At 38.1% G+C, this 121,896-nt stretch overlaps 1 protein-coding gene across 3 annotated transcripts; it reads right to left on the bottom strand.

Moving 5' to 3' along the window:
- Positions 1-4,117: 4,117 nt before the first annotated feature.
- On the bottom strand, positions 4,118-83,280 carry IL15 (interleukin 15). Of its 3 annotated transcripts, none has more exons than XM_060654108.3 (7): positions 82,669-83,280; positions 18,459-18,557; positions 17,412-17,509; positions 15,462-15,546; positions 10,154-10,198; positions 8,052-8,189; positions 4,118-5,115 (listed from the first exon to the last, which is right to left on the bottom strand). In XM_060654108.3, exons 2-7 carry the CDS (start codon positions 18,468-18,470, stop codon positions 5,008-5,010), a joined length of 486 nt encoding a protein of 161 aa, XP_060510091.1. In that variant the 5' UTR covers positions 18,471-18,557; positions 82,669-83,280; the 3' UTR covers positions 4,118-5,007. The 3 variants fall into 3 exon arrangements, with proteins under 3 accessions (XP_060510091.1, XP_060510093.1, XP_060510095.1); XM_060654110.3 differs by lacking the exon at positions 82,669-83,280 and adding an exon at positions 82,118-82,611; XM_060654112.3 differs by lacking the exon at positions 82,669-83,280 and adding an exon at positions 53,765-53,946.
- Between the last annotated feature and the right edge of the window lie 38,616 nt (positions 83,281-121,896).

Raw genomic sequence — 121,896 nt, 5'->3', positions numbered from 1 at the left:
CCTCCTCCTAGAATGTAAACTCTGTGAGAGCTGAACCTATGGCTGCCTTCTTCAGAGTTGTAACCGCAGTACCTGGCAGAATGCTTGCACACAGTGGGTTTTCAATAAATGGAGTTACAATATGGCCAGAGAAGTGAATTCTTTCATGATAGTGAGGATGATGAAGACAAATCGCCTTTAGGGTGACACTGGAGTCCCTGATAATGTTCTCAAAGTGTTGACACAGTTTGTAAAAACTAAATGTACAATTTTCAATTTGGCTTCTATGTAACAATTTCCTCTTCAATTCCTCTTGTAGATAACTTCTTTTCAAATCCAGGATTAAAGAGCTAAAATATAGGACTGTCAAAAGTTCAGAAATAACAGAAATAAAACCAGCGAATCACTGAAGTAGTAATTAGTAAAAGTTTATTGTGCACACACCAAAAAGTCTGCAAACCAGAAGCGCTCAGACCAAAACATGGAAGGCAGCTCAAGGGGTATATTGTGATAAAGTAGTTCCTTTAGGGAGAAGGCAGACTATTCTTTACAGTGATTGGTTATAATACTAAAATTTTCTTAAATGATAGGGAATTGGTCAATGGTTACCTCATATCCATCTCGAGAAATAGTTCAGATTTTGTTTATGGTTTTCAGAGGCATAAGCAAGAAATGACCCAGTCAGTTCAGCCTTGCAAAATAAGCTAAATTAGGGTTTCTTTGTATGACTTAACTGATTTTGTCTGCTTAGGGGATTTTCAAGGCTGGTCTCCATTTGTTTTTTAACAAGGACAAAATCACAACTCTTTATTAATGATTCATTAGTGTTTTTTTCTACGTTGCATCCAATGGATTGTACAATTAGGGGACTTTTCAATGAAGCTAAAGTTTGCCTTGCATAATAAATTCCTTAGCGAAGATAAAATTCAATCATCAGATACATTCAGAAGCATGAACTAAATCTCTATGGAAATGGGATTTCCTCTGGGCAAAATATTTATACATGATATGCATATGTTAACTGTGACTCATATATGAATGCAGAGAACTTACACTAAGCCTGATCTAACACAGATAGAGGAACAAAAATGCATTTTCTAGTATTTCTGCGTGTGGGGAAAGGGATCAACCACATACTTACTTGGTTTTCATATTGTGTATGTTGGTTTGACCTTATGAGCCTTTGAATTTGATGGACAGAAGAAGTAACACATCAAAACACATAATAGGGCTCTCTCACAACAGTAACAGCAGCAAAAGAAATAATTCCATCGATTCTCTGTTCTGAGGTGAAAAATGAGAGTATGTAAAACTAGGTTTCTGCTTGGGTTTTAAAAATCTCTGGGCTCACAAATTATGTATTGGTTCAGTTTGCATTTCCATGTCCTCTGACTTCTAACCCATTTTTGCTTATTGCAAGAGAGTGTAGAAATGATATTCTCTCATATCTTTTCTTCATCTGAAATTTTTAAAAGGTAAGGATATAATCCACAAAAATGATATTGGACTGTAAACCTAATTTTTATTAGGCTTGCCTTTTCTATTTGGAGTTTTAAGTCTATGGATTTGTGCTTGATTAAATGTAGTGTGAGGCCAATGCTTTCAGCATATAGGACAGCAGGTGAGACACAAACACTGTATTCTAGTCTACACAAATAACATTAAGCTGGTTTACTACAGAGGACAGTTTAAGAAGGCAAAATTCTGAAACATAAATGAAAAACTGATTTTGTTAAGAATTCAGGCATGAAAAAAAAACACTTAGGGTGTTTTACATGATTAGTTCTTTTCTTAAGTTAGCTAAGAATGTTTTAAGAAGCTTCACATCTATGCCTTGAGTTCCTTAAGATTAACTGAAGTGACTCATACTAAGTAAATAATGTGTGAGGAATTCTGAGTGCTGGAAAATGCCAAATTAAAAAAAAATTAATGTTTATTAATTTTTGAGAGACAGAGATAGAGCATGAGCAGGGGGTGGGGCAGAGAGAGAGGGAGACACAGAATCCGAAGCAGGTTCCAGGCTCTGCTCTGTCAGCACAGAGCCCAACGTGGGGCTCAAACTCACCAATGACGAGATCATGACTTGAGCCAAAGTCAGATGCTTAACCAACTGAGCCACCCAGGTGCCCCTGGAAAATGCCAAATTGGACTTGTGTGCTTATATAACAAGAACAGATCATTGGCCACTATAAAATATTGGTGACATGACATTATGATTTTCCTTCCCCATCCCAACAAACACTGTAAGGAGGCTAACTTTTGTCTAAGGGTTGGAATAGCAACTTGCAGTTAAAAATGGTGCACTTTTCCTATTCTCCATCAATAGAAAAGCTAGGAAAAAAAATAAACTGTAGATTTTAAAAACCCATTTCAGATGAAATTAAAACAAATAAACAAAAAAACTTGCCACAATCTCAATCCCTAAACTTTAAAGTGTGGCTGTAAAATACTATTTGATATCAGGGAACAAACTGATAGCCAACACACAACTCTTTGAAAGTCAAATAGGATATAGATTTCTCCAAAACTATCTTGAAAGAAATGCTTAAGCATACATTGACTAGAGTAATGGAGATACACGAGCATGGGTGGGGTACTGGGGATAAAAGAATGTTTTGACAGATAACTGGTTTGTATTGTGAAATGGAGAGAAAATGAATTTGTAGGAGATCAGTTCCTAACCTGGAGTCTCTCAGTGAAGAACGGACCCACAAATATATGGTCAACTAATCTTCAACAAAGCACGGAAGAGTATACAATAGAAAAAAAGACAGTCTCTTTAGCAAATGGTGCTGGGAGAACCAGACCACAGCATGCAGAAGAATGGAACTGGACCACTTTCTTACACCATACACAAAAATAAACTCAAAACGGATGAAACACCTAAATGTGAGACAGGAAACCATCAAAATCTGACAGGAGAAAACAGGCAGCAACCTCTCTGACCTGGTCACAGCAACTTCTTACTAGACATGTCTCCGGAGGCAAGAGAAAAAAAAGCAAAAATGAACTATTGGGACCTCATCAAGATAAAAAGCTTCCGCACAGTGAAGTAAACAATAAACAAAACTAAAAGGCAACCGACAGAATGGGAGAAGATACTTGCAAATGACATATCAGGTAAAGGGTTAGTATCCAAAATCTACAAAGAACTTACCGAACTCCCAAAACACAAATAATCCAGTGAAGAAATGGGCAGAGGACATGAATAGACATTTTTTCCAAAGAAGACATCCAGATGGCAAACAGACACATGAGAAGATGCTCAACATTGCTCACCATCAGGGAAATACAAATCAAAACCACACTGAGATACCACCTCACACATGTCAGAATGGCTAATTTCACAACTCAGGAAACAACAAATGTTGGTGAGGATGTGGAGAAAGGGGAGCCCTACTGCACTGTTGGTGGGAGTGCAGCCACTCTGGGAAACAGTGTGGAGGTTCCTCAAAAAATTAAAAATAGAACTACCCTATGACCCAGCAATTGCACTACTAGGGATTTATCCAAAGGATACAAAAATGCTGATTTGAAGGGGCACATGCACCCCAATGTTTATAGCAGTGCTATCGACAATAGTCAAAGTATGGAAAGAGCCCAAATGTCCATCAACTAATGGGGGAATGGATTAAGAGGATGTGGTATATACTCACAATGGAATACTGCTCAGCGACAAAAAAGAATGAAATCTTGCCATTTACAACAATATGAATGGAACCGGAGGGTATTATGCTTAGCGAAATAAGTCAGTCAGAGAAAGACAGAGATCATATGATTTCACTCATATGTGGAATTTGAGAAACTTAACAGATGACCATAGGGGAAGGGAAGGAAAAAGAAGATAAAAACAGAGGAGGCAAACGATAAGAGACTCTTAAATACAGAGAACAAAATGAGGGTTGATAGGGGGTGGGGGAGTGGGTTAAAGGGGTGATGGGCATTAAGGAAGGTACTTGTTGGGATGAGCACTGGGTGTCATATATAAAAGATAAATCACTGGGTTCTATTCCTGAAGCCAAGACTATACCATAAGCTAACTAACTTGAGGAAAAACAAAACAAAAGAAAAAAAATGAAAAACAAACAAAAACACCATAAGTGAACTAGGTGAAAGAAATGGTGATAAGACAAAAATATTTCATTTTAGTCATAGTTTTATTAAAAAAGACCTTGCAAATTTCAGACAGTATACTGCAAAAATATATAAACAATTACTTTATGTCAGATAATGCTGGCTCTAATGAACCAGCAAATTTTTTATTATACATGCATGGCAAAAAAAAAAAAAAAGTGAAAATAAAATACCTGCACTTGGGAAAGCATGGAATACAAACATCATTACAACCATTAGTTTCCTATACACGATTCTACCTATCTACCTCAGTGGAGCTTTATTATTGTCACTCCCACTGAAGATTTACTGACGCATATTACCTGCCAGGCACATGCACTTTTTGTCTTTTATAACAGGTGCTTTATATATCAATTACAGAGTAAAACACCGGTTTCACACTTATTTCTTCCTTTCTCATTGGTAGTTAATTCTTCCTCCTTGTGCTACACCTAATGGAGAAGTGAAGGCTGGTGGTCAGTGGTCCTATGCTGGCTGGAACATACGGTTTCCCTGCCCCAGGGGTGCTCAGCCCCACAGCTTGTGCAATTTGACTATTGCCCTTGAACGAATGTCCCCTATTTTCTTACAGGAGGTAAACATCAATGCAATTTCGAAGGATAAAGTATATACACAATTTTATTCAATACTTTATATTATGCTACAAATATGTACAATTTCAATAATAAATTAAGAATAAATGAACGAAATAAGTACGAAGACAGTTCATAGACACCATGTTGCTCAATGACATTTTTCTGCCTTCATTTCTAAGAGTTCGTGTGATCCAAGATTCCAGATTGTCCTCTTGTTAAAAAAATCGGGGCAGCATGCAAGAAATGAGGAGTTTCACAGCCTCTAAGCCGCAGGAAGATGGTTGCTAACAGTAGAAATGCTGAAGGGGATCAATCACAATCAAGAGTTGATAAACATTTGTACAATATGTACAAAACTCTGCAGAAATTCTTTAATGTTCTTTTCCTCCAGTTCCTCACATTCTTTGCATCCTGTTTCAGTTATATTCTAGTGAATAAGAAGAAAGGATTAGATTGCAAAGACTACTATATCCCTTTCCTGGGAATATCACATCATTTGAACCATACAGTGAGGTCTTGAGACATAAAAACTTTGGCACATTAATGTCATATTTGGAAAAACCACTGGAAAAAACTGGGAGATCTGGTTTAGGCTTATTTTTCCTATAATGGGTTAAGGACATTGGAGAAATAAGCCATGTCTATCAGACCATGGACTTCCTGCTTAGAGCCCTTCAGTAGTTTCTGATCATCTACCCCATAAAGACCATGCCTCCCTTGCATGGGACACAGGCCCTCCTTGAGGGGTTCCTCACCTGTTTCTTTCACCTGTCCCCACCACCTCCAATGACATACCCTAAGTACAATGAGCTCATGCCTTTACCCCCACATACACATCATGCTATTAGATGCCTCACTGCCTTTGTTCTTCTCTCTGCATATTCCACACTTGCTATTTTAGCTACCACTACTCAGGCTGAGATTACTCAGGTCCTATCTCCATTAGGAAGGCATTCCTAAACCTAGGAGTTCCCCAGGTTGGGCTAAATGTTCCATCTTTACATTCTCAGAACTCTCCCTCATATATCAATCATATCACATCATATCATATCATATCATATATTGATATTAGGGAGTTTTTTGATTTTTATACCACTAGTCTCTAGGCTTTTCTAAGAGCACAAGGCCACATATTTTTGTTTCCCTAGCCTTTAGCATAAGGCCTAGCACATAGTATTCCCCCAGTCATTGCTGGTTGAACTAAACTATTTAGGTGAATACCACAAATTGTAATTCAAACACCGTTTCATGGATAACTAGAATATTCCGAATGTAGTAATCATAAATAAACTACTTAGAGATCATCCAAACCAGGAAAGCTGTACCAGCAAAAATCAAAATTAGATTTTATGTCCATTAAGCACTTGAAATTCAGATTCACCAACATTTATCAAGCACATACTCTATGCCAGGGACTGTCATATTCTATGTAGCGCTGTCCTATTTGAAAATAATCATGTCAGATAGCAAGGCAGAGATATTACACGATGCATCTCAGTTGACATAACCAGTGAAATGCTCTACATCCGGCTCTTCTGACTACAGTCTTGCCAGCTCCTTCTACTACACATGTTACACATACCAGGCCATGATGACGGTGACTGTGAACATGCACATTGAATATTCTACCAATAACAGAGATGTAACCTATCACAAGAGTATTTTAAACATCAGTATAGGCATTTCATAAATATATTAAGTGTCTAGAATATGCCCGGCATTGTTCTGGGAGCTGGGATACAGCTCTAAAACACACACACATATACACAGACACACAGAAATACCTGCCCCTTAGACACTGACATTCTAGTAGGGAAAAGCAGACAAGTAAGTAAAATGTCAGATAGTGGGGCGTGCAGAGAAGGGGACAGGGTGTGGGGGTGGATTGCAACTGTGAAGAGGTGACATCACTGAGAAGGAGACATTTAAGCAAAGACCTTAAAGCAACCTGGCATTTTTAGAGCAGTTCAGGGTGTCCAGCCCTACTCGCTCAGAGGGTCTTGGAACATTCAGTTACCTCTGCCTGTTAAACATACTTCCCCAGATAGGAGGCTCATTCCCTCATGTCTTTCCAAATGTCAGCTTAGCAGGTAAACCTCTAAAATAGAACCCCGGCCCTCTTACCTGCCTTCTTTTTGGCCACTGATTTAATAAATAACTGAGTCATTACTCATTTCCTTTTGCTTGCTTTATTTATGATTTACGTTTTACTTATGTCCTTTAAGAGCAGAGACCATGTGTGTTTTTTCACTTCTGTTATCCTAAAGGCCTACAACGAGGCCCCAAAAGTATATGTTAAATTCATGAATTATTGTTATGCCTTCTTTGTTTGTAAAACTTCCTTCTATCCACTCTGCTTTGGCCACTAGTGTTTTGCCATGAAAACCATCATTCTTTTACTTCAGGGCCTTTGCCCAGCTCACCCTCAGGCCTGCTGTGGGAGTCCTTTGCATTTTCTCTCCTAGAACCATACTTCTCGTGGTGCATGGCAAGGCCCAAATTCTACTTGAATTTTTAATATTTTTATTATTATCCTCTTGTGGCATTTGTCCTTCCAGTGGATAAGAAGAAGACCTCCCCTGAAGCGAAGCCGCTTGGGTATGAATCTGGCTCCCCTTTTACCAGCTGTGTGGACTGGAGAAAGTGATTCAAGCCCTTGGTGCTCCGATTTCTTCAACCTTAAAACAGAAACAAGGAGGGGCACCTGGGCAGCTCATTTGGTTAAGAGTCTGACTCTTGATCTCGGCTCAGGTCGTGATCTCACAGTTCATGAGTTTGAGCCCCACATCGGGCTCTGTGCTGGCAGTGTGGAGCCTGCTTGGGATTCTGTCTCTCCCTCTTTCTCCCCCTTCCCCTCGTGCATTCTCTCTCTCTCAAAATAAATAAATAAACTTAAAAAAAAACAGAAACAAGGGTAACTCACAGATTTATTGTGAGGATGTAATGAATCACCATTTAAGCCTCAAAGAACAGTGTCTGGCATAGAGTAATTACTGAATAAATGTGGATTGCTATTATTGATGCTAAACACTTAACTATGTAATTAGAACGATGTCTATCCACTGCACCTGGTGATAAACACCTTGGGGCCAACGACCTCACTGGTTCATCACTGTCACTCTAGCACAAAAGGGCCTGGAATCACGCAGTAAATGTTTGTTGAATGAATACACTGATAGACCACTTTAGGATTTTGGACACACTATTGATGGTGCCAGTTCTGAAGGTCACTCCGCTGGCATTAACTCCCTCTCCCAAGTGCCTCTTCGGACAATCTGCTTGTTCATTACATCCAGCTAATGACTTCTCCCAACCAAGACATAAACATCCGTTATAGCTCTGTATGACTATTGGGTAACTCACCCTGTTAGAAGATAAACCGCTGTTTGCTAGGATAATAATGTTTTCTACTGTTTGATGAATGGTCTCGTTTTTGGACTCAAGCGAAATAACATGTAACTCCAGGAGAAAGCACTTCATCGCTGTTACTTTGCAATTGGGCTAAAAAAAGAGTTACAAAGAATCACTTTGAAAAAAAAGTATCTTTCCATTATGCACTTTTACATAGATGCAATTTTGATTTTTTTAAAAAGTTAATCCAAATATTTTATAAAGAAACACAAAACCCCTAAGAAGTTTTACACAGGAGGCAATTTTTTGCTTTGTTTTGTTTTTAAATCAAAACCAAAACAGACAATAAAACAATCTAAAAAGATGGCAATAGCATACAGAAGAAAGAACACAAAGCTAGAAAACATGGAAATAACAGGCCACTTTTTCTCAATGAGAGCATTTCCTCCTTGTAAAAGGGTAGTAATACCAGCCTGAGACTCTCAAAACATTAGTATAGATAGTCTGCTAAAAGAATTTTTAGAATCAGACTGTACTGTTAATATCTGAAACAGTGACAGCTGCTGGTCATGCTAGTTCCATAAGTCCCAGAGCTCCAGGGGCAGAAGAAATCCCAAGAAATTTATTAGAAAAATCAGGGTAGGAGTACTGCCCATTCATGGGCTGGCCACATCAGAAAGGTACCTTTCAGATACCACAAAAATATGTTTCCCACAATAGTGACTTTAACAAAATCCCCAACTTAAAAGAAAAGAAGCATTAATGATCATCTGGGGATGTGACCATGGGTTGTCTGACTTTAGGTTCTCACTGCCTTGTACAATGCCTGGGATCCTACAGGCACTTCCAGAATGCTTACAGAATGGATGAAGGGAGGAGGGAACACACCCACATTCCTGGCATTGGCCATATTCCTTATCTCCCACAGCAGCTGCTCAGGATTGCAAGGGTAAATACCATCCCCACAGACAGATACGTAGGTAGGTAGGTAGGTAAGTAGGTAGATAGATAAAATAATAAATAAAACTGAGGCTCATAAATGTTTAGTGACTTCTTAGGCAATGCACCTAGGAAGTGGCTGAATCAGAGTTTACATCTAAATTTCAACCACAGCTTCTTTCTATAAGCCATGAGCTACAAGGTTATCTTCTTGCAAAAAAAGCAATCTCAGGTTGCTGAGTTTGGGTGGTTACCTGCCTGCTCTCTACTTTGAAAGAAAAATGGAAAACATACTAAAGCCTAAGGAGGAAGACAATGTCTATGTGTAGCACCACTATCCAAGGGGTTGATGAATATCTGGTTTTTCTAGCTTGTGGTGAAGCCCTCTTCCCAAAGCTGAAAAAGCCTTCGCAGGTGCAAATTCTTCGATTTCAGAGAAGTTCTAATTGAGCAATCACAGAGAGTGGACTCACTGTTCTCCTCGCACACAACATAGAGTTTGTTTTCCGTGTGGTGAAGAAGTTGGGGATTTGTTTCTTGTTTTTTAGTAGCCAACTCAGAGGGAAAGAACAGCAACATCGCTAAAATTATACATGCCTTAGGCAATGTCAGTGTATTAATGAAACAAGTTCAAGATCATTTTTTAATTCTGATAGGTTTTATGAGCTGTGTTTATTTATTTTCTCACATCGAGAGTAACTGGCCAGAATTCTTTTCTGACAATTGTAGAGATTCATGCAAAATGTGGAACATGAGTGCATTTAAGCAATTTGTAGAAAATATAATTAAGCGTGGAAATACACTCCAGGACTGGAAACAAGGGCTATGGCGGACAGCTTTAAATTGAATCCATTAACCTGATTTTTGCACTTAATTGCATCATGATCTAATTGCATCATAAAATATGTAATATGTTTTGTTTGACATTGATGGAAAAGGCTGTTTTATATTTTGATTTGGTACCATTATGAAAATAGCATCTATGTAAGCTCTTTGTCCCCAAGTCCCACAACCTCAACAATTACTTACAAAATGCATTGATCGCATGTTGTCAGAACACAACAAAAGTTAGACTTAAAAACTATACATTCTTCAGTAAGTTTATGAAAATATACTTCTTCAACTTTTGAAAACTGGAAAATATAACAATTTTCAAAAAAAAAAACTCTACTCACATGAACATCACTTTCAGTATATAAAGTGGCATCGATATGTAAGGACTGAAAGGAAACAAAATTAGATAATATGAAAAATTATGACCTCCTTTAGATATAGTGAAAACAACTTACTGAACATTTTAAACTTTTTAAATTACATTTTTTTAAATTTTGAGATGATTTCAGTTTCATATGCAATTATAAGAGAAAATGTAGAGAGATCCCACAAACCCTTCACCATTCTTCAGTGGGAATATCCCGAATGCCATAGTACAATACCATAACCAGGAAACTGACACTCATCCGATCCACCCACCTTGTTGAGATTTCACCAGTTCCATGTGCACTGATGTGGCTATGTAGTTCTACTCAGTTTTACCAGATGTGTAAATTCATGTAACCACCTCCACAGTCAAGGCACAGAACAGTTCCATCACCATTAAAATCCTCCTCCCACACTTCCATAGCCCAAACCACCTTTCTCCCTACACATTCCACCCCCCACTTTCTAATCCCTGGCACCCACTCTCTCATCTCCATTCCTATATCACTTCAAGAATGTTATATTAGTGGAATCATATAGTACAGAACCTTTGAGACTGGCTTTTTGAAAAACTTAATAGACTATTCTTTGAGCAGTTGTAGGTTTCTGGAACATGAGAAGAAAGTACAGAAACTTCCCAAACTTCCTTGTCCCCCTGCACAGTTTCTTCTATTATTAGTATCTTGCATTAGCGTGGTACATCTATTACAATTGATGAGCCAATACTGATACATCTGTAACAAAAGTTCATAGATTACATTGGGATTCACTCTCAGTGTTGTATATTCTATGAATTTTAACCAATATATAATGACATGTATCCACCATTACAGTATCACACAAAATAGTTTTATTATAAAAATCACCTGTGCTCCATCTATTCATCTCTCCCTTTCCTCTAACACCTGGAAACCACTGATGTTTTTACTGTATCCAAAGGACATTCTTATCCATTGGATACATTGTGCATCCATTGGATATTCTTATCCATTGGACATTCTTATCAAATGGATACATTCTGTATACATTCTTGCAAAATGTCATAGAGTTGGAACCACATGTAGCCTTTTTAGATTGGCTTTTTTCACTCAGTGATATGTTTTTAAGGTTTCTCCATGTCTTTTCATGTCTAGAAGCTCATTTCTTTTTATTGCTGAATAATATTCTATTGTATGGATGTACCTCTGTTAGCTTATTCAGACTGGCTTTTTTTCACACAGCATAATACTTTGGAGAGCCATCCAACTTGTTTTATCAGTAATTTTTTCCTTTTATTTGCTCAGTATTATTCCATGATTAATGTACCACAGTTTATTTACCTGTTCAAGGGCATTTGGGCTGTTTTCAGTTTTTAGCTATTATAAATAAAGGTCTATGAACGTACATGTGCCTGTTTTCCTGTGGAGGTAAGTTTTCATTTCTCTGATATAAATGTTCGAGAGTGCAACTGTTGGATCACGTGGCAAATGTGTTTTATATTGGTGGCAAATTTGTTTTATAAAAAACACCCAAACTATTTTAGAGTAGCTATAAAATTTTATTCTCGTCAGACATATGTGTGATCCAATTTCTCCACATCCTTGCCAGCATTTAGCATTATTACTTTTAATTTAAATATTCTTACAAGTGTATAGTGATATGTCATTGTCGTTTTAATCTGCAACCTCTAAATAATATGCAGCAATTTATTGGTACTTTCTTCCAGAAAAAAGTCTTGGGGTGATTTATAATTTCTTCCTTTCTAATCTGCCCATGTTTAGTTCTTGTTCTTGCCTTGCCAATTTAGCTAAAGTTCCAACACTGTTTTGAATAAGAGTAGTGAGAGGTGACATATTTGCCTTGTTTCTAATCTCAGCAGAAAAACATTCAGTCTTTACCCATTATGTATGATGTTAGCTCTAAGTTTTTTGTACATGCTTGGTATCAAGTTGAAAAAGTTACTTCTCTATTTCTGGTTTGCTGAGAAATTTTACTAGGAACAGGTATATTTTAAAATGCTATATCTCCATCAATTGATCTGATCATAGGATAGTCTACTTTAGCCTGTTGATAAGGTGGATTACATTGACTGATTTTCCAATATTAAGCAGGTCTTGCATATTTGGAAACAATCCCTTTGGTCATGGTGTGTAATTTTTTTTAATACACTGGTGGATTTTATTTGCTAATATTTTATTGAGAATTTTGCATCTAAGTCATTAGAAGTATTTTCTGCTTTCTCTTTTGGTACTGCCTTTGTCTGGTTTTAGCATCTGGGTAATACTTGCCTCCTAATGAGTTAGAAGATGTTCTTCTATTTTTGGAAGTTATTGTAAAATTGGTGTTAATTCTTCTTTAAGTGTTTGGTAGAACACTCCAGTGAAACCAGCTGGGCATAGGGATTCGTTTGGGGGAGTTCTTTTTGGCGAATTCAGTGTCTTTAATAGTTATAGTAGTTTGGGGATTGTTTATTTCATCTTTGTTAAATTTTGGTAGTTTGTGTTTTTGAGGAATTGGTCCATTTCTTCCAAATTGTCAAATTTAGAGAATAAAGTTGTTTATAGTTTTTCTTTATTATCCTTTTAATGTCTGCAGATTCTGTAGTGATAGTCTCTAATTTCAGTCCTGACATTAATGGTCTATATCATCTCTCTTTTAATCTTTGTCAGTCCTGCTGGAAGTTTATCAATTTTACTGATTTTTTTTCCCCTAGTAATGAGCATCATGTTTCATTAAGTTTCTCTATTGTTTTCCTGATTTCAATTTCATTATTTTCTGCCCTTATATTTACTTTTTCTTTCCTTCTGCTTGTGTTAGGTTTATTTTGCTCTTCTCTCTCCAGTTTTTTGAGGTGGGAACTTGGCTAGTTGATACAAGATCTTTCCTTTTTCCTAATATAATCACTTAGCTTTACAAATTTCCTTCTCAGTAATGCTTTACCTGAATCCTACAGATCTTGATATGTTGTATTTTCATTTTCATTCAGTTCTATGTACTTTTTTTTATAAACTTTGAGACTTAATCTTTGACCTATGGAATACTTAGAATTATTATTATTTAATTTTCAAGCGTTTGGAGACTTTCCTGCTATATTTATATAATCGACTTCTACTTTATTCCACTGTGGTCAGAGAACATACTCTGCATGATTGCAATTCTGATGAATTTGTTAAAGTTTGTTTTATGGCCCATGATATGTTTAGTCTTGGTGAATCATGCCTGAAAAAAATACGAATTCCCTGTTGGTGGGTGAAAGGTTTCATCTATTGTTGGCTGACTGTGTTGTCGAGTTCTTCTATATCCTTTTTGATTCTCTGTCCAGTGATTCATTTGTTACTTAGGAAGCAGTAAAGTCCTCCACTATAATTGTGAATGTGCCTTTTCTCCTTTCAGTTTGATTCGTTTTTGCTTCTTGCCTTGTCAGGCTCTGTCATTGGGTGTGTACACATTTAAGATCACATTTTCCTGGTGGATTGATCTCTTACCATTTTGAAATGTACCTCTTGATTCTAGTAATATTAGTTGCCGTGAAGTCTACTTTATCTGATATTAATATAACTACTTCTGATTTTTAAAAATTACTGTGTGCATGTGCATCAGCTTCCTAAAGCTATTGTAATTAAGTATCAAAATGAGGGCTTAAAACAAAAATAATTTATTCTCTTACAGCTTTGGAAGCTAAAGGTCCAAAATCAAGATGTCAGTAGGGCCATGCTGTCTCCAAAGGTTCTAGAACAATCCTTGTTTACCTCTCCCAAGTCTCTAGTGCCTCCTGGCAATCTTGGGCCTCTTGTGGCTTATAGCTGCATCATTCTGGCCTTCTTTGGCTTGTAGCCGCCTCCAATTTCACATGGCCTTCTTCCCTGTGAGTCTCTCTATGTTCTGACCTCTTCTTGTAAGGAGAGCTAGACATTGGAGTTAAGGCCCAACCCACCCCAGTATGACTTCATCTTAACTAATTATATTTGCAAAGACCCTATTTCAAAATAAGTTCACATTCTGAGTTTCCCAGTAGACATAACTTTTTTATGGGGGCAGGGGGGCACTATTCAAACCATTATAATATGGTATATTTTTTTCTCTTTTCAATTTCAACCTATTTATGCCACTGGGTTTGAAGTATTATTGTTTAATTTCCAATTGTAGACAGCAAAATGGCAAAATGTGGTTGGTGTTTTGTTATCAATTTGGCCAATCTCCCTCCTTTACTGTATTCTGTTTCTCCTCCCTTTTGAGATGCTAATGCTAGGAATGTTGAACCTTTTATTATCCCAAAGATCCCTGAGGCTTTTTTCCCCCCAGTCTGTTTTCTATTACTCTATCTTCAAGTTCACTGCCTTTCCTCTGTCACAGTCATCCTGCTCATGAGTCTCTCCAGTTTGTTTTGTATTTCAGTTATTGTATTTTTCAGTTCTGTCATTTTTATTTGGTTCCTTTTACATATTGTATTTCTTTGCTAAGACTTCATTTTATCCAGTTGTTTTCAAAGGTATGTGTAATTGCTTGGTACATTTTTATGATGGCTGCTTTAAAATCCTTGTCAAATAATTCTAACATCTAAAACACCTCCATTTCAAAGTCTATTTCAGAGACTTTTCTCATTCCAGTTGTGTTTTTCCTGCTTCTTGGTACAATGAGTGATTTTCAGCTGTATTCTGATATTTTAGCTTTATGTTAGGAGACCCTGGTTCCATCTAAACCTTCTATTTTAGCATACAGCCACCCTGTTTGGGTTGAGGCTCTGATTTACATATATTTGCTGTGGTTCCCATGACAATTTAGTTTTCAGAATCTTTGTGGTGCTAACTTGAAATGCTCAGTTCACCAGATGCCCCTGGGATGCCCACTGGCCCCTGCTGTATCACCCAAGGGGTGGAGGACAATTCTCTTGGCCAATTGTCAGTGGGACTCCTGTTTTCTTCCCCCTGCTAGTTCTGCCAGGCCAGCTGGTGTCTCTAGATGAGAGACGGGGTTCTCTGGCCACAGGACAGAGAGCTCTTCCCTGGGACAGGCCATGCCCCCTGCAAGTGCCTCCAGGCTGCCAGGTTTCTTTGGTAGGAGAAGGGAGTCTCTGGCCTGTGGTGATAGAGAGCTCTTCATACTGGGCCACTTATAAATTGAGTTTTAAAGATAATTACGATCCGAAAATTGTTAAGTAAAAGCATTGAAGGTTTTACCAGGCTCATGAATTTCTACAAAAATATTGCTTCAAGTGAGATTTCATTAAGACTGACAGCGAAACACAGGGAGAGGCATACTCCACAGCAATCATACCAGATAGCTTATGGAAAAATGAGTACTCACTTGAATAAGCTTGTCAATTATTTTCAAATCACTTATTACATCCTGCCAGTTTGCCTCTGTTTTGGGAAGACCTGCACTGATACAGCTGAAAGCAAAACCAAAGAGCAAAACATTTTGAATAAGCATAATACTGGCTTGATGAATACATAGGCAAAAGAGCAATCAAGATTTTCTTATTCCGATCAGCGAAAAGATAAGTGTTATCCTTGCCTTTGTGCATTCAACAGCTTTGTAGATGAATATAAACGCAGAATATACAGTACAACCCCTTGACACTTTAGACTAATTTAAGGGCTGACCAACTGGGATTAGAGAAAAACCTAATTTGGGAGGATAACTATAAATAACCTGGTGCGATTTATCACAATGGAAAACACACAGCACGTAATGTGTGGTAGTGCTCAGTAAATGTTTTTGAATAAAACTGCTGATATTCTTTAAGTAGCAGATCCATCAGACTTTTAAGTCTATTAAATTGGTGCAATTCTTTATATATATATATATATATATATATATATATATATATATACACACACACACATATATATATATTTTTTTTAATTTTTTTTTAACATTTATTTATTTTTGAGGCAGAGAGACAGAGCATGAACAGGGGAGGGTCAGAGAGAGAGGGAGACACAGAATCTGAAACAGGCTCCAGGCTGTGAGCTGTCAGCACAGAGCCCGATGCGGGGCTCGAAATCACAGACCATGAGATCATGACCTGAGCCGAAGTTGGACGCTTAACTGACTGAGCCACACAGGCGCCCCTATATATTTTTTAATGTTTATTTATTACTGAGAGAGAGAGACACAGGGCACGAGTGTAGGGAGGGGCAGAGAAAGAGAGAGACACAGAATCTGAAGCAGGCTCCAGGCTCTGAACTATCAGCACAGAGCCTGACACTGGGCTTAAACTCACAAACCACCAGATCATGACCTAAGCCCAAGTCAGACGTTTAATGGACTGAGCCACCCAGGTGCCCCAGGTGTGATTCTTAAAATAAGCAATAATCACTTTCATGGAATGACTCTGATAGTAAATATTCTTTACTATAGATTCAACATGCACCTTGCACATTGCTCAGGCTACGACTATGCTTGCCCTAGCTTTCTTCATAAATATTACAGACTTGAGCCAAATCCAGTCTTGAATGATCATATACTTACTCATTTTGGTAACACTGAAATTTAACATCAGGACAAAAGACTCATCATACACTGACCAAGTGACTGTGGAATGATTCTTCAAACTTCAGGAACCAATAGCTGCTCCCTGATGGATCTTGTACAGAAGCAAGATAGCCAATACTAATTTTTCCTGTGAGCAGAGATGCACTACACACATCCACAGCTCCCCACACCAGGAGGGCATCAGTAAGGGAAAGTGAGCTGGGAGTCATACTACATAACTACAGGTTGGGTACTTTGGGCCAACTGTGTACAGAGTGTTAGCTACATCTAAGAAAGAAGAAGAAAGTTAATAAAGCACAGAAATGTCTGAATGTTTATGAAGAGGAAAAGCAAAAGGCCTAAATAAAGAAATGTTTCCAATTGAGGGAGGATAAGGTTCAAAGGACAGGAGACTTCAGTGCCAGGGATAGATAACAGAGTAACACGAACAAGCCCTCAGTATCTATTTTTTATGTTGTGAAAATCATGTAAGATGTGAATGAGGAATGTACTTCCAAGTTTAGGTAAATGTTAAGAGATCCAGTTTATTGGAAGGGTATAACACTTAGCTGGGATATTAGCAGAATGTAGAAATGTTCAAGTGGGTGTTAACCAAACTTCCTCTGAGTGTTCATAATCTGCCCTCTATTGTTCCCAAATACTTAGAGCCTAAGGATTTAAGCAAACTGGACATAAACCAATTTAATAGAGAATATGCTGAGTAACAATGATCATGGCCATTAACATGATGATATTTAGGCTGAAAGATACAATTACCTCAAAATGAAGACAGGAATGCAAGCTTCAGTTAAAAAATGGCTGTTCAGAAGTAAACACAAGTAGCACTGGATGGAAGTACTTCTCAAATATGGTTTCTGAAAAACAGAATCATATGCAAAGCAGTTAAAACATGTTTAGTTAAAAAATGATATACATTTAAAATGATATTTTATTATGTTGTAGGTTCCAGGAGGTAAATTGATCAAAACTTCAGAATTAATGCTATTAGAATTAATGAAGCTAGAACTTATCTTTCTTCCTTTCTCCCTCCTGCCATCTCTGTCTCTTATGTGCAAAATTACTTACTATATATTTTTCCAGATGCATTTCAATGACGATAATTTTAAGAAAATTCCCATATTACTAATCTGTGTATATACTAATATCACTACTTACTTTGTTTCTATTATCCTTATTCTCCTCATATTTTTTTTTTCCTTTTTAATAATTCAACATATATTTTTTGTTTGTTTGTTCTTAATTCTCTATGGCATGTTCATTTTTTTTTTTCTTTGGATGTCATTGAAAACAGTTACAGACCCAACTAAAGATACTCTGTGCCATCCTAACAAGTGATACATAATAATTTTTCTTGGTGATTTAGGGAAATATTCATCTTAGAACTTCTCAGAGTTTTGATATGTTTGCCTGCCTCTTTCACACTGTCAAAGCCTTTACAGTTTCAGAGAGCCCTTGAACCACTAAGAATCTGTTTCATTTAGTCTACACTGAAAGGATGAATAATACCTAGACCTTGCCATCAAAGACTACACCATTCATTGAGTAGATGAAAATTCGAAGAACAAAACAGGGTGAGAAAAGTGAAATGATACATTTACAATGGCATGAAGAGCCCATCAGGGTGCTAGTAGAGTTCAAATACCTATTCCACTTACTTTCAAAATAAGAATAGTCCACACATGAATAGACCCCTGGGACACAACAAGATCTTTGGAGAATTGTCATATAACTTATCATGAAGTATCTGAGATTCAAGTGATCCTTTTGAAAAGTCCATATACTATCTCTACTAATTTTCCTTACCGAAATTCTCATTACTCAATGCCAGAGTAAATCCTTAAGTGTTGAAGAAGAACTGGCTATGACAGTGGGATTCCAGCAGCCATCCATCCAGAATACTTCCTACAATACAATCGAGGGTAAGGAATTAAAAACACGGTGGACTAGTGAGGAAAAGGACTAGTGAGGAAAAGGAAGGAAGAGAATTAATATTCACTGAGCACTTACTTTTTCATGGGCACTCATCAGTCACTTAATACATACATCACTTTTAAATTATTTTTTAAGTTTATTTATTTTTGAGAAAGGGACAGAAAGAGTGAGCAGCGTGGGGCACAGAGAGAGAGAGAGAGAGAGAGAGACAGAGAATCCCAAGCAGGCTCTGCACTGTCAGCACAGAGCCCGATGTGGGGCTTGAACTCACAAACTGTGAGACCATGACCTGAGCTGAAACCAAGAGTCGGACCTTTACCCCACTGAGCTACCCAGGCGCCTCTATACACATCACCTTTAATCCTCACAACAATCCTACGGGGTGGGGTTACCAGCATTTGGGTAAACTGCCCAGGCCCCAGAGCAAGTCCAAGACCACCAGGATTTGAGACCAGGTCTGTCTGAAGACAAAGCCCAAACACTTTCCACTATAGTATGTTCTTGAATTGGCAAATTCCAAAGTTGCATATTTACTTAGTAACCAGTAGAAGTCACCAAATACCTGGCTTCATATAAACCACTGACTGTTAATTTAATTTACAACAGAAGTATCTACTTCTACAGACATTGAACAGCTGTTTTCAGTCTTTGAAATAAATCACTGTTAATTGAAATGTTATTTGAGAATTTCATAAGTAACAAATTCTATTTTTTCTAATTCAAGGCAATGAAGAATGTGAGGTTTACACAGTCCCATATTCAACTCCATTTTATTAAAGTAAAGATTAAAACTAAGACATATAAAATATAAACAATTATTTTTGCCATCCTTTAAAAATAGTATGTATTTGTTGACCTCTCCACAAAAATCAAAATCTGCTTTGCCCCTGACATAAATATTCATTGCAATTAAGTTTTGTAAACTCAGTTAATTAAATTATTTTATTTTTCACATGACTTTTATGATATATGATGTATAAATCTTTATTTTTTTAATGTTTTATTTATTTTTGACAGAGAGAGTGCACACGCACATGCATGAGTGGGGGTGAAGCAGAGAGAAAGAGGGAGACAGAGGATCCAAAGCAGGCTCTGGGCTCTGTGCTGACAGCAGTGAGCCTGACAAGGGGCTTGAACTCATGAACCGTGAGATCATGACCTGAGCCGAAGTCGGACGCTCAACCGACTGAGCCACCCAGGCACCCCTGATATAAAATCTTTAAAAGAAAAACTAGTATTTATCTACATGTTAAACAAGACACTATGAGAGTACCTTCAACAGGAATGCCTCTTTTTCAAAAACATATTAAATTCAGTCATATGACCTGAATCATATGTACGATTTTAATTAAAGCAAACTCTCCTTATTCCTCTCAACCAATAATCATTCTCTTTGCCTGTATTATCTCAATGCTTCAAGTTTTTACAAAACTTCACAGTTATCTCGTAATTGTCCAAAGCCTCTTAAATTCCTTCCATCTTTTTGAGTTATGGTATCCCAAACTTCGCATTGGTCAAATAACAGTATCTATTGACCTGGGACTGAGCGGTACTGAGGGTGATGGAGGTGTTAATAAGGCCTTGGGAAACTACTGCAGTAAGCAATGAGGATTTCACTTCTGGGCTTTTGCGGCAGCGCATCTCCCCACGTGCAGGGTGTCTGACCCTTACCAGTGTGGCAGTGGACTTGCACTGCCCCGCCCAACCACCTCCAGCTGGCATAGGTCAAGGAGACTAAGTGCTGTGCTCAGAATGCTCCTACCAAGCATGGTGGAATGCAGCAGAAAACCACATCAAAAGCTTCAAGCAAAATAATGTTAATAGAGACCAATGGAGGAGAAAAGGAAACTTTTACAGCTTTGCCACCAACAAAAGAACTGATGTGGTTTCCTAGGCTAAGAGCAAAATATCTGGCTTTCAAAGCAGCTTTGGAAGCATTCAACCTGCCACCTACTAGTGCTGTGGACCAGTAATTTTACTAAAATATGTGTGAGTGTAAGCACGCACGTGTGTGGGTCAAAAATCAGTGTGGATCTTAAAAACTGAAAATGTAGAATACCCTATTCCTTTCTCTTTAGCCAGGACTCAATGTTAACTATTAATATAATTAATATTAATGACGGTAATATTATAATATGTATTGCTTACCTAGTGCTTTCGGTTTATAACATTATTTCCTATACAGTACTACATTCAATCCTGGCAATATCTTATAGCGAAAGACATTACTCTTATTTCACAGTGACGAAATTGAGGTTCTGAGAGGTTAAATGACTTGCTTCAGGTAAATGTCATGCATGTGGCCATGAAAATCTACCTCACAATCCAAGTTGGGCAGAAGGAGGAGGGATGCAACAAACTGAGAAGTGTAAGCCCCTTAATATAGGAAGTAGCTGGGGCACCTGGGTGGCTCAGATGGCTGAGCATCTGACTCTTGGTTTTGGCTCAAGTCATGATCTTGGTGGTTTGTGGGTTCAAGCTCCACATCCAGCTCTGCTCTGGCAGCGCAGAGCCTGCTTGGAATTTTCTCTCTCTCCTCTCTCTCTGCCCCTTCCCTGCTCTCTCTCTCTGTCTCAAAATCAACAGACATTAAAAAATATATACATATGTGAATAATAAAAATATATATGTGAATATACATACATATATATATATATATATATATATATATATATATATATATATATAATAAAAAGCCCTGCTCTCTAACAGTTTAAAAATAGGTCTTTCAAATTTCTTGTGTGAAACAGAATTCAAGTTCTTCCACATCCATTATTCCATGTGATTCTCACAAAACACTCGCTAGAAGTGGCTGAAACCAGGTTAATTACTTTCTGAGAAGGCAAATCTAGGTATGAAATAAATAAAAGGGATACTTCCCTTTATGTCATATTTTTGGAGAACTGGGAAAGCAGTGTTTAATCCTGGCGTACTAATGGCATATGGTCACGAAATGTCCTCACAATCAGCGTCTTTGGTTTGCCCTTCACTCAACTGGGTGCACGACTCCAGGAAATAAAGAAAGACTAAATCCCAGCCCTACACCCAAGTTGCTCACCAAGTTTGAGCAGGAAATTTTTTGCGATCTTGTGATTGGGTGTCACTGCAGGGTGGCTGTTGACCTTATGGTGGCACTGCAAAGCTAGCAGGATGTCACTGCCCAGGGGTAAGACATTGGGAAGAGTTGACAAATCAACACAGCTGGGCAGCTCTAAGAGCTCTAATTCCGGAGTGACTTGTGGAAAATAATTGTGCACATCTTGCATTCCATACCAATATTGTAGTCCTTCCCGGTGAGGAAATATAACCTAATGCACTGCCGTTTGGCCTTGTTTTATTCTGTTTCATTATTTACTCGCCTTGTCACACATTTAAAGTAAATTTAAAAAGGCTTAGCACAAAAGAAGAGTTATAAGTATTGGTTAATTTGGTAAACACATTAATCTGTTCACTCAAAAAAAAAAAAAACTAAAAGTGAGGGCAAACCAACGTTGCGTGCTTCTGGAGAATATAGAGAATGGAAGACAGCATTGCTGCCCCTTATGCATTTAGTAAATATTTACTGAGTACTTACTATGTGCTAGACATTTCTCTATGACCTTGGGATACATCAATCAATGCAGAGGACAGAGAACCTTGGTTTTAGGGGGAAAGAGACCATTTGTAACATACATAAACTATTTAATTATATATTTGATTAGAAAGAGGTAAGTGATATAGGGAAAAGAAAACACAAAGTAAGGCAAGAAGGATGTGGTCGCGATTTTGAATAGGTGATCAGGATAGAGTTCAGCGAGAAGAAAATCACATCAGAGATGTAAAGGCAGGAAGGGAATGTGCCCTAATACACCCAAGTAAAGAGCATTTGAGGCACCCGGAAGAGCTAGATCAAAGGCACATTGGCACCTGCATGTCTGTGAGTCTGAGGATCAGAAAAGAGGCTGAGGGAGCAAGCAAGGCAGAGCATAGTCTGAGATGGGGTCAGAAAGGTGGACAGGGAGGGGTGGCTCAGATTGTGCCCTTTCAGCCACTCCACACTCTAAGGATCTGAAGTGAGAAGTCACTGCAGCATTTTGGGCAAATAACTGATACCCTCTGAATGACATTTTAAGCAATCTGTCTTGGCCCCTGTGTTAAGGACAGGCAAGGATGGAAGCAGAGGTCCTGAGACTACAGGAATGCAGGTGACACACAGTGGTGGCTGCAGTGTGAGGGGTGGCAGTAGAGACAGGGACGTGTAGTTGCAGTCAGGAAACATTGATATGACAGAACCAACAGGATTTCCTGACAGACTGGATGTGGGCCATAAGACAACAAAATACTCCCAAGTCTTTGCCCTGAGCACCTGAGATCTGAAGCTGCCGTAAACTGAAACGAGATGGACTATGGGCCGAACAGATGCTCTGAAAGGAGGGGTCATATCAGGAGTCTTCATTTTGGACATGTGGAATTTGTGAGAGGCCAAGGGCACAGCCACACAGAAACATCAAACGGGCCGTTGGATGCAAGAATCTTGAGTTCGGGAAAGTGGTTTGAGCCTGAAATCGATATGGAGCTCATGATGCTGGTGGACTTCACAGAGGGAAAGGTAGAGAAGAGGACCAAACCTGAGCCAAGGTATTTCAATATTAATTAGTTGGGGGGGGGGCAGTGGGGGAGAAGGACCAGCAAAGAAAATCTCAAAGGGAAGACCAGTGAAAGGGGGGAAAAAGGAGAGAGTGTGATGTTCTAGAAATCAATGAGAATTATATCCAGGACAAGAAATGACAATCACGTCAAAGGTGCTGAGACTTCAAAGAAGATACAGATTGAGCCCTGACCAGTGAGCTTGTAACCTGGGGGTCATGGGTGACTCCGACAAGAGCACTCTCAGCAGAGTGATGGAGACAGAAGCCTGCCTGAAATGGACTGAGGAGAAAGTAGGAGGAAAGAATTTATGAAATGCTAAGTACAGGCAATGTTTTGCAGAATAGTGCTCCAAAAGGGAGAAACAAAAGATGGTGGAAATAGGTATTAGAAGGTAGAGATGTGCTGAGGGAAAAATCGAGGATGTTAGCGGGAGAAAGGACCATTGCCAGGACCATTGCCAGATGACGTTCTTGAAAAGGCAGGTGAGGATGAGAAAGGAATTTCATGCACAAGTGGGGCGGTGGCTAGGTCACCTGTTGTCATGGAAGGAAGGCTGAGGGTCAAGGTGGTGCAATAGCTAGGTGGTAGATAACCGTGGTGGTATATGTCCTCCACTACTGCTTCAATATTCTCAATGAATCAGGATAAAAAGTCATTAGCAGACAGTGAGGACAGGGAAAGAGGTGTTGGGTTGAGGACAGAGGAAAATATATGACAGAGGAGAATGACAAATGTAAGTAGGGTATGAGAGCCATGCCTATTGGAAGGAAGTCCATGGCCGTGAATGGTCAGAGAGTGAGATTCATCAGCATGTGCGTGTTTTCTGCAGCCACATTAAACTGCAAGGATCAGGCAGGCCTGCCATAGGTGGAGAACTGGATTTGATCATGGTCACGTATGCCAGCAACCACAAACAAGAGAGAGGCAAGGGACTTGAGGTTATGTGAGAAAGTACAATGGTGATATGGCCAGGAAATCTAAGTTTTTGTTTTTACTGTAAGACTTCATGGAGGAAGTGTTCCTGGAATCATACCTTAAAGAATGATTAGATTTTAGGGGCGCCTGGGTGGCTCAGTTGGTTGAGCGTCCGACTTCAGCTCAGGTCATGATCTCGCGGTCCGTGGGTTCAAGCCCCACGTCGGGCTCTGTGCAGACCGCTCAGAGCCTGGAGCCTGTTTCAGATTCTGTGTCTCCCTCTCTCTGACCCTCCCCTGTTCATGCTCTATCTCTCCCTGTCTCAAAAGTAAATAAAACGTTAAAAAAAATTAAAAAAAAAAAGAATGATTAGATTTTAGATGTGAGTAAAGACAGAGAGACAACATTCTAGGTTAGGTAGAGGAAAGAGCCTGAACAAGGACATACGCACACAAGTGCAGTGTGTATTCAGAGGAAAATGTGTCATTTGATAATAGTGTGAAAGCAGTGATAAGGAAGAATGGACAAAACTGTTATGAGTATATAAAGCAGGGATTGCCAAACATCTTCTCTAAAGGGACATATGTCAGCCTTTGTCTTACATTCTCGGTCACAACTACTTAAGCCTGCTATGATAGTGGGAAAACAGCCATAGATGATGTATGAATGAATGCATTCAGAACAGACAGTTGGTGAATTTGGCCCACAGGCTATCGTTTACAGACCTCTGACTCCTGGGGATCTCTTAATCAGTCCCAATTGGAATACAGCTGAGAAAGCGGTATGTTTAAACGTCTCAAATTGTCCTACCATTAACGGTACCAGCATTTTTTTCAGTAATTGCTTTTTAGCTGTTTTCAATTGACACTAATATGAAATTTTCAAATATGAAATTACATTAAACACAATCTGTGTTTGATATTAAAGCTTTAAAAAACACCCAATTTGGACTATGTTACTGTGGGTTCCTTTTTTTTTTTTTTTTTTTTTTTTTTTTGAGAGTGAGAGAGTAAGGGAGAGGGGCAAAGGAACAAGGAATCTTAAGCAGGCTCCATACTCGGCACAGGGCCCAATGCAGGGCTCGATGCCACAACCCTGGGATCATGATCTGAGCCAAAATCAAGAGTCAGACGCTCAACTGATGGGGCACCTAGGTGGCTCAGTTAGTTAAGTGGCCGACTCTTGATTTCGGCTCAGGTCACAATCTCACAGTTCCTGAGATCAAGCCCTGCACTGGGCTTTGTGCTTAAAGTGTGCAGCCTGCTTCAGATCCTCTGTCTCCCTCTTTCTGCCCCTACCCCACTCAAGCTCTTGCTCCCCACCCCCCTCTCTCAAAAATAAATAAAATTAAAAAAAATTATTTTTTAAAGTCAGACACCCAACTGAAGGAGCCACCTGGATGCCCCACATAAGGTCACTACTTTGACTTTTAAAAATTAATTCATGTAAGATCTGAAGTTGGTATTTAATTCTCTCATAAGGCCACACATCATGTTAACAGAGCCTGTAAATCTCACAATTTATCAAAATAAAAAAATAAATGATTAAGATGTTTCTTCTTTTAAAAATACCATTTCATATAAGGTTTACAAAATACATATTTTCAATATATATTTTCAATTAAACAATGGTTAAGTTTTCTGGAATACTTAAGACAAGACAAATTGCTTAATTATAGTGAAATGCTTCTAAAGCAAATCACAACCATTTACATGTCTATACTGCCAAGGACAAAGGCAGTGATAAAATCTGGACACCTTAGTTACCATGACTACTCAAAAAACATTAATTAAATAGATGGTATAAAAAATGAATATAGAAACACTTCAGGTAGTTTATCATCTAACAAAGACGATGGTACGTAAATGTAGCTGGAGGGCATATACGCTCATACCACTCTATGATCATAGTTCCATGTAGCAATATGTTCATGTGCTTTTTTTTGATTATTTGGTGCAAATGTTCTTGAAAAATGTGTTGTTGTTTTTGAAAAATGGTAGCTAGTATAATTCTCTAGGGCAGGTATAATGGACAGCTTGCCCAGGATAGCACAGCTATAATATTTAACCTACTGTCTAGGAATAGGTAATGAGATCTGTTCCTCTACCCCACTTTCCAAAAGTACTGCATTCAGAACGCTTGGGAAAGGTGAAGAAATTCTCCCAAACCAGAGCACAAAAGGAAAAATATGGAAATTATGAGATAGATCTAGAAATTCCAACATAGTACTGAAGCAGAACTCCAGAAAGAGCAAAGAGAATAGAGAGCAAGAATTAATTACAAAATGATTTTTACAAATTCTACAGAGTTGGAAAAGGACACTAGCTTTTACATTGAAGGGACATAAAAAGCATAGATAAAAAATGTGGTATTTTTAATTTAAACTCTCTAATTCCAGGATAAAGAAAACCATGCTAATAGTATTCATGGAGTAAAACCAAGTTACTTTAAACACAAGAATCAGAATGAATCTGATTAAATCTGTTACTTAAAAGACAATAGAACTAACCTTCAAACTTTAATGGAAAATGGACTTGACCCTAAGAAGGTATTAAAGAAAGAGGGAAAAAATACTGTTTCATAACAATATCTTAGAAAATGTAAGATCCACAGAATGTGAAAAAATAGTGTGAAAATGTATTTTGGGAAAATAAAAATGTCCAAAATAATAGAAAAAGATGTGGGATGTAAAAATAGGAAGCATAAAACAAATAACATTTATATTTGGGTCTAAATAATGGCACCATTCTTCTGAAGTATGTGGGTTTTTACCTACTTTATTCATTCATTTATTTTGCAAAAATGTGAGATCCTTGGGACACCTGGGTGGCTCAGTTGGTTAAGCTTCCGACTTCAGCTCAGGTCATGATCTCATGATTATTGGGTTCAGGCCGTGTTGGGCTCTGTGCTGACAGCTCAGAGCCTGAAGGCTGCTTCAGATTCTGTGTCTCCCTCTCTTTCTGCCCCTCCCCTGCTTGTGCTCTTTCTCTCTCTCAAAAATAAATATTAAAAAAAGTAAAAATAAAAATAAAATTTGAGATCTTTGTGGTTAAAAACCCTACTTATCTTGTCCATTATGTACCTCCAACACATAAAAGCACACTAGGTACATAATAAGCACATATTCTATGTTTGTTGGATTTGATTTTTCATTTGTTTGCAACTACATTGATCTTGTCCTCACAACCATCAACCTCTTCACTGCACTTGCTTCTCCATCCAGATGTCCCAGTTAGTCACTGTAATACTATGCTACATGGCATCCTAAATTCCCTCCACGTTTCATCTTTCTGCTATTTTTATTTTGCTAATTTCAAATTACAAGCTACAAAGCACTTCTGGAAAAAATGCATCATTATAACTTCTTGAGAACTGCTGGGCCTTTTCTACATCCAGCCAATAATTTCTTGCTCTCCCTGACATTCTCCACCACTTTTAAAATCCACTTTATTGAGGTATAATTTCAACATAATAAAAAACACCTATTTTAGGTATACAGTATGCAGGATTTTAACAATTGTATACATCTTAAAATCACCATGGCAACCCTAAAACACATAGATAGAAAACATATACATATAATCACAAAAATTGCCTTCAAGCGCCTTTACAGTCACTCTATTCCCAACCCCAATACCAGGTAACTACTGACCTAAAATGTACTTTCCCAAATAGTGATGCGGAAGGAAAAGTACAGATAATCTCTGTGGGAAAAGAAGAGGAAGTAAACACATGCTAGGATCATTATTTACTTACAGAACATAAAACACATTCATGGTGAGTAACTGCAAAACAATCAAGATAAAAGCTTACTACAGAAAAAAAAAAAAAAACTAAATATATATTATCATTATAATTTCCAAACCCCGCCCCTCCCCCCAAAAAAAGGAAAATAAGGCAATGAAAACTTGAGGAATCTAACAGAAGACAGCGGAGGCAGAAAAGGAAAAAAAAAATAGAGGAAGTATAGTAAAAAAATACAGAGTAAAGTGGCAGTAGTAAGTCTAAATATACAAGCGTATCCCTCCACACATGCAATGTGATAAAATTGTGATATGTGATAAAAACTACACCTGCTTCCTGAAAGAACAGACACTGAGACTGAGTTTAAAAAGTAGAGAGACAGAAAGACAGATGAATGTTAAAATATGCTATTTATAACAAAAGGAACAAAAATAAAATGGCACGAAAAGCTTGAAAATGAAAGAACAAAAAATGATATGCTTAAGCCAATATGATTATAGTAATAATAAATTATGGAAAAATTAGAATTCAAGTGGCAAGTACTAAGCAACACAAAGGCTGATACACATGGATAGAAGTTATAATCTTCAAAATATATAATAATCATGAACTTTATGCACCTAATAACATGGTTATAAATTGTATAAAGGAAAAACTAATAGAAAAACAAGGGGTTATTATAGATTTTAGAACATTTTTCAGAAATTTAAATGTGAAAATGAGTAGGCCTATGGTCTGTGGTGTGCAAGTAAGCTGGTTCTTTAAAACAAACAAACAAACAAACAAAACACTGATACATAGCATTTGCCAATTTCTAATGTGGAAAATACCCACTCATTCTGATTTCAAGCCACCAATGGTTTAACAGCTAGTTCATTAAATGCCTGACTAGCTACTTACTTCCACAAGCCAATTAGAACTGTTTTCAGCAAACCATTGCCTATGGTAAAATTTAAAAGCAGAATGAATAATGTTTCATGTAGTATGTATGTCTTTTAGATTAAATAGATATAGATAGATGAAAACATTCTACCCTACAGAATAGCACATAAAATACTCATAAAAGTTGCCCATGACTTAGATCTAAAATGTCCATGTGCCAGACCTAAAACAAAGCCTCAAAAATTATAAAAATCTGAAAGCATATATGCCACATTATATGATCACAAACCAATAAACGTTGGATTACTGAATGGAATCATATTGAATTACAATAATATTAGTAACTTTGAATTAAAATCAATAATAAAAGAAAAGAAAAATTCTAAAATCTGCCCACTAAAAAATGTAAAATGATACTTTTAAATAATGCTAGTATAAAAGATAAAGTCAATATGAAAAGTACACTTCATTAAAAAAAACTGGGGGCACCAAAATCTGATACCAATACTAAATAATAGTATCTCAAAAAAGAAAATTATATGGCAATCTCTTGTGAACACAGATGCAATTTTCCAAAATAAAAAATTAACCAATTCAAGGGTGCCTGGGTGGCTCTGTCAGTTAAGTGTCTGACTGTTGACCTCAATTCAGGTCTTGATCTCACAGACGTGAGTTCAAGACTCGCATTGGGCTCCATAATGGGCATGAAGCCTACTTAAAAAAAAAAAAAAATTAACAAATTCATCAAGCAGTGTTTTAACAGAGTACAATTAAACGACTAAGTAGATTTCATTTTTGAATTGAAAGGATGATTAACATTGGAAAGTTTATTAGTGTACTTGCTATATTAAGAGATTAAAGGAGAAAAGTCATGTGGTTGCCTTCATAGACAGGACAAAACTCAGCATAAATTCCTAAAATACAAAATGTCAAAATATTCTCCAACTGATAAAGACTATTTAATACAAACCCGCAGGATTCTTATCTGGGGCCATTTTCACTATAGGTACAGAACAAGGAGGCACACAATCAGGGCTGCTAGTCAACACTGATATATGATCACAGCTACGTAGGTTCAAATCCTGGCTCTCTCACTTACTATCAGGGTGACCCTAAGACATGTATATACCTTGGTTATTTTTCTTTCTAAGTCAGTGAAATGGAAGATGAGCTCAGAACATACCTCCTATGATTACTGTGAAGATGAATGCTTTACATGTAAAGCACTTTAGACACTGCATGAAACAGGAAAGAGTCGTAACAATATTTATTAACATTACCTTGGCAATTCATCAAGAACCTTTGAGAAAATATGGCAAGCATCATTATTACAAATTACAAATTTAAAAAGTAAATTACAAATAAAGAAAGTAAAACTCAGAAGTTGAGTAATTTGCCCAACATCACACATGCTAAGAAGGAAGTTTCAGAATTTAGTCTTGGCTCCTTCATTCACTTATACATTTATCAAATATTTACTGAGCACCTAATATGTGTCAGTAAGTAATTCTTCCTCTAAGGACACAGCACGGAAAAAGGAAAAAAAAAAACAGAAAATGTGTAATTCTAAAGTTTGACTACAATGTCCTCAATTACTATGGAGAACAATAAATGCAGCATGTGTGAAATTAATCTCTGTTTTGTACAGGATGGCAAGAAAGACCTCACCAATAAGATGGCATTGCATTTAAAGAAAGAGGGTTAGCAAACACTATCTGAGGAAATAGCTTTCCAGGAAGAGGCAACAAGAAATGCAAAGACCTTGTGGGAGAAGTGTGTTAGGAACAGCAAGGAGGCTAACTGAGTCAGAAATTCAACAGGTAAGGTCAGGGTTAGGTAAGGGAGAGTGGCAGGAAGTATATCATCAGGTAAGGACTTGGGTTTAACTGGAAAACTTGTGTGAAGCATCTTGAGCACTGGAAGGATGTGAATTGGCTTAGACTTTAAAGGCCGCACTCTGGTTGCCATATTGAGAAAGATTGTGTGGGCAAGCCTGGGCACAGGGAGACAATGTAGCACACGGTTGCTACAATAATCCACAATAATAGTAATAGAGATGCAGAGAGGTATATGTCCTGATGAACTGGATGTTAGGTATGAAAGAAAGAGAAGTGTCAAGGATGACTCTGAAGGCTTTGACCAGAAATGGCAAGAAGAGTATTACCATTTATTAAAACAAAGGAAGCTGTGGGGCGCCTGGGTGGCGCAGTCGGTTAAGCGTCCGACTTCAGCCAGGTCACGATCTCGCGGTCCGTGAGTTCGAGCCCCGCGTCAGGCTCTGGGCTGATGGCTCGGAGCCTGGAGCCTGTTTCCGATTCTGTGTCTCCCTCTCTCTCTGCCCCTCCCCCGTTCATGCTCTGTCTCTCTCTGTCCCAAAAATAAATAAAAAACGTTGAAAAAAAAAAAATTTAAAAACAAAGGAAGCTGTGAGAGGAACAGGTCAGAGAAAAGAGGAGTTCGGTTTTAAAAAGATTAAGTTTCATGGTTATTAAGTAGTCAACTTTATCAAGACATTGGGAGAAGCTTGATTTCAGCCCGAGATCCCAGAAAGAATTATGGGAATATTGATAATATACCAAATAAGCAATGAATCGGTGAGTGCAAAGGAAACCAGAGGCCTATTGGTCTTTACGATTCAGTTCTGTACAGCAGATATTTACTGGGTATCCCCTATGTGCCCGGAACTAGGGTTATAAAGGAGAATAAGCAGAGTCCTTGTTCTTCAAGAAGTTACAAAAACACACATATACTTTCATTATGATATCATAAATACTAAGACAGTTTGGGTATCCAGATTTTTAGGTTGAGAGAAATCCTAGAGGAGATGACAAAAATAGATTCCCTGAGAGAATAAATAAAGTTAGCCAATCCAAGGAAGAAGAGAAGGACTAACCAGGTAGAGGGGAAATAATGGGCAAAGGCACAGAGGCAGGAAACAATAGGGAGCATGCAGGTAAACCCCAACACTGTGAATTTCCATATCAAGTTAGAGAAAAGGAGTGGTAGTGGTATAGTAAATGATAAACGGGAGCCCTGCCTCACAGGAGAATTTGCTGTTCACTGTGTTCATGAGTGCTGTGGCATGATTAAATCTGCATTGGATATAGATCATCTTGACCACTGGGCAGAGGGTGTACATAAAGGAAGCAAGACTGAAGGCAGGAAAATGAGTCAATTATTATTACGGTAGTCAACATAAGGACTAAACTGAGGAAGAAGTAATAGGAATTGAAAAGTAATAATAATATTAGTTATCATAGTAATACTTCCCTGCAAAATTGGCAGGTCCTGTTGGCTGTCCTAGAATGTACGCTGAGGTGGGGAGGAAGAGTCTAGGATGACTAATGGCTTGTATGCTTTGATGGTAGGATAGTGGGATCACTAATTGAGATTGGACCCAGGCTGGGCTCATTTGAAGGGAAGATGGTTCACTCAGTGTTGGAAATGTCAAGTTGGGAAGGCTGGTGGGACACCAAAGAAAATGTTCAGGCACACAGATGAATATGCAAATCAAAGCTGAAGAGATGGCAGGGCTGGAGACAGAAGGCATTGGCTTAAAACCGTGAGTTCGGAGGAGAGCAAGCTAGAAGAACATGTAAAGAGAAAACTACGGTGAGAAAAGAGAGAACAAACATCTTTAACCTTTCTTTAGATAATGGCTTCAGTGAAAGGCTCCTAATTGCTTCAGGTTATTGGTCACAGCTAACGTGATCACACAGCAAGCAATTATAGCACTCTCATGGACTCTGATGGCGCATTTCCTTGAATGTAAGAAGCACGTTTTTTCAATGTGAACATTTCTGAAATAGGGTCACGTCTTATAAATGATCCCTATCGTCATCCTCAGAAAACCTGCTCTTAAAAAGACTGTGCTTAAAAAAAATGACGATGTTTCACCACCGGTGCACTGGAAAAAGAGACTATGAGGGATTTATGTGCAGGACGTATATTGAGAAGTGCCTTTAGGATCAGTATCTGTGAGGGAAAAAAAGCTCAACTGGGCAGAGGGAGAAGTAAGGCCATCACCACCTGGGCTTTGTGGAGCTCTAAAGCTGGGATAGCTCTCAGGAGTTGCACCAAGTTGGGGAAAGGAGGGCCTTTATAACACTCCCTCCCAAGAAACACTGGATGCAGGCTGCCCCAGGGGAGTGGGTGTGACCTTGGACAAGGAGAGTCTCTCCCAGAGAGAACTGTCCCCTGAGACTCTAGCAAGCAGTACTCCCAGCAGCTAGCATAACAAACTCTTCATTCCTTAAGATGAGTATGCCCACAGCACGCATCCAATACTAATGATTATTTAGGAATGAAGGAAATGCAGCATTTTTATCTCAGCATGATGTGATCTTACTATGATCATGAAGTATTAAACATAAATTTTCTCTGGCACAACCCATTTCAAAATCAATTTTAGTAAAAATATAGGTCATCTGAAATCCTACCCTGTTGGGGATAAAGTAGAAAAAAGAGCATTATTTCTTTAAAAAAATTATGTAAGGTCAAAAAAGACATCCACTGCAAAATTCCTAGGGATTTCCTCAAAAATATTTGGCAATGAAAGAGTAAAATAATCATGGTAAGAGCTAACCTACTGAGCACTTAGAATGAGAGGCAGATTTACCACAAACTCAGTGGTGCTCCCATACCTCTGTCTTGCATTGCCAATGGTGAGGAAGCAACAGTCCTAGCCCTGTAGTGGGACCCCTGCTTTTGGTCACCTTCTACCTCCTAGAAGTCATACTGGGTTTGTAAGCAGCTACTACCTCCCGGCAGGCTGCCGGAACTTCCTTCAATCTGTTTGGACTCTAATGATAATCTAGCCCCATTGGACCTCATGAAGAATCTGGACCTTATCTGTGACTCTAAGGATGTGAATGCAATGCATCAGGGCCACTATGGGTCCCAGGTTCTCAGCCACTTTATATGCCTTGCCCCCATCTCTCATAGCAAGACCTCATCCACAGGGTGGGGATGGGGAGCCAAGAGGGAACAGTAAGGACCTGGCCAAGCTGTGGAGGCACTGCCTGTCCGAGATCATGTCAAGTGAAACCCAAAAGCTGGATTTCTCCACAGTTTCCCTCCAAACAAGAAGGACCGCCTGAGCATGACGCTGTGGAAACAGAAATGCAGTGTTTCTAGTAATGCATTATCAAGGTAAATGAATACTTCCTAAACCATCAATAATAAGAAACAAATTTCTACCCACACTGCTATAGACAAAAATAAATTTTCTATTTGCTTTATAAAAAAATATTAAAAATCATTACCATATAAAAGAGGAAATCTGAGTTGTATGCAGACAAAAATTTGTAGGAAATAAAGTATATAAAGATGAGTTAGGGGGGTGTGTGGGTGGCTCAGTCGGTTAAGCTTCCAACTTCTGCTCAGGTCATGATCTCACTGTTTGCGGGTTGAAGCCCCGCATCAGGCTCTGTGCTGACAGCTTGAAGCCTGGAGCCTGTTTCAGATTCTTTGTCTCCATCTCTCTCTTTCTCTCTCTGCCCCTCCCCCACTTATGCTCTCTCTTCTCTCAAAAATAAACATTAAATTTTTTTTGAGCTCACGTTCTTTAAATTCTATGCTATACTGAAATAATCCATTTATAGATTCTTTTGATGCACTTTGATATGTAGCCTTTCATTTATCATTCAACATTTACTAAGCCCCTTTTTTGGTTAAGGGAATGTGCCAGGTGCTGGAGAGTATCAGGCAGATATTATATAGTTCCTACCCCCCACAAACCACAAAGACTAATAAGGAGACCCAAAATGCTGCAACAGAAAGCACAATAAAATACACAGGTTTTAAAAAGTGCTACAAATAAGTAAAGGAGAAATAGTGAATTAAACATTCTCATCTGCCAGGTGAAAGAGAGTGAGCAATGGTGTATGAACATAGGATACGTTTTCCTTTCATTCATGGAACATTGGGGAGCTAATGTGACAATATTTTAGAATTTCAACTCAAGATAGTGGATATATTTGGGTAACAAATTTTTAAAGTTTCATTTTAAGACTAATTAACACATATTTTCTGAGTACCTATGATGTGACTGGCATTTTGATAGGTATTTGGTGATCACATTGGGAAAAAAGTTTATATCTGGAAACAATAACAGAGCTCCTATAATCTACCCTCTTTTGTAATGAGGAAGCTGAGGCCAGAAAGATACGTGGCATATATTACAAGAGTCGTCTTTTTCAGGAAGCCTTTCCCTAAATGATCACAATCAGCTACCATTTTACTTTTTTCTAAACTCAGCACACTTTTATGGCTCTTGTCCTTTAGTTGGGTCTTGTTTTTTTATATGGAGATCATGAGCTTTTTAACTCTTTTTTAAATGATCAATGGTACCTTTAGATACATAGCATCTAAAAGCTATACGCTTTTTCCTCAGAAAAATGCACATAAGTACATGTCCAAAAACTTAAATAAAATCATCTTAATATTACAAATTCAATCCTCCAGAGGTCTCAGGATCCCAGATTAATAATCTCTCTTCTGGATTGCTGGCTTCATAAAATGATTTTTTTCTTATCTATGCCCATAATACATGCGTAAAATACATTTATCTGTGTATCTCCCATAGTGCTTAAAGTTGCAATCAATATGATAGAAGCTTAATAAATTTCCACCAATTCGAATTATCCAAGAACTAAATTGTAGCCAACTGAAGACACGGAACCAGCCTCAACTGCCTGCCTGGTCACGTCTTACACTATTTCATGATTTCTCTTAAAAACAAAAAACACCTAATCATTGCCATTGTGGGCTCAGTTTTACAATGGAGGTAAAATAAATGTCCAAGTACAAACTTGGTATAACCACTTAGATATGACGGTACATGGAATAACAATTCATGTTTAGGAAAGGGCAGCACCTCTAACACAGAAAGTACTCAGTAAATATTTGGAGAGTGACTGTGAACCCATAAATAAATAAATAAGAAATAAGAATGAATAAATGCTGCTGCAAATGGAGAAAGCTTTGGGATGTAGTGGCGATTGTGGTTACTATTGAAGAGTGAGCTGTGAGGAGCACCAGATGTTGTCTGGAAGTGTTGACTCACTATATTGTACAGCTGACTAATATTACACTATTAGTATGTTAACTAACTGGAATTTAAACAAAACTAAAAAAAATAAATAAATAAGTGACTAGAATTTGAATAAGAAGGAGGCTAGCCCAGCTAATATTGATCCAGTATAAATAATAACACCTGAGTATGAGAAAACCTAAGAGGTGCCATTGAAAAAAAAGGTATCAAAGGAAGTCAAAGGAAATTGTAGAGAAGCAAAATTTGTCATCCCAGGATGTGTCTCTTTGGCATGTAGATTATTCTAAGCTGATTATTTTTAAGAAACAGAAGGTTCCAGAAAAATCTTTGGCCTTCCCCCAACTGCCTGAAAGAATTTAGAGGACCCACCCTGGGAAGGGAGCTACCACCAGAGATAACAACAGTATATAATATGAGCTAGGAGTGGTAGACAGGGAGGAAGTTAGCAAAATCTGTTTGGTAAAATCCTTCTCTATGCCCCATTGCTTCTGTATCACCTAGCAAATATTTGTTTACCAAACATTTGCTCTTTTTCATCTTCCTGTGAATTGTCTTCCCTCCCATTGAAGTCCCAGACCCCATCCTCTTCTCCTTAGCTCTGGATGGCACATAAGCCTCAAATGCCTGACTGCTTATGGGCCTCATAATCTTATGGAGCCCCCTACGTACATAATTCAATTTTATTTTCTCCTGTTAATTTGTCTCATGTCAACTTAATTCTTAGACCAGCCACCAGAATCTTAAAGGGTACAGGAAAATTTTTCACCAATAAAACACATTTGAATAGTCAGGCTGGTGTAGGATTACATATGACCTACAAAATGAAGCTGAGGGATCTGATTTGATTTTCTAAGCAATGGGATACTATTTTAGATTCTTAGACAGTAATGTTACCTACGAATTGTCCTTGACAGGAATTAGTAATTAAATGAAAAACTGAAGAGAAAAATGTCACATATCATTTTTTTAACATCAGCTAGTAAGAATAGTCAGACTAGCTGTTCATCTATTAAACTATTACCTTAATCTGATAAACAGTCCTTCTACTTTAATAAATACATTTGTGATTCCTGGTAATTGACAGTCATCACTTTTACAGGAAAAGGGAAGACCTGAGAATTTGTAGTTGATTTAATGTTGAGCCCATGTGTTAATTATTAGCTGAAAAAGTACAGGGTTGAGTCATAATTAGTTGGTATCCACATCTATATGAAATTTTCTAGCATCCTCAGCACATATGCCTAATAGGATCTCTCTTCTGGATTGTGACCCTCTTTGGCTACTAATGCTCTTCATTATTCAATCTCTACAAATCTGTTCACGGTATGATTGGGATATAGTCCCCTCTAGAACTCTAACTAGGAAGCCAGCATCCATCTTGCTAATTCAGATGGAAAGATAAACACTAGAGGTCATATCACCTCCAATGCATGGCTGGACCAGGCAAGAACACACATGCTCAAGGGGCAAGAAGGTTTACTTACTATTCAAAGTAACTACAGGACAAGTAGTTAATCAGCACTAATGAAATCTCTCACATACAGAACAAAATCTCAGATTCCAAGTCTATTGGGATGGCACAGACGTCCCAAGGACCAGATGGAGTGGCACCAGAAGTTATTAAGTAGCATCTGCTAACATGACCCTCAGGGCCTCCAATCAACAGTGTCCACCTTCTCAGGAGACCCTTGCTCCAAATTTTGCCCTTAAAACCCCTCACCTCCAAGACATCAGAGAGTTTGGGACCTTTGAGCATTAGCTCCCCATTTTCCTGGGTGGTGCCACACCAATACAGTATCTTTGTTCACTGTAAACGCTCAGTGTCAGTTTTTATTGGCTTGCTGTGCACTGAGTGGACAAACTTTCATTTGGTTCAGTTACAAAACTTTGGTGGGAAAATTTTTGTAACATTATTAAAATTAATTCTGTTGGTGGAATTCAATTATCAATATTTTCCAAGGTTAGATTCAATAAAGAATATTCACAGTTAATCACTGTTAAGTAAAGTTTCCCTAGTGTTCACATTTTCTCTCAACAAATATGGATTTAAGAGGGAAGTATATATATAAGAAGAACAAAGCTGGATATTAACATATTAATAATTTATATGAGAAGCTAATAGTTAAACTTGCCCTTGTTAACTCCGAACAAAGGTTCAGAAAAAAAAAACCACAGTTTTTTAGCAAAATAGCAAAAAATAAAATAGCAAAACCTATTTTAAAGGAGGAAAGACACACGAAAAGAACAAAATCTTACAATCTCTATGGTAGAGTACATGCATTCAAATGTTGTATCTAATGTTGACTCTTCATCAAAAATTTTGAACAATTGTCTAGAAAAATCACTGCTCAGCAGAAGATACTTCAATATGAGCTATAAGTCTGTGAATTTAATTGAAATCCACAGTCTGTATGGTGCCAAAAGAAAATAATGAGTCTTGGCCTCAGGAACAACAAAATGGGTCACTTAATGTCTGGGAGTTACATACAACAAATGGAGAGAATAAGCCTTCTGTACTAACAACCCTTATCAAACCAATTAATGACTTAAACTGAGCACCGGAGAGATTCTGTGGGCTATTGTCTGAAAAGAAAGAAAGCTTTATAATAGGGTAAAAAGGCCATGCAGAGGAATTGCCTTAGGAAAAAAAAATGTTTTCTCAGTTTCCAGTAGAAATATATGAAACATAAATTATATGGGAATGAGAAATATGTTAAGAATCCTGTTATTTCACTTTGATTCCCTTGGGCACCCATTATCATGCTAGAACTGAATATTTACATAAAATAAACACCATTAGCAGAAAAGAAGATGACAGAAAATTCCTTTCCCACTTAGAGCATTTCAACATCTGGGTTACCATGGGCCATTAAAGCACAATGAAACAGTCTGCCTGGACTGCCACATACCTTTTTATTTATTTATTTTTAAAGGAAAATGTGAGGAAATATCTGTATAGTTTAGTCTCCCTTTGTATGCTGAGCAACCTGTTTCCAGGCAGAACAAAAGATTACTATGACTTCTATTTCTCTTTTAAAAATGTCTTCTCCTTTTTTACTCAAGTTAATTAAACACACCAACTCATATGAAAAAAAGAGAAGGAAAGAAACCATGTTTCATGGGTTATCTCGTGTTCGAGTTCAGAGCAACAATCTCAAAGTGTTTGGGGGAAAGAAAAATATACAGTAATGGAAAACAGGCAGTCTCTCAGGCTCTCCCTGTTTAGGCAAAACGGGACCACTAATAAGTTACAGAATTACATGGAGAATTTAGGCGTGTACTGGCTGGGCTGAAGGTCATAGATATCAGCTAATAAGAATACAAAGATAGGCTACTGAATAGCTTCTGGCCACAAAACGTAGGTGGAGAACAAGAAGTTTCAATACAGAAGAACTGCCATTAAAGAATGCTGCTTTCAATTTAAAAATCTTCCTAAAATCTCAGTTAATACTCACTGGGGACTCCCATGCGTGAAGCAGTTCTTGGGAGCTATTCCTAGAGTAATAAAAGAGGAAATTACTGAACATCAAGGATTTTTGGTCTTTGACAATGTAAATATCCAAGGAGGACACCCAGAAAGCTTGGTTCTAATGTACACCACGGGTGAGTGGAACAAGACTATGGAGCCCCTCCAGGAATACTGGGGGGGGGGGGGGGTGTTTTGGAGAAAGAAAGCGGAAGGATGAAGGGTGTGTCCAAATATACTGGGCAAACACAGCTCTGAGTTAAAACTAACACTCAGGTTCTGAGCTTTTAATAGCACACGGGTGGCAACTATAAACATAACTTCCGATCACATTTTATAGGACTTCCCTTTATAGCCAAGACATAAAGCCATCTCCATGAAGGAAGCTTTACAACAAAACTTTCCATCAAGTGCTCAGCAGAAACAGAACCCACTGACAAGTCTCTGATATTCAAAGAACAACAACAACAACAAAATAAAAACAGTAATCCAATATTCATTCAGTAGAATGAAGCACATAAAACACAGGAGATAGCTCACTCCTGGACATGGTATTGGTGGCATTAGGCTTCCTGCCTTGAACACTTAGAGTCACACTCTCCCTCCAGCTATAATAAAATATTGCTATCCAGCTAGAAAATCAACACATTGGCTTCCAAAGCACATGGACTCGGTAGTTTTCCTATCAGAATCCTACAGCTTTATGAAGCCACGTACTGATAGAATGGCGGTGTAAAAAGAAAATAAAACCAAAAGAAAAACAGACAAACAGCTGTTTCCCCTTGCACTAAGGCATCACTGCAAACATATAGTAGTATAGGCTTTTACATAGTGAAAACTCTTTTTGTTCTCTACGTACTGAATGACAGCATGAATAGTTACGTTCTGTTTTGGTTGCTATTTTCCAAACTTTATTACCAGAAAAATCATTCCCTATGTGCATGTTCCCCATAATATCCTCCCTTCCAGGGAAAGAAGTTATAGCTCAGACCCCGTTTCTAATTTAACTGTCCATTTAATTTTCTTTAACACTTTAAAATATCAACAGGATGCTTTGACTTGTCACAAGTGGGCCATCAACTTGGAAGAGAACCCATAAGAATGACAATACCAGTGTTTCATACAACGTAGTTCACAAAGAAAGGCGCAATCAACTTTACCAAGTTGTCTTTAACAATTCAATGCAAGACAACTCTGGCCATAGTCTGCTATCATGATGTCTGTGCTTTAATATATTGGTATTTTATCCTAGATAGAAGAAATATGAACATCTCATTAAAGGACAATGATGCATAAATTGTGACCAATAACAATCCAGGTAAAAGAGTTCTGGTGAAATAAGAGAGACAGGATAAAAATGGAACACTTATTCAAGAAGAACAAAGTGTGCATAAAAGCCAGAACCCAAGAAAGTATTCTTGTGTAAAGAAAGAACAATCCTATAATTTAAGTATGACAAACCCCATATACGTGCCAATGAACTTTACTGTAATGCTCATGCAAGTTCAACTGTAAAATTTTTTCATATGTCTTTATGAGATCCAGCAAACAAATTTCTAAGCAGTCAAACCAAAATAAATGAAATATTTCTGGCAACTCAGAAACTAACCAAAATATGTCACAGATGTGTTTAAAATGTAATAGAATTTTAGAACTGCCTATTTCAGAGATGTCTAGTGATCCCAAATTACTTAGCTATTGAGAAAACCAGGACTGGACTTTGTTTCGCACACAAACTGCACTGTTCCTGATACAGGTGAGGAGGTTATAGTCCCTACGGCTCTGCTTGACCTAGTAAATCATGGGGAACAAAGCAGGTGCCTATTAGTGTCTTAATGTGGTGGGGGGGAGGGGCGGTGGAGAAGAAGATTCAAAGCTGCCAATAAAGAAATCAATGGTTCTCTCAAAAATGTTAGCTTCAAGAGCCTAAGAAATACATGATACATAATTGTTTATGTTATTTAAAATCAATAAGATAACACTTATCTGTTTTCCTTTATTGTGGTATACCCCACTTCCAATATTCTGCTTCATAAAAACATGCTTCATGTGGTCTCCAGTCAATGGTAGCTTTGTTTGATCAAGAATGGAATTTTTCTTAATTGGCTTTATATCTTCTGCAATTAGTTCCTTTAGCATATTGCTATAGGAATCATACTCAAATTAATTCTTAAAAGTATATAAATAAAAAGAAAAACCATTATTGCACTCAAATTTCCAAAAGAAACAAATGAGCCTGACTCTCAGTTAACCAAATATTTAAAGTGTGTTTATAAGATAAACAGTGGGAAGACAGGGTACAAAGTAGAAACCAAAGCTTGAAATCAAATAGGGCAGACTAAACAGACATTAGCACAAATCACAGAAATATGTAGAGCATAACAAAACCTAATTTATGTGATTCTTGACCATCTGCATCTCCTATTTTACAGGACCAGTGTGCATGTAAAGCTTGTGTTGGAACCCTCCAAGGCAGTATTTTTTACAGCAGTCTGTGGCACCAACACAGTCTGGCTATATAGCAGTAAGGCTGGTCTCCATAATGCCTATGGATAAAATCAAACCCTATGATCAATGTGATATAGGGACAAAGGTCTGTCATTCACCCAAAACCCAGGCTTGACCTCCAAATCTGTCAATTACTGTTTTGAGTAATAGGATGTAGCAAGCAGAATTATACATCCCACCCCACCCCCCAAATCCCACCCTAGATGTGCATATGATGAAATACCACTGCTGCGGTTGTGTCACATTATATGGGTATAGTCGACCTTAATAGGGAGATTATTGAAGGCGATGGTGCAGGGGGAGAAACAGTGGCTAATCTAATCACATGAATCTTTAAAAACAGAGAACTCTTTCTGCCTGGCAGAAGAAAGGGAAGTCAGGGAGTCTCAGATCATAAGGACCACACATGCCTTTGCTGGTCTGAAGATTGAGGGAGCCATATAAAAGTGACTACTCAGGGCACCTGGGTGGCTCTGTTGGTTAAGCATCCGACTTTGACTCAGGTTATTATCTCGCAGTTTGTGAGTTCGAGCCCCACACCAGCTCAGAGCCTGGAGCCTGCTTCAGATTCTGTGTCTCCCTCTCTCTCTGTCCCTCCCTGGCTCATGCTCTATCTCTCAAAAATAAACATTTTTTTTAATTAAATTAAAAAAAGAGGGAATACTGATGGTTTCTAGGTACGGTGCATGACCCCTGCTGACAGCCAGCAAGGAAATAAGGACCTTACTCCTATAACAAAGAACTAAATTCTGCCCACAAGCTGAATGAGCTTGGCATGGATTCTTTCCAGAACCTCCAGATAACAACAGCTCAGTCTGGCAGAAACCTTAATTTCTACCTTGATACTCTGAGTAGAATACCCAGTAGAACTTGTTTGACTTTTAATCCCCAGAACTGTGATATAGTTAATGGGTGTTACTTTAAGTCACTAAGTTTGTAAATATTTATTACACAGCATAGAAAACTAATATATCCCTATATGTTTATTTATTTAACTTCCAGAGCTTCTGAAAAACATAATAATACAAATAATAAATGGTTGTATTGAGAAGTAATGAGGTCCTGCACGCAACGTGCCTAACGCAGTATTTAAGGTGCAGTAAGCATTTAAGATGCAATTACTGTACCTCTAAATACTTTATTTTATGAAACTTCAGAGATTTCTGACACATTTTATAAGTCGACCTTTCTGAAATCCTCTGCAAACTCATTTGGGTAATACTTCTGCCTTCATTCCCCTATACACTGAAGAGATATACAGGTTTGTGAAAGCAGAATGAAGTTTTATAGGAGATATCACAATAAAATAATCAAAGGATTCCACAAAGCACATGTGAAAATCAGTTTCATTAATCTGTATGTGCATCCTATGCATGCTGCATTTCAGTTGACCATTAAAAAAACAACAAAAGGGATTCACATCCTATTAAGTAAACAGAGGTTGGAAGTGCTCTAGGTTGTGGTTTTATACTACAACAAAGAATGCCCGGAAAACTGCCTGAAACCTACACAAATCTAGTGTCAACCAAGCTGGCACCCAAACCGGAAAGACCAAGTGCTACGTGCTGAGTTTCATCTGCTTGTTCAATGCTCCACATTATTGGGAGCAACAAACAAACAAACAAAATCACTCCCCATCCCCACTCTATGCTCTATAAGCCTTGGTTATGCACGAAGAGGAAAAAAAAAAGTTGAATTAAAATACATTTATCTTTCTGTCGTTGAGGAATAAACGTGACAGCTATTAAGAGACAGCATTTATTTTCTATTGCTAAACCACTGAAGATACGGTAATGCTCAACTAAGACTTTAAAACTCTTCAACTAGTAGATTTCCTATAGATGCAAACAGATCCTTCACTCAAGCCACCAGCTAGATGTGGGTGCAAGTTTTCTTTAATTATAAGCAATTACTATGAGCTGTAGAGAAGGCCACCATATCTTATCTCATATTATTATTTGCTAGTAATGATTACTGAAGCACAGAAAAAAAATATACAACTGTTAGCCATGGTATATAGAAAAATATTTACATTTTATCGAATGTGGAATGAAGATGCACCACATTACAAACATGGTCCTAAAATTTTGTCCTGTCCCTGTGCTCTTACTTCACCATTCCTCCCATCAAGAGCTGGAATCTATTTCCCCTCCCACTAATGTGGGCTGGTCCTGTCCCTATAACTTTCTACGACTGAGAGGATGTGGCAGAAACAATGAGTAATCTCCAAGGGTAGGTCCTAGGGGGCCCTGCCACCCTACTGTCGCCATCTTGGAGCTCCTGTTCATATGAAAGAAAATCCAGGGAAATTACTAATGAAGAAGCTACAGGGAGAGAAAAACTCAGACCACAGCCAGTCTCAAGCTCCTAGATATGTGAGTAAGGAGATCATGGATAAGACCGGACAAGACCAGCAGAAAAGCTGCCCAGCCAATAGACAGAATCATGAGAAATAAGTGTTGTGGCTTTAAGCTACTAAATTTTGGATGTTTTGTTATACAGCAACATATAACTGATTCACTATATATAAATTTTTCAATCACGAGATTTAGAAAATATGTTGGTAATTTCTTGTCAATGTAACCCTCAGACTACCACATGAAATCATCTAAGCTTCCCTAGCACTCTGAAGTACCTTCCACACCCTCATTTTTTCCTCATATAACCTATGAGCTAGTTATTGTTATTCAGATTTAAGGAGGAGGAAACAAAGGCTGATTAGTTTACCTAGCTAGTAAGTGTGCCCACAAAACTGAGTCTTCCCACTGGTCTGTGAGCTGCTTTAGGTAGGGGTTATCGTACACATCTTTGTACCTCAAGTATATGCACGGTGACCAAAATAAAGAAGGTTATTTTTAAAAGGTTGGATGGATAAATGGGTGGATAGATAGATGGATGAATGGATGAATGGATTAATCTGCTGCTTCTGCTATTTTAAATATTGGAGAAAAATGATATACATGTAGCCCACCCCCACATCCAGCCCCTTCAAGGTCTTTCTTTTCCATGCTAGCTGTTTTGACTATTTTTCATCTGAGTTAGTACCTAGATATTTTATAGTCTCGGTTGACTTCTCCTAAGTCAAATTCTATTTATCAATGTTTCCCTCAAAACTTAGAACCTGAAACTGAACATAATATTGTGCTTATCTAAAATAATTTTTTTTTTGTAATCTGAACTCTGAATCTGCGAGACAGTAATATTCTTTGTAGATTTCAAAAGTTTATCTGAAATAAAGTATCACCTTAAAGAAAACAATAATTTCTGGGTTTTAACAGGAAAATATTCAACCTCTCTAGAAATCTGTTGTAAAATGCAAAATGCTTTTGCTAAATTTAAGATCAATAAAATTCAGTTAGGAAAATGTACTTCCTCCATAGTAATCTACTTGAATTGAGGGAATAAGCAGACTCATTACTTTTGGCTATCTTAAGAATCTTCTTTGGATTGCACCATTGATTTTGGTTAATTTGTATATAATTAAAGAACTCAAATTGTTTTATTAAATTCTTTCTATTATGCATATATTTTGGTCAGTTTTAAAAGAATACTATTCCTTCCAATCCCACAGTTAAAACATAAGTAATCCCAATGCCTTGAAGCCCAAATGCAGCTAGCTACCATTCTTATGTCCTGTTTCATTCTGTAGTTTATCAAGATGAAAGCATCATAAACCAAAATCTTCACTTTTTGTCTCTGCAACACCCAATAAGTCAAACATTATTTTGCATCAATTTCTATGGAACTATGAAATTAAGAATTCTCTGAAACAGTTTAACTGTTAAGTTCTAATCAATATTTTTAAAACACATCTCTGTTAATTTTACTGAATATACTTTTGTATATGTTGATAGAGAAGTTTTTACAATGTAACTTTACAGAGCTCACAAAATGTAGAACATCATTTTATAAAATCTATTTCTAGGCAAAAATTTTCTCACTTTAAATATTTATATAATTTTATTTTAACAGCAATATTCAATTTGAATGAGAATACTGTATGTAGTGTCCGTGCTCACTAATGATTTCTCAAATCACATCATGCTAAAGATGAAGAATTCTAAATCTCTGACCCCAACAACTCTGCCAAGGTTCTGTTCTTTTGCAGTAAATTACAGCAAGTGTTGGCAAACTATGTCTTGATGGGGCAAATCAGGTTGCAGCCTGTTTTTGTTCTACAATTTTACCTTTTTTAAAAAATCAAAAGCAGAACTTAGAAAATTTAAAACGATTATGTAACAGATTCCATATCTGGCCCACAAAGACTAAAATATTTACCATCTTGCCCTTAACACAAAACATCTGTCAATTCCTGACCAATTGGTATTTCTACCTGAATGGCCTATCACTATCTCAAAATTAATCTAAAATCAAAATTTTGGGGGAGCCTGGGTGGATCAGTTGGTTAAGTGTCTGACTCTTGATTTCAGCACAGGTCACAATCTCATGGTTCGTGAGATGGAACCGCACATTGGGCTCTTCACTGACAGCATGGAGCCTGCCTGAGATTCTCTCTCTCCCTCTCTCTCTGTGCCCCCCCCACCCCGTCTCTCTCTCTCTCTCTAAATAAATAAACTTAAAAAAAATAAAAATAAAATAAAAATTTTTCTGCCCAGGCCTACAAAAACTCTTAGAGACTATAGCAGAGAAAGGAATACTTCCCAACATGCCCCCCCACACACACAAAATTCTGCCAGACAATACTCTCTTCTGACAAATCTCCATTTATCTGAAATTCAGCAGTGGCCAGAACCTCTGTCTGACCCCAGATGGCCATCTCTATGTTTTCCTGTATCCCTGCTGCTATTTGTAACAACTTAATCTAGGCTTGTGTGTCCTTAAGGCTGAATTGCCTTGAGTACAATCTCTCTCTCTCACTCTTTGATTCTACTCTTTGTATTCCTTATGGATTCATTTAAAGCAATATTACTGTCACCCATATTTTATCAAATCTTCCTCCTGCTTACTATTATGTCTAAATTCTATGGCACCTTCAAAGTCCTACTTAATCAGGCACCTGCATTTCTAAATTTTGCATTTGGTTGCCAATAAGAAGTTACCTATCTCCCTCCAGTTGGGTCGATCACTTTACCACATTATACTTATGTTCCAATACTTTCAGATATATTAAAGAAGGATAATTTTTGGAATGTGGTTAATAATATTAAAATAATAATTGCTAACAAATACCAAATACTATGTATCAGTTACTGTTCTAAGCTATACATATATTTTTAACTAAATTTTTTTTGATGGCAACTTTCTAAGGAAGGTAATTATTATCATCAGTTTAAAGGTGAGAAATCTGAGGAACAGAGAAATTACATAACACACCTAAAGTTACACAGCTAGTAAGTAAGTAGCATCACTAGAGCAGGAAACCAAGCAGCCTGGCTTACATCCCTGTTTTTACCCCTGTGCTACACTCTTCTCAGTTAAGTCAATATTTACTCCTGTTTGGAAGATCCCTACCACCTAGCTTTCTGGAGGCTTCTGCCCTGAAAATGAAACTTGGTCTAGATAGAGTTTCTCTCACAGTAAAGAGGGAAAACACTATCTATGTATAAATGCTAGAAAACAGGTTGCCCTCGGAATCGGAAAGATGTGATGCAAGGTGATGTTTCAGCCAGGAGGGTAAGAAGGCTAAGAGAAACAGAGGTTGAAGAAGACATGTGTGCAATAAATTCTCCAGCCATGGGTGGATACCCTTGGGAAAGTGGGTTGAGAGGGCACTTGGTCCTGCCTCCCTGCTTCGCAATTCCTCATGGATACCAAATGTGATATCCATTCGGGAGGTAGCCGAATGTGATAAAAAAAAAAAAAAAAACAACAACAACAACAACAACAACAAAGGATTAGCTAAGCAGAGGAAAGGACTGAGGTAACACAGCCAAGCCTCCTCTCTGGAAGGAATTCAGGCGTGTCTGCCTAAACCCACAAAGGAACACAGAAGATGGCTGAGAAAGAGCCAGCAGCTTGCACAGGAGAGGCAGCGGTGAGGTGGCGTAAAGGAAGCTGACCCTAGGACAACAGACATGGCTTAAAAGCATGGCCTGGTAACACAGACGGAGGCTCAGAGGATCTGTGGCATCTATCTTTCCAAACGCCTTCCACTTTAAAGAAAATATATCTCCACAAGGATACGCATATATTTTCCGGGAAATGTGGCACTAAGTATTATCTCTATCTCAAAAGCAATCATTTAACAAATTTTAATAAAATTACAAAGTGGCTTAACCACAATTATAAAATATGTATTAGTAAAAGATAATCGTGCATCCTGTATACTCATTTAATGCACAAATTCCATCTCTGTAAAGTGAGCTTTACTAACAACAAAGACAGAAGACGAAGCTTAATATCCCATAAAATGTTAACGTCGGGTCAGCTTTTCCATCGAATATTTAAGTGATCTATTGCATCAGAAAATTAAAATTTAGATAGTGAATTACATAAGCTTACTAAGTGAGGTTAGCAAGTGAGGTTCATGTTAATATACATATATGACCAGCCCTCAGTATATATGTGTATATGGCTACCCCTCAGAGTGTTTTGACAACTTCCTAAATTATGTGCACAATACCAAGACAAAAATAACACATTTCCCAATATCACCCACTATAAGAGAACTAAAAGAAAATAAAAGTGTTTGAAAGGTTAGCATTTGACTTCACTCCACCCTTCCTTCCTATAACTGAATAAACAGAGTCCTGAAAAGTAGAAGACAAACTTGTTTCCTAATCCTGCTGACTGGACAAAGCAAGCACATTTTTTGTTTTTGTTTTTTTTTAAGGTGAGTGGCATGCTGAGAGTGAAAAAAGGGGTGTGAGTTAAACCACAGGTGCTCAAACACAGGGTGGGCGGATATGTGCTCTGACAAAGACAGGCCACTGCTATCCAAGATTCCAGTCAGACTTGCTTTGCTGAAATTCATTCACTGTAAGTTATCCCATAGAAAAATCATACCATCACCTCAACAGATGGCAATAATAGTCATTGCTTACTGAACGCCAACTATATTCCAAGGGCAATGAAAAACACATGAAAGGCTTCAGCTCATGTGCCATTTATAGAATGCCTATGAGGCAGGTATGATTTCTATCTGCACTGTATAAATATTGACACGACTGCATAAGCCGCTAGCCCCAGGTTCCAATGCAATGCTGTACTAACCAGTAGAGCAGGGCTTCAAATTCCAGTCAGTCCAATCTCTTAAATACTGCATCAGTTGTGCCCTAAAAATACCTTTGACAAAATTCACTACCCATTCTTTTTTTTAAAAAATAGAAAATTCTTAGTAATGGGGATAGAATAATTTCTTAATCAAATCTTCCTTAAACTAATACCAACTTCAAACCTACTAGCAAATCACTGTAAGTATCCCCACTGTATTCAAGAATAAGAATAGATACTCTGATGGCTATTTTTCGGCACTTTCTTGGAATTTCTAATTAATACACATAACGTATAAAAATAAGAAACTACAATTATAATTATATTCAAAAACATAAAACTATTACTTACAGATTATACAATTGTATTTTTAAGTTTTGTGGTTTTCTTTCTTTCTTTCTTTCTTTTTTTTTTTTTTTTGAGAGATAGAGAGAGAGAGGGAGACAGAAAATAGTGGAGGGGCACAGAGAGAAAAGGAGAGAGAAAGAGAATCCTAAGCAGGCTCCACACTGTCAGTGGAGAGCCAGATGCAGGGCTCAAACCCATGAACAGTGAGATCATGACCTGAGCCCAAACCAAGAGTCAGATGCTTAACCGACTGAGCCATCCAGACACTCCTCTACAATTGTTCCTTTTTATTCTACAATTATTTAATTAACAAAGCTAAGCAAATTACCTGAGACATCATACTGGACTAAAACAACAAGGTTGTTTTTTTGTTTGTTCGTTTGTTTTAATGTTTATTTTGAGAGAGAGAGAGAGAGAGAGTGAGCAGGGGAGGGACAGAGAGGGAGAGAGAAAATCCAAAGCAGGCTCCTCACTATCACCCCAGAGCCTGACACAGGGCTTGAACCCAGGAACCATGAGTTCATGACCTGAACCAAAACCAAGAGTCTGACATCTGACTGACTGAGCCCAGGAGCCCCTAAAATCACAAGTTCTATGAGATGGTTTATAAAGAAATGAATGAAAAATAAAAATTAAATAACTACTTATTTTCATATTCATCATTCTATATCTTAGCAAGATAGAAAATTATCTAATTCACATTACTGACAAAATTATACAATACTCAGGAATGAATAGGATAAGGAATGTACTAGAACTATATAAAAAAATCAATAAAACTAGCTTGAAAAGCAAAAAGAACAATCAAATAAGTTGAAATGCATATTTTATTCCTGGATGGTAACAATGTATATTACAGAGATATCATTTTTCCAAATTATTTCACAAGAAATGAAATTGGAAGTAAAATTGACAAAAAAACTTGACAAAGGAAGTGAAATTGACACTATTATTTTTAAGTTTATGTGGAAAAATACACTGGTAAAAATAATTTTGAAATATAAAAGTAATAAAAAATAACTAGGCCTAGTAGATGTTGAAATTTACTACAAAATGAAAATAAGCTTGTCACTGAAGGATTGATAGCTGTCTCAGTGAAAGAAATCTTAAAGCAGCAGGTAAGAGAATGTTTGCTATTTCACAAAAATTCTATACAGTCGCTGGTTAGCTATTTAGGAGAAAAATTATATTCTCATCTCACTTCATATGACAAATTCCAGTTTGTAAAAAAAGACATCTAGAAAACAATATGTAAGTAAGCATCTGATTTCTGGATAGGCTTAAAGCAATTTTTTAAAACCTCAACAAAATAAGATTGATAGATTTGACAAAATAAAAACGATTAATTTCTATAAATTAATGTGCAATGAATAAAATAGGATAAACAGACTAAAAATGTGGAAATAAACATCTTAAAATGTACTAGTTCCTTATATATGAAATGATTATAAAATTTTGTAAGAAAAAATCTCTATAAAAAATTTGAACAGATAATTTCAAAGAATAAAAATATAAATAACAAATGAACGCTTTAAAGAATTCAACCTACAGTAATCAACAATGCAAGATAAAATATGATTAAATTTAAAAATTCTCAAAAAATTACATTTTATTTTTTCTGGAAAGGTAAAACATGGTTGAATAACAAAACAATACGAAAAGGTATTCAGTTAGAAATTGTGCCGTGATTCTTTTCCCTGTCTACTCTATATTCTCTCCACATTCTTCTTTTTATTTAAACAACCTTTTGTATTAGCTCCTGTGAATTCTTGAAAGTTTCCTAATGAAATGCAAGCAAATTGAAAAGCATATACTTATATTCCCATATTCCCTAAATAAAATTAAAAAACAACTAAAAATTTGCATGAGGTTGAATATTTTTAATGAATTGAAAGACTATTTCTTGTTACATACACTACTTGTATTTCTTGCAAACTGTCTATTCATTATCATTATCTTTTTCCATTGTTCTACTGTTTTTATTTCTCCCCAACCCCACAGTTTCTAAAATATATTAGAGAAACAACTCTTGATGATTTCAGAGGTAAATACTTTTCCCCAGCTTATTATTCTTCTTTAGAATTTCTCCAGAGTTGCTGCTTTTTGATTTTGTTGTCAACCAAAGGATTTAGTGAGTCAGATTTGTCTCTTTTTTTCTCTCTTTTAGATGTTAGAATCGAATCATAGTTAGAAATCTTTCCAGTTACATTTTTTGGGGTTTTCTAAGTATTAAGTCATCTACAAATAACAGTTTCTCTTGTCTAGCTTTGTTGATTAATAACTCTGGCATACTATTACAAATAGGTGTGAGAGCTGTGCGCCCTTATCTTGTTTGTCTTTTAGCAGAAATAGCAGAAGTGCCTCTAGCATTTTGCCATTAATTATTTTGCTGTCTTTGGGCTGAGTTTGTGTGTGTATGAATGTGTGAGTGCATAAATAGTTTGTCATGGTTACAAAATGTTTAACTCTTACCGTATTGAGTTATCTCTTTTTTAAAAAAAAAAATCCACAATGGCTGTTGAATTTTGTTAAATGAACACTCAGCATCTATAGAGATTAACACATAATTTTTCCCTTAGATTAATTAATATGATGAATTATTTTTAGTAGAGTTCATCATTTTTCATTCCTGGAGTGATCTCTCCTTCATCATGATATATTACTCCTTGAATGAGTTGCTGGAGTCTTTCTCTTGATAATTTTCTGAAGAGTTTGCATTCCTATTTATAAATGAAAGCATGGATAGTTTTCTTCTTGTGAAATTTTGACCAACCTCAGGTGTCAATGATATTATGACTTCATGAAAATAATTTAAAGTTTGTATTATTCTGAAAGGAGTTAAATCATACTTCTTTAAAAAATCATCAGAAAGAATATAATACACAAATGAGGAATATCATAATATCTAGTTAATAGTTAATATCTAGAGTACAACTTTAAGAAGATGCATGTTGCTGGGGCGCCTGGGTGACTCAGTCAGTCAAGTGTCCAACTCTTGATTTCAGCTCAGGTCATGATCTCAAGGATCATGAGTTTGAGCCCCACATTGGGCTCTGTGCTGACAGCATGCAGGCTGCTTGGTATTCTCTCTCTCCCCCCCTCTGCCCCTCCCCTGCTTTCTCTCTCTCTCTCTCTCTCTCTCTCTCTCTCTCTCTCTCAAAATAAATAAACTTCAAAAAATTAAAAATTAAAAAGACACACATTGTTATATTTAAGGTAACATATAAGAGTAAAATAAGATTAATTAACAAATTAATAGAAGAAAGGGATAATAAAAAATTGATTAATCCACCCAAAGGCAAGAAAGGAAGAAAAAGCTACATAAAGAGATGGGTCAAACAAGAAACCATAGTTGGATGGTAGATATAAACACAACCATATCAGTGATTATTTTAAATGAAAATGGACTAAATACTCTGAAAAAGACTAAGATTGTCAGGTGGAATTCAAAACAAAAATGTAAAACACAGCCACATGTTGTTTACAAGAGATGCACCTGTAACATGAGGACAAAGACATGCTGAAGGTAAGTGGAAGGGAAAATATAGATCATGCAAATATATTGGAAAAAGCAGATGTTAAGCCAAATAACTTTATTAGAAAGACAGGAGGGTATTTCATACCCCTGCAAAGCTCCATCCACCAGGGGGATACAATCTAAAAGATAACCCTCTAAAAACCATAGCTTTAAATTTTATAAAGAAAATGAATAGAACTAAAGAAAAAACAGGCAGATGTCCCATTACTGTGGGTGATTTTAAAATATCTCTCTTACAAGTGAATAGATTGACAATAAAATAAAAATTCAGGAATGATAGGGTAGGTCTGAAAAAAAAAACAAACAAATAATAATAACTTAATCTACCTGACACGTACCCAACAGTGGCAAAATTCACACTTTTTTTTAAGTTACTACTGGAATATTGGCCAAAATTTACCATATGCTGGGCCATTAAGCAAGTCATTACAAAATTAAAAGGACCAAAATTATTCAATGTTTCTTCTCTGATAGAATTCTGGCTGCAAAATCAATAACAAAAAAGGTAACCAGGGAATTTTTAATTGCTTGAAAATCGAGCAGTATGTTTTGTGAGTAGCAAGTGAAGCAGAGGAGAAATCCCAATGGAAACCAAACAATAAAGAAATGAAATCATCATCAGGCACAGAAGTATTCCATTAAGGAGTGGGATTCCAGGCAAGCAGGAGGAAGTGAAAATGGGAAAGAAGCAGGAGAGGGGAGAAAGCTAGCAGAAGGGCTACTGTGAGGCTGGCCATTTCTAAGTGCGCACAGTGACAAAAAACGCACCTTCGTGGTTATTCACAGGCGGAGAAAAGGGCAAGAATTTGTTACTAACTGCTGAATCACACTAATCAGGATGAGCTACAGAGCCTGTTAATTTGTTCACATTTTCATGTCAGGAGGAAAGTCCAGGCAAAAAGTCCATGACTTGGCCCCACCTGGCGGGATGCACCTTGGGAAGTCCCTCGGAGTTTTTAAGAGGTGGTTCATGCATCTCTTCCGAGCTCCTCAGCTTCGTCACTGGAATCTGCCACCAAGTTACACAGCCCCCCTTCCATCCAATTGCATTCCACTCCTTTTTGAAAGATGTACTCTGTGAGATCTGCTACCAGTGGAACAAAAAATCTTTCTCCATTTCTTACAGCAATGACTTCCTGCTGGAGCTTAGTTCCCACTGGGAACAGGGTTCTTTCCTTGTTGGACTACTTATCTGCCTGTGACTACTGACATTTGCAACAGGGCCCCTCCCATACTGCCATTCCTCTGTGTCACTCGGCAGGGCTTCCTGCACAAATTCTGCTGGCCTCAGTTGCTTTTGCCTATGCTGACACATGTTTTGGATTTTATGGCTTTTCATTGTCTCTGTGGTTTATGATAGACTTAGTTTTGAGTCTCCCTACAGTTCCATTCTATATGGTTTCTAGGAGGAAAATTACCTTTGGCCCAAACTACTGCCCTATTCATCGTGGAACCAGGAAGAATTGTTTTAAAACCGTTAAATGTCACTGGTGAGGATGCAGTGTCATTAAGACTCACGAAATGGTGACGAAGGTATAAATTTGTACATATTTCCTGGAATATGTGTTGAGCCCCGTTAAAATATTTAAGGTGTCAGACATCTTAATTCTCCTCCTAGAAAATTTTTCTTAACACAATTGTCAGAAATCTGGACAGTAATTTATTCAAAAATAAATTCACATAAATATTATTTTGAATAACCACAAATTAACAAAATCATAATGGACTGTGATACATTTTTTGTCATTTTATTTATTTATTTATTTTAATGTTTATTTATTTTTGAAGGAGAGAAAGACAGAGTGTGAGTGGGGGGTGGGGCAGAGAGAGAGGGAGACACAGAATCGGAAGCAGGCTCCAGGCTCTGTGCTGACAGCTCAGAGCCTGACACGGGACTCAAACCCACAAACCACGAGATCATGACCTGAGCAGAAGTCAGACATTCAACCGACTGAGCCACCCAGGCACCCCTATTTATTTTTTTAATTTCATTTATTCATTTTGTGAGACATAGTGAGCAAGTGAGCATGAGCAGAGGAAGGGCAGAGAGAGAGGGAGAGAGAGAATCCCAAGCAGGTCCTAAGCTGTCAGCACAGACACTGACATGGGGCTTGATCCGATGAACCATGAGATCATGACCTGAGCTGAACTCAAGAGTACAATGCTTAACAGACTGAGCCACCCAGGCACCCCTTTTTTAAACCTCAGTATTATCCTCATATTAAAATAGTATTAAAAATACTCACAGTATTAATACCTCACAGTATTAAAAATAATACTTACATTACTTTTATGTAATGTCACAGGGAAATGTCACTGTCTGCTGTTAAAAAACAAAACTACAAGGCAAATTTTCAAACCTTTTTATATCAACTATGTAGAAAAAACAACAATGCAACAAGTTGCCGATTAGTAATTGCCTTGCTGGTAATATTTTCCCCACTTTACAGTTTTCTGTAGTGTTCACTCTTACTATAATGAGCACATACTACTTTGATAATCAGAAAAATAGTAAGAGAAAAATTTTAAACTTGACATAAATTGAATTAAATGATGGTGACTCAAGGCCACCCAAGCCTGGAGGTTGCAGTCCTGGACAAAATAAAGGAGGAAGGGGCTTTGAGTGAACGCATGCACAGATGAGAGCCTACATAACCTGGTCTGTACCCAAATTCATCTTCCTAAGTGCATTTTTTTCTCAGAATATAAGAAAGGAAACAAAGATAATAGTAAATGCTACAAGTGAGATTAAGTTAGCATAAATGTCAATGCAGCCAAAATCTCTTGAGCATAGTCTAGTATGTTTCCCAACAGATTACCCAAAATAAAAGCTACCTTCAAAGGAACATCACACAGAAATAAAACCTTTCTGGATCCTTGTTACAGTAACCCAGGTGCTCATTAAGGAGCATCTTAAAATTGATGGTCTGCTTTTACTATGCAAATTGTAAGAGATACATCTTTATTTCTACCTAGCCTGTATTCTTCTCAACCCTCCCTCACATCAGACAAGAACAACTCTCACAGGCCTCCACAAAATACCCACATCAAAACACCTCTGTTTTGAAGTACCCCTTGGAAGCAATAACTAAAAAATCTAGGAATCAAGGAGAATCAGAAAAACAGAAAGCACATGACACTTGGCTTATGACTTCAAAACAAATGAGGGGAGATTCCTGTTTAGTTTCTTGCATACTGCAAGAATGATTTCATTTAAAGAAAATTCCCCCGTTTCTTGCTCTGGCATTGACCATAATGGAATTTTGAAAAATGTGTTTATTCATTTTCATAAATATCTAGAAATGACAAGACATCTAGAAATTCAAAACTATGTCGCTATGGTAAGAATGTCACAAGTTCTACCTCTCAACATCCAAAATGTTCTCCTGCTGCTTCTCTGAGCTCCCAATGGTGGCAAGATCTGTTATGTGTCTACCCTAAGACTATCAGTAGGTTGTTTCTTGAATTTGGGGAATACTTTTTTTTTAATGCTTATGTGTTTTTGAAAGAGAGAGACAGAGCATGATCAGGGGAGGGGCAGAGAGAGAGGGAGACACAGAATCCGAAGGAAGCTCCAGGCTCTGAGCTGTCAGCACAGAGCCCAATGTGGGGCTCAAACTTGTGAACTGAGAGATCATGACCTGAGCTGAGGTGGGACGCTTAACTGACTGAGCCACCCGGGTGCCCCTTGAATTTGGGGAATTCTTAATAATTCTAGGAAATAGAGCCGTTTCAAGGAAGCATATGAAGCATGCTCTTCATACTTTTTCTTTCAGTTTATATTTCCTTTATTTTCTGATGGCAGAAATGACTGCACAAGAGAGGAATTAGCTTTTTCCTCCTAGGATTCTTGTAGAGTTTCAATTCTTATAATCATTTTTACTTGCTCTATTGTGTATCCTGATCTGTACACATGCCACAGGATTTCTTCTGAAGGAATAAATGTAAATTATAACTGAAAGTAAAAATGAAAGGTGTGCTTTCACTTTATTCAAAAAGAAGTCAGTTCCTTGAATTTCCATTTCTGTGACTTTCTTTTGTTTAATTCCAGAGACTGAACTTGACTTCACATTATTCTCAATATTTTCAAAAGTTTCAATGGGTCATCCAAAATATCTGATCTACATCATTGTCTAATTTCCTTACATTAGTGAAATCATTCAGAAATTGGGTGGTTGGATTACATATATTGTTTAGTTTTGAGCATCTCAGTTCCTTTAAAATTAACCTAATACTATAGCAGAAGGTGAGATACACAATGTCATCTTCTTATATGCTCAGGGTAGGCAAGTTTTGACCCACAGTCCAAACCTCACCCACCACCGGTTTTATAAATAAAGTTCTATCGAGACAGAGCCACACCTATTCATGTCTACGGCTGCTTTCCAGGAATAAAGGCAGATTTGAGTAATTTCCACAGATCATTTGGCTCATAAAGCCTAAAATATTTATTATCTGGCTCTCTTCAGAAAAAAAATCTGCCTACCTTTGTAGGTACAGTGCCTCCTGTCCTCAGAAAATGCTTTAAACATTTTACGACAAACAGCATTTTCCTATAAACCAAGATGTTCATGTTTAAAATACTAAGAATGTGTGTGTGTGTGTGTGTGTGTGTGTGTGTGTGTATAAAACTTCAACCGGTTTTTTACATCTTCCTTATTATTAGTTACATTATTACATAAAAGAATCTATACTACATGATATAATTCTTAAAAACTCATTTATACAACCTCCTGTGGGCTGGCTGTGTGCTAACATTGATTTATTTGCTTCTTCTGACAATACCAGTATGGCACATGATGAGATATTGCTTTAAAAAGCCAGATGGCAATATGTAGGAATGCATTCTGTAGGTGTCAAAGGTGGGGATTAAAAGATTTAAAATTACATATTGAATAATACTTTGGATTTATGATTACCTCCATATCTGATCATACTAGAAAAGACAGGAAGACTCATATGGAGAAAGCCTCAGAAGTCCACGGGAATTTTTATTAATCTTTCCTAAAATCTTCAAACTCCCCCATAATGTAACTCATACCCACTCTGACTACAGCTACTTCATGTTGGAAGACAAGTAATCACACACTATTTAAAATAAACTATAATGTTTCATGCAGTTTCTCGTTAAAGTTGTTCAGTTCCCCAAACATAGCACAAAGTACATTGATGTCAAATGTATCTGTGAACTTGATACCAAGTCACTGGCCAACTCCAAGGAAGGTGCTGAGAATAAGTTACAAATATCTGTTCTACGAGCGGAGTAGCAAAGTCTCCACTGGTACCCTCAGCAGGAAAACACAAAATCACAACATCATATTTTCAAGGGATATGTGATTTTGAAAGGGTTTGAATATGCCAACATATTGCAGCATCAGAAAACCCTAAAGTAGGTATTTCCTATTAAAAAAAAAAGGTAATCAAACTTATATCATTTTTAAAAGTTAAGGAGTGTAATTTCTATATTATAAAATGATAAACATCTTAACCAAAATTCAGTATGGTCCATGATATAAAGGATATTTATATATTTATATTTTATACTAATAAAATTATCTCTATAGTCTCATTTTTTACTATTACTGATTTAATAAAAGTTTCACATAATTGTAAGTCAAAAGTATAACCATTTGATATACATTGCCTATATGATGGAACGTTCCTGTTTTATTTAAAATATTTATTTGGCGGAGCCTGGATGGCTCAGTTGGCTAAGTGTCAGATTCTTGGTTTTGGCTCAGGTCATGATCTCACGGTTCATGAGTTCGAGTCCCGAGTCAGGATCTACGCTGGTAGAGCAGAGCCTGCTTGGGATTCTCTCTCTCTCCCCTTCTCTGTGCCCCTCTCCCTCTCATGCTGTCCCTGTCTCTCTCAAAATAAATAAATAAACTTAAAAAGATAAATAAAAAATAAAATATTTATTCAAAACTTATCATGTATAAGGACCTAATAACTGGTTTTGATCCTTAAGGAACTCACCAACCAGTGGGGGAAAAAAACTGCAAACAACTAATCCTCTTAGTGTTTGAATAAAAGACTAAAGAAAGGCCTATGTTAAAACACAGTGTGAGGTAATTAATTCTAAAGAGGTGAGGAAAATGAGGGATTTGGAAAGACTTCAGTTTGAAGTTGACATCTGAGCTAGCCTTTCAGAATGAGTAATGTTACTCTAGCCAAGGGAGTGATGCCTGCAGAGGCTCTGAATTCAAGAAGGCAGGTGAGGAATGGTATTTTAAGGGGATTTTGAATGTGTCTCTACTCTTGCCCTGTAATTGGTGAATAGAACCTAATGTTGGGGGTAAAGAAGCATTAAGTTGCCTCCTGTTGTAAAGAAAGTCTTACAGCTTGGTTCAGACACCCATTCCAGTGCTAACTCAGAGGTAGGCAAGCCCTTACTTTTACTTTCTCCAACCACCAACTCCACCCCAACATCCTTCCTGAGTCCATACACAGAAGACTAAAAAAACAGAAAAGAATAGAAAGGCAATGGTTGGAATCACTAGCCAAGGGCATAATGAAAAACGCTATGAGACTATACACAGAAGAGACAGTGCTATAGACTGAATTGTTTCCCCCCAAATTCTTATATTGAAGCCCTAACTTCGGTGTGATGGTGTTTGGAGATGAGGCTTTGGAAATGTAATTAGAGTTAAATGAGGTCATAAGGGTGAGGCCCTCATGATGGGATTAGTGCCCCTATAAGAAGAGACACCAGAGAAATTATCTCCACCCTTTATCTCTCCACTGTGTAGGACATAGCAAGAAGGCAGCCATCTGCAAGCCAAGAAGAGACTTCACCAGAGAAATGACTCAGCTGCCACCTTGATCTTGGACTTCCCAGCCTTCAGAAGCCAGGCATGGTATTTTGTTATGGCAGACTGAGCTGAGTAAAACAGACTGGCATCTCATTTCCCAGGTATACATATCACCTTAAGGGATTGCAGATTTGCTGTTAAACCTACCTGACCAAAGGTATTACAATTATTATTGTAATAATGGAGAAAAGCATCAGATTTTATTTCCAGTATTTGATTCAGCAAAGCTGTGGATCCAAGCTGGCCTCTTTGCAAGGGGACCCAGATAATCAGACCTAGTGGGCTATACCACTAGGGGAGGGAGGTGAGGGGGGAGGAAGAGATTAAGCCTAATTATGCTCGGAGGGCCAGGGTAGAGACCACTGTACCTGTGAGGAAGAACTCACACATGTTCCATAGAAATGACCAGCTTTGGAGACCTCCCCCACATAAGGTATCCATGGTTAGTTACTATCAGCAGGAAGAGAAGCACAACCAACAGAGGATGACCTCCAATCAGAAAATATCTGGCCTTCGTGCCCTAGCCCCCCTCTCAGTCCCAAATTCCATCAGTGAAAACCAGAAGGAAGTTAGAAGGCAAGAAAACATGAACCACACCCTCTTCCTCCAATGGGCCCCACAGGTCTCACTTCAATTGGCAGAACGTAAGATGACACCGGCATTTTACTTTTATTTTTTTTTAACAAAATTTTTTTAAGGTTTATTTATTTTTGAAGGAGAGAGACAGACCATGAGCAGGGGAGGGGCAGAGAGAGAGAGGGAGACACAGAATCTGAAACAGGCTCCAGGCTCTGAGCTGTCAGCACAGAGCCCAACGCAGGGCTCGAACCTGGGAACAGTGAGATCATGACCTAGGCCGAAGTTGGACTCTTAACCAACTGAGCCACCCAGGCGCCCCTTATTTTTTTAAAGTTTATTTATTTTGAGAGAAAGAGAGCATGTATGCGAGTGGGGGGTGGGGCAGAGAGAGGGAAAGAGAATCCCAAGCAGGCTTAGCCCTGTCAGCACATAGCCCAACCTGGGGCTCAAATATAGGAACCATGAGATCATGATCTGAGCTGAAACCAAGAGTCAGATGCTTAACCAACTGAGCTACCCAGGTGCCCCAGTGATACTGGCATTTAAAATGGGCTCCACAGTTGAATAGTTGGAAGTGACCAGCATGCTATAGGATCTGACACTTTGAAAACAAATCATTGCAAATGGATGATGAGGGCAGTGGTTCCAGAAACATTTCAGAGTTAGCATAAAGAGGTTTTACATACCATCTGTTAGCAGACGAAAAGGAAGGAGTCAATGATTGGTCAGAAAAGATTAATTTGTTTTGGATCTATTTAGGGCAAATTCATATTTCATCATTTCCTCCTACCCCCTAACAATATCTTTTGTAGTTTGTTCCCTTTCAGATTCCCTTTTTAACAATCTTTCACCTGATCCATTACCATAGTAATAATAATAAGCCTAACATAATAAGCATAACAAGAATTCTTATTAAGCTTTGTGTTGAAAGAACAGATTAAGGTTTTTGAGAAAAGTGTTCAATTTAAAAGTTAATCTTAGACACAGCCATCAATCTTAGCATGTTTTTTTTTTCTTTTCCATCTTCACCTGTACGTGATGTTCATATAACAGCCAACTCTTTACTCCTGATTTTATTTGCCATGTCACTGTCTCCTCCATTATCTTGTAACAACTTCGTTGAGAATTTTGCTTAGAGATTTTTCCATCTTCTCTATGAAGCTCCATCAACTCTATTAGGCACACCTAAGAGAGGTCCATTCCGTGGACCCTCTTCCCTCTCCAATCAAAAACAAGCTTCTGTGACAGCCACCGCAACTGATGATTCCTGCATAAGGCATGAGAATGAAAGTAGCAAATACGCTAAAAGGCACAGGATGGGCACTCATGTTTCCAGAGAGATGGGGGGATAGCTTCTTCAGGAAACACTTACCAAAAGGTAACAAAAATATTTAAAAAACAAAAGAAACTAACTCGGGTCTCATGACATTTTGCCCCAAGGATCTGCTTGAGATTAAGTGGCATACTCTTAAAAATGCTGTCACAATACATCTTCTCCATAAATGCACAGCAGTGATAGCAGATGATTAGGGCTGACCTAGTCAGGTCGATGGCCTCTATGTGGCCAAATACATGTTTAGGAAAACTAGTCCCATCCCCTGGAGTTTAATTAGTACATATTTAAATGGAATTAGAAGCAAAGAATGTTAGATATTCCAAAGAACTTCCAGTTGGGCATCCATATTTCATAGAGAAAGAAATTGGGTCACCAAGAAATCAAGTGACTTGCTCTGAACATCAAAATTATGAAGGAATTGATACTCATTTCCATAAAGAATGTGAAGGTGTTATTCAGAGTTATAGTGAACATTGAAGCACTCATCACCCCAGCTGACAGCTCAGAGCTGAGTCTCTTCCCAGAAATGTGCCCCCAGTGGAAGGGAGCCACCTGGGACAAAGTCACAACACCTCCCTGTAGGGGACTGGCCTCCTTCCCTGGAGTTGGAATATCCCTAAAGGGCCATCCCAGCTTGAGAGCACTCACTCTCCATGGGACCAGTTGGCTGAGACCTCTGTGCAACTGTATCACAGTTCACCTTCTCCCTCTGTCTACCTTACTTCTATCAGCACTCACTTCCATCAAGTGCCATTCCTGAGAACATGCCCCAGTAGGTCTCTTGCATGTACATTTCTAACTCAGAGTCTGACTCCCAGGGAACTCAACCTACAAAAACAGTCTATTCTACTACTTGAGAAAAGCGAAGCCTGGGAAACACTTGGATTACATTGACATAAATTACTGTGGGATTTTCTTTAATTCAACAAGGTGCACTATGGATCCCCAATGAATATCCACAGTTAACCGAAAGTTATTTAGCCAGAGAACCCTCTATTTATATTGAACATCTTCTCAGACTGTTTATGGAATCTCCTCTGGGAAACATGAAGGCAATTCACTCTAGCTCACATTAGAATATGATTGCTAAAGTTACTATTGTCAATATGTCCTGTAATAGCAAAAGACTGGGAACGACCTAAAAGTCCACAGAAGACTGCTTAAATAAATTATGATGTATACATATAATGGAATATTGTGCATCCATAGGAAAAAATGAGAAGGTCTTTAAGTGCTAGTATGAAAAAGTATCCAAGGTGTATTATTTTAAGTGCAAGAAACAAGGTTACTCAACAGTGCATATCTGTTTTTTAAAAAAGAATTAAACACATGTTTGTGTTTCCTCGTGTATGCACAAAATATTTATAAAGGTATGAACTAAGAAACGCTACCAGTAGTTGTTTCTATAAAAGGGAATTAAAAGCAGCTTGGTACCCTCTGAATTTGAAACCACAGGAATGGATTACCTTTTGAAAAAAAAAAATATTAAAAATTAAAAACAAAACACTGCCAAGTATTAAAAAGCAGGTATTTAAAAACTTTGTCGAAGCATATGAAGAGACTCTCGAAAAAAAATGTGTAATATCACTAAAAAGTTACTCAGATTATGAGCTCCTTGAAGACAGGAACTATATCTTTTTATTCATTTATTCGTAATGCCCAAAACCTAGCAGAAGACCTGAAGCAGAGAAGGCAGTCAATAATTTGTTTTTTAATCCTGTTGCTTCCATACAGCAACAGATTTAAAACAGCCTTTTCTTTCTTTTTTTAATATTAAACTTTGTTGGGTTTTCGGGGTTTTTTTTTTTGTTTTTTTGTTTTTTTTTTGGTTTTGTCTTTTAATGTAGGATGCAGGGGGCACCTGGGTGGTTCAGTGGGTTAAGCATCCAACTCTTGGTTTTGGCTCAGGTCATGATCCCAAGGTTCATGAGTTCAAGCCCTAGTTGGGCTCTGCAGCTGGCAGTGTGGAGTAAGTTTGCGATTCTCTCTCTTCCCCTTTCTCTCTGCCCCTCCCCCACACATGCTGTCTCTGTCTCTCTCAAAATAAATACACAATTTTTTTAAAAAATGTAGGATCCGGGGAAACTCTACAAATGGGGAAAGAATACCACATTCTTTTACTCCTGCCTTGGTTTTTCTATTAGCCTATAGTCAGCAACACCTAAAAAGTATCTGGAGTTATGCTGTCCAATACAGCAGCCGCTAACCATATGTGGCTATTTAAACATAAATGCAAATTTGAAAACACAAAGCTAACAGTTCACTTCCTCAGTGGAGCTAGCCACATTTCAAGTGCTCAAAAGCCACACATGGTTTGTGGTTACCATATTGGACACAGCAGCTAGAGAACACATGCACCACGGCAGAAACCTCGTTTGGATGGCACTGATGCAGGTAGAGCAGACACTTTGGTTTCAGTCCCATCTAGATTGAATTCCAGCTCAGCTACTTACTAACAATAAGGTTTGGAGGAGATGAATTCATCTCCAAGGGCCTCAGGAAATGATAGTGTCTACCCTCCCCGGGTCACGGTAAGGGTCAAGTGAGCTCATTCACCAAAACCTACATAGAACAGTCTCTGACACACAGGGAGCCCTTGAAAATGTGACCTCTTAGTGATTATCACCCCCATGAATGTGACCCCCCTCACCATGAACCAGTCCTCATATCACTCACAATCAGGCTGTTCCGTCACTCCCATAGGTCCCACAGAGAAAGGAGCCATTAGCACCCTTGCCGTCTAGTTCAGTGTTATTAAAGCACCAGTTTACAATGAGTACAACTTACACCGATTCCTTCTCCAGGAAAGACTCGTGAAAAACCTGTCAGGTGAACTAATGTGTGCTACTGATGGGGTGAAGTTACATTCTGGCGCAAGCCCTTTCTTGGGTCAAATCCTGGAGACAAACATGTTCGTACTGTGGATTTCAATGGTCTAGGTGGATAGGTTTTTAAAATTCTCACAAAGAAGACAGCTGTCACATTTTGCCATGAAAAGGGCGACATGTAGTACAGCAAAACTGAAGGGGCAGAGGCAGCTGGGTCAGTCAAGGTGAGGTTTTTATAGCTGACTAATGTGAACTAAGTTTTAGAGAACATAAATCATGATGAGAGAAGAGATAAGGGAGAAGAATGGCAAAGGAACAATACCAAGAGAAAGGAAAGAGAAAGGAGAGAAGACTTATAGCTTTAGGCCTTCAAAAATAAAGAAATACTTTCCTTTTATCCCAGAGGCCAGGCCATTCCCTTGTTCACTTGTGGCTTCCAACAACAGAAAACCAGACAGACTTGAATCTACTGGTGGCCAGTTTGGGCCTCTTTAGCGCTACCATCTTCATATAATAGAAATATTAAATATATATAATTCTAAACTAAATATATACATATAATTTTATTATATATATACATGTATATATATATACATACGTATATATACACATATATATACATACAAATATACATATATATACATACAATATATACATATAATTACATATATGATCCTTCAAACATTTGCAGGTAAAGATAAATGAGCCAAGGGGCACCCGGGTGGCTCAGTCAGTTAAGCCTCCAATTTCAGCTCAGGTCACGATCTCACGGTCTGTGGGTTCAAGTCCCGTGTTGGGCTCTGTGCTGACAGCCCAAAGCCTGGAGCCTGCTTCAGATTTCTGTGTCTCCTTCTATCTCCTGCCCTTCCCCACTCATGCTCTGTCTCTGTCTCTGTCTCTGTCTCTCTCAAAAATAAATAACATTAAAAAAAAAAAAAGATAAATGGACCAAAAAAAAAAAAAAAAAGAAAAAACACCCAAAAAGTGCCCACGTGTGTGTGTTTTAAATGAATGTTCTTGTTTTGAATTCTTCAGGTATTTATATAAAAAGACCTATATAAAAATTAATCTTCATCATAAAAATAAGTCAATTATTACTAACCAATTCTCTAGGACTGCTACTATAGATAATTGTTTAACTATTAAAGTGTATGTTGTGATTTACAACAGCCATAATGGCACCAGTTTCTATATGATTGCTCAGTGTTGCCACAGAAGACATACCTTATCTGCTGCAGCATGAAATGCCGTATGACAATTTATAATGATCCACACTTCTTCTTACCTGTTGATAATAACCTATCAGGGAAAACGACAGCTTAATTATATAGCATATCTCCTACTGGCAAATAACTGGATTTGAACATTTCTATGGCTTCTCACAAATCCCTTACAGAAGTCAAGAGGAACGATTACCACGATCCTCAGAAATAACACTAATAATTAAGTAAAAAAAAAAAAAAACCTAAGGCAAAGTGGATCTTTTATTAAATACAGATGAACTTTAGCCCACATAATCCCTCAGTCCTCTGTCTCCAGACAGCTTTACCAGAGCTGGCTGTCATCCTTCTAATGTTCTATTTTTCTTGCTTATTAGGCCTTTGGTATCTTCCATTCCAAATAGTTGGCTTATTATGAGATGCATCAAGTGATTTACTCAAAGCATTGGATCTCTGAATCAACACAGTGGCCACGAATTGGCTGTTGGAGTCCCAAATGTCTTATTCCTAAAGCACTGCTTGTTGAGCTCCTTCCTGACAAGAAAACTAAACTTCTCAAGTCTCCACAGCAAAGCAGTAGGTGCTTATAAAACTGATGAGAAGCAGACTGTCTCTATTAATAAAAGTTATTTGCGATTGGGAGAGTGCTTGGACTCTTGAGTTCCAGGGTGGTCCATGTCATGGCTGGCCAGAGAACTCGGCTATCTTTTACAGAGATACTGGTTCCCTCCTCTCCACCAGGGCTCAGTGAAATTACCCCAGACATCGTGAACCCAGATTAGGGCATTTCATTAGTTTTAGTTCTTTATCTCTTCTTTCCTTGGTCTCACTAAATATTCTTATTCACATAGTAGTTACCAAACTACTACTACGACTAGATTGCCCTTCCTTTATCCTTTCTCATCTTTGCTTTTCATTCTTCTCTGCTTTTTAGCACTTCTTCCACACTCCTCAGCTTTTGTGCAGAGAAAAATGGGCTACACAGACATCATCAAACACGTTGTGTGCCCCATTCCTTCTATGGGATTACCCGTTTGTTACAGTGTTTAAAATTCTAACCCTTTCTGTTGGGTGTATTTGTACAGAATGCTCCAAATGGCTGTATTTTTGTAGTCTAAAATGTCACATTTCTTTTGAAGTTGTTTTTTTCCCCCTCAGAGGTGGTTATGGAAAGGTAAAATAGGCGGCTTGCTTCTTTGACCAGAGCCATTCCTACGACAAAGACTGTCCTATTAACTTAAATGACCAAATTACTAATGAGAAGATTTCTGACAAACGTGGAATGGGAACAAATGAAACTTCAAAGCCTTGTAGAACGTATCATCTAGGATAGAAAACAGCACAGAAAATTATCTCCATTCAGTTATAGAACATAGCCCTCCAGGCAACTACCATTAAATGTGTCACTCCATGTGCTGGGACCACGGACATTCATTTCTATAGACATAGAATTTCTCTCTTTGGACTTGTGTAAACAATAGCAGTGGCATTCACCACCTTTTCTTTGACTAGACTCTATGGAGACTACCATGTTTACAAACTATTCATCACTAGAAAATTACAATTTCCAAAACTATGGTTCATGTAACATTGAGACTGAAGGCTCCTTGATAAAATTTGGAGCCTCCCTCATCTTACCAAAACCATGGAATGGACTGAAAGCTTAGACAATTGAATTCTGGTCCTGGTTGTCCTTAGACAGCTATGTGACCTTAGCAAGGTACTTCATGTCTTTTAACCTCAGTTTCTTTATCTTTAAAATAAAGAAACTAGACTGGAAGGTGTCCAAAGTTCTCCCCAGTGTTGAAGTGCACCTATTAAGGTCACAGGTAGCTTACGAGCACATGGTCAAATTTATCCATATTATGTTAATCGTTTGTACTGTCAGGTTTGATGCCTGAGGGAATTCCTCTGCTCTAATCACCTTAGTTCTCCAGAAGAGAACAAAAGTGCAGAGAAACTAAACATAGTATCCAGGCTTACACAAAGAGGTAAAGTTGGGGTTTGCCACGTGTCTTGGATTTCCTGGATTTCATTTGTCATTAGTAGTTCATTCAGCTAACAGGAAGCACAAGGCGTGTGAGCTATCATTGTGCTTCCTCTCCACATTACCTTCAATTTCAAACCAGGTCTTCTTATCCCTAAAACCAAGAGTTATAAAATGCTTGGGGCTCACAATCCCGTATGTCTTGATTATAACTAAAGGGCAGTATTAGCGGAACTTGAATTGTTTTAATTTCATGCCTTAAATCTAATGATCCTATACCAGCATGACCAGCAAAATGCTGCTATAATCCAATTTACTTCACTCTACTTATTTCCAAATAGCTACTTTCTAGGTCTGAACAACTAAAGTAAACATGTCATCCGTAACAACTCTGTGTCATCCTAACCCACGGTAGCCCAGCTGACATCTACCTTGGAAGAATGGGAAGATGGAAGTTTCATAATCTCCTTTACCCTGTGGCTAAACCACCACACTCTTGCTTTTACCCTGGGATTCCTGGGATCTTTTCCCAACTTGGTTTGATAATAACAATCATAAATACCATCATACATTTACATATCTATTTATTGGAAGAATCACTTGGGAAAAAGGAGAGCAATTAATCCTAGGAAGTTCCTAGTTAAATGAAGAACCAGCAAGAGCAGCTAGCTTTGTATTTGGAAATACACCCTGTAGGTTCCAGAGAAACAAGATAGTTTGTAGAATGCCAATATATGCTCAGGAGCTAATTCCAAATCTATAAAAATCCCTTGGGAGAGAGAAGGATCTGTTTGGCAGACCAGACTTGGATAGTTGGGGGCCAGAAGCAGAGGATAAGATGAGGAAGAAGGTTGTAGTTGTTGTACCCCCTTCCCTCCTTATCTTCCCTGAAAGGTAGGATTAGGTGATCTTGTTTTACTACGCAGGTTAAACTTGACTGGCACTTTCTGGTTGGACCTGGATTGTGGGGCACTCAGAACCTAGAAAATCGGCAACATAACTGCATGAACCCGTACCCTGGGTCCAAGTAATTGCTCTTCCCATCATTGCTACAAGACAGAGGGGTACCTCCAGTAAGACACTGGGAAAGATCCTTGACAAACAAGGTACTGGAATTGGAGAGCCACGGAACTGTTAAATCCAGAGTGCAACAGTATACCCTTCAACCTGGAGAGTACCCCACACCAACGCATTTGGAGGACATAAGCTAGAGCCAAGGGTTTTGTCTCCTGGCTGATGATAATGCTAGCCATGATGATCCCAATCTAGGAAAAAGAAGTTTACAGGGAAGAATATATAGTGTGGTCTCTATAAAAGAGAGATAAAACTTAAAAAAATTTATGCCAGATGGGAAAAGCCTAATGAAACAGATAAAACAAGAATTAAAAAAAAATGTTTTGTAGAATGTAAGAAGGATTTTGGAAATATGAATCTGGAGCAAGAAATATGAAGAAATAAGTGGGTATAATAAATATAAAAAAGCCACAAGTCATAAAGTAGAGAATTAAGTAGATAGCCTGAATGTCGGAAACAATACTGCTGGAAAGTGGCAGAATGAGCTACACAGTTAGATCGGGCAATATCCTGGAAGCCATTAGTAAGTAAAAATTAGCTAGGGAAAAAAAAAAAAAAGGAAGAGTGAAGTGTACATGGAGGATGAAAGTAGGAAATTCAACTCTGTCTACTTGCAGTCTGAAAAATAAGACAACAAATAAAAAGATAATAATCAAGATTTTTCCAAAATTCTAAACATCAGACCTCAAAATAAAGAAGATAACAGAATAGCAAAGAAAATAACTTAAAAAAACACATCCCACTCCTAGTTAGGGATATTTTAGTAGCATTCACAAAGATTTAAGACCTCCAAAGAAGACACACAAATGGCCAACAGACACATTAAAAGATGCTCAACGTCACTGATCATCAGGGAATGCAAATCAAAACCACAATGGGGTATCAACTCACACCTGTCAGAATGGCTAAAATAAAAAATACAAGAAACAGCAAGCGTTGGCAAGGATGTAGAGAAAAAGGAACTCCCATGTACTGTTGGTGAGAATGCAAACAGATAGAGCCACAGTGGAAAACAGTACAGAAGTTCTTTAAAAAATTAAAAATAGAATTACCATATGATGCAATAATTCTACTACTGGGTATTTACCCAAATAGCACAAAAACACTAATTTGGAAAGATATACGCACCCCTATATTTACTGCAGCGTTATTTACAATAGCCAAATTATGGAAGCAACCCGAGTCCATTTATATAGATGAATGGATAAAGAAGATGTGGTATATTTACAACAGAATATTACTCAGCCGTAAAAAAGAATGAAATCTTCCATTTGCAACAATATAGATGGATCTAGAGAGTATAATGCTAAGTAAAATATGTCAGTCAAAGAAAGATAAATACCATTTGATTTCACTCATAGGTGGAGTTTAAGAAACAAAACAAAGAAAAAAGAGACAAACAAACAAACAAAAAAAACAGACTCTTAACTATAGAGAACAAACAGATGGCTACCAGAGGGGAGGTAGGTGGGGAGATTGCTGAAACAGGCGAAGAGGATTAAGTGTACATTTACCATGATAAGCACTGAGTCATATATAGAACTATTGAATCATTATACTGTACATTGGAAACTAATACAGCACTGTATATTAACTACACTGGAATTAAAAAAAAAAAAAAATTCACGCCAAAGAGAAACTTCAACAATATTCATTAGAGTGAAAACAGACAAAGGTCACAGTGACATCAGGCTTCTTGAAAGAAACAACAGATACAAGAAGATAATGGAGCAGAGTCCCCACAATGCTGAAGAAAAATAGGGGTGCCCGAGTGGCTCCGTCAGGTAAGTGCCCGACTTCGGCTCATGTCATGATTGCAGGGTTTGTGAGTTCCAGCCCCGCATCAGGTTCTGTGCTGACAGCTCGGAGTCTGGAGCTTGCTTCTCATTCTGTGTCTACCCCTATTTCTGCCCCTCCCCCACTCACGGTCTGTCTCTCTCTGCCTCTCAAAAATGAATAAGCATTAAAAAAAATTTTTTTTAAATGCTGAAGAAAACTAACCTTGTACCTAGAATTAAGTATCTGGGCAAGCCATTATTTACATCTGGGAAAAATTAGTATATTCACAGGCACATAAGACCTCAGAAAAATTTGCCCTTTGCAGCCTGTTTGAAGTAATTTTTGGAGGAAGCAAAATGATATAGGAAGTAAAGGTAAGTAAAAATTTGACATTTACTATTGTTTAAATAAAGCAAAACTTACAAAGCACTTAGAATACTGCTTACACATTAAGTACTCAGTAAAAATAAGCAGCTGTTATCTTTGTTTTTTTTATTTACTTTGTTTTTTTTTATTTATTCTATTTACTCTGCTCAATAGTTGCACTCTTACTGACACTGTCATCATTCTCCAAAACTAAAGAAAATGCTTTTTTAGCATAGTTCTGTATTAAGTATGATGTTTACTAGAGATTATTTTGCAAAAATCATTCATTCATTTACCCATTTGGAAGATCCCATTTAATCTTACGAAACTCGTACTCAAAAGTTTGATAAAACTTTTTCTGCATGCATCCATTAGGATTATATTAATAGGGTTTCTAATATTGGACCATCCATACGATCTATAGGTAAATTCCATTTGATTAAGATAAGAGTGTCTCCTGGCAGGGGCAGTAGCACTGTGTTTTACTCTTACGTTAGCTAATATTTTATTTAATATTAAAAAATGCTGCTGAGGCTTTGTTACTCCGACAGTCTTGATGAACTTGCTTATTAGTTTTCATAGCTGGTTAATTTTCATGGCTTTCATTTATAAATAAAGATAATTTTACCTCCTCCCTTTTAATCTTCATGCCTCTTCTTAGTTCTTCCAGTGAGGTAGCAGACTAGGTGAAGGGTACAGGCTCTGGAGACAGACTTAACTGAGGACCTTGGGCACAGGGTCTTGGTGCCTCTGAGTCATCTGAAGAGTAGCTGGAAAAGCACCTCCGGTAGTTTATGAGGGTTCCACAAGTTAAAGTGCTTGGCACATGGCCAACAATAAATGTTAGCTATTGAAATATTTACTGAATAAAGTTAAGAACAAGAGATACCTAATCCAATCTTGGAAATTTAGGAAAATATCCTCAAAAAAAACAATACCAAACTGAGACCTCTGGACCAGGTGGGTGAATCAGGAGAAAGGGGAGAGGGAAAAGAATGGATGGAATAATGCACTCTGGAGGGGAGACACACATATCCACATGCTTAGTGATGACAGAAAACATGTTTGGAGAATGGACAGCTGTTTAGTACAACCATACATGGATGACCCAGCTATTCATATACCAATATTCATTTCTCCAGTAGATAACAAGTTCCTGAAAGGAATCATGTTCAGTTCAGCTTTTTATCCCTCAGAGCACTTGGCACTGAGCCATGCACTGAGAAAATGTTCAATAAATATTTGTATTTTTAGGAAGGTTTATGGTCCGTTGTTCATCGGCCTGATTGACAACCATAGCATGGAAGCCAATACTTTATAAACTGCAGAGGCTGAGAGTAATGCATCTTGAATTAAGAAAGGTCAAAGTTTAGAGGAGAAATACCTCAATATCAATCTAAATGAGCCATCATAAAACCACACGTCTGAACTTTTAGACGTCCTTCACGAAATAATGAAAAGAGGATCTTGCTTCCCAGGAGTAGAGTCTAAAGGTATACGATATAGATCCTTAAAATGTTGCCATTTGGGGTTACTGCAAATTTTCAAGTGACATCATAAAGCTGTTATAACTATATATTTGTTTCCTAGGATTCTTGGGAAAAGGAGCACTAAATAAGTTAAATATTAACCATCCTAATATTTTTACAAAAATTTTCTCATCTTTTTTGTACTTGGAAATCATTTTTTTTTCAAAATATTTGGCAAAAAAAAATTAAGAAAGTTAAAAAAAATTTTATTTGAAGAAATTTAGAGAATAGGGTGTATCTTGTTTCATTTCATTTGTTGAAGCATTTGCTTTGCACTTATAAAATTACTCCCTCAATAAAAACGGTCACAAAATATTAAACAGCCCCTCCCTTTCTTTGTTTTAGTTCTAAAAAGGTTCATTCTAATCTATAAAGTTCATAAGCATCATCCTAAAAATGAATGTAAGGATTTTATCAGTAGCCTGGCCCAAATTAGATCCTCGGGAAATTCTATTTCCCCTCCTGACCTTGACAATAAGGAGTCTGCTGGGAGTGGTTTTCCAACAGCTCTGTGATGATCACTGGTGAGGTATTTCTAGTCAAATCTGGTCAAACTCCTTTTCTCAAAAACTTACTATCACTTGACCCCTCAGCAATATGTGATAGATTATTATTTTTAATTTTTTAATGTTTATTTTTGGGAGAGAGACAGACAGACCACAAGTGGGGGAGGGGCAGAGAGAGAGGGAGACAAAGAATCTGAAGCAGGCTCCAGGTTCTGAGCTGTCAGCACAGAGCCCGACGTGGGGCTGAACTCAGGGACCATGAGATCACGACCTGAGCCGAAGTCGGACGCTTAACTGACTGAGCCACCCAGGCCCCCCTGTGATAGATTATTGACAAGAAAAATAACATTATTAAAGGTTTACTATGTGCCCGTTTTTATTGAGGGAGTAATTTTATAAATACGGTGTTTCCCAAACTCCAGCCCTTCCAACTCCATGATCACAGTTCTTGTCATCCTTTGTCCCATCTTCATCATTTATTCAAGAGGAGAGTCAATACAAACACAAGTCAATAATGATAAAACGTCGCAGATACAATTAGAGAGCTATCCATAGGGAGAGGACAGAACAAAGGAGAAAATGTAGTCAATATTTCCGGGGGGGAGGAGGTGGCTAGAGGGGAAGTAATGTTGGGGTTTTGCCTGGAGAATTTCACAGAGAAAGTGACTCTTTAAAGACTGGTATATTTACAAAATGAACTCACAGCTACAGAAAATAGATTGGTGGTTGCCAGAAGCAGGGGCTTGGTGGGTGGGTGAAATGGATACAAGGCGTCAAAAGGTACAAGCTTCCCGTTATAAAATAAACATGCCATGGGAATGCAATGTACAGCCTGGTGACTACAGTTAATGACACTATACTGCCTGTCTGAAAGTTTCTAAGAGGGTAAGCCTCTCTTGCATGGGAGTTTGGAAGTAGTGGGGGGGGGGGGGGGGGAAGGGGCGCAGGGACATTCAATTCAGTCCATAACAGTTACCTTTCCAAAAACTGAAAAAAATCTGAACTCCAAACACATCTGACCCTAAGAGTTTGGGATAAAGTACTATAAACCTTAGTTTATAGTTATAGGTACATGGAAAAGAGTTTAAGCACAGTGCTGGTGGGAGTGCCACAGGAAGTACATGGGTTAGGGAAAACCTCACTGCAAATGGGATATTGAACTAAACCAGTGAAGTAAGGGAGTGGGCTATATCTGAGATAACAGCAGTCTAAGAAGGGGAACAGCAAGTTCAAAGACTCTTAGATAAGAGCAGTGCAGTATGGGTGCTGAGTAGAAAGAGTTTATTTTTGTGAATGGTGTGACAATAAATTTCATATATTGAAAAAAAAAAAAAAAAGAAAGACTGTCAGTGTGACTGAAACAGTGAGCTAAAGGAATAATAGTAGAGGAGGTAACAGAGATACAAATCACTTAGGGCCTTACTGACCATTGTAACAGAATTTGGCTTTTAGAGAAGTGAGATGAGAAGGCAATAGTGGTTTTGAATAGAGTAGCATGACCTAATTAATGTTTTAACAGAATCACAATGAGGGTACCTGGGTGGCTCAGTAGGTTAAGCATCAGACTTAGGCTCCAGTCATTATCTCACAATTCTTGAGTTCAGGCCCCACATCGGGCTTTCTGCTGTCAGCACGGAGCCTGTTTCAGATCTTCTGTCTCTCTCTCTCTCTCTGCACCTCCCCCTCTCATGCTCTCCCTCTCTCAAAAATAAATAGACTAAAAATAAAATCACAACGTGCAGCTGATAATCTCCAAAGATGGATGCTGTCATCACTGCCTTCCTTTCGTGAACAAGCATGACAAGTTACCCAGCAAGAGGCAGAGTCTGTGTCCTCTCCCACTGAATCTGGGATGGGCTTCTGACTGTTTCATTCTGACCGATGAAGCAAACATAAAGTATGGGAATTCCGTACCCAGGCCTTAAGAGGATTTGCAGCTCCCACCTCCTCTTTTATGGCCCTGGACACTATGGAAGGAGTCTGACAACCCTGAGACCATCATGCCAGAAGAAGGCCCAATCTCGCCATGTGAAAAGGCCAAGTGGAAGAGAATGAAGGAACCCAGCCAACAGCCAGATTCAATGTCTTGAACCATCTCCGATAGTCCTTGGACAAATGGAATCAAATCAACTGAGACCACAGACATTGTGGAGTAGAGACAAGTCATTGTCACTGTGTCCTGTCCAAATTTCTAAACTCAAAACCTTGAACAAATAAAATGATTCTAAATTTTGGAGTTTATTGTATAGCAATGAAAACCTGACACTAAAATTGGGATGAGACCGGGTGATGTGTAGACACCTGAAGAGTATCAAGGACACAGTGAAGGCCAGAAAGGCATTGATGAACTTCTTCCTGGAGGCCAGACAGAGGCAACTCATATTACGTAGTGGCAGAATGTTTGGCAACACTGCAACAATATGGAAGAATGAAAACATACCTCATGAGCGTGTGGGCCTACCTAAGGAGATTTCTGAATGTGATAACTGGCTTCATTCAGCTGCCTAGAATTAATTACGGGAAGAGAAAGATGAACTGAAGTGTTCAAGTAGAAGTTAGAGGGAATCATTCAACACAGGACTTGCTAGGTTAGAAAATAAAACTTTTTGGGGCGCCTGGGTGGCTCAGTCGGTTAAGCATCCGACTTCGGCTCAGGTCATGATCTTGCGGTCCGTGAGTTCGAGCCCCGCATCGGGCTCTGTGTTGACAGCTCAGAGCCTGGAGCCTGTTTCAGATTCTGTGTCTCCCTCTCTCTCTCTGACCCTCCCCCGTTCATGCTATCTCTCCCTGTCTCAAAAATAAATAAATATTTAAAAAAAGAAAATTAAAAAAAAAAAAAAAAGAAAATTAAACTTTTTGTCATTCTTGCCTCTCCAGACAGCAGAAGATGCTCAAAGAAAGAAGCAGTCTTAGGACAAAGTTCAAAGCCAAGTATTAGTACAATGTGCTCTCAGGTTAAAGATCAAATCAAGCATGCGGCTGGAAGATGCCTCATTAAGACCTCACATTAAGGCAGAGCCTCAGAGACTCAGCAGGACAAAGGACTTCTTCTTTTTTTTTTTTTTTTTAACACTTATTTTTTATTTTTGTGTGAGACACAGACAGAGACAGAGCGCAAGGTGGGGGAGGGGCAGAGAGAGATGGAGAGACACAGAATCCGAAGCAGGTTCCAGGCTCTGAGCTGCCAGCACAGAGCCTGACGTGGGGCTCAAACCCACGAACCACAAGATCATGACCTGAGCCAAAGTCTGACGCTTAACTGACTGAGACACCCAGATGCTCTCCAAAGGGTTTCTAAAACAGTAAGGGTCTCTCCTACAGCATTCGGATTTGCAGCCGAAGTAAAGAGGAGCCTGTCGTAAAAGTCTTGGGTACATAAGTTTTCCATAATGGAATGAACCTCAATAAAATGTATAGGAAGGCCTCAAGGTTTATGAGAAAATTGTACTAAAATAACTCACCACCAGGTAAACGAAAAGGAGGACACAGAAGATCCCTAGATCCCGAACTCAAAGCTGGAAGCAGTCTACCCAAGTGCTGACAAGAGCTATTTCTCATGGAAAAGGAAGAATGACTCAAAGGAGGGGTCTTCAACTTTCCAGTCAGCCCAGCTGAGGTGCCAGACACAGGAATGAAGAAATCTTCTGGGATGTTTCATCTCCAACAAGTTGAATGTAGCTCAGATTGCAGAATCATGACAAATAACAAATTACTATTTGTCAAGCCAGTGGGTTCTGGGTGTTTCTGTTTATTTATTTTGTGGGTCCTGAAATGTCATTTTGTGGGTCCAGGTCATCATCCTGAAATGGATGATGGGGAGGCAGAGGACAATGAAGAGAGCAGGACTGTCTGGAAGCAAAAATGAAGAACTCAGGTCCTGCTGAAAGAGAACCCAGCCCTAACCACGGATTTAACATGGGGGGGGGGGTGTCTGGGTATCTCTAATGATACAGTTTTATGGAGCAGTAGGAATGACAGGCTGCCTGGTTCAAGAGAGAATGAGAAGAGAGAAATTGGAGACAGAAAGTAGAATTGACTTTCAGAGCTTTCCTATAAAATGGAGACCTAAAAACCAGGTGGCAGCTGGAGAGAAACACGAAGCCAAAGAGAGTTGTTTGTTGTTGCTGTTTATGGGAGAAATTACATTCATGGGAAAGACCCATTAGAGAGAGACAAAAATTGATGATAGAGAGAAGGAATGAATTGCTATAGCTATATCCCTTAGCAGATAATAGGAATAAGACTGTATATCTGAAGGACTGCCATGGATTTCTGGCTCATTTCCTTACCTCTAATTATTTTTTCTTCAATAAATCCTACCCCAGACTAATTTTCCCCAAGTACTGTTTTTATTATAATACTCCAACATTGGTTTTTTGCTATATTTCCTACCTGTTTTACATTCCTCTTATTACTTCTTAGATTGTTGAATGATCTCTCATTGAAGTCGATACAAACCAGTCATGTGAACAACCTTTGGCTGGGCTCACACTTTTATGTCTTTATTCAAAATATAACTGTAGAGACACATAACAAGATGAATTTACAGAGACAAAAGCTATTACAGCATATAAGGAGAAATATAAGGAGAAAATAACTCTACCTGGGCAGTAGAAGGGGTTTCAGAAATTGTGGAGATTGGAGGCTTTGAGCAGGAGGCAGGAAGAATGACAAAAAGTGAGCAGGAATAGCAAGGGTGGTCTAGAGTATAGAGAAGTGTGTCTAGAACTGCATGGAAGAGGAGCCCAGACTGGGAAGGCTATCTAAGACCCCAAGCAGGGCTAGAACCTATTCCTGCCCCCCAACACTGCTCTCAGTGGGAAGCCTCTGCAGCTGCCAGTTCTTTACCATTCCCCCCCACCCCACCCCTCGACAAAAACACACACTATTGCTTAAGCACAATGGGCCATGGCAATCCAGAAACCAAGCATAGGGGCAGGGCGGGCAACAGGTTGAACCAGAGCAAACTGAGATCTTCAAAGGGAAGAACAGGCACCCATGGGGAACCCCATAGCTGTCCAAGGTCTGTAAGGGTATAGAGAGTTCTAACGGAACCAATTTCCAGATCCACTATTTACAAAGGGACCCCTTTTTATAAGCAATATGCCTGAAATGTGCTGACGGCAAGCATTTTCTGGCAAGTTCTCCTTTCCCACTTCCCCTTTCATAATTACCCTCCACCCATTTTACCAAAGAAAGGCACATCACTCTCCCATTCAGAATCTTACCATGTGCCTTGCCTCTCCAGGGTGCCAAATAAAGGGGCAATTTGAAAAACTGGTATTAGAGAAACCTGCCTTAATCAAAGCATTGATATCAACACCACCCAGGTCTACATTTATGATACACATCTTATGATACAATATAGTTTTATGCCTCATAATTACCAAAACTCAAATGAATTACTCTGGTTACCTGTGTACTAATGATCTTTACAATAACATAAAGAATAATTTTAACAAAATTATTTTAAAACTTTTAAACATATACTTTTTGTTGTTGATATGTACAAGGAGAAAATAAGAGGGGAAAATATACTGTAAAGTTTCTACCTATAAAATGTTCAGTTAAAGAATAACTGGGGTCAGTGCTAACAGTGCACAAGGAGTATTTCATTTCTCGAGTTTCTATTAGAAGGTACATGAACGAAATGCCCAGTGAGAGTGAAATGATACAAGGGATCATGGCATGTGCCACAGGGCTGCTTTCCTATGTCACTCTGATGAGTAGAGCCTCCCCCCACCAACCTTACAACCGATCATATTTTCTTGTTGTAGGATCATTTTCAGTTTCAATTCCTCTATTTAACAAAATACGGTCGTCACTCTCCTGATCCCCTCTGCACCCTGTTAGCACTTGGAGAAACCTTAGTATTTGGAAAACAATCAACTATGTATTCTTAGAACATGATCAGCTAACAGGCATTCAGACTTTTTTAATCCATATTTATGTAGTCTATATACAAAATATACATGGAGATAGATAGATACATAGATAGATAGATAGATAGATAGCAGATCTACGTATATTTTGGTCCTTCCAAAGATGACCTGCAAGACACTACTGGACTCTGGAATAAAACACTGAAAAATATATGTATACATATGCCCTGCCTCCAGACATAAAACATATATGAATAACACTGCTGAATTAAAATGAGATCAAACAGCCTCTTATTTATTTTTCATTCCAACACTGAATGTAACTTGAAAAAAAAGTGAAGTGATAAATAGTAATTAATATAATTACTAATAGTTAATTAGTAAAACTCACCATTAAATAGCTAGTAGTAAATACATCGCAGTACTAGCTAAAACCACACATGTTCTCTCAACGCCCCTATGGAATTTTTCCATTCAATCCATTCAAATAGGAGAGCAGCAAGCACTTAAGCATTGTTCAACCTCAAAAGCCTCACGTGGTAATCTGCAATCACTGAGTAAGTAAATCTAAGAGCTAATACTGAGCTAAGGAAAGAAGCTGGCTTCTTGCCAACTCTCATACCATTGGAGCCTGTGAAAAGGCTTCTTAAATAGTTGACTACACCACCTCGGTTGTGATATAATTGGGAAAGGCTTCTGTTCTGATCTCTCCACGAATCCCACCTTTCTACTTGGATGGATGAATGAATAGTTAGATCGATAGATTCACACACTGATCAATCCACCTGTACCTATGTCATGCTCTATCAGCAAAAACTGATGCAAATTAAACAAATGTTTTCATTCAGGAACCGTAAGAGAAATTTCTCCAAGGAACCAAACACAAATAAATACTCATGCGAATATTATTTGATCATAAGGCTAATCTGCCTGTCTATCTATCTATCTATCTATCTATCTATCTATCTATCTATGTATAATAATATAATAAATGTATAATTAATGAAGTCAATCATGCAAGTACTGTATAAGCAGTATTACTTGAAAACCAACCTTCTATCATAAAACTGCATCAAAATGAAGTAGTAGATAGTTGTCACTGACAAATTGTGGGAAATACTTCTCTGGAAATATCATCCTTCATAAACACCAGTGATCTGAAATCTGTCCAGGTTCAAATCCCAGCTCTACCACTTAACTAGCTCTGTGACTTTGGGAAAGTTATTTAATTACCCTATGCTTCCATTTTCTCGGCTATATAACACAGTCCGTACCACCACCTAAGTTTATCATGATGATTTTTAAAAATACATACATACTCGGAACAATGTCCGGTACATACTAAGAACTCAACAAGTATTAGCTATGATTCATATTATTTCCCATAATTCAAGTTGCTGGCCAAAAGACAGCACTGTCTGTATTATCATTAACTAACCTTCAAAAGAATAGTTATCTAATGAACAAACTTAACAGTCAACTCTAAGAGAGAAATGAAAAAAAGGACAGTTTTCTAAGTTTTAAAATGTTTTAAAAACTATTTGGGGTCCAAGAGACATTTGAAAACCTAATTAGAGTTGTGGATATTTTCTTCAGAAAAATCCACTTACATACAACATTTCAGGGCTTCATTCACATCCTTCCTGAAATCTACTCAGAGCCAGCAAACCTGAGATGGAGAACCTTCTAGGGTTTAAAATCCTTCAATTATCGAACTCTATTCCAATAAACGTTAAACCACAGATTTTCCCCATCCTCCAAAAAACATTATAAACTTGTATTTCATTGACAAATATTGTGTCTTGCAATATAGCTGTTGACATTTATATACAAATCTCATTGATGAAAAGAAAATCATCAAATTGTTCTTCTTAAGTCCCCCAATAATCTGCAGTAAAGTTCCAAACTCCAGGACAACAGCTTCAAACCAGGTTCTAGAGCTGCCACTCCAAATCGGCAGAGAATAGTGAACCAAAGTATGGGAAGGAGCATCTGGCTGGCTCAGTCCACAGAGCATGCGACTCTTGATCTCAAGGATGTGACTGCAAGCCCCACATTGGGTGCAGAGCTTACTTAATATATATAGAGAGAGAGAGGGAGAGAGAGAGAGAGAGAGATGATAGATAGATAGATAGATAGATAGACAGACAGACAGGCAGACAGGCAGACAAACAATTAAAAATCAAAGTATAGGAACACTGCCTACTAGAGATTCAGGCCCAGTGACTAACCTAACTCCTCTGTGTCACTCTGTCACAGAGCAGATGATACTGCAGGAAAAGGCCATTCTGAGTATGACTAAAATTTTGAGAGGAGGAAACAGAGGGAGAGATGTAAGAATGTGACCTTAAAACAGAATCACAACAAACCTTTAGAACTTTCTGAGATATCTTAACTTGATCATGTAAAATTTTAAATTCTTCATCGCTTTTTAAGTCTAAGAAGGCTATTGCTTTTCCTTCAGTTCCTTCTTTTATATATCTTTATATAAATAATGATATATTTATATCTTTTATATATCTTTATGCTTTTTCCTTTGTGCCTCCTTCCTCTGCCTACCATGCCCATCACACTGCTTTTCAATAAAAGAACCGTAGTTTAAAATTTGATCCATATTGTACCTTGATGCTTTCAGTGGAATAGTCCACCACACAGCCACTGCACTGCTGAAGGCCACGATCACCCGGACCTTATCTGTTCATTCAATCAAGTCAATAAAACCTTTTTATTTTAGGCACACTGACAAGATGAGGGAGCCCATCAGTTACAGGTAGATGGCATGCCCCTTGCCATAACATTAGAAAGTACTTTTAAAAACATAATGGAAAAATAGCTAGCGAAAACCACTTTACTTCCAGTTCTGAAACTTCTGACACATCCTGTTTAAGAATCTGTTATAAGCATCCTTTAAGAATCCTCTTGCTTTATGGATACGCTGACGTTATCAAAGTCTTCAACGCACGGAATTTCATAGTTCAATTAAAATGAATTGTAAACATTCGCAAAATGCAGTCTCAGTAACAATGGAAAAAAATCAACTGGACTTTCATTTAAATCCATCTTGAATAAGGATTTTACTGCAAGTTTAAGTCTCCTGTGTCTCTTCCAAGTTTCTAATACTGCTTTTCTAAGAGATGAGTGGCTTGATCAAGGCTGGAACTAATAACATAGACCCAGGCCTGAGTGCCCATCAGTAACCATTTCTGCAAGTTCCTCTCCCAAGGACGACAAGTGTCCTCCTGATCAAAGAAGGGGAGGGTGACTTGATTTTGCAAGCAAAGGGAGAGACCCACCCGCAGGGTCCTAGACACATTTGAGCTGACCCGCAAGGAGTGTGGGAGGGGGCAGGGAAGAAGCGGGGAGCTGCGGTACCTTTCTTCGAACTCTCTGAGGTCAGTTAGGTGCAGAACTCCGCGCTCAGTGCTGCCAGACCGCGTCTTCTCCGAAACCGGCAGCCTGGGGCGGGAGGCAGGCGCACGTCCCTCGCTCTCCGCGGGTCAGCTGCGGAGTTAGCGGAGAGGAGACACCGGCGCCGGGCGCTGCCTCCCGCTGACCCGCTGCCTGCAGCACCGAAAAAGCCAAGCGCACGGAGGAGCCGCGCGGGAACCGCAAGCGGACCAGCAATCTGCGTTCCCAATCTGCGTTCCTCTGGGAGCAGAGGATGGCGAGGAGAGCCCACGGGAGGAATAAAGGGTCAGAAGGGGGAAAACCTCTGCACGTAGTGCAACGGAAAACTGAAGTCGCGGTTAAGTGTTCCCCGTGAGAGGGCGGGGCGGCCCGGTCCGCAGCTGGTGGGGGGAAATGGGTAGGTCCGCCCGGAGCTGGGAGAGGCCCGAGGCGTAGACTTTCGGGGAAAATTCCATCGACCTTTCAACCACCACCACCTTCCCCCCCCCCACAGGCGGAGAAGCAGAACTCTGTACCTCCATCGAGTCCCGGCTGTAGGGCTGGGGGGCGGCGAGCGGCGCAGCCGGACAGGAACTGCCACCCGGCTCCCTGCCCTGGCGTTGGGCTTCGACTACAAAGAGCGAGTCAGCTGGGGTTCCCCTGGGCGCCCTGAACCCAGGGAGTCCCAACCCTCAGCGAAAAGAAAAGTGAAAGAGAAAAGAGCAAGGAGCAGAGGGCAAGATAAACATCTTCAGAGGAGGCTGGGGGAGGGGCGGGATGGCCGCAGCCCCTGAACGATTGCCCAGGTGTTGCGGCTCCACGCCCCCAGGGCTGGGACGCCCCGCAGGTTTCTGCCACTGCCCAGTCCTGGGGCGCAGAACCTGGAGGGAGAGCTTGGACGAAGGCAGGGAGCGCCTGCCCCCGATTTCGTCCTTTACTTTCTGGGGCACCTGCAGGGAAAGCGAGAAATCTCAGAGACGGAGACCACCCGCCGCACCCACCCAGCCTAGCTTGGCGCAGGAGGCTTCCGCAGAGAAGCCTGGAGACCTGGGCGCGTGGCGTGCACCCAAGTGGCCCACAGGCGAGGGGAAAACGTGTAGGAGCGAGTTGGGCGACTATTCCAGACCAGCCCCTCAACCCGCGCGGCGCAGGCTGTAAGAAGGAAGCCTCTGAAGTTTTGTTGGAGAGAACGGAGTAAGACACCTGGATGACTAGGGAGTTTGGGTAAACTCCCAAGGAATTGGGAAGGAATTGAAGGAAGGAATGAGCCAGCCTGTAAATTACTTTTCCAGTCTAGTCTTACACTGCACATGGTCCCATCAAATAGGACCGTGTGAAATGTTATTATAATATTTTACAGTGGAAGGAAGGGACTAGGTTCTCTGAAGCTGAGTGATCTTTATGCTACACAGAGTCATCAGAAAAGACCTCCTGCCCAGTTTTGGAAACACTTTGGAGAAAACCTTGAACACATTTGAATTACCGAAAATCCCTAATAAAAAGTGCTTCCCCAAATTTTCCAGTCATGTCACAGAAAAAAAGGATATGGCTCCTGGAGTTTAATAAACACTTAACCATCTTTCCTTTACAATTGAGTATATGTTTTTAAAAAATAGAAATATATTAGAAGTGACTTAAATATTAAATGTGCATAAAATTCCACGTAAAAAAAAATTCATTTTTATGAAAAAGTTCATCTGCAGATAGTCACTATCAACAAAATAAGTGATATATAAACATGTAAAGACCATTTTAACAATTCAAAAATTTACCATAGTTGTAAATGATAGTTAAAGAAATTGAGCATTCTTTTCTGTCCGAGACAATGTAGTGTTGAATTTTCTTGTAAGAATGCCAAGGATCTCAAATCGAATCAGACTTTTTCATAGCAATTGCTGAAGCTCTAATTTGCAGAATGGGCATTCATTGTGAGAGCAGGCCTGCCATGGGATTGGATTCTGTAACAAAGATGGTGGCCACAAAAGGCGGACACTATGTGTAAACACGAATATGCAGATTAGGAATGGAGAAGCGGATCTGTGTCCTACCGTCAACTTGGACTGAAGCAGAGCTTCTTGGGCTCCTGCGAAGTGGGCTCCTGTCATACGTCCTTTAGCACACTTACGGATGCTGTGTACTCTGCAGCTGGGAGCTGCAATAGATGTCCAGACGGTATGACATCTCATGGCCACACAGAGCCAGATATCATTGCTGCCAGAGGACACCTCCCATCTCAGAACTTGCTGTGATCCGGCTGCCCGGGAGCACTGGAGAAAGCTGCTCTTAGCTAGGGCTTACTAGCCTATGGGCTCCAGCTGCCCACAGGGCTAAGGGGCATCAATGTCCAAAAGCACACTTTGAACATGTGACCACCATGAGCTACTAGAGAGGTTTTCACAATGCTCTGGAAAACTGATGGGGATTTTCTTCATAAACCTGAGTTTTAAAGTATAATCTGAGTACATAAGAATAATAAAACTGGTCTACAAATACTGACCAAGCTAATACATACGAGTTCTAAACCAAGATGGGCTGAATGGGATATAAAGCATTTAGTTACGTTGGGGAGATAAAAAACATAAATAACAATAAAGTGAAATTGAAAATGATTACAGCCATAAAATAGGCTTTGCTCTACTATTTGCCTCCTAAATTGATAGGTCAAATTTGTTTTCTTAATTACAGAAAATAAAACTATTTTGAATTAGTTATAGAAGTGCCTGCAATTCAATGATGGTGGGTTTTCAGCATAGTTTGTTTTTGTTGCACTACACTCAAAGAGAAAAGTCTAATATATGCAACTTGTATTTTTAGTTGCCACAGGCTGTTTGGCAAGATATTGAAAATTCCTCACACCAATGAACAAGTAAATTCCACTGTATAAATTAAAAACAAAGACCAAGACTGATGAAATAATTCGAAACTACCATAATTCATAAAATTATAATGTAGAAAGAAGTAAAAATTAACTAAACCTCATAGAAGTGACCATAATAACCTTTCTTTGAATTTAAATAATTAACAATAAAATCATAGTTCAATACATTTTTAATATCTGATTTTTCTTTCCAAAGGCAATGTTTGCCAATTGGGCAGTTGTCCTTTTATTTTTTAATGTATATTTAAATTTTAGTTAATATACAGTGAAAGACTGGTTTCAGGAGTAGAATTCAGTGATACATCACTTACGTGCAACACCCAGGGCTCCTCACTAGTGCCCTCTTTAATACCCATCACCCATTTTACCTCCCTCACCCACGTACCTCAATCAACCCTCAGTTTGTTCTTTATCCTTGTTTGGTTGTTTGTTTAATTTTTGGACTTTCTCCATAGTTTGGCTATTGTTGATAGTGCTGCTGTAAATATCGCGGTGCACACACCCCTTCGAAACTATATATTTGTATCCTTTGGGTAAATACCGAGTCGTACAATTGCTGAATCATAGGGTAGTTCTATTTTTAATTTTTTGAGGAACCTCCATACTCTTCTCCAGAGTGGCTGCACCAGTTTGCATTCCCATCAGTGGTGCAAGAGGGTCCCCCTTTTCCTGCAACTTCACCAACACTTGTTGTTTCTTGTGTTGTTAAATTTAGCCATTCCAACAAGTGTAAAGTGGTATCTCATTGTGGTTTTGATTTGTAGTTGCCTGATAATGAGTGATACTGAGCATCTTTTCATGTGTCTGTTATGTCTGGATGTCTTCTTTGGCAAAGCGTCTATTAATGTTTTCTGCCCATTTGTTAACTGGGTTATTTGTCTTTAAAATAAATTACTAAAAAAATAAACAAAATAAATTACTGGTAAGTGTTTCCTATAGCTTTTGAGACTACATGGCAGTAGTTACCAGTTAGCTCATCTGATTCAGAGTTCAAAGTCCATGATTGTGACCTTATTTATGATCCTAAGAATGAACCACAGGCCAAGAACTAGTTGACCTTTGGGTCTTTTTTTTTTTTTTTTTCAATATATAAAATGTATTGTCTAATTGGTTTCCATACAACACCCAGTGCTCATCCCAAAAGGTGCCCTCCTCAATACCCATCACCCACCCTCCCCTCCCTCCCACCCCCCATCAACCCTCAGTTTGTTCTCAGTTTTTAACAGTCTCTTATGCTTTGGCTCTCTCCCACTCTAACCTCTTTTTTTTTTTTTCCTTCCCCTCCCCCATGGGTTTCTGTTAAGTTTCTCAGGATCCACATAAGAGCGAAACCATATGGTATCTGTCTTCCTCTGTATGGCTTATTTCACTTAGCATCACACTCTCCAGTTCCATCCACGTTGCTACAAAGGGCCATATTTCATTCTTTCTCATTGCCACATAGTACTCTATTGTGTATATAAACCACAATTTCTTTATCCATTCATCAGTTGATGGACATTTAGAATCTTTCCATAATTTGGCTATCATTGAAAGTACTGCTATAAACATTGAGGTACAAGTGCCCCTATGCATCAGTACTCCTGTATCCCTTGGGTAAATTCCTAGCAGTGCTATTGCTGGGTCATAGGGTAGGTCTATTTTTAATTTTTTGAGGAACCTCCACACTGTTTTCCAGACTGGCTGCACCAATTTGCATTCCCACCAACAGTGCAAGAGGGTTCCCGTTTCTCCACATCCTCTCCAGCATCTATAGTCTCCTGATTTGTGCATTTTGGCCACTCTGACTGGCGTGAGGTGGTATCTGAGTGTGGTTTTGATTTGTATTTCCCTGATGAGGAGCGACGTTGAGCATCTTTTCATGTGCCTGTTGGCCATCCGGATGTCTTCTTTTTTTAAAATTTTTTTTTATTTTTTTTTAATGTTTTATTTATTTTTGAGACAGGGAGAGACAGAGCATGAACAGGGGAGGGTCAGAGAGAGGGAGACACAGAATCGGAAACAGGCTCCAGGCTCTGAGCTGTCAGCACAGAGCCCGACGCGGGGCTCGAACTCACGGACCGTGAGATCATGACCTGAGCCGAAGTCGGCCGCTTAACCGACTGAGCCACCCAGGCGCCCCCATCCGGATGTCTTCTTTAGAGAAGTGTCTATTCATGTTTTCTGCCCATTTCTTCACTGGGTTATTTGTTTTTTGGGTGTGGAGTTTGGTGAGCTCTTTATAGATTTTGGATACTAGCCCTTTGTCTGATATGTCATTTGCAAATATCTTTTCCCATTCCGTTGGTTGCCTTCCATTGGGTGTTTCCTTTGCTGTGCAGAAGCTTTTTATCTTCATAAGGTCCCAGTAGTTCATTTTTGCTTTTAATTCCGTTGCCTTTGGGGATGTGTCAAGTAAGAACTTGCTACGACTGAGGTCAGAGAGGTCTTTTCCTGCTTTCTCCTCTAGGGTTTTGATGGTTTCCTGTCTCACATTCAGGTCCTTCATCCATTTTGAGTTTATTTTTGTGAATAGTGTGAGAAAGTGGTCTAGTTTCATTCTTCTGCATGTTGCTGTCCAGTTCTCCCAGCACCATTTGTTAAAGAGACTGTCTTTTTTCCATTGGATGTTCTTTCCTGCTTTGTCAAAAATTAGTTGGCCATACGTTTGTGGGTCTAGTTCTGGGGTTTCTATTCTATTCCATTGGTCTATGTGTCTGTTTTTGTGCCAATACCATGCTGTCTTGATGATGACAGCTTTGTAGTAGAGGCTAAAGTCTGGGATTGTGATGCCTCCTGCTTTGGTCTTCTTCTTCAAAATTACTTTGGCTATTCGGGGCCTTTTGTGGTTCCATATGAATTTTAGGATCGCTTGTTCTAGTTTTGAGAAGAATGCTGGTGCAATTTTGATTGGGATTGCATTGAATGTGTAGATAGCTTTTGGCTATCTACATTTGACATTTTGACAATATTTATTCTTCCAATCCATGAGCAGGGAATGTCTTTCCATTTCTTTATATCTTCTTCAATTACTTTCATAAGCTTTCTATAGTTTTCAGCATACAGATCTTTTACATCTTTGGTTAGATTTATTCCTAGGTATTTTATGCTTCTCGGTGCACTTGTGAATGGGATCAGTTTCTTTATTTGTCCTTCTGTTGCTTCATTGTTAGTGTATAAGAATGCAACTGATTTCTGTACGTTGATTTTGTATCCTGCAACTTTGCTGAATTCATGTATCAGTTCTAGCAGACTTTTGGTGGAGTCTATCAGATTTTCCATGTATAGTATCATGTCATCTGCAAAAAGCGAAAGCTTGACTTCATCTTTGCCAATTTTGATGCCTTTGATTTCCTTTTGTTGTCTGATTGCTGATGCTAGAACTTCCAACACTATGTTAAACAACAGCAGTGAGAGTGGACATCCCTGTCATGTTCCTGATCTCAGGGAAAAAGCTCTCAGTTTTTCCCCATTGAGGATGATGTTAGCAGTGGGCTTTTCATAAATGGCTTTGATGATGTTTAAGTATGTTCCTTCTATCCCGACTTTCTCGAGAGTTTTTATTAAGAAAGTGTGCTGAATTTTGTCAAAGGCCTTTTCTGCATCGATTGACAGGATCATATGGTTCTTATCTTTTCTTTTATTAATGTGATGTATCACGTTGATTGATTTGCGAATGTTGAACCAGCCCTGCATCCCAGGAATGAATCCCACTTGATCATGGTGAATAATTCTTTTTATATGCTGTTGAATTCGATTTGCTAGGATCTTATTGAAAATTTTTGCATCCATATTCATCAGGGATATTGGCCTATAGTTCTCTTTTTTTACTGGGTCTCTGTCTGGTATAGGAATCAAAGTAATACTGGCTGGATTCATGTATGAGGTTCCGGAAGATGGCGGCGTAGGAGGACGCGGGGCTCACAGCGCGTCCTGCCGATCACTTAGATTCCACCTACACCTGCCTAAAGAACCCAGAAAACCGCCAGAGGATTAGCAGAAGGGAGTCTCCGGAGTCAAGCGCAGACTAGAGGCCCACGGAAGAGGGTAGGAAGGGCGGCGAGGCGGTGGGCGCTCCACGGACTGGCGGGAGGGAGCCGGGGTGGAGGGGCGGCTCGCCGGCCAAGCAGAGCCCCCGAGTCTGGCTGGCAAAAGCGGAGGGGCCGGACGGACTGTGTTCCGACAGCAAGCGCGACTTAGCGTCTGGGAGGTCATAAGTTAACAGCTCTGCTCGGAAAGCGGGAAGGCTGGAGGACAAAGGGAGGGAGAGCTGCTGAGCCCCCGGACGGCAGAGCTCAGCTTGGCGGGGAACAAAGGCGCCAGCGCCATCTCCCCCGCCCATCCCCCAGCCAAAATCCCAAAGGGAACCAGTTCCTGCCAGGGAACTTGCTCGCTCCGCGCAAACACCCAACTCTGTGCTTCAGCGGAGCCAAACCTCCGGCAGCGGATCTGACTCCCTCCCGCTGCCACAGGGCTCCTCCTGAAGTGGATCACCTAAGGAGAAGCGAGCTAAGCCTGCCCCTCCAGCCCCCGTGCACCTTGCCTACCCACCCCAGCTAATACGCCAGATCCCCAGCAACACAAGCCTGGCAGTGTGCAAGTAGCCCAGACGGGACACGCCACCCCACAGTGAATCCCGCCCCTAGGAGAGGGGAAGAGAAGGCACACACCAGTCTGACTGTGGCCCCAGCAGTGGGCTGGGGGCAGACATCGGGTCGGACTGCGGCCCCGCCCACTAACTCCAGTTATACACCACAGCACAGGGGAAGTGCACTGCAGGTCCTCACCACGCCAGGGACTCTCCAAAATGACCAAACGGAAGAATTCCCCTCAGAAGAATCTCCAGGAAATAACAACAGCTAATGAACTGATCAAAAAGGATTTAAATAATATAACAGAAAGTGAATTTAGAATAATAGTCATAAAATTAATCGCTGGGCTTGAAAACAGCATACAGGACAGCAGAGAATCTCTTGCCACAAAGATCGAGGGACTAAGGAACAGTCACGAGGAGTTGAAAAACGCTTTAAACGAATTGCAAAACAAAATGGAATCCACGATGGCTCGGCTTGAAGAGGCAGAGGAGAGAATAGGTGAACTAGAAGATAAAGTTATGGAGAAAGAGGAAGCTGAAAGAAAGAGAGATAAAAAAATCCAGGAGTATGAGGGGAAAATTAGAGAACTAAGTGATACACTAAAAAAAAATAATATACGCATAATTGGTATCCCAGAGGAGGAAGAGAGAGGGAAGGGTGCTGAAGGGGTACTTGAACAAATTATAGCTGAGAACTTCCCTGAACTGGGGAAGGAAAAAGGCATTGAAATCCAAGAGGCACAGAGAACTCCCTTCAGACGTAACTTGAATCGATCTTCTGCACGACATATCATAGTGAAACTGGCAAAATACAAGGATAAAGAGAAAATTCTGAAAGCAGCAAGGGATAAACGTGCCCTCACATATAAAGAGAGACCTATAAGACTCGTGACTGATCTCTCCTTTGAAACTTGGCAGGCCAGAAAGGCTTGGCACGATATCTACAGTGTGCTAAACAGAAAAAATATGCAGCCGAGAATCCTTTATCCAGCAAGTCTGTCATTTAGAATAGAAGGAGAGATAAAGGTCTTCCCAAACAAACAAAAACTGAAGGAATTTGTCACCACGAAACCAGCCCTACAAGAGATCCTAAGGGGGATCCTGTGAGACAAAGTACCAGAGACATCACTACAAGCATAAAACATACAGACATCACAATGACTCTAAACCCATATCTTTCTATAATAACACTGAATGTAAATGGATTAAATGCGCCAACCAAAAGACATAGGTTATCAGAATGGATAAAAAAACAAGACCCATCTATTTGCTGTCTACAAGAGACTCATTTTAGATCTGAGGACACCTTTAGATTGAGAGTGAGGGGATGGAGAACTATTTATCATGCTCCTGGAAGCCAAAAGAAAGCTGGAGTAGCCATACTTATATCAGACTAACTAGACTTTAAATTAAAGGCTGTAACAAGAGATGAAGAAGGGCATTATATAATAATCACAGGGTCTATCCACCAGGAAGAGCTAACTATTATAAATGTCTATGCGCCAAATACCCGAGCCCCCAGATATATAAAACAATTACTCATAAACATAAGCAACCTTATTGATAAGAATGTGCTCATTGCAGGGGACTTTAACACCCCACTTACAGAAATGGATAGATCATCTAGACACACAGTCAATAAAGAAACAAGGGCCCTGAATGATACATTGGATCAGATGGACTTGACAGATATATTTAGAACTCTGCATCCCAAAGCAACAGAATATACTTTCTTCTCGAGTGCACATGGAACATTCTCCAAGATAGATCATATACTGGGTCACAAAACAGCCCTTCCTAAGTTTACAAGAATTGAAATTATACCATGCATACTTTCAGACCACAATGCTATGAAGCTTGAAATCAACCACAGGAAAAAGTCTGGAAAACCTCCAAAAGCATGGAGGTTAAAGAACACCCTACTAACGAATGAGTGGGTCAACCAGGCAATTAGAGAAGAAATTAAAAAATATATGGAAACAAACGAAAATGAAAATACAACAATCCAAACGCTTTGGGATGCAGCGAAGGCAGTCCTGAGAGGAAAATACATTGCAATCCAGGCCTATCTCAAGAAACAAGAAAAATCCCAAATACAAAATCTAACAGCACACCTAAAGGAAATAGAAGCAGAACAGCAAAGGCAGCCTAAACCCAGCAGAAGAAGAGAAATAATAAAGATCAGAGCAGAAATAAACAATATAGAATCTAAAAAAACTGTAGAGCAGATCAACGAAACCAAGAGTTGGTTTTTTGAAAAAATAAACAAAATTGACAAACCTCTAGCCAGGCTTCTCAAAAAGAAAAGGGAGATGACCCAAATAGATAAAATCATGAATGAAAATGGAATGATTACAACCAATCCCTCAGAGATACAAACAATTATCAGGGAATACTATGAAAAATTATATGCCAGCAAATTGGACAACCTGGAAGAAATGGACAAATTTCTAAACACCCACACTCTTCCAAAACTCAATCAGGAGGAAATAGAAAGCTTGAACAGACCCATAACCAGCGAAGAAATTGAATCGGTTATCAAAAATCTCCCAACAAATAAGAGTCCAGGACCAGATGGCTTCCCAGGGGAGTTCTACCAGACATTTAAAGCAGAGATAATACCTATCCTTCTCAAGCTATTCCAAGAAATAGAAAGGGAAGGAAAACTTCCAGACTCATTCTATGAAGCCAGTATTACTTTGATTCCTAAACCAGACAGAGACCCAGTAAAAAAAGAGAACTACAGGCCAATATCCCTGATGAATATGGATGCAAAAATTCTTAATAAGATACTAGCTAATCGAATTCAACAGCATATAAAAAGAATTATTCACCATGATCAAGTGGGATTCATTCCTGGGATGCAGGGCTGGTTCAACATTCGCAAATCGATCAACGTGATACATCACATTAACAAAAAAAAAGAGAAGAACCATATGATCCTGTCAATCGATGCAGAAAAGGCCTTTGACAAAATCCAGCACCCTTTCTTAATAAAAACCCTTGAGAAAGTCGGGATAGAAGGAACATACTTAAAGATCATAAAGGCCATTTATGAAAAGCCCACAGCTAACATCATCCTCAACGGGGAAAAACTGAGAGCTTTTTCCCTGAGATCAGGAACACGACAGGGATGCCCACTGTCACCGCTGCTGTTTAACATAGTGCTGGAAGTTCTAGCCTCAGCAATCAGACAACAAAAGGAAATCAAAGGCATCAAAATTGGCAAAGATGAAGTCAAGCTTTCGCTTTTTGCAGATGACATGATATTATACATGGAAAATCCGATAGACTCCACCAAAAGTCTGCTAGAACTGATACATGAATTCAGCAAAGTTGCAGGATACAAAATCAATGTGCAGAAATCAGTTGCATTCTTATACACTAACAATGAAGCAACAGAAAGACAAATGAAGAAACTGATCCCATTCACAATTGCACCAAGAAGCATAAAATACCTAGGAATAAATCTAACCAAAGATGTAAAAGATCTGCATGCTGAAAACTATAGAAAGCTTATGCAGGTAATTGAAGAAGATATAAAGAAATGGAAAGACATTCCCTGCTCATGGATTGGAAGAATAAATATTGTCAAAATGTCAATACTACCCAAAGCTATCTACACATTCAATGCAATCCCAATCAAAATTGCACCAGCATTCTTCTCGAAACTAGAACAAGCAATCCTAAAATTCATATGGAACCACAAAAGGCCCCGAATAGCCAAAGTAATTTTGAAGAAGAAGACCAAAGCAGGAGGCATCACAATCCCAGACTTTAGCCTCTACTACAAAGCTGTCATCATCAAGACAGCATGGTATTGGCATAAAAACAGACACATAGACCAATGGAATAGAATAGAAACCCCAGAACTAGACCCACAAACGTATGGCCAACTCATCTTTGACAAAGCAGGAAAGAACATCCAATGGAAAAAAGACAGTCTCTTTAACAAATGGTGCTGGGAGAACTGGACAGCAACATGCAGAAGGTTGAAACTAGACCACTTTCTCACACCATTCACAAAAATAAACTCAAAATGGATAAAGGACCTGAATGTGAGACAGGAAACCATCAAAACCTTAGAGGAGAAAGCAGGAAAAGACCTCTCTGACCTCAGCCATAGCAATCTCTTACTCGGCACATCCCCAAAGGCAAGGGAATTAAAAGCAAAAGTGAATTACTGGGACCTTATGAAGATAAAAAGCTTCTGCACAGCAAAGGAAACAACCAACAAAACTAAAAGGCAACCAACGGAATGGGAAAAGATATTTGCAAATGACACATCGGACAAAGGGCTAGTATCCAAAATCTATAAAGAGCTCATCAAACTCCACACCCGAAAAACAAATAACCCAGTGAAGAAATGGGCAGAAAACATGAATAGACACTTCTCTAAAGAAGACATCCGGATGGCCAACAGGCACATGAAAAGATGTTCAACGTCGCTCCTTATCAGGGAAATACAAATCAAAACCACACTCAGATACCACCTCACGCCAGTCAGAGTGGCCAAAATGAAGAAATCAGGAGACTATAGATGCTGGAGAGGATGTGGCGAAACAGGAACCCTCTTGCACTGTTGGTGGGAATGCAAATTGGTGCAGCCACTCTGGAAAGCAGTGTGGAGGTTCCTCAGAAAATTAAAAATAGACCTACCCTATGACCCAGCAATAGCACTGCTAGGAATTTATCCAAGGGATACAGGAGTACTGATGCATAGGGGCACCTGTACCCCAATGTATATAGCGGCACTCTCAACAATAGCCAAATTATGGAAAGAGCCTAAATGTCCATCAACTGATGAATGGATAAAGAAATTGTGGTTTATATACACAATGGAATACTACGTGGCAATGAGAAAAAATGAAATATGGCCTTTTGTAGCAACATGGATGGAACTGGAGAGTGTGATGCTAAGTGAAATAAGCCATACAGAGAAAGACAGATACCACATGGTTTCACTCTTATGTGGATCCTGAGAAACATAACAGAAACCCATGGGGGAGGGGAAGGAAAAAAAAAAAAAAAAAAAAAAAGAGGTTAGAGTGGGAGAGAGCCAAAGCATTAGAGACTGTTAAAAACTGAGAACAAACTGAGGGTTGATGGGGGGTGGGAGGGAGGGCAGGGTGGGTGATGGGTATTGAGGAGGGCACCTTTTGGGATGAGCACTGGGTGTTGTATGGAAACCAATTTGACAGTAAATTTCATATATTAAAAAATAAAAAAAAAATAAAAAAAAAAAATAAAATAAAAAAAAAGTAATACTGGCTTCATAGAATGAGTCTCGAAGTTTTCCTTCCCTTTCTATTTTTTGGTATAGCTTGAGAAGGATAGGTATTATCTCTGCTGTAAACGTCTGGTAGAACTCCCCTGGGAAGTCATCTGGTCCTGGACTCTTATTTGTTGGGAGATTTTTGATAACCGATTCAATTTCTTTGCTGTTTATGGGTCTGTTCAAGTTTTCTATTTCTTCCTGTTTGAGTTTTGGAAGTGTGTGGGTGTTTAGGAATTTGTCCATTTCTTCCAGGTTGTCCAGTTTGTTGGCATATAAGTTTTCATAGTATTCCCTAATAATTGCTTGTATCTCTGAGGGATTGGTTGTAATTCCATTTTCATTCATGATTTTATCTATTTGGGTCCTCTCCCTTTTCTTTTTGAGAAGCCTGGCTAGAGGTTTATCAATTTTGTTTATTTTTTCCAAACCAACTCTTGGTTTTGTTGATCTGCTCTACAGTTTTTTTAGATTCTATATTATTTCTGCTCTGATCTTTATTATTTCTCTTCTTCTGCTGGGTTTAGGCTGCCTTTGCTGTTCCGCTTCTATTTCCTTTAGGTGTGCTGTTAGATTTTGTATTTGGGATTTTTCTTGTTTCTTTACATAGGCCTGGATTGCAATGTATTTTCCTCTCAGGACTGCCTTCGCTGTGTCCCAAAGCGTTTGGATTGTTGTATTTTCATTTTCGTTTGTTTCCATATATTTTTTAATTTCTTCTCTAATTGCCTGGTTGACCCACTCATTCTTTAGTAGGGTGTTCTTTAACCTCCATGCTTTTGGAGGTTTTCCAGACTTTTTCCTGTGGTTGATTTCAAGCTTCATAGCATTGTGGTCTGAAAGTATGCATGGTATGATCTCAATTCTTTTATACTTTATTAAGGGCTGTTTTGTGACCCAGTATGTGATCTATCTTGGAGAATGTTCCATGTGCACTCGAGAAGAAAGTATATTCTGTTGCTTTGGGATGCAGAGTTCTAAATATATCTGTCAAGTCCATCTGATCCAATGTATCATTCAGGGCCCTTGTTTATTTGTTGACCGTGTGTCTAGATGATCTATCCATTTCTGTAAGTGGAGTGTTAAATTCCCCTGCAATGAGCACATTCTTATAAATAAGGTTGCTTATGTTTGTGAGTAATTGTTTTATATATTTGGGGGCTCCTGTATTCAGCACATAGACATTTATAATTGTTAGCTCTTCCTGATGGATAGACCCTGTAATTATTATATAATGCCCTTCTTCACCTCTTGTTACAGCCTTTAATGTAAAGTCTAGTTTGTCTGATATAGGTATGGCTACTCCAGCTTTCTTTTTACTTCCAGTGACATAATAGTTCTCCATCCCCTCACTCTCAATCTGAAGGTGTCCTCAGGTCTAAAATGAATCTCTTGTAGACAGCAAATAGATGGGTCTTGTTTTTTTATCCATTCTGGTACCCTATGTCTTTTGGTTGGAGCATTTAGTCCATTTACATTCAGTGTTATTATAGAAAGATATGGGTTTAGAGTCATTGTGATGTCCATAGGTTTCATGCTTGTAGCAATGTCTCTGGTACTTTGTCTCACAGGATCCCCCTTAGGATCTCTTGTAGGGCTGGTTTAGTGGTGATGAATTCCCTCAGTTTTTGTTTGTTTGGGAAGACCTTTATCTCTCCTTCTATTCTAAATGACAGACTTGCTGGATAAAGGATTCTTGGCTGCATATTTTTTTTTTCTGTTCATCACATTGAAGATCTCCTGCCATTCCTTTCTGGCCTGCCACGTTTCAGTAGAGAGATCGATCGGTCACGAGTCTTATAGGTCTCCCTTTATATGTTAGAGCATGTTTATCCCTACCTGCTTTCAGAATTTTCTCTTTATCCTTGTATTTTGCCAGTTTCACTATGATATGTCATGCAGAAGATCGATTCAAGTTACGTATGAAGGGAGTTCTCTGTGCCTCTTGGATTTCAATGCCTTTTTCCTTCCCCAGATCAGGAAAGTTCTCAGCTATGATTTCTTCAAGTACACCTTCAGCACCTTTCCCTCTCTCTTCCTCCTCTGGAATACCAATTATGCATAGATTATTTCTCTTCAGTGCATCACTTAGTTCTCTAGTTTTCCTCTCATACTCCTGGATTTTATTATCTCTCTTTTTCTCAGCTTCTTTTTCCATAATTTTATCTTCTAGTTCACCTATTCTCTCCTCTGCCTCTTCAATCCGAGCCATGGTTGTCTCTATTTTATTTTGCAGATCATTAATAGCATTTTTTAGCTCCTTGTGACTGTTCCTTAGTCCCTTGATCTCTGTAGCAAGAGATTCTCTGCTGTCCTTTATACTGTTTTCAAGCGCAGCGATTAATTTTATGACTATTACTCTAAATTCACTTTCTGTTATATTGTTTAAATCATTTTTGATCAGTTCGTTAGCTGTTGTTATTTCCTGGATGTTTTTCTGAGGGGAATTCTTCCATTTCGTCATTTTGGATAGTCTCTGGAGTGGTGAGGAACTGCAGGGCACTTCACTTGTGCTGTCTTGAATAACTTGCGTTGGTGGGCGGGGCCACAGTCAGACCTGATGTCTGCCCCCAGCCCACCGCTGGGGCCACAGTCAGACTGGTGTGTGCCTTCTCTTCCCCTCTCCTAAGGGCGGGATTCACTGTGGGGTGGCATGGCCCGTCTGGGCTACTTGCACACTGCCAGCCTGTGGTGCTGGGGATCTGGTGTATTAGCTGTGGTGGATTGGCAAGGTACATAGGGGCTGGAGGGCCAGGCTCAGCTCGCTTTTCCTTTGGAGATCTGCTTCAGGTGGGGCCCTGAGGCACCGGGAGGGAGTCAGACCCGCCGGAGGGATGGATCCGCAGAAACACAGAGTTCGGTGTTTGTGTGGTGCAAGCAAGTTCCCTGGCAGGAACTGGTTCCCTTTGGGATTTTGGCTGGGGGATGGGCGAGGGAGATGGCGTTGGCAAGCGCCTTTGTTCCCCGCCAAGCTGTGCTCTGTCTTCCGGGGTTCAACAACTTTCCCTCCCGTTGTCCTCCAGCCCTCCCGTTCTCCGAGCAGAGCTGTTAGCTTATAACCTTCCAGATGTCAAGTCCCTCTTGCTGTCAGAACACACTCCGTCTGGCCCCTCCGCTTTTGCCAGCCAGACTGGGGGGCTCTGCTTGGCATGCGGGGCACCCCTCTGCCCCAGCTCCCTCCCACCAGTCCGTGTAGTGCGCACCGCCTCTCCGCCCTTCCTACCCTCTTCCGTGGGCCTCTCGTCTACGCTTGCCTCCAGAGAATCCGTTCTGCTAGACTTCTGGCGATTTTCTGGGTTATTTAGGCAGGTGTGGGTGGAATCTAAGTGATCCGCAGGATGCGGGGAGCTCAGCGTCCTCCTATGCCACCATCTTCCCAGAAGCCCCCGGTCTTTGGGTCTTTAAAAACCTGGCCCAGGACCCCTCAAGTTTCCATTTTGATTAAAACATGCCTGAAATGCAGCTTTACCTCAAGGTTGCTCCCCACCTCTGTTTTGTTTTTTGGGGTTTTTTGGTGATCATGATAATAGGATAATCTTTCTCTTAAAAATTAGTTAAGTTTTCAAGAAGTTGTTATATTGCGTTTTTTTCAGAGGTGTGGCAATACTAGCTAACACTTCTTACAGTTCCTACTGTGTCGCTGAATCTCAAATATTAAATTCTCACAGCAATGCTATGAGATATGAACTATCATATCCATTTAACAGATGGAGAAACCAAAACCCAGAGAAATTACACAACTTGACTAAGGTCTTATACAACTGACTAGCGAACAAGGATTTGAACTCAGGTGGTCTGGCTTAAGTATACATCCCTACCCTCTGCTGCCTCTAAATTGACAACTACCCTGTGAAGGGAAGGGTTCTTGAGAAAAAAAAAAAACCAAAATATTGACTTCCAGTCAGTGTCTTTCAGTGTTATCTTGTTTGTTCTGGAGTAATTGTCGCTACCACTAAGAAGGAAACTCACCAGTTCCATGAATGTGTGCTTCCTGATCTCCTTGTATTTCTGTAATGAAACTACTATGGATGTGGAAGCCCCACTAAAAACAGATATCTGAATAAAGTGACTGGCAAAAGGCTAGCAGAGCAGATTAGACACTGCAGAATTGGTTTCTGCTAGAAACAGGTGATTTTGTTTGAATTGAAGGGTCAGATGTACCCATGGTAAAGGAGAAGGGACACCTACTTTCAAGCTACAGGTGAATTATAAGCAATTAAATAATAACATCCTTAATTCTTCATATATGTAAATGTATATGGAATCTTAAATGTTTGGGTACTTATTAAGTGGGAGAGAAGGGGTTTAAGTAGAATTGAGAGATAATTTAATGAACTGACAATACTGTGCTCAGTAGTCTTTTAAGGCTGAACTCACTAATCAAAATTTAGTTCAAAAAACGTTACTTACTTTACTCAGATTTATAGTGAAAGCATATCATAAATGTACACAATATGAATTGTGATGGCATTTATTTCAATGATTAACTGTAAAAGGGATTTTATTTTTCATCACAGGTACTTGGAAAATGCATATGGAAAATACACATCTTTTTGAATTAACTCTATAATTTAATTTTATGCACGTTTTGCAACATGTAAAAGATGTGATCCAAAGTCAATAGCAATGATACATGCTGACAAAAAAAAAAAAAGTCAAACTGACATTGATATTGATATTGATTCTGTGGCTGGCAAATAGACCCTGAGTAAATGTTTGTTGAATTTACTTTGGTGAGAAATAATTTCTTCCTAGAATCAGGGAGGCTTGTGGCTCAGTCAGTTAAGCGTCTGACTTCAGCTCAAGTCATGATCTGCGCTTCGTGGGTATGAGCCCTGCACCAGGCTCTGTGATGATGGCTCAGACCCTGAAGCTTGCTTCAGATTCTCTGTCTCCTTCTCTCTCTGCCCCTCCCCAACTCATGCTCTGTCTCTGTGTCTCAAAAATTAATAAACGTTAATTTTTTTTAATAAATAAAATTAATTCTGGCTAGAATCAAAATCTGAGAACTTATAGATCTACATGTAGATATGTGTATCTGTATGCACATATATACATATACATACAAATCCATATATCAACACACGTTATATATGTATATATGTATAAATGTACATAATACTTCTTTGCAAGTGTGAAATAATTTGATAATTTAATTCTGTGATCTACATACATATTTTACACTATAATCACTTTTTATTGAGTTTTTAACTAAAATTTATTCAAAACATTTATCAAAATCAATTTTCAGAAGCACTCTTGACAAATATCAAATATGCCAATAAAAGGCTTATAATCATCTACTAAAATACCATTAGTTTTATTATAGTTATTGTTGTATGGGCAATTACCTTGATGAAGCGGTAGCCTCCAATTACTATCCTGGAAGAATCAGAATGAAAAGCCTTTCTAGCCAAATGAAGATAAACAACATGATTTACTAAATCAATCTAAAATTCACAATGAGAAGCAAAAGAAGAGACCCCAGGCACCAGGTTAAGCATACTTAACGATAGAGTACATGGGTAAAAGACCTCAGTAACCCAAATCCTGGATAATACAGTGTTCATATAACCTCTTCTTCTGTCTCTTTCTTTTTCTCTCTCTCTGCCACACCTTCCTTCTCTGATGATGGTGTAGTGGTGAAGACCGAAATTGAGGTTTGAATAAAGATGGGGTACACCGATGAAAGTTATCTAGGACCAAAACACACGCTTGCTCTATTAAAGACATTGGAGTGAAGATGTATATTTCCAATTAGCCTCCTAAACAGCTATGGATTTTATCTACATTTTATGGACACAGAACATGTAAGGCTAGAACAGGACTATACTGGATATCACCAATGAATGGCCAATTTAAAGATGATCTATAAAAACGTCTGCTGAGAAAGTCATGATCATAACTATGACTTTCTATCCCTTCTATCTATAAGTAGTATCTTTGTTCTTGTTTATATTTTATTATACTACCCATTTTTAACATGTCTTTCAGGTTACTTACTATCTATTTTTAACACATCTTACAAATTTGCCTATGCTTCACAAGGTACTCACTTATGTATTATTTGTATTTAATACACACCCTATGATTTTTGCCCATATCTCAAAAGCTGCTAGACCACTTACTATCTATGATTAACACTTCTTAGTAGCTTTATCCATTTCATTGTTTTCTTGTCCTGTATAGAAGAATCGAATTTTCTTTAATAATATATATTATAGCAATTCTTTGTGCTAATGTGTTTTATTTATTTGAGACTGGTATGCTTGGAAACTTTTATCACATTTATAAGTATTTGTCCTGCATCAGGAATGATGTCCTCAACCGAAGGCCCTCTTGACTTGTAGGATCATGGCTGCTCTGATTCTGAAGCTATATCCTGCACACTTACACCATTCTATCTTGGGTCTCAATGACTCCATGGAATGAATCCAAACCTACTATATTCCTTTGGGATATATATATATATATATATATATATATATATATATTATATAGATATATATATAGATATGTATATAGATATAGATATAGATATAAAAGATATAGATATAGATATAGATAGATATCTATAGATATATAGATATGTCTATATATATATATATATATATAATAAGAACAGACATATTCTTAAATGTTTTGGTGCTTAGTAGAGGGGAGAAAGAGTTTAAATAGAACCAAGAGATGATTTAATGTACTAACAATATTATTCTGAACAGTCTTTAAAGGTTGATCTTATCAAAATCTAGCACATTAATTACCTTACTTAGATTTATAAGTATATTTTATATATCTAATGTAAATATATACATATATGAGTGTATATGTATATATGACCCACCTCTGAAGCTATCTTCTACCTATGCTTTACATTCCAAGTATATATATTTTAGAGGTAAAAAGTAGTGTTTACCAGTTTCCCAGAGTGTGTTTTGACAATTTATGAAATTAAACAATAAGGTTCTAATTACACCATGGATTAAAGAATAAATCACAGAGGAAATTGTAAGATTCCTCGAACTGAATGATAATGAAAACAAAATATACCAAAAATTGAGGAATGCAGCTAACATAGTTCTTAGATAAAAATTTATAATTATCAATACTTATATTGCAAGTAAAAAAGGTAAAATCAATAGAATAAGCTTCTACCTTAAGAATCTAGAAAAAAAGGCAAAACAAAGTTAAGAGAAGGAAGCAAATAATAAAGACAAGAGATGCAATGGAAAACAATATCAATGAGAAAAGTTACAATGAAAAGATCAATAAAATTGGTAACTCTCAACCTAAATTGGTCAAGAAAAAAGGGAGAAAATAAAAAATTACCAATATCAATATTAAAGGAGGAGCCATGACAATGAATACTGCAGACATAAATGAAAAATAAAGAATATTAAAACAATTTGATGAGGTTTTGGGGTGATGGTGGGGATTCAGAGCCGATGGCCAAGAAAGAATTCTTGAAGACGTCTTCGGTACAAAAAAAGGTGATTTTATTAAAGCACAGGGACAGGACCCGTGGGCAGAAAGAGCTGCACTGGGGTTGGGAAGAGAGATTGATTATACACCTTCAGGTTGGGAGGGGTTTGGTAATAGCATAAGTCTCTAGGGAATTTTGGAAGCAAGGTTTCCAGGATCTTGAGGGGCTAGCTAGTGTTAGGAAAACACCATTTATTACTGTTTAGTAAAGCCTCAGTCATGAGACCTTCAGATGTTTAGCAGGGGCATATGGTTGGAGTATAATTGCCAACACATACTTGGGGGTTAAAGATAAAGGAAGTTTGCAAGATAATTTTTGTGTTTAAGGAGACTCATAGGATCCTAGGGGCGGGGCACAGGGAGGAGTCAGGATAACATTAAGCCAAGACTCCCTTTTGCCCGCAGCAAAATATCATCATCAAGGCAGCTGAGCTCCTAGAGGAGGGTCTCTATGCCTGTTTCAAGGAATTGTCAATGGGCTAATAGGCAGAAAGGGAATTTAATTTTTCATTTGGCTTTATTTCCCACATCACCTTGTCAAGCACTTAAACCCCCTTACATCCTAATGAGGGTGATATTGGGGCTCCAGGAAATGGAGTCTATAGGTTTCTGAAGATTAGGCTATAGATAAGTTTGCTTTTTTCTTGCAGTTTACTAAGTTATCTGTAAACTGAAGGAGACTCCTGTCCTGCATGACTGTGATCTCTGTCAGTCAACCATTTGCTTTCTTTCCTTTCCTTTGTTCTTGGGCAGCCAGGAGTGTCCAAGGTATATCACACATATCCCACCTGGGCACAAAGGGGTGCTATTAGCCTGTACTTTGCCCTCAGCTTACTTTATGCTCCCTCATCAAACTTACGGCAATAAATTTAGCAATTTAAAAGAAAGAGACAAATTCCTTAAAAGCCGTAAGTTAAAAAGGCTGACATACAAAAAAAAATAATAATAATAAAATGTTTTAATTATATCTATTATAGAAATTTAATTCATAATAAAAATTTTTCCCACAAAGAAAATTCTAGGTCCAAATGGCTTCACTGGAAAATTCTAATAAAAAATTAAGAAAAAATATTGCCAACTTTATACAAGGTTATAAGCAAACCTTTAAGAAAATATAAAAGAAATAAACACCTCTCAACTTATCTTGTGGCAGAAATATCCTGTCAAAAACAAAGATATTACATGAAGAGAAATCTACACAGAAATATCTTTGAAAGCCAATCAATATAATTCTCCACATTAATTGAATAAAGGGGAAAAAAAGGTATTTATCAAAATTCACCATTTAGCTATAAGAAAACCTCCCAGCAAACCAGAAATAGAAAGAACCCTAAAAAAGTCTACAGCTAATATCTTTATAATGAAAAATGAATGCTTTACTCCTAAAATCAGCAAATACGCCTGCTCTATTCAATTGGTACTGGAGATCCTAAGCAGGGCTATCAAATAAGAAAAAAGAAAAAGAAAAAGAAAAAAAAAAGGAAGTCACAAATATCAGAAAAAAATAGATAAACTGCAGACAATAGATTCCTGAGGAACCCATAAAAAATATTTGTAGGACTATAATTGAATTTAGCAGGTCACAGGATATAAGATAAATATAAAAACAAAAAGTATATTTTTGTATACAGCAATGAATAATTGGAAATCTAAAGTTTTTAAATGTAATTTGCAAAAGCATCCAACATAAAATACTTATGCATAATTTTACTGACACGTACTCTGAAAACTACAAAATATTGTTGGGAGAAACTGAAGATGATCTAAATCTGGGGTTGGCAAACTGTGGCTTACAGTGGTGGCCTGTTTTTGTTTTTAGAATATAGTCACACCTATTTGTTTACATGTGGCTAAGACTGCTTTTACAGTTGAGAGGTTGCAGCAGAGATCATAAAATTTAGCAAAACTTAAAAGATTTACGACTTTGCCCTTTACAGAAAAGTTTATCAACACTTCATCTAAATATCTGGAGAGATACCATGCTCATGACTTGGATGATTTGTTGTTAACATTACAATTTTCCCCAAATGTTATCTACAGATTCAATGCAGTTTCAGCAGACTTTCTTTTACAACTTGGTGAGCTGATTCTAAGATTGATATACAAATATAGAGGAGCTAGAAGAGGCAAACTCCTCTTGTAAAAATAACAATGTTGGAGGATTTATACTCCCAGATATCAAGATTTACCATGAGGCCATAAAAGCCAAAGCAATGTGGTAATGGCATAACGATTGACAGACAAATCAATGGAACAGAATGAAGAGGTGAGAAGAAAGTCCGTATGTATGGTCAATTGGACTAGACAGCTGTGCCAAAGTGAAAAAAAATGAAAGGATAACAAACGAAATAGGACCAACTGGGTTTTTTAGGGTTTCAACTGGGTTGAAAAAAAATTATTTACATACATCATTCTTAAAAACCAACATAAAAATGTGCAGAGACCTAAATATAAAAACTAAAACTATAAGCCTTTAAAAGAAAAAAAAATAGAATAAAATCTTTGCAATCTTGAGAGAAGTTAAGATTTCCTGGACAGAACACAAAAGGTACTAACTCTGAAGGAAAAAAAAAAGAAAGGTGATATAATTAGATCTCATTAAAATGTAAAATTTTTCTCTCTTTAAGGTCCAAAATGACTACTAATATACTAAAATTTCTGGAGAACCCTGCAGTAAAAGTCCTATTTAATATTGTTTGACTTCTTTCACAAATTTGTTGGTTTAAGAACCATTTTAAAGTAGAATACCAAGTAATCTTTTACAGAATTTGGTGTGTTGTTTGTTTTTTTTTTTTTATCTTTTACAGAATTTATATTCCAAAAAACACACCAGCAAAGTACTATTGAAGACACATTACTTTCTTCTGTAATAAACTTTACTTACAACTTGATTTATTTTTTATTAAAATTAAGAAGTCCTCATATAAAATTTGGCTGGAGAATTTCAAATTTAAACCTAGGTCACACTTGCTCTGGTTAAAGGAGTCTAAAAAACATCGCCAAGAAGAGGTGTTAATCCTACAAAATTCTAAAAGGAAATTCACTATATTTCTACTTTACTTTGAGAGAAACTGGGGCACAGAGAAACTAGGTGATTCACATCTAATGATATATCCAAGTAATGGCAGGCCTCAGAACAAATGCCTTGAGAAGTGCTAAGAATATTACTAAAATTCCTCAGCCGTAAGTCTTAAATTAAAAGAGACAATAATGATTATATTCCAAAATATTCCTAATAAGGACCCATCAAACACCAGCATTTGTCCAATGTAAGATAGTATTGTCACAAACACTGCATTAATTACATAAACCACAGAAGCAACCACTCTCATATAGCTAAAACAGCATAGCAAATTTTAGATAGGAGTAATATGGTACCTATTTGGATTCCTATCCAATATAGCACACAGAAAATGTGCTATATTCCAAGAAAGCATTTCAAAATTTACATTGAATGCCCATTTTCCTGAAAAATGGCTTTCAAAAGGAAGAGTTGGCTTATTCTGTGTAAAACATGAATAAGAAATGAAGTTATAGATCAGGCAAAGGAAAATTTTACGTTCACAAAGTTAACTTTTATGTTCAAAGTGGTGAAAACAGAAGAAGTGCTGGAAATAGTTACACATGATGTCTGCAGGTACTTTCAAGAATAAGTAATTCTGGGTATGTAAATTGTGTTGGGAGCCTTGCTGCCACATTTGCTTATGTCACCCCAAAAATACACATCCTCTCTTTCAAATTTACATTTGTTTGCATTTATACCTAAGTTTAGTTTGTGAAATCTAAGACTTGTGGATTTGAAATAGACTTTAACGGATCTAAAACTAATGTTACCAAATTATCCCTTCACGAGCATGTGTGGATTAACTGCACTCTGAACCTCCCACAGATTATACAGACAGAGCATGGTATAGCCCCTCCTTTCCAAAGGGAAAATATAAGACATAATTGCTACCATTGAGAAGTTTGCAATGTTTTGTGGTTGATCTTGTAGATTAATATAACTGCAAATAGTGGTTTATAGAAAACCCTACATGAAAAACTTTGCTAGAATTTTCTATTACACTTACTTTGAGATAATATTACAGTAGCATTTTTGATTGGCTAGCTTTTTTTTCTGTGATTTCTTAGTGGGAATTTTCATGCTAGATGTGTGCTAATTCTTATGCACTCAAAAATGGAGAGAAAAGGAATTCTGGGATTAAAGTCTCAAACAGATTTAAGCGAGTACCATTAGTCATGCAAACGTATCTCACAGATGTGGACTCACTGAGATAAGATATGGTTTTGTGTTATCAGCTTGATGAAACATGGAAAATATAAAATTGTGAAACAATCTAATGTGGCCGTAGGTGGGTGCTTTATTCATTTGGAAACTGAAAATCAGAGATAAACTTGTTCAGGGTCACATAGAAATTAAATGGTGAATCCAATGTTTGAATCCATCACTATTAGAAAAGCCTCGTCTTCCCTTATATATTGCAAGCTCATTGAGGATTGGCCATATAATTAACAATTACTCTATTGTTCACTGTCCACCCTATGGCTTGCATACTCTTGTGGTTTAATAGTCAACTAAATTCAACATGGTAGGAATTATTATCTCCAGTTTATGCATGGCAAAACTTGGGTTCAAAGAGATTCAGTTGTTGCTATAGGAAATATAGCTAGAGAAATAGCATAAAATGCCATTTCCTTAATTCTACTTGTGTTTCAATAAAACACACACAGACTTACATATACTTTCTTGGAGACTGAATCAATAAACAACCATGGTTGCGAGGAGACCCGGTCAATTAAAATAGTCTTATGATATTACTTTAAGTATGAAATAAATTTTTTTCTGTCAACCTGTGAGTATTTAGCTTTATAACTGAGACATCTGATTTTTTTGTGTAGCCTGAATTCAATATTCTTTAATATATGGAGAAAAAAATCATGTCTGCACCTACAGTTTCAACAAAAAAGTTTCAAAATAAACGGTAAAACACAGACTTTATTGGGTAGCTTTTTGAATTAACACAGAGAGAAATGGATGATGAAGTGTTCTTTGACTTGCAAAGGAAAAGAAAAGATCAGACACCAACTTTACATACTGATGTCAACCACAGCTGAACCTTAAGGTAATTGCCTATAAAATCAGATACTAACTCCTTAGGCCGTTATTTAAAAAGTCTCTGATTAGCTGTTCTACTGAGTTTCGTTTCTCTTTTTAATCTTGTGTAATTATATTGGCCCTAAAAAAAAAAAAAAAGCATCATTTTGCTGCCGCCTCCTCCTGTCACTTCAAATATATCTCACTAGCTCCTTTTCTGGTGACTTTAAGCCAAATCCTCTTTCAAAGACCAGCTCAAGAGGTTTCTCCTTCAAGGAGACTTTCCATGTTCAATTCATGTTCCAGTTCCTTTAGAATAATTCCTTTGTACTTGAGCACACTTATTTGTGCATCAGTGAGTGTTTGTTCTCAAGCTGTGTCAGGTGTGGTTCTATGTCCTCACAAGATGGTGGTACTTCCAGATGGTTGGCCTTCCAGAAATCAGATAAATAAATGTCTCAGAGCTGGGACAGACTGAAGAGAACACAGAGTTTTTGTTTGTTTAACAATCCCTATTTCGTGGTGCTAGTTTTAGGATTAGAGATGAGGGCCTGGCATATGGGAGGCAGTAAGCTTACTCTGGAAACACGGGGCTTTGGAGAGAGATGGGGGTGCTGTGGGAGGTGGAAGGGAGGGAGAGAGATCTGGGTTCAAATACTGGATTCACTGTTCATTTCTGTGTTATCTTGGACAGGTCCATTTTTACCTGCAGTTTCCACATTTATAAAATGATGACAAGCATACCCCAGTTTTTAAGTGTTGTGAGAATTAATTTAAGATAATTTACACGATAAAGTTTTCATTAGTGTGAACAAGCTGAGATTGGGCTGTCCTGAACAGAGGCCAGCTGTTCGGTTGTCAGGAGGCCTCACCATATTAAATTCAATAAATTTAATATGGTCCAGCCGTGTGTTATATGATTTGAATGTTTAATAATATTAGGGTTATATAATATCATGTGTCAAGATTCTCAATAGCCCCATCAAATAACTACTATTTTTATCAAAACACTCTTTGTCCTGGAAGGTATATAAATGGGCACCACCACCAAGTCCCTTCCTGTCTGCTCCCATCACCCAGCAACCTTCCCTGTGTTTCTTTCTGAAGGTATAATTGTGATCAAATGTAGCTCTGGCCTAGGAAACCCCTTTCTCCTTTCTCTCTCTCCCTCTCTCTCTCTCGCTCCCTCCCTCCTACTTTCTCCCTCTCACATGCATCCTTTCTCCTACTTGAATTGAACATAGAAATACACAGAGACATGAAGATCACTTGTAATCTTCGCACTAAAAGATAATAAATGTTAAGTGTAGCACCAGTCTTTTCCTTGTAGTGAGTATACTGTACATAGAAAATCTTTTTGAAATGTATTTTTAAATTATATTTTTAAGAGTATAAAAATAATATACACCCTTTGCACTTATATTGACATCCCAGGTCATTTGACATCTTTCAAAATCCAAATTTAATGAATGTGTAGAATAATACTTCAATTAAACTTTCTTTAGTTGGACATTTAGACATATTAAAAATTTTCAATATTACACAATCAGCATCAGGGTAATCATCTTTAAACATATACAGTTTTGTATGTGTTTTGGTATTTTTAGTATAGAGTCTTAGCAGTCACCAATCATAAGGCTCTTAATTAAACTGCTAAGTTTCTTTTGAGAACTTACCACCCATGAGCATTCATGGTATATGACAGCCCCATTTCCCTGTGCCATGCCAACAGCATTCAAATTAGTTGAATTAGAAGTTGTTGTTTTTATAATTGGTAATCATACCAATTATCTGCATGTAATCATAATTCTGTACACTTTCCAAAACTACATTTCTTAATGTTTTTCAATACTTAATGAGTTGGAGTACAATTCCAGAAAAATTTTAAGTAGATATTGGTGCCTTGCTTCTTGACTTTATTGTGAATCATTCTGGTATTTTAACCTTCCATATAATTTTGGTTGTTGGTAGGAAAACACTCTTTATCATATGAAACAAGTAAGTATATTCTCATTTAATACATTATTTTATTATAGAAGTGTTTTAAGGTTATTAAATGCCTTTATGATTCAACTGAGATTGCCTTGTAATTGAATTTCATTGTTTCATTTAAATGATAAATTACAATACATTTTCTCCTTTGGCATACTTCAGTCATATGTTATATATACTAAACTATCACGTGGTGTTTATTCTTTTGCACATCTGATGAATTCAATAGTCGTTGATTGGATTTCAGAGATCCACATATGCACTCCTCAAGTATATTGGTGTCTTTATTCATTCCCTTCTTTGATTTATGTGATACACCTAGGGCACCTAGGTGGTCAGTCAGTGTATTTCTATATTCTATATATAGAAATATATAATATTTCTATGGTAGTATAAAGTTTTAATATTGTTAATATTATGTTTAACATTGTTTTATCTCCACCGATGCTTGGTCTATTATGAATACAACAATGACTTTTATCCAAAGGACATCAACTTGAATTCTTTCTTGATATTATTGGAAAAGATAAACAGTTCAAACAGTGAATAAGAAAAATCGGGGCTCAAATTTCAGCAAGCAACTTCTTTTTGTTGTTTTGTTGTTCATTTATTTTTGAGAGAGAGAGAGGCAGAGACAGAGGGAGAGAGAGAATCCCAAGCACATTCCATGCTATCAGTACAGAACCCCACATGGGGCTCGAACCCATTAACCGTGAAATCATGATCTGAGCCGAAATCAAGAGTTGGGCACTTAACCAACTGAGCTACCCAGGTGCCCCAAGCAACTTCTTTCAGGCTTAATCTCTTCTCCCTGTAATTGGGGGGTAGAAAGCTAACCTCACATGTCAGTAGACTAGTAAGTGACATGACGTGTGCTCAGTATGTATGCTGTGAATTGTCCCTACTGTCCACCTTCCTCCTCAGCACTATCTTTACTTTATAAATTGTATTTCTGGCCTGTGTTTTTCATGTTTATTGTTCTTTCATCAAGCCCTTCACCTTATTATTTTATTTCTTATGTAAGAGAACCTGAAATTTTTCTTCAACACAGAGAGGCAATTTTTTGCATCAGGTTTTTCAGCAGGGCCCATTCCGCTATTGCTATTTTACTGGTCAGTTGCCCTTCTAACCACCTCCCTTTCCTTCTGAAATTCTTCTTTTTCCATAGCATCTAGTTGTCTCTTTCTCAGCCTGTACTCTACATTTGACCGATTTTGTATTTCTTAAGAATGACAACGAGTTGAATCTTTTTGTATAAGCCGTGCAGTTGTCTAAAAGTTTCTTTTGCTTTCTCTTATAAATAATTTTTCCAGAGATTGGATTTTCAGAATAATATGCTCTGCTTTCTTTTATACTATAGTCTTTTCTTTTCTAGAGGGACCATATGATGATGATTTTCATCTACTTTTAAAATTATATACCACTTGGTACATAAAAGAACATATGTAACATATATAATAAATAATATGCAAGGAAACAGCACATTCCCCAGACTGTTGAAGTTTCCTGTAAACCCTCTCCCATTACCTGTTTTTGTGCCCTCCCCTTTTGTTAATACATCTCAGACCCTCCTTCTAGCATCTTTCTCCTTCTTGTGAAAGCATATCCTTCAGATATTCCTTCAGGAGGAATCTGTTGTGGTAGATCACTTTTTACTGAAAACATTTTTAATTTGGCTTTCTTTGAAAGATACTTTGCTGGGCATGATTCTAGGTTTAAATAAACTTTCAGCATGTTGAGGATGTTGTTCTAGTGCCTTCTGGCTTCTGTGAAGAGGTTGTTGAGAAGTGAAATATTAGTCCAGTTACCATTCCTTTGTTCATAATCCATCTTTTTTCTCTGTTTTTTTTTTTCTAACACTTGCTATTTTATTTGGTTCTCTGCACCCTTTCTAATTTTATACCTATATATGATCATTTACCTTATTTGGGATTTGTTGGTATTCCTCAGAATGCGTTCACTAGGTCTCGTGAAATTCTCAGCTATCCTCTATTTAAATGTTGCCTCTTTAGGGCACCTAGGTGGTCAGTCAGTTAAGCATCTCACTTACTTCGCCTCAGGTCATGATTTCGTGGTTCACCAGCCTGAGTCCCATGTCGGGCTCTGTGCTGAACAGCTCGGAGCCTGGAGCCTGCTTTGGATTCTGTCTCCCTCTCTCTCTCTGCCCCTCCCCTGCTCATTCCTTCTCTTTCTCTCTCAAAACTGAACATTAAAAAAATTTAAATGTTGCCTCTTCAGTCTATTTTTTTCCCCAGAACTTTGATTAGCTGTGTTGGACTAGCTTGTACTATCTTCCGTGTCCCTCAAGCTCTCTTTTATACTTTTTCATCAGTTTCTCTCTGTGAGCACCAATTATATGATTTCTTAATTTATATCTTCTGGTTTGTTAATTCTCTTTTAAACAGTTATTTTGCAAATATGGCTTTAATTTCACTGACTACATTGTTCATTTCTAAAAGCTTAATTTCACTTTTTGTCAACTATGCCTGCTCATCTTTGATAGATGTTTGATCCTTACTCATGTTTTTAGTCTAGATTTTGTTTACATACATTTATTAGTCGTGCTTACATATTTATATCCCTAATAATTCCAATATCTGTTCTGTTAATCCTGTTATCTCTCACTCACAATTCCTTGTTTTATTTATGGGTTCTGTGAGCTCTGATTCTGAGCATGTGTTTGCTAAAATTCTGTGGGGCTTTGTTGAGGCTTGACGTGAGGATGTGTTCAGCAAGAAAGAGTTTGCCCACTTTCTCTATGTCCCAGAAAGCTACAAACGCAGATCTTCTTTAAGCCAAATTTCTTTAATTGAAAATAACGTGAATTCAAGCTCAAAGCCCATTAAGGAGCAGCCCTACGGACAAAAAATATTTGGGAAAACTATTGCTTCTTATCCCTTTACCCAAAACCAGTCCTAGTCAGAGAAGTCTCCCATTTCATGGTTTCCCTGATTTGGGTCATTACGACGAGTCTGGGCTTTCCATAAGACTCTCCAATCTAATTCCTCACAGCACACTGGCCCTAATCTTTGCCTTGCCCTCTTTTAAGCACAATCATTAAAACCAAAGCTCTAAACTACTAGAGATTATCTCCCCTGGGCCAGTAGCTCCAACTTTCAGTTACCTCTTGGACTTGTGCTCTCGCCTCATTCCTGACTTCAGAGAATTTCCATAAATTTCTTTATATATATATATATATTTCTCATTTATATATGTGATTGCTATTTTCTAAACTTTTACTCAGCATTTTAAGAGGTTTTTTGTTTTTTTTTTTTGACATACCTTACAGAATATTTCAGAATTTCTGGGAACTTGTAATGTTGCTTGAAACCAATGACCTCAAGTGAAGATTTTACCATTGGCAGTGTGTTTACCTTGGTCAAGCTACAAGAGAAATGTCCAGCTCGTTCAGTTCTGCCTCGGTCAGGAGTAGAGTTTTCCTTTCGTGGCTTCGTCCCCATCTAAGATACTTCAACGTCAGAGGCCAGTACAAAAGTCTAGGATTGTTGCAAAGGAAGCTGGACACAGACAGTGGATTACAAGGAACGTCTACACAGATAGACTGCTCAATGCTGAGTCTCTAGCTGATGACACCGTCTCGTTTACCCCTTACCTCTTGACTGGGTCCTTCCTTTCAGTTCTCTCTGCCTTCTGTCTCCCTAACCCCAATCACATTTGGTTTCTATAAGCAAGAAGAAAAATATTCTGCAAGGGTACACAGTAATCTTTCTGTGCTAATGGCTCCTCTGAGTCATTATTTTTGTTTCTGTATTATCCATCGTAGAGGTGGGGAAATAGGGAGGGCAAATCTCCCTTAAAGTATCATTGAGAGATCAGAGATCTCAGAGAAAAATGCACAAAAACATGTAGATAAATTCTTCAAGATTTTAGACAGGTTCTTAGTAGGTAGTTTTCTTTTTCTTGGGTCTCATACCAATGATTTCATGCCAATAATGTTATTTTATTCTGGTCCATAACTATTGTTTTCCAATTTCCTGTGCTCAAGTTTGCAGATTCAGTTCACTCAACCCTACAGCGTATCTTTTGCCTACTGTATTTGAGGTGATCACTTCACTGCAATTGTACAGTCTCTGCCCCACCAGATCAACAGGAGTGTTATTACTCAGCACTGCAAACTGCTTTAGTGACTGGATCTGTTCCAGGACTTTGATGTTACCTTTATTGTGCCATGAAGTCAGAGTTTATAGGAACAATACTGCTCAATAAATGTATGCTTGAAGCTTCTGGTAAATTCATGTGTTGGCCGCAAAAGTACTCAAATGTGATATGAACTCTCCTCCTTCAGGCAGATCTGAAGCTTATCTAGTAATTATGATTTGAGGATTATTTTTAAGTTACTAATTAAATTAAATCTTCAACCAGAGCACAGCTATCACAAATGATTTGCAAACTGATAAGAATGAGAAAAACCAGTATAACAAGTTTTCTCTTTTACTCTTGACTATGTATCTGTCAATTGGCATATGCTGATTCCTTCTCTCTTTCTCTCTGCCTCTATTCCTCCCTCTCTCTCCAAGTTGAGCTCTGCTTTCAGAAGGGAAATGAAAAATGCCACAGTTTTCAAGATCTATTTTGCTCATATTGGAAAACATTTGTTTGACAGGCACAGAGTGAAAAGCTTCAGAAACTTGCAATAAGCTTAAACGGAGAAAAAAGATTCAAGAGATTCTATCTTTTACCCTTTATATTGAGGAATGGAATGCTGTATTAAATATAAATTTTTATTAAAAATTCATATACAAATCATGTAATTAATTTTATTATATGTGTTTTAAAAGTATTATAACCAAGTTACCAATGTCAATAATTTTCTAAGATTCCTATCTTTTAATTCTCTGGCAATCTGAAAAACAGAATAAATATAGTTTTTAGGTTATACTTTTATAAAATAAGTAGAAATTAATGCATACTTACTTTTTAAAAAGTCGATATGCTCTTAAAAAAGAATGTACTCAGAAAAATGATACTACTTGTTTAAGGTGGCTCATAAATCTTTATTTTTTAATCTCAATCTCCTAATTTATGTATTATTTTTTCATAATATGGATTCTGAGTTTTGAGGATATAAAATAACTTATTAAATTTTTTGGTCCTAACAACTTCCTTACAAAATAACTATAAGATACTTCTTTTGGTCTATGGATGTCATGGAAAAATTACTGAGATACTAGCAATGCCATGAACTGAAAAACATTGGGAATTTCTGACCTAGTCTAATATTCCATACAATGCATATGGTAGTTCCTGAACAGAGTCAAAGACTTATAGATGAGACAGGTCTATAACAAAGACAGAAGTGAACTAGAAAATAAATAATGATGTAGTGATTATAGTGCCTCCAAATCATGCTATTTTTTTAATTATGAAGCACAGAAAATATCAATGCCTTTATGGCTTCTTAAATTTACCCTGCCTATATCTGCTCAACTCAACATTAGAACATCTTACTATTCTCTTCATATTAAGAAAAATACCCTATTTGTTGTGATCTCTTATTTGGTTCCAAAGCCCATACACAGAGAAGCTTTGGGGAATTCACGGAGATGGGAAAAACATATTTATAAAAACAAAACAAAACAAAACAAAACAACCTGCAGATTTCCTAAGTGAGTCAATTAAAGTTTATATTTGTTGTTGTTGTCATTGTCATCCATGTAATCTCTAATTACTAAGAGTTTATTGTTCATTTAACACATTTTTCTTGAGTCCACAGTGGACAAGCATCATATTCTACTAGTGTTAAGTGTTCCATAATGACAGACTTTTTATTATGGCACATATGATAACCAAATTCAAATTTGTTCTTTAAAAACATATATTTTAGGGGTGCCTGGGTGGCTCAGTCGGTTAAGCCTACGACTTCAGCTCAGGTCACGATCTCGCGGTTGGTGAGTTAGAGCCCCGCGTCGGGCTCTGGGTTGATGGCTCAGAGCCTGAAGCCTGCTTCCAATTCTGTGTCTCCCTCTCTCTCTGCCCCTCCCTTGTTCATGCTCTGTCTCTCTCTCTGTCTCAAAAATAAATAAAAACATTAAGAAAAAAAATTTAAAACAAAAAAATAAAAGCATATATTTTACATAAATTGAAAACTAAAATCTTATTTTTCTTTATGTGATGAACTCGGGTTAAGATGTCTTTCAAAATTAGATTACTGGTAACTTGCAGATTAAATGAGAATTATATTTTGTTAAAAATTTAACAAATGAGTGTCAGTAAAAATACTCAAGTCATAATGAATACGGAATAAAGTGTACAAGTCCCATTTAGTATACTTCTTCATCCCCTACCACCCAAATCCCATTTTCTTCAGAAGTCACCTTTACCTACACTGTGAGATGTAGATTTTTATTACTTCAGGCATTTAAATACACACACACAAAAAATAAAATAAATTAATTAATAAATATATAAAAAATAAATTTGTCCTCATTCATAAGTTTTGAAGCATTATATTTATATATATCATGTGCAGATATACATTATTTATTTCTCTATTTTTATTGAGACATATTGATATATAATATTAAAGAGGCACAAAATAATTATTTGACATAGGTATATATTGTGAAACGATTACCACAATAAATTTACTTAACATCTATCAACTCACATAGTAACATATAAATTTATATACATAGGCAAGTTTATAAATGGACAGAAGATATATATATGTGGGACACAGAGAAAGTAAGGCAAGAGCATGCGTGCTGAACACAGTACACGCTGAACACAGTAGCTGCTCAGCCAAAGAAAAACCAAGACATGCTGAAAATAGCAGAAGAGTTTTTCCTCAAGATGAAATGCTTAGATTACCAAAGAAAGTTGAGTCCACCCTTACCCCTTCCTTCCTAAGTTTGCTAACATATATGCGCAGGCAGGCACATAGAGTCATGGTATATTTCACGTGATTTATTAACTTGTTTTTCTGCTTTCATTTTCACATACTATTGTTCACTCCCCAATAAACACAAGAGAGCTATCCAGGTTGGGGCCGCACCCACCCCTCTCTTGCTTGAGGGAGTTTTTCTTGGTGCAGTCCTCCCTGGCTTCTCTTTGTTCCACACCATTTGGACTCTGAGTAATCCTTTCAATCTCACGTGGCACTGAGCAGTGGGATATATACGTATATCTTTTTCATGAATTCATACTTTTCCATAGTATGCATTTACCATGATATAGCCAGTCTCCTGATTGTGATTTAATTAGATCGTTGACAGTTTCTGGTTTTTGTTTGTTTTTGGTTTGTTTGTTTCAGAGAGAGAGAACACAAGAGAAAGAGCACAAGTGGGAGGAGAGGGGCACAGGTAGAGAGAGAGAGCGAGAGCGAGAGCGAGAGCGAGAGCGAGAGAGAGAGAGAGAGAGAGAGAGAGAATCTTAAGCAGGCTCCATGCCCAGTGCAGGGCTTGATCCCACAACCCTACGATCATTACCCAAGCCAGAATCAAGAGTCAGACACTCAACTGATACAGCCACCCAGGTGCCCCTACAGTTTTTTGCTATTACAATATATATCCTTCTGCACATATTGAGTAATTTTGTCATATATATCCCTGGAGGCAAAGTCCTTTGGGACAAAATATATGTGCATCTGAAATCTTGTTAGATATGTCCAAACTGCCTTACAAAGTAGTTAGAACTGTTTGTATTACCAACTGTACAGCAGAGTGCTACTTTCCCTGCAAACTTTTAAGGAGAAATGTTTGCAAATTCATTTTTGGCCTATTATATGATCAAATGTGTGACTATTCAATCAACACTAGAAAATGTTTTTAGGTTTAATGTACAATATTATTAACAGAATTTGCCAGGTCATACATACTGATACATTGTGTCTGTATTATCTGCCAGTTTTTAAGAGAACTTTATTAGATGACCCAACTATGATTGTCCTTTTGTCAGGTACTTTTAAAATTTCTAACAGTTATTCCTTTACTTTAAAGGTATTATGTTAGGTGCATTAAAAGATTCATGAGCTAGAACATGTTGGTAGATTGTACCTTATAACAATAATATAAAACTGTCACATTGAATTTCTTTTGTCTGACTGGGAATGCATATTTTCTGATAGTATCATAAAGCATTTCTTTTAGTTAGTTTTTTGCTTGTTACATTATTTTTGGTCCTTTAGCCTTAAACCATTTGGCTTTATATTGTTTTACAGGTGCCTCTTTCAAAGCACTAAGACTAGAATTTTGTTTTAATTTTTTTAAATATTTATTATTTATTATTGAGAGCAAGAGAGAGAGAGAGAGAGAGAGAGTATGAGAATGGGAGAGGCAGAGAAAGAGGGAGACACAGAATCTGAAGCAGGCTCCAGGCTCCAAGCTGGTAGCACAGAGCCTGATGCAGGGCTTGAACCCATGAACCGCGAGATCATGACCTGAGCCGAAGTCAATTGCTCAACCAACTGAGCCACCCAGGCACCCCTTTTTTAAAAAATTTTTTTTAATCTTTATTATTTATTTTTGAGAGAGAGAGAGAGTAGTACTAATGACTAGAGTTTTAACATTTGTTTTTTAAAATTTATTTTATATAGCTTAGTCTGAAAACTTCTGTCTTTTGAAAAGAATTAGCCGTGGTTATTTAAATATTTTGACTATCTGACCATCTATTTTGTTTTCTTTTTTCCTTCAGTTTTTTGTTTGTTTTTCTTTAAATATTGAAGTATAGGGGGCACCTGGGTGGTTCAGTCGACTGAGCTTCGGACTTGGGCTCAGGTCATGATCTCGGGCTTTGGGAGTTTGAGCCCTGCACCTGGCTTTCTGCCATCAGTGTGGAGCCTGCTTTGGATACTCTGTTGCTCTTTCTCTCTGCCCCTTCCCCACTTGCGCTCTCTCTCTCAAAAATAAACAGACATTAAAAAAAATAATGAAGTATACTTGATATGCAATGTTATATCAGTTTCAGGTGTATACATTAGTCAATACTATGATAAGCATAGTCATCTGTCACTAGACACTGTTACCACAATATTACTGACTATATTCCCTATGCTGTTATTTTTCATCTCTGCCACTTATTTGGTTTGTTTTCCATTTACACATATTCTTGTTTTCTTCTTTATTTATTCCTTTTTGTTATACTGGTGGCTTGAATTAGATTTCATTGGTTTGGAAATTTCATATCATGTTTTTATTCATCTAGGGTTGTTTTGGTTGTTGTTGTTATTTCTTAAGGTATAATTCACAGTGGTACAAAGACCTTGCATGTGCAGTTGGATCAGTTTTTAAAATGCAACTGTAGAAACTACATCCTTGCCAAGATCTCTCTCCTCTAAGAAATTTCCTTCCCAGTCAATCTCTGCCACCCAGCAGCAAGCACTGTGCTCATTTCTAGAACCACAAATTCATTATGCAAATCCTAGGATTTCATATAAGTGGAGCCACACCGCCCGTGCACTTTCACGTCTGCCTTACTTTGGTCAGCATATGTCATAGATTTCCATCCGTGTGGCTGTGCCAATCAGCAAGTCATTCCTTCATTTTGCTAAGTAGTACTCCAATGTATGAAACACCAGAATCTGTTTATCCACTCACCTCTTGTTGGATATTTAGTTTGTTCCCAAATGTGTGCTGTTATGAATAAAGCTACAATAGACATTTTTGTGTAAGATATTTTCCTGGTGGAATGCATGCTAAGGACGGTAAAAAGTCTGCGATTTTACCCTTTATCAAGTTTGCTTGGCACAGTTGTGTAGGTTCTGGCAGAGAAGGCTTGAGACTACTGAGTCAGAGATTAAAGACTTTATCCCTCAGGGCACAGCAAACAGCGTAAGTAACAGTCTACTTGCATGGGTTGCCCAGGCCTCCAAGTCCTACGGGGTAATATAGGGAGACCCAGCTGGATGTTACGCATGCCGTGGGTTTGTGACACCAAATGGTGACGACATCAAATGCTGAGAAGGATGTGGAGCAACAGGAGTTCTCATTCATTTCCGATGGGAATGCAAAATGGTACAGCCACTTTGGAAGACAGTTTGGCAGCTTCTTATAATACTAAACATATGTTTACCATATGATCCAGCAATCACACTCTTAGGTATTTATCCAAATGAATTGAAAACTTACATCCACACAAAAACCTAGGCATGAATGTTTACACTAACGGTATTCATAATTACCAAAACTTGGAAGCAACCAAGGTGCCCTTCAATAGGGGACTAAACAAGCCACAGTACATGCATTCGATGGACTATTATCAGTGATATAAGGAAATGTGCTATCAGGACTGGATAAGACATGCTGGAACATTAAATAGGTATTACTAAAGAAACCAGTTTGAAAATGTTGCATACTGTGAATCCAAATATATGACATTCTGGAAAAGGCAAAACCATAGAGAAAGCAAAAAGAACAGTGGTTGTCAAGGGGTCATTGGTAAGAGGAGAGGGATGAAATAGATGGCACACGGGACATCTTTAAGGCAGTGCAATCATTCTGTACGATACTCAAATGGTGGCTACATGATATTAAACACTTGCCAAAACCCAGAGAATTGCATAACATAAAGAGTAAACCTGAATGTAAACTAAGGTCTTTATTAGTTAATATCAATATTGGTTCATCAATTGTAGCAAATATAGCACACTAGGTCAAGATGTTAATAAAAGGGGAAACCATGAGGTGGGTGTGGTGGTGAAGGCTGGTAGGCAGTATATGGGACTCTCTATATTTGCTGTGCAATTTCTCCATACCCCTCAAACTGCTCTAAAAAATAAAGTCTATTACAAAAAATCCTTAAAAAATGGTTCAGAATTAAGGATATCAGTGCTTCTGGACACCTTACACACAGAAACACAAAACCTGAAGGGCCATTTGGGCTGTTTCCATAATTTTGCTATTGTGGATAATGCTTCTATAAACATTGGGTTGCATGGATCCCTCTGAATTAGTATTTTTTTTTATTCTTTGGGGAAATACCTAGTCATACAATCCTGGATTGTGGGGTAGTTCTATTTTGATGTTTTTGAGGAACCTCCATACTGTTTTCCAGAGTGGCTTGCACGAGTTTGCATTCTCCTCAACAGTACAGGAGGGTTCCCCTTTCTCCACATCCTTGCCAACAGCTGTTGTTTCTTGTGTTGTTGATTTTAGCCATTCTGACAGGTGTGAGGTGATATCTCAATTGTCCTCACATTATGAACCTCTGCTTTTTACACCACGTGGCTTCTGGCAAATTTTCTTGTGAGTATACCATCCTGTCAGTTAATCTGACTGAAAGAAGTTAGGACAAAATATGTTTAGTTGTCTTACACAACATTTAGCAAAGCTACCATCAACAGGACTTTACACATCAGGGTAGGATCAGCCTACCATACCCATTGTTGACTGGCTTTTGTGATCAAAGGTACATTATTTCCCAATTGCAGATGGCCCAGAAAGTAAAAACCATGACATAGATTATTCTATGGGACACAATAACATGGCTAGAGTTGGCTGATCAGACTATAACAATACTGTAACCTGAAAATGTGTTAATGTAAGTGAGGCATGACTGATAGCCCTGAAAGGGTTCAAAGGCCTAACATACACCATCTTCTAGTAACAACAGGGGCAATGCTCTGTGTGATGTAGTGTCCCCAGGGCAAGACAAATTGGTCAATTTTGGATAGGAGTCCTAGGTCTGAGAGTGGTACTCTCTAAATCAAAAGCAGGAGTCCTTTACTTTGTGCCGAGTCTCTGATGGTTTATGTGTTGCTACGTCTGGTACTATGGTGAATCAGACAGCAATGGTGGCATCTGAGTGTAGAAGCCTCCATTAGTAGCTTGATTCCATGTGGTATCATCAGAAAACAAGCCCTTATCATGAGCATCTATTTGTGTGACTCAGACAGTACCATTATTAATCATGATTTTATTTCTATAGTTCATGGCCCCCAAAAGAACTCTCTTTAATTTGCCATCTGTAGTTTTCCAACTGACAAACCAAACAGCCAGTTCATTCACAAATGTTGAAGAGTGAATAAAGTGTAACAAAGTTAGGGAGTGTAGTTTTGGAAAGACCAGTGAGAAATGCTTTGAGTCCTGCAACTGACAAGTAACCTTTTCTATTTTTGATCCTGCATAGCTGGGACTGAGGCTGAACTGTGGCTGCAATCCAGTAGACAACATCGGGTTTCAGCTTGACCAAGCTGTACGTGAAGTAGGCCCAGATATTTAGAGGAGTCTTCTTGAAACAAGAATATCCAGTGGCTAAGCTTCAGGCAGCACAGTAGGGGATAAAGTTTCTCCCAATGAGATAGCTTCTGCTTTTTCCCGTAAAATCAAGAAGCCACTGGAACCAGATCAATTTCATTCTTGAATACACCATTTCCATTTGACAAGGACAGCCTTACATAGTCTTCCCACCTTGTCCATTATGGAGTCTGAGTTGAACCACCCCAAAATGGAAATAGCAGGCCAGAGAGGGATCCTTGAGTCAGGGATTTATTTTTGAAAAGAACCCCCAAACA

This window comes from Panthera onca, chromosome B1 (assembly GCF_046562875.1).
Source record: "Panthera onca isolate mPanOnc1 chromosome B1, mPanOnc1 haplotype 2, whole genome shotgun sequence".
NCBI classification, from domain to species: Eukaryota; Metazoa; Chordata; class Mammalia; order Carnivora; family Felidae; genus Panthera; species Panthera onca.
This window is presented reverse-complemented; position numbering and strand designations above follow the sequence as displayed.

Excerpts from the sequence above, each read along its gene's own strand:
- IL15 (XM_060654108.3), bottom strand. Across the intron at positions 15,547-17,411 it reads ATTCCTGTCTTCATTTTGAG|CTGTATCAGTGCAGGTCTTC; the intron begins GTAATTGTATCT and ends TTTTGCTTTCAG. Across the intron at positions 10,199-15,461 it reads TAATTGACAAGCTTATTCAA|TCCTTACATATCGATGCCAC; the intron begins GTGAGTACTCAT and ends GTTTCCTTTCAG.